Consider the following 144,179-nt stretch of genomic DNA (forward strand, 5'->3'; position numbering starts at 1 on the left):
GAGGTAAACTCCCATGCTAGAGATTATATACCCACCACCACCTGACCATCCCTGCCCTCTGCAAGACTCTATGTGCCATGATTTGTTATACTTGTGATAAGGTAGAGTTCTTAACTTTGATGGTTTCCAAGAACGATCAGATTTTTTGCCTCATTTATCTAGTGGGATTCATTATTTTTGCTTTCCAACACTGTGTCATTACACTGATCTTCTTTTATATCTAGGGGTAGACTGTTTTAAAAGCTGAATTGATGCAGGCAGTAAAATCTAATGACCGTGTGTCAAAGTCATTAGTGGAATGACAAAGTTAACCTGCTGCGTCTCTAATACAGAACAAGAGTCTGTACCAAAATTTGTTAATGCGAAATGTTAAAAATCCTAACCATTAATACGTTCTAACATTGACCGTAAAATGGTATGGCGTCATGTTTGGTTCTGATTTTTTCCTATTTGAAACATCTTGTCTTTGAAGGTTCCTTGAATTTTAAGGTACACCAATATAATGAAATGCAAACATCATTTTCCATGCACCATTGAACCTAGCAGTTGGAATTTTTAAAATGCATTTGTAAGGAGAAACTTAAAGAAGGATGTGTTTTTGTTTATTTTTATTAAAATTCTGCATGCTTACCTAAATTACTCTCCTGAGCAGCACATGGCAACTACATAGCAACGTAGGCTTTAAAGAAGTTTTGCAAGTTCAAATTAAATACCATTTCACACAGGCTAATGGAGTTTTTAGCAAAATTCTCCAGTGGTGGGGGGAGAAAGGCAATAAAGTTTGTCTAAACTGGAGAATAGCTGATTGGACCTTGAAATGGGTCAGAACTGGCCCATTATTGGAAAACATTGAATGACTTTTCCTGTCAAATTTTCTGAATTACCCCGGACCCTTTCCTGACCTAACCCAGCACGTATGTATTTCTGATAGCAGTTCCCCCCACCCAGGATTCCCCAGTACAACTAACTAGCCTGCATTTATCCTAAGAGGGGAAAAGCTGTCTAAAAAGGAGACTTTTCTCCAGAGTCATTTCAATAGGGCCATGACTTTCTGTGTGGTCTCATCTGCTCATCTCGTCTCATCCAAAAATACAGCCATCCCTTAACTCTCTATGACCCAATGGTTACTCTCACAGTGGTAGTTTTCCTTGATATGGTAGAGTTGAAGCGATCTTTCAGGAGACATCTAGATGTTCGATATCTCCTGTGTCCTTGCCCATGCTTCCTGAGCGTATTGGTTACTGCAAAGGCTTCTCAGTTCTGCTTCCTGACTACACCACTAGCTGGATATTCAAGTGACCAAGGTTTAGATTCTAAATCTGTCACTGTCACTTGTAGGATTTGGAGTAAATCACTTAATTTCCGCGAACTTCGTTGCTCAGATCAAAGTAGTGTATAATTAAGAATGATTGTGAGGATTACAACAGATATTGTGAGTGAAGTTTATTTGTTGACACATTGTAATATAATTACATATAATTAGGGAGGCTATAAAATAAACCCAAATGTGAAAGGGTGGAAACATGAAATGGCGGTAATGGGAGAAACATTATATTGAGAGGAAAAGAAATTGACAAGGTAAAAGTGAAAAACAATGAGGTCTCTCATAAGGTCTGTCGTAACCAATCCTATTTTTTCAAATAATGTGTTGTGCCACAGTTTGCTTTCATTGCAGAATGAAAATTCAGAATTAGAATATTATGCTGTATAGGCTTTGGCACCCTGGAATCGATACGTCTTTCACCTTCAGGTCAGTGAGAATTTATTCTTGAGAGCGGTCCATACTCAGCAGAAATAAAATTACAGACCTACCTCCAGTGAAAACATTAAAAAATGTAATAGCTATAATTCTTATGATAATAATGAAGCCTTACATGTATGGGCAAGAAATACTATTCAAGAAATTACTCTGTCGGACGTTCTAACCATTGTACATGCATCGCCTTGTTTAATCATGATACCAACTTTACGGTGTTGGTCATGTCAATAGCACCACGACACAACTGGAGCTCATTGACTGTACATGACTCGTCCACAGTCACAAGACAAATATGTAGCAAAACCAGGAGGGGAACCTCCCTCCTTAGCTGCACAGTACATGTCAGCAGTCACTAGAAGGGCTCCCTCCCTCTTTCGCCTTCTGGCCACTGGCGTGTAGGACGGAGCTGGCTCTAGCGTCTTGCAAGGCTCCATTGTTAAGTCGTGAGCAATTTTGTGAGATCGTTGTTAAACACAGTTCCTCTTAAACTGACCACAGTGGAAACATTTATAGCACAGAAATTGGCAAATATTACAGGTCAGAGACACCCCCTCCCAGCCACCGGAGCCAGGTGTTAAACATTTACCATCATACCACTGAATTAAAGTTGGAGATGTTCTTCTAGCTTCCATTTATGGCTAATTTTAAACGCCTTTTAAATTCCCTCAAAAGCAAAAGGGAAAATGAATCAAAATGAACCATAAAATAACAGTCAGATTTCCATCAGGCAGTTTGTGTTACACCATGTTGATGTTTGATATCCTTTGTAAAAATAGGGCAATTCTTAATGTTGAAAGTTAAAGAGTTTCATCTTCGGGAATTTTTCTCTCAGTAGAACTGATTACTTCCAATGAATGGGACTATTCCTACTTTGTGTGTAGAAAGAGATGTAGTACTTTACTTTTACGGTATTGTAAAGAAAAAGATTTTATCACAACAGTTACTGAATGCTATATGAATAGGAAATGCATTGATTAAATTTTCTCTCATGCACGATGAATGTCTCATCCCTAGATGTCTTCATCCACCCCAGGTAAATGCCAGCATATCCAAAACCAATTCAAAATGATGTCTGTTTTTCCTTCTAAATTAAACAAATATTTACAATTGAAAGTAGCACAATGATTTTACTTTCGGCTAAAATTATTCTCTTTATGGATTAGATTTGTCACAAACATAAGGTGGTTTGTAACTGATTTACGTAAATCTCAAATACAAGTTCTATGCATTTATTAATCTACCTTCATGATTTTAACTTTACTGATTTAATAAATGTGCAAATAGAATGATTCTGGAGGAATTTTAACTAGAGTATCAAAATATCCAGTCTAAGAAATTACCTGTACAATTATGATATTTTAACTCATTAATATCAATTTGGTTCAGAAACACTTGCCAAGAAAATTATAATTATACTTACAAATTGGTGTTTTCTTCATTTACCTCACTTAAGAACTATGTCTTAATGTTACAAAAACGTTCATGGTTTTTGAACACCTCGGGGAAAATGTTCTGGTCATCACTGATAAAGTGTTTAATAAACTGACCCATTTCTTCTCTGAACACGTGCATTTTTCACTCACCAATATATGAAGAGGCTTATCATTTTTGTACCTTTCCGTAATGTTTAACACTTTCCTGAAAGAATCATAATATTATTTTACAAATGATGTCCATCCTGGAAATGTTACATGAACAAATTTCACCACTCATCCAAAAGTCGATCCAAAGCTATAAGAATTCTCTTGGGATTATGTCCATGTCTTTGTGAGAACCTCATAATATTATTCATATTTCACTTTGGTGAGCCTTTCTGTCTCTTCTGTTAGAGGACAAGCCCCTGCAGTATATAAGAAAGGGTTGGTCATTTCCTATAAATGTTACGATAAAGCCATTTGTTATTTTTTTCTTTTAAGATTTTATTTAAATTCAAGTTAGTTAACATATAGCATATTGGTTTCAGGAGTCGAATTCAGTGATTCGTCCCAAAGATCATCCGAACAAGTGTCCTTCTAAATGGACACTGTCCTTATTAATCACCCGTTTAGCTCATCCCCTGCCCACCACCCCTCCAGCAATCATCAGTTTGTTCTCTGTATGTAAGAGTCTCCTATGGTTTGTCTCCTTCTCTGTTTTTATCTTATCCTATTTTTTCTTCCCGTCTCCTATATCCATCTATTTTGTCTCCTAATTTCCACATATGAGTGAAATCATATAATATTTGTCTTTCTTTGACTGACTTATTTCACTTAGCATAATACACTCTAGTTCCATCCATGCCATTGCAGATGGCAAGACTTCATTCTTTTTGATGGCTGAGTAATATTTCATCGTGTGTGTGTGTGTGTGTGTGTGTGTGTGTGTGTGTGTGTGTGTGTGTGTGTATGGCACATCTTCTTTATCCATTCACCATTAAATGGACATTTGGACTCTTTCCATAATTTGGCCATTTTTGATGGTAAGTTATAAACATTGGGGTGCATGTGCCCCTTTGAATCAGTATTTTTGTATCCTTTGGATAAATACCTAGCAGTACAATTGCCAGGTTGGAGGGTAGCTCCTTTTTTTAACTTTTTGAGGAACTTCCACTCTGTTTTCCAGAATGGCTGTACCAGTCCACACTCCCACCAACAGTGTAAGAGGGTTCCCCTTTCTCCACGCCCTCACCCCTCAACTACATCTGTTGTTTCCTGAGTTGTTAATTTTATCCATTCTGACAGGTGTGTATGCTATTTCATTGTAGTTCTGATTTGTATTTCCCTGATGATAAGTGATGTTGAGCATTTTTCATGTGTCTGTTAGCCATCTGGTTATCTTCTTTCAAAAAGTGTCTGTTCATGTCTTTTGCCCATTTCTTCACTGGATTACTTGCTTTTTGGGTGTTGAATTGGTAAAATCTTTATAGATTTTGGATACTAACCCTTTATCTGCTATGCCATTTGCAAATTGAGGTCAAAGAGGTTGCTGTCTGCATTCTTCTCTGGGATTTTGATGGTTTCCTGTCTCACATTTAGATCTTTCATCCATTTTGAATTTATTTTTGTGTATGGTGTAAGAAAGTGGTCCACTTTCATTCTTCTGCAAATTGCTATCTAGGTTTTCCAACACCATATGCTCAAGAAACTGTCTTTTTTCCATTGGATATCTTTCTTGCTTCATTGAAGATTAGTTGACCATATATTTGTGGGTCTATTTCTGGCTTCTCTAGTCTGTTCCATTGATCTGTATGGCTCTTTTTATGTAAGTACTATACTGTCTTGATGATTATAGCTTTAATACAGCATGAAATCCAGAATTGTGATGTCTCCTGCTTTTCTTTTTCAACATTACTTTGCCTGTTTGGGGTCTTTTCTGGTTCCATACATATTTTAGGATTGTTTGTTCTAGCTCTGTGAAAAATGCTTGTGTTATTTTGATAGGGATTGTGTTGAATGTGTAGACTGCTTTGGGTACTACAAACATTTTAGCAATATTTGCTCTTTCAGCCCATGAGCATGGAATGTTTTTCCATTTCTTTGTGTCTGGTTCAGTTTATTTCATAAATGCTCTATAGTTTTCAGAGTACAGATCTTTCACCGCTTTGGTTAGGTTTATTCATAGGTATCTTGTGGGTTTTGGTGCAATTGTAAATGGGATTGATTCCTTGATTTCTTTCTCTGCTGCTCCATTATTGACGTATAGAAATGCAACAGATTTCTGTATGTTGATTTCTTATCCTGTGGATTTGCTGAATTTATGTATCAGTTCTACAATTTTTTGGTGGAGTCTTTTAGGTTTTCTGCATAAAATATCATGTTGTCTGTGAAGAGTGAAAGTTTCACTTCTTACTTGCTGGTTTGGATGCCTTTTATTTCTTTTTGTTGTCTGATTGCTGAGGCTAGGACTTCCAGCGCTATGTGGAATAAAAGTAGTGAGAGTGGACATTCCTGTTGTATTCCTGACCTTAGGGAAAATGCTCTCAGTTTTTCCCAATTAAGTATGATATTAGCTATGGGTCTTTCATTTATGGCCTTTATGATGTTGAGGTTTCCTTCTGTCCCTACTTCGTTGAGGGTTTTTATTAAGAAAGGATGCTGTATTTTGTCAAATGCCTTTTCTGTATCTTTTGAGAAGATGACGTGGTTCTTACCCTTTCTTTTATTCACATGGTGTATCACATTGATTGATTTGTGGATATTAACCCCTGCAGCCCAGAAATAAATCTCATTTGATTATGTTGAATAATTCTTTTAACGTACTTTTGGATTCGATTTACTAGTATCTTGTTGAGAATTTTTGCATCCATGTTCATCAGGGATATTGGTCTGTAATAATAGTAGGGGACTTTAACACCCCACTTAAGCAATGGACAGATCATCTAAGCAGAAGGTCAACTGGGAAAAACAATGGCTTTGAATGATATACTGGACCAAATGGATATAACAGATCTATTCACAGAATTTCATCCTAAAGCAGCAGAATACACATTCTTTTCGAGTGCACACAGAACATTTGCCAGAATGGATCATATGGGTCACAGATTGGGCCTTAAGCAGTACAAAAAGATTGAGATCATACCATGCATATTTTCAGACTATAATGCTATGAAACTTGAAATCAACCACAAGAAAAATTTGGAAAGACCACAAATACATGGAGGTTAAAGAACATCCTACTAAAAAATGAATGAGTTAACTAGGAAATTAAAGAAGAAATAAAAAAAATATACGGAAGCAAATGAAAGTGAAATGGAACAGTCCAAAACCTTTGGGATACAGCAAAGGTGACCCTAAGAGGGAAGTATATAGCAATACAGGCCTTTATCAGGAAGCAAGAAAAGTCTCAAATACACAACCTAACCTTACACCTAAAGGATCTGGAAAAAGAACAGCAAATAAAGTCCAAAACCAGGAGAAAAAGGGAAATGATAAAGATTGGAGCAGAAATAAATGATAGAGAAACAAAAAACCAGTAGAACAGATCAATGAAACTAAGAGAATTCTTTAAAAGAATTGGCAGAATTGATAAACCCCTAGCCAGACTTACCACAAAGAAAAAGGACCCAAATAAATAATATCACAAATGAAAGAGGAGAGATCACAACCAACACTACAGTAATACAATTATAAGAGAATATTATGAACAAATATATGCCAACAAATTGGGCAATCCGGAAGAAATGGACAAATTCCTATAAACACATAAACTACCAAAACTGAAACAGGAAGAAATAGAAAATTTGAGCACATCTATAACCAGCAAAGAAATAGAATCAGTAATAAAAAAATCTCCCAACAAAATACAAATCAAAAACGCAATGAGATACCACCTCATAGCTGTTAGAATGGCTAAAATGAACAACTCAAGCAACAACAGATATTGGCAAGGGTGCAGAGAAAGAGGATCTCTTTTGCACTGCTGGTGGGAATGCAAACTGGTGCAGCCACTCTGGAAAACAGTATGGAGGTTCCTCAAAAAATTAAAAATAGAACTACCCTACTACCCAGCAATTGCACTACTAGGTATCTTATCCATAGTATACAAAAATACTGATTGAAAAATACTGACACGTGCACCCCAGTGTTTATAGAAGCACTATTGACAATAGCCAAAGTGTGAAAAGAGCCCAAATATCCATCAACTGATGAATGGATAAAGATGATGGTGGTGTGTGGGTGTGTGTGTGTGTATACATACATACAATGGAATATTACTCTGTGATTAAAAAGAATGAAATCTTGCCATTTGCAACAACATGGATGGAACTAGAGTGTATTATGCTAAGTGAAATAAGTCAGAGAAAGATAAGTATCATATGATTTCACTCCTTTGTGGAATTTAAGATACAAAACAGATGAATAAAGGAAGGGAAGCAAAAGTAATATAAAAACAGACAGGGAGACAAATCATGAGAGACTCTTAAATACAGAGAACCAACTAAGGGTTGCTGGTGGGGTGTTGGGTGGCAAGATGGGCTAAAGGGGTGAAGGGCTTTAAGGAGGGCACTTATTGGGATGAGCATGGGGTGTTATACGTAAGTGCTGAATCACTAAATTCTATTCCTGAAATCATTATTACACTATACGTTAACTAGGATTTAAATTAAAAAAAAAAAAATCTCCCAACAAACAAGAATCCAGGGCCAGATGGCTTCCCATGGGGAATTCTACCAAACATTTGAAGAAGAATTAATAGGGGCGCCTGGTTGGCTCAGTAGGTTAAGCATCTGACTTTAGCCCAGGTCGTGATCATGCAGTCCATGAGTTCAAGCCCTGTGTTGGGCTCTGTGCTGACAGCTCAAAGCCTGGAGCCTGCTTCATATTCTGTGTCTCCCTCTCGCTCTGCCCCTCACCCCCGCCTCAAAAATAAACATTAAAAAATGTTAAAAAAATAAAAATAATTGGAAAAAAAAAAAAGAATGCCTATTCTTCTGAAACTGTTCCAAAAAATAGAAATGGAAGAAAAACATCCAAACTCATTCTATAAGGCCAGCATTACCTTGATTCCAAAATCCAACAAAGACCCCACTAAAAAGAAGAAGATAAAAGCATTTACGTTCATTTATTTATCTATTGAGTACATAACATATATCTTTGTGTAAGTGCTTAGGATGAATTGATGATAACTTTACATCATGATAGCATATATTTTTAAAAGGCAAGACTGATAATCTATGTTTATTTGCTATTTTAAGATATTAGACTTTAATAAATATTATGTGTATAATGAGAACAGGACATCAGAATCAGCAGTTTAGGGAATACGGGTTGGCCCACTTGGAGCTGTATGAACCTAAATCTTTTGGACACAGCGGGGCTTGTAACCTTCTGGGACAGGGCCTCCTACACACTACCTGGTAAAATCACCCTATTTGGAGAATAACTAAAATGATTCCTCCAACTACATGTGATCTTTACACAGCTCAATTCGTTTTCTTTTTTAAATACCCTACACATTTTAAAGCAGTTTCTAGGAAAGGCCAGTGCACATCTTTACATCTCTAGGTAAAGCCATTTTTATGTGAAGTCTTTTTGTAGATCATAAATCCAGTATTTCCAAACCTATAGTTGTCTTTCTGCTGGCTCATTCCCAACCCTGATTTACTAGTAGGTTGACATATATTCTTACATTCTTCTGTATAGGAGAGATTATCAACACTTAGATAGCACATGGTATTCAAATTGCTTCATTGATAACATAGACCCCCTCAAATTAGAGATTCTGTGTTATCACATCTGTTCATGATCATATTGCCATTAGAATTTATTTTTCTATGCATAATATATAAAAATAAGTTATATATAAACATTTGTAACTATGTTATATATAAGTAATATGTGTAATACTTTTTACATCTGTATGTGTAATGTGTGTGTAAATATGTAACATTTACACATAAATATGTAATATGTAATATATAAGTAATAGATTTCATAAAATATATGATATATAGAAATGTTAATAAATTTAAATTTACGTATAAATTTTATTTTCCTGATTGCTTTGTTTAAGCTCTTTGCAAGCCAAGGAAGTCTTTCCTCATACGGGTTGCAAATTATTTATCGCTTAAATTTGTGTGGTTTGTCCTTTGACATTTAATATGTATGTGTATAGAAAACAAAACTATACGTGAGTTTGGATATTTTAAACATTTTACATTAGTTTATTGATTTTCTTCTGAGTATGACTTCTAATACTTTCCCTAGGATTTGAGAACTTTGAAGAAGCCTAAATGTGTACGCTGATTATGAACAGTAATTTTTTTATGGTTTGAAATGTCCTGCTCTGAAAATGATTCCAGATCGATATTCCAGAGGAGGAGAAACAAAATGCCAAGCTCCATGAAGAGATTCATTCTTAAAATTATAATTTGTTCATGTTTTGTCTTCCATCCCAGAGTCTCTTGCATAAAAATTAAATCCAAATCTAAACCACAAAGATTAACATCCTAAAAATAAAGGGAAGTACAAGTAGTGAAAGGCTAACAGGAATAGAAGTTAAGACATGTTTTCTTCAGTGGCAAAGGGGACATGACATCAGAAGCACATCTAACCGTCGGGTAGTAAGAGAACCACGTACGTGCCCTGGTGTTTCGTTTACCCCCTGATAAGACAGTAGGACTGTTTTGCTGGTTTCCAGGCAATGTGTGAAAGACTCTCTGGAGCATGGAAAAAACACCGAAGCAAAAAATATACTTTGGGGTGCCTGGGTGGCTCAGTCATTTAAGGGTCCGACTCTTGATTTAAGCACAGGTCATGATCTCAGGGTCGTGAGTTCGATCCCCACGTCGGGCTCTGTGCTGACAGCACAGACCCTGCTTAGGAGGCTCTCTCTCCCTCTCTCTCTCTGCCCCTCCCTCCCTCTCTCTCTCTCTCTCATAAAAACCCCTAATAAATATATATGTGTGCATATATGTATATAGTTTGTTTTCAGCCATGCCTTTCGCCAGAACCTCAGGTTAACTCTTTGACAGCTGAAAAATAAAAATAAACTTCAAAGTATCAGATCTCCTCTTTCTACCTGGTATAAGCCAACTACAGATAAATACGCTGTGAAACGTATTTATGTGTATGCATGTCTAAATTGATACAGGTTTTCCATAAACACCTAATGACTATTAAAAATGTCTTCAATGGCACATGTGTGTGATAGTCGGGAAAGGCCTTTGATACTATTGTAATTACTTATATAAAGAAACCGATTGGTTTTGCTGAATTCACTGACTTCTAAACTCTGTCTCTAAGGTTCTATCACTTTAAAGCTGTCTTGATTAAGATGTGGGAGGGAATTAAATTGATTCAAGGTGGATTAATGAAATACTGATTTGACTAGAGTGTTCTCCTGCAATATTTAATATTCCCTTGCTTTTCCTTCGCTTTGTTGAAATTCATTTTCCTTATTCCTTGAGTTTAATATATGATTATTTTACAGAAAGTACTCATATAGAGTGCTTGAGCACCACACATGTGGCCATTTTATATCGGTTGCAGTATTCTGAAATTATAGTTTCATTATCTCCTGGCCTGTTTCTCAGAGAGAAAAATATGTGTATCCCCACCATTATAAGCTTTGGAAGCTTTGGAACACTATTGAGATTGAAGTGCTATGCTTGCAAAAAGAAAAAAAATTGATTCTAACAAATGGCGTGCTTTGAATTTTCCTTTCTACTGCGTTTTTATTCATTTTTTAATTCTCACATCGTGTTCTGAAGCAGTTACAATGAATCATGGGGCTGAATTCAGCTTTGCAAATATGTTAAAAGAAATTATCAGGCACTTCACTTCATCTAGAAATATCACCCAAGGAAAAAATAATAAACCTTTGCTAGCTAGTGTTGCACAATAAGCAAAATGAATTGAATCAGTATTATTGCCTTCCATTTGACAAGCACAACATTGGACTATCTCTGACAGAGGAACTATTCGTAAACTTCTTTGAACATAGTTACCTTCCTATACATTACTTACTAAGACCCATAATGTGCCTCAGTAACATTGCATAAATACCCGTGTGCTTGAACATGTATTATGTGCCTTGTTTAAACTCTTCCATTTGAGACATGGATGGTGTTTAAGCATTCACTCTGAGAAGTGGATTGGCCTGGGAGTACCTTCACCTAGACCCAAAGATAGTAGAAACCGTGACATACATTTAGGACCCACTGTCACTGGTGGCTGAAATGAAATGTGTTGGCTTTGTGAATTTCTCCAGCGAGCACCTTCATGGATCACGTGAACGGCTTCCCAAATGGTGATTCCTAGTGTCTTCCTCTATGGGCAGCAGTTAACAAATCACTGCTTACATGTTGCTTCAAATTCTAAATGTTACTAATCAACTTGTAACTAACAAGAGCTTTCTTTTTTTTTTTCCTTTTTTTTTTTTTTTTTTAATGTTTTTTATTTATTTTTGAGACAGAGACAGAGCATGAGCAGGGGAGGAGCAGAGAGAGAGAAGGAGACACAGAATCCAAAGCAGGCTCCAGGCACTGAGCTGTCAGCACAGAGCCTGACACGGGGCTCGAACTCACGGACTGTGAGATCATGACCTGAGCCGCAGTCAGACACTTAACTGACTGAGCCACCCAGGCACCCCAAGAAGAGCTTTCAGTTGGTGGTCTCTTCCTGATGACATGTTCTACAATAAATGTGAAAAGTATCAAACTGGCTTTTTGTTACCCAGAGACTGACTTTTCTATATTTTTTTCTATGCAGAATATTTGCTTACCCACAATTTTCCTATAAACCACCAGACTGAACTCTGTCTTTCAAATCAAAGAACAATAAGGGGAAAATAAGGTAGAAGTTAGCTAAGATCATTGGGTGTCATAGGTTCATGTATGTACAAGTTTATGAGACGGTAGGTCAGTCAGCGGCTTTGTGAGTTTCGAGAATTGTCCATTAGCCTAGCTAAATTTTCATTACCAAGGAGAGTAAGAAACCATATTTTATGCTATTCTGAAATAGCAGAAAACCTTTGAAATCTGAGTTAACACAGAATCTGTCTGCATCCTACGTATTTACTCAGGTCCCTGCTGTTGAGACTTTTCAGTGTTTTCTTTTTACATAAATTATTAATAAGTTCTGCATATTCGGAGACAATATCAATGTAAGTAAATTTAAAGGAGTTTTCTACACCTCTTAATATTTTAACTATTTCAATACCCACTTTTCTGTATTCTATTTCCATTAAGAGGCAGGAATTAGTTTCCTTTTGTATCACAAAAACTAATTTCTTAGATAGATATGGACAGACACAGACATAGTCATAGCTATAGCTATGGATAGGCATTCGTGTATACCTTCAGAATTAAGTATACTTAATTTGAGTCATTTTTTTAAAAGTCGAAACTGTTGAGGTTTTTATTGCTGTTAGGGTAGCTTTGAAAGCCACCCTCTTTGTGATAGTTGTTCCTCTGATTCCTCTGCAGGGGCTGAAAATGTCAAGACTTGAGAAGGACTCGTCTCCTCTGTTCCCTTCAGGATGTTTTAATGATTACCATGTGATTACAGATACACTGTTTTCTTTTACTTCTTGAAAGACGTGGGGAGATTAAAGCAAACAGACAACTGACATCAAATTGCTAAATTAAAGGTAAAAGTTGGCACTTCTTACATAAATAGTATTTTTTGTAACATTACATTTGAATTCTTTAAGAAAGAGCTGCGTTTTCAAAATGTGTCCTTGCGGTGCCTGGCTGGCTCAGTCGGCAGAACATGTGACTGTTGATCTCAGGGTCATGAGTTTGAGCCCCACTTGAGCATGGGGCCTACTTAAACATGTCCTTAAATTGTATGCTTTCATGCCATTGGACATTTATTTTTTTTTCCAATACGTCAAGAATGTCATTCATACAAAGCCTTATATTATCTTTAATCATAAAATACAACTAGGTTTATTGAATATGAATACATTCTGTAACTTGATGCGTTATAAAATGCTATGCCCTGCTTGTTTGGAAAAAAAAATCTCCTTTTCAATGTGAGTTTGGCTTATGAATATTGTAACAGTTCTGTTCACATTCAGTGAACTGAGACAACCTTCCTTCTAGTATTTGGAGTCTCTTTCCATGAATTTGTCTTATGAGAATGCATATTCAATGGTTGACTATCTCTGAAGAAAAACTATGGAAATCTCATAACCTTTGTGGGTACTCTGGGCTTTGTTTTTATTTTTCAGTATATACCAGGCAAAAATTTCCGTGGGTTTACTTTTCAAAGAGAGGTTAAAGAGATGTCACAAGCAGAGTAGATGGTGCTGTCATTTTTCTCACCAGGACGGTTTTGTTTCGGTAGATAACGCACATAATAATTATCTTCCTCAATTAACAGCCCATTTAGAATATCATCACCACTTAGGTTATATACCAATTTGCGTTCTGAATGCTTTAAAGATTTTTTCTAGAACATACTAGAAGTCTTTCACAGTCACTGAATAAATAGTGTTATTTTGTTAAACATCTGAATTTAGGAACTGTAAATCCGGGAATATTCAAATGGTAGAAAGTATTCTTAAGTCCAGGGCCAGTGACAGTAAGAACTTTTGTTGTGCGTGGAGAAATCTTTTCCTACCTCTTTTTTGTGCTTAATAGTAATGACCTACGTCTGCTAAGTATAAAATCAGCAAAAGAGGAGTTAGTAGCCAATTAACAGGGTTTTACTGGAGCAAAATATTTCTGGTTTAGGTAAAGATGTAAAAAGTGAAATGGGATCTGGGCTGAAGCCTGGGGAGATAGACTCTATCAAGTGTGTGTTCTGAGCTGTGGGCAACTGATATTCCCATCACGTGGGCCCGGAAGTGTGCCTGCTGGAGTACCCCCGTACCCACTGCACCTCTCTCAGAGCCTCCATTTTTGTGACTGCAGCCCTCGTAGCAGGAACAAATCAACAGGCTTCAGGGACATTCACATGTCCTCCTAAGACCATACCCTGTGAACTCCGGATTCCTGCTAAATGAAAACAGGAGTACACAGTAGGATTGTCTTCAGTTCTGTGCATCTCTCGCAGGAGGAGGCTCCCGTGAACTCTGGGCTGGACGCCGTCCAGAAAGGGATCTACCTTGCTGTGACATGCCTTGAGTCATCCGCTCCTCTGGCCGGGCCCGTCATTCTGGGTATGATAACCTTAACATTTTAGCTAAAGCCTCTTCTTCACAGGTGATTTAGAGGGGTAGACTTTTTTTTATACAGACATATCGAAGAACTCTCCGACTGTGTTGATTAAGTACTTAGACCCCAGAGGCAAATTGCCAAGGTTTAAAATAAGGTGGTAAAGCGTACCACCATGGTGCTTTGGTTTAGTTTCCTAGTAAATAGATCAGGAACGATGAGGACAGTGATAGTGGTAATAACAGTATAACCTACTTCTCGGGTTGTTTCAAACATTCCCTGACATTATGTAAGGTATTCAGGAACATGGCAAACAGAACATTAGCTGCTACAATACTCCTTGTAAAAATAACTTTATTTCAGGGCGCCTGGGTGGCTCAGTCGGTTAAGCGTCCGACTTCGGCTCAGGTCACGATCTCGCGGTCCGCGAGTTCGAGCCCCGCGTTGGGCTCTGGGCTGATGGCTCAGAGCCTGGAGCCTGCTTCCGATTCTGTGTTTCCCTCTCTCTCTGCCCCTCCCCCGTTCATGCTGTGTCTTTCTCTGTCTCAAAAATAAATAAACGTTAAAAAAAATTAAAAAAAAAAAACTTTATTTGGACAAAGCAACCAACAGTCCTACTACTGTATTTTTATAGCCCCTCTGAACTAGACGTGCAGTCATCGGAGATCCCAGAGGTTAAAGGTTGGGGCCTCAGACAAGTAAGGGTTTGTCCTCAAGCTCCTTTCTAACCACTACACCAAGAGGTGCCAACACAGGGTGGGGTGGGGGGTCCGAGAGCTCAGAGGAGGCACCCGGTCCAGCCTGTTGACCCAGGGGTTGCGGGGAAGCACCCGGTAGTCTCTGCTTTCTGGGTTGGCGTATTCAGTTGCGCTCTCAAATTACCACAGACTTAAAATGATACAAATGTATTGTCTTAGGACTGTGGAGGTCAGAAATCTGAAATGGGTCTCATTGAACACAAAATCATCATGTGACCGGGACTGTGTTCCCTTTGGAGGCTCTAGGGAGGAATCTGTTTCGTTTTCCCGGTTACAGACCACCCCGATTCTTGGGCTCATGACCCTTTGCTTCATCTTCAAAGCCAGCAAGAGTAGGTAGGGCCCCTTCTCACATCACACCACATTACCCTTACCTACTCTCAGCCTCCACCTTCCACTTTAAGGACCCTGTTACTACATTGTGTCCACCTGTGTAATCCAGAATAACCTCATTATAAAGTTGGCTTGTTAGCAACCCTAATGCTGTCTGCAACTTAAACTCCCCTTTGACATGAAAGGTAATAGATCCACAGGACCGTAGGACACGGTCATCGTTGGGGATTCTTCATTCTGCTTGCCACTGAAGGCTAACTATCACACTGAGGAATGAAATGGAAGAGGAAGAAAGAAATACATCAGTGGAGATTGAAAATGTTCTTTAATATTCAAGGGTACAGAAAGCAAACATAGCACACACTCTCAAACACACACAGAGGAACTCTACAAAGCAAGGTCTTCCAAGATCAGTGGCTTAAATTTTCTCTCAAAAGTGAGTATTCTCAAAACGCTGCCTTGTTTCTTTTTGTGAGAGAAATGCACACAGGGTACAATAAAAGCAGCTGATCACCAGACTGTTTGCAGAATGAATGGAAATCGAGGGATGATTTCATCTTGGCACAGATTTTATTCACGTTTTATTAGCATTAACCCGCACGCCTTTGTCCTTGTACTGTCCATCATTTTTATCAGAAAAAAAGCCCTCAGCTTCCCGGTCATCAATGAAGTCAATCTAAGCAGGATAAAAAAGAGAAAATAATAAGGGGGGAAAAGGCATTTTTGGTTATATTTGAGCTGACCGTACTTCTGGTTTTGCTCGAACATAAAATGGTAAGGTAGAAACAGTGTATAATTCTGGTTTTAAAACAAATCAGGCAGGACATGAAGCAGGTGAGATCCTACTTCATAGATCTGCCACAATTCCTGATTCTAGTCCCGGTTCTTAAATTGTCATTAATATTTGGTGTGCATCTCTTCCAGACACTTCTCATGCATGCTCATGGTCACATTTCACACGATGAAAATACATGATTTTCTACAGCCGGGTGTATGTATCTACCCTATTGGGTCTGAGGTGACAAGTGTTTGATTGGAAGACATTTACATCTTATGATATTTAATGTATCTTTCCAGGAAGAGATGTCTTTGGGCTATTTGAGAATCTCTTTTGTGTACCCCTATTATTGAGTAGAGCTTTAAAGCTTTCTATTCTAGAACGAGACCTTGCCCTGAGACCTATTCTTAGGGCATTGTATTTTTCTTCTTCTCCCTCCTTTTGTTTTTATCGACGGTCTCTTCTTAAAGTGAATTATTGAACTACAGGCATGGAATAGGCATGAACTAACCACACTCCTTCCTTTTGGAAACACAACATCCTTGCATACATTGTTTCCTTGATGGGCTCTCCACTCCAATCGTCTTAACCGGTCTCTTAAATTCTCCATGTTTTTTGCAGTCCTGCCGGTGACATTCTTAGGCTGTTATTCCTATGACAGAACGGGTTTTCAGGAAAGTCTGTTGATGTTTTATCTTTAGTAATCTGTGGAATTTCTGCATCTGTACCCATGTACCACAGAGCTATCCCCAGTGGGGAAGACCCCGTATGAATTCTGGGCCTGACACAGCGGCCACAGCCTAGTTTTCCAACCTCCTGTAGATAATTAACCTCTTTGGGCCACTATTTCCATATCCATAAAAGGGGCCCATAGAAGGGAGAGGAGGTTTTCAAACTCTGTTTTGAGCCCTGCATGAAATAAAAGTAGGGGCAGCCCTAGAATGAAGGTTGGGGTGGGGAAGGGATAAGAGGAAGCTTGCCTACTTTAGTTTGTTCAGATTTAATAGACAAAATTAATATGTTGTCTTGAGCATAATAAAGGATTTGATCTTTAAAGAAAATACTGAATATGGGGCACCTGGGTGGTTCAGTTGGTTGAGCATCTGACTTTCGCTCAGGTCCTGATCTCATGGCTCGTGAATTTGAGCCCTGTGTCGGGCTCTGTGCTGACAGCTCAGAGCCTGGAGCCTGGTTCGGATTCTGTGTCTCTGTCTTGCTCTCTCTTACCCTCCCCCACTCACTCTGTCTCTGTCTCTCTCTCTCTCTCTCTCAATAAATACATAAACAAAAATAGTGAGTAGTAAAACACACTAGACTAATCTCTACATCAACATCTCTGGGAAGATACTGTAGAATCCTGTTGTGTGGACTAAATATGAAATATCTGTGCAATTTGCCTAAAATTAAATTAAGCCAAATCCTAATTTATTATTTACTTCCATTACAAAAACATGGAAGAATGTATGTGAGGCTCTGCATTTCAGTAGGCCCAACTGCTTTTCTTCTGCTATTTGCATTATCAAAAAGCCAATACATTTGAAAGCATTTTATAACTGAGCACATTTTCATCACCGTAAAATTTTTTATCTCTTGAAGGAACTCAGGGTTCTTTTTTCCTATCAACTCTTTGCCAACCCACTCTACTTTCCCAAACATGATTAATTTCTCCCGGTCATGGAAATCTACTGGCTCAAAACTCCCACAGCTAGATTTATATATTTATTTTGCAATTACCTTTAGTTGTACTAGACTAGAGATGGTAGAGGACAAATCATAGGTTAATTACCAAGCATACAAGTAGCTGTATCTTTTGGCTATGCATGTGTGTGTGTGTGTGTGTGTGCGTGTGTGCGTGTGTGTATGTGTGTATGTGTGTGCGCGTGTGTGTGTGCGTTCGTTGCCTTGCTGAGGCTATGGTTTGGGAAGTTAATTAATCCCCATGCATCTCTTTTTTTTTTTTCCAGAATCTCTAAAATGCTTCTATGAGAGGTAAATGTTACAGCTTACGTGTTAATCCCTCATCACAGTGCCTAGCACATAGTAAACTGAAATTGGGTGATATCTCTGAATTATGTACCTTCTCCGTCTGCCCAAGCAAGTGCCATCCAGTGCCAAATTAAAAATATACGTACAAGGTTTATTATTGCTATTGAAAGAGAATAAGTTAGAACTGTTTAGGTATTTCTACTTCCTATATTTTCAATGAATTTTTTTAAAAAAATTTGTGAACGTGTACAACCTCATTGTTAAATCATACACTATGTAATCCAAACAAAATAACATCCATCTGAAGAAGACCATGAAAGCAGATAATACAGTAGGTTTGGAATACTGAAGCAGAGAGAACAAATACAGAGTAATAGGAGCCAAAACACTTGTCTGGCACCCAGAGCAGACCTTGCTACATTGATAGAATCCATCTTTTTAGATACACTGAATTATCTTATGATGGTGTCTGTCCAGAGTGTGTGCTGAGAATAATATCATCCAGAAATGCATAAGGGATGAGTCCTATTTATAACCCCGTTGTCATGTAATGTTATGAAGAGGGGCTCACATATACATAAGGAGGATCAATGAGTTTATTTCCTCTAAATAAAAGTAATAAAGCATAAAAGTAACAAGTAGTAAACTAAAAGATGTTCATACAATGGAAACATCTGTAGGAGAATATTCCTAAAATAAATAGTATGATGAAGGAAGAAAACCAAAAAATAAATGAGATATTGAGCTTGTTTTTTCAATCTGTGACTTCAGAGAATAATTTTCACCAAAACAGAGAATAATTATGAAGCAGTGAAGACTCAGTAAAATACATATTAATCAAATACAGAATTTGAATGTGCATATAAATTTATAAGCAGTGTGGCATGAACTTATTTAATATTCAGAGATACAAAGTAAATTCCTAAATATTGCAGTTTTATTTAATTTTCCTCAAGTCCTGAAAACAATTCTTGTAAAATATACTCTGATTTAAATAAATTCAGAGTATAATTTCCTTTAAAGATACATTTTTACAGCACATTTATCTAGTCGCTAGATGCTATACTAGGAAAGCGTGAAAACAGCCAGTAAAACTCAAGTAAAATAAATCATATACTCATTTTCAAATATAGCATCCTAGAATATTAGAATGAAAAGCATTTTTAGGGACGAACTGATTGTCTTCCTCAGCCTTGCTTCAATTTTTTATCTTCGTGCTAATATTTTCCCTTTAACCATTTGTATGTTTATCTTCTACGTGAGATGTATATTCTCATAATATCTTTAAAAAAATTTTTTAATGTTTATTTATCTTTGACAGAAAGACAGAACATGAGTGGGGGAGGGGCAGAGAGAGGGAGGCACAGAAACCCAGGCAGGCTCCAGGCTCTGAGCTGTCAGCCCAGATCCCGACGTGGGACTTGAACTCACACACCACAAGATCATGGCCTAAGCTGAAGTCGGACACTTAACTGAGCCACCTGAGCACCCCTAAATCTTTTTATATGTAAGAAAAGGTATGTCTAGAAATCCCTTGAGATTCATTTTATAACAGGATAATACATAGATAAATTACTTTAATGTCTTCTATCCTTCTTTTGCATATAAAAATTAGAAAGATGAACTCACTCAGCCAGGCACATAGTTAGACAATAAGAAATTAGGAGAAGCCCCAAAGGCCGGGGCATCTTTTTTGCAGTTTGTCTCCTGTTTATTTGTACATTTCAGTCAACAGGAAACTGCAGTTCATTCACTATACATAGAATCTTTTCATCTATAAGGTCACAAATAACATATAAAAGTATGCTTTCATACAGAATGTATTACAACATATGCATAAGCTCACGTGCGTGCAGAGATGTAATTTTCAATGAAAAATGCATGCAAATATTATTATATTGGAATCTATTTTGGCTAAATATAGGAAGACACATGTTAGGTAAGGCTGCCACAAACTTAGGAAAATAGAATAAACATCGTAAGTTAGGGCCATTGCATTTGAATCAGTACTGAAATGAGTATTGTAACCTATAGTGAAAAATGAATGGAGCTTTCCGTGATGATTTTCCCCAAAGTGTGTTCTTTGGACCATGAGTGTTAGAGCTGGTTCACAGTAAGTGTTTTAGTGGAAAGGGGTACTTTGGCCAAATACGTTTATAAACTCTTTGGTTGGACATTATCCACTTTCCACTGTTGTGTAAGAGTTCAGGTTCTTCAGGGTACACAAGTGCCCAGTGCATGTCCCAGAGGGAAGGTAGACAGCAATTCTCTGTTCCATTTGACCATGGGACTGTTATGTAAACGAGGATCTCACAAGAGCTGTGTTGCTTGGAAGATGTGTGTAAACTGTTTTACATTATGTTGTCCACACATGTCATTTATTACATGTTATGTGCGATCTGTTCATTTAATTCCATAAGGCTTTAGTGGACATATTTCATACACATGCAGAAGTATAAATATATATAATGGAATGTATATGTGTATATAGTTAAGTACAGTTTCTAGACAGAACCTTAATTTTCCTCTATGGGAACAAATCCTTTGAGTCCAGACTCACCTGAACAATAAAAGTTTAATTTCAACTTGCCCTGTGTATAGGGTAGACATTTCGTAAGGATGAATCAGACCGTAAATGACAGTAAAACATTGCAGGTTATGTCAGGGACTCCTTTTTTATCACTCTGTTTCCTACAAGGTGAAGATTTGTAGGTGTATTAAAGGCGAGTCAGTTGATGACGTGTACTTTGAGGTCTTGATTCACACATCTCAAAAAAACCAGAATATTATTTTTCAGCATTGTTTCTTATAGGAAGGTCTGTTTGAAAATGAGCGTTCACCTTTAAGGCTGCTGTGCACGTCTTAAAACACTGTAGAAGAGGAGCAGATCTGTGGAGAAAGTATTTTAATGAGCCAACTTCTAGGGATGAGCAAAGTCAGGCAAACTGTCAAAAACGTGCCGCTAAGCTCACTGGGTGGTGTTCTCCAAATGCAAGTCATTCTCTATTTCGCTCCTCTGAAAATAATTTAACACCATTGTTCTTGTTTACCTACAGTGATCACCATTTAAAATGTAGCTGAGTAGTTTTTCTTCTTTCCCAGGCTACACTTGGTGAAATTGATCCAACCAGCAGGTTGTGTGTGTGATGACACAAAGAGGAGTCAGAAATCGCACACCTCCCAATTAAACAGCTTATTCATGATCAATATATTTGCCATCCATCCCTGTAGTGGCATTGTATCTTCTGTAATTCACCCTGTATCACAGACTATTCGTGCGAGCTAATTATAATAAAACATTGAGGTTACTTAAGAGGTGATTTTTTAAAATACTGTTATAGCTGAAGACTCACTAGATTCAGATAAAAAAGACTATTTCGGGGTGTCAATTATAGTAGCCCCCAGTCACATATGGCTATTTAAGTTTAAATTAAATAAAATCAAATGCTGCTAAATAGCTTCCTAGCTTGGTAGTAATCTTTCTTTATTCTTTGTAATTTTTTTTTAAATTAATCAGGAAAGAGAGAAGTGCAAGTGGGGAAGAGGTGAAGAGAGAGGGAGAGAGAGAATCCCAAGCGGGCTCCACGCAGTCAGTGCAGAGCCCCATGCGGGGCTTGATCCCACGTCCCGTGAGATCATGACCCGAGCCAAAATCAAGAGTTGGACACTCAATCAGCTGAGCCACGCAGAACCCCAGGTAGTTATCTTTCAATATGCAATAACCACATGTAGCTTTGGACTATTATACTGGACAGAGTAGATACAGAACATTTATATCATCAGAAAGTTCTTTCAAGAACAGAAAGTTCTTTCAACAGCCCCATAGATCCTTTGTTCCTAGATGAGATCCCAAAGTATATGAAGGTAAAATTCTATGTCCAAAGACATCAGGGACTTGTTCAAGTTCATATTACTTAACTTACTAAATTTAAATGGAATCTGGCTGTGTTTGTAACAGTGTGAGCATACATATTCTTGAATGCTGTTATAAAGTGATTGGATAAAGTGATTATCAATAGTCTTAAAATTGGATTTAGATACGTGATTTTTAAAATGTTTCTGAGGGGCTCCTGGCTGGCTCAGTCAGTAGAGCATGTGACTCTTGATCTTGGAGTTATGAGTTTAAGTCCCACATCGGGTGTAGATATTACTAAAAAAATCTTTTTTAAATAAAAACAAAACTTTCTAAAATGCATTGGAATATAATTTCCATAATACCTCCATGTTAAGTGCAGATTTCCATGAATTAAAAAAATGTACATACTAATTAATATAAGCACCAACACCTCCAGATAGAGAATTTCACCTCAAGAGGTTCTTTTGGGACCCTGCCCAGTCAAACCTACACCAAGGGCCAGCCTCAGGCAACCAGTAACCTACTCTCTGTCAGGATAGATTACACTTCTCTTTTCTGGAGTTCAAGTCCTACACATATATTTAGTGTCCTTTTTCCTGTTTGTTTTAAATTCTGTATGCTTGCTAAACTCACTTTTTTTTAGTAGTTACTTTTTTCATGTAGATTCTTTAGGAGTTTCTACATAGATGACCAGGCTGGTTTTTTGTCGTTGTTGTTGTTTTTAACATTTATTTATTTTTGAGACAGAGAGCCAGCATGAACAGGGGAGGGTCAGAGAGAGGGAGACACAGAATCCGAAGCAGGCTCCAGGCCCTGAGCTGTCAGCACAGAGCCCGACGCGGGGCTCGAACTCGGGGACTGCGAGATCATGACCTGAACTGAAGTCGGACGCCCCACCGACTGAGCCACCCGGGCGCCCCAGTGACCAGGCTATTTGTAAAGACGGTTCCGGATCTTCATTTCCAGCAGTGTGCCTTTTATTTCTTTAACCGTATTTCTTTGGCTAGGAGCTCCAGCACAACAGTGAAAGGAATTGTAAGAGTGAACGTTTTGGGGCACCTGGGTAGCTCAGTCGGTTGAGTGTCTGCGTCTAGATTTCAGCTCGGGTCCTGATCCCAGGGGTGTGGGATCGAGCCCTTCATTGGGGTAGGCACTGGGCAAGGAGCCTGCTTAAGAGTCTCTCTCTTTCCTCCTCGGCCCCTCCCCCCCACTTGCTTGCTTGTGCACACTCTCTTAAAAAAAAAAAAAAAAAAAAGAGTAAACGTTTTGTATTGTTCCTGAAGGTAGAGGGAAATATCCAGTCTTTCGTCACTACGCACGAAGTTGTCTATAGGCTGCCTGTTTGCCCGTCACAGGGATTTGACTGTCTGCGATTGTGGGAGCTGGTGAAGCAGTCTCAAGGCTGTTTGTGTTGGACGCTTGAGGTTGAAGTCAACATGTCAGGCGGTTAAAGAAGGAAGAAAAGTGAAGAGTGGGCTCATCGTGGACAAGGTGGGACCCACGAACATGAGCTGGAACCTGAGGGTGGACAGGAACCTGTGTATGCTTGCAGCGTCCTCAGCTCCGACCACGTAAGTGTCGTGCAGGGGAAGCCGGTGCCCTTGCGTGATGGAGCTCAGCGGGCAGCTGGCCCAAAAGCCCAAGACACCGCGAGGACCCAGGGGGAGGAGGAGCGACAGCGGGTCTCTGTGCTGTTCCACGAAGAGGACGATTCGGATGGGCGAAAGCACTGCTTTGACTGCATCCCACAGATTTGGGCAAGTTGTGTTTTCATGTTCATTTAGTTCAAAATATGTTTAAATTTCTCTTGGGATCTCTTCTTTGACCTGCGTGGTACAAGTGTCTTTTTCAGTCTCCCAATTAAGGGGATTTTTCAGCTCTCCTTCTGGTACTGATTTCTAGTTAAATTCCATCGTGGTCAGAGAGCCGACATTGTATGGTTTCTCTTCTTTCAAATTTGTTAGGATGTGTTACGGCCCAGAATGTGGTCTCCCTGGGTGAATGTTCCCTGGGAGCTTCCGTAACTGCAGATTTTGGATGAAGCGGTCTGCAGACAATATTACATCCAGTGTGTGATGTGTTGAATTCAGTATGTCCTTACTACCTTTTTTGCCTGCTGAATCTTGCCACTTCTCATAGAGGAATGTTAAACTCATAGAGGAAGCGTCCAACTTTGACAACGGATCTATCTTTCTCCTTGCGTTTCTATCAGTTTTAGCTTCCTGTAGTTTGATGCTGTTAGGGATGCCCTGCTAATGACAAATAATCCTATTTTTTCTCCCTATCCCTTGCATTATTGCTGCCATTCATTTCATTTGTACCTAAGTAACTACAAACACATAAACATACATAATCACATAGGTTGTTACTGTGATTTTAAACAGTTATCTGTTAGATTAATTCAGAGTAAGAGAAGGAAACGTTTTTATTTTGCCTTCATGTATTCCTTCTCTGATGCTCTTTCTTTGTGTGCATCTGAGGTTTTTTTTTTTAATGTTTATTTTTGAGAGAGAGAGAGACAGACAGACAGAGTGAAAGCAGGGGAGGGGCAGAGAGAGAGGGAGACACAGAATCTGAAGAGGGCTCTGGGCTCTGAGCTGTCAGCACAGAGCCTGACACAGGGCTCGACCTCATGAACCATGAGATCATGACCTGACCTGAAGTCGAACACTTAACTGACTGAGCCACCCAGACACCCCTGCATCTGAGTTTCTGACCTATATCATTTTACTAATCTCTTAAGAACTTTTAACATGCTGTACATTACATCCCCATGACTTTTTCTTTTATAACTAGAAGTTTGTACCTCTTAATCCCCTTCACCTTCATCTGCCACCAGCGTCTCCCCTCTGGTAACTATAGTTTGTTTCCTATATCTGTGAGTCTGTTTCGGTTTTGTTCATTCATCTGTTCTGTTTTTCAGTTTCCACATGTAATTGAAATCAGACATTATTTGTCTTCCTGTGTCTGACTTATTTCACCCAGTATAATACCCTCTAGTTCCATCCATGTTATCACACATGGTAAGATTTCATTCCATCGCGCGCGCGCGTGTGTGTGTGTGTGTGTGTGTTTGTATACCACATCTTTAACCATCCATCTATGGATGGACACTTACATTGCTTCCGTATCTTGACTGTTGTAAATAAATGCTGCAGTGAACATAGGGGTGCATGTATCTCTTTGAACTGGTGTTTTCATTTTCTGCAGATAAATACCCAAGAAGTGGAATTTCTGGTTCACATAGTAATTCTCTTTTTAACTTTTTAAAGGAACCTCCATACCATTTTCCATAGTGACTACACTAATGCACATTCCCACCAACAGTGTATAAGGATTCCCTTTTCTCCACATCCTGGCTGCACTTGTTATTTTGTTGTTGTTTTTTTTATAATAGCTAATCTGAAAGATATGAGATGATAGCTCACTGTAGTTTTGATTTGCATTTCCCTGATGATGAGTGATGTTGAGCATCATGTCATGTGTCTGTTGGCCATCTGATGTCTTCTTTGGAAAAAATGTCTTCAAGTCTTTTGTCCATTTATTAATTGGGTTGATATATACATATGTGTGTGTGTGTGTGTGTGTGTGTGTGTATATATATATATATACATATATATGTATATATATATATTAAGCTCTACAAGTTCTTTATGTATTTAGGATATATGATTTGAAAATATCTTCTTCCACTCATAGGTTGCCTTTTCGTTTTCTTCATGGTTTCCTTCCCTGTGCAAAAAGTTTTTGGTTTCATCAAATCTCATTTATTTTAGCCTTTGTTGCCCTTGCCTGAGAAGGGTGATCCAAAAACAAAAATAAAAAATTGCTAAAATTAATGTCAAAGAGTCCACTGCCTATGGTTTCTTCTAGGAATTTTATAGTTTTAGGTCTTACATACAAGTCTTTAATCCATTTTGAATTCATTTTTGTATACAGTATAATATAGTGGTTCAGTTTTCCCAGCACCATTTATTGAAGAGATGGTCTTTTCCCCACTGTATATTCTTGCCTCCTTTGTCATAGATTAATTGACCATATAATCATAGATTTATCTCTGGGCTCTCTATCCTCTGATCTGTGTGTCTGTTTCTGTGCCATTACCATACTTTTTTGATGAGTACAACTTTGTAGCATAGTTTGAAATCAGAGCGCATGATACCTCCAGCTTTGTTCTGCTTTCTCAAGTTTGCTTTGGCTCTTCAGGGTGTTTTGTGGCTCCATGCAAACCTCAGCATTCTCTGTTCTAGTTCTGTAAAAAATGTCACTGATATTTTGACAAGGATTGCATTGAATATGTATATTGCTTTGGGTAGTATGGACATTTCAACAGTATTCTTCCAATTCACGAACATGGTATATCTTTCTAGTTGGGCCAGGTTCAGTTTCTTTTATCAGTGTCTCAGAGTTTTGAGAGTACAGGTCTTTCACCTCCTTGATTAAATTTATTCCTAGGTATTTTGTTCTGTTTGATGTAAATGTAAATGGGATTGTTTTGTTAATTTCTCATTCTGATAACTTATTTTTAGTGTAGAGAAGTGCAACCAATTTCTGTATGTTATTTTTGTATCCTGTGACTCTACTGAATTCATTTATTCTAATAGTTTTTTGGTGGAGTCTTAAGAATTTTTTAATATATATAGTACCATGTCATCTGCAAATAGTGACAGTTTTACTTCTTTTCCAATTATAATGCCTTTCATTTTTCTTTCTTAATTGCCGTGGCTAGGATTTCCAATATTATATTGAATAAAAGTGGTGAGAGTGGGCATCCTTGTCTTGTTCCTGATCTTAGATGAAAATCTTTCAACTTTACACCATTGAGTATTATGTTAACTGTGGATATGTCCTGTATGTTCTTTACTATATTGAGATACCTTCCCTCAATACTCACTTTGTGAGAATTTAATACTTCTTGCAAAGCAAATCTACTGGCAAAACATTTGCTCAATTTTTGCTTGTGTGATAAAGTATTTCTTTTTAAATGCTGAAGGATAATTTCACAGGGTAAAGAATTCTAGATTGGTGACATTTTCCCTCTCTCCACACTTTAAATATTTCACTGCCTTCTCCTCTTGCTTGCATCGTTTCCGAGAATCAGATCTAATCCTCTGATCCTCTCTAGATAAAGTAATTTTATCCTCTGGGCTTTTTTTAAGGTTTTTCTTTATCTTTGATTTTCTGAAGTTTGGATAGGGTATGCCTAAATGTAACTTTTTGTTTTATATTTATTTGTTTTATATTTATGCTGTTTTACATTTATTTCACCAAGCTGCCTACATTGGTAGTTTGAGGTCCAACATTAATATTTGGAAATTCTCATGCATTATTGGTTCAAATATTTATTCTGTTACTTTTTCTGGTATTCCCCATATGCAAGTATCACATCTTTTGTAGTTGCCCTAGGGTTCTTGCATATTCTGTGGCATGGGTTTTTTGGGTTTTTTTTTTTTGTTTTTTTTGTTTGTTTGTTTGTTTGTTTTCTTTGCTTTTTAGTTTTGGAAGATTCTATCGAAATGTCCTCAAGTTCAGAGAGTCTTTCCTCAGTTGTGTCCTTTCTGTGACAGTGTTATTGATCTCTCATATTTTTAATTGATTCTGAGAATTTCCATCACTATTTCCATCACTACTTACATTACACATCTGTTCTTGTATAATCTCTTTTCATTAACAGAGTTGTTTTGAATTCCTGCTCTGCTAATTTTAGCATCCCTGACATATGAGTCTGGTTCTAATGCTTGTTCTATTTCTTCAAACTGAGATTTTGACCTTTTAGTACTCTCAGATTTTTTCTTGGCATTGGCACATGATGTACGAGGTAGAAGGAACCTAGCTCTGGTTCCAGCAAAAGTTTCTGCTTGTGGGTTTCACTCTGATAAGTTGTGATTCTCTGTTTCCATCTATGTCTCCAAATTTGGTGCATCGGTTTGCCCAGCGACCTTATCTCTGGCAGATCTGAGATGATTTGATTTTTTCAGTTATTTTCCTTATTGTTAATATAAAGTAATGACATTCACACTCCTTACATGTAAGACTAGAATATGGAACTTATTGCAAGACATGAAAGGAAAACAAAAACAAACTTCTTTAACTCTGGATAACACTTTCTACATTTTCTTCAAATATCCCATCCAAACCAACATGTAGGGTTTTTGGTTTTGTTTTATTTTGTTTTGTTTGTCGTAAACAAAACTTCAGTTAAAATGTTAACCCCACCACAAAGGCACACAGTTCTGTTAAGGTGAATATTGCTATTGGTGTGAAGAAATGGATACAGGTAGCTTCTTAAAAAAAACTGTTATTTGCCACTAGGACCATAAATAAGAAAGACAAAAGTCCACAGTGGCCCCAACCATAAATATCCTAAAAACGTAACTATGAATCCAAGTTGTTGGGATAAATATTGAACTCGTCTTCCTATAAAAACATTTCTTGACTAAACTTTTCAGTTGAAGAACTGTTACATGCAGTCATAAAAATAGTGAAATTTAAACAGTATTTAAAATTTAAATAATATTTAATGGTATGTAATGAAATATATGACCTCCATTTTTACGAGTTTATTAGGATGCCTTTTTTTAACTTAGCCTTTAATGATAATAGGATATAAAGCACAATTCTCAAAATTTTATTCAACTCATCAATGAGGGAACCATCAAGACTTTAAGAGCTCGCTTAACAACTGAGAAAGAAGGAGATTGGTTAGTCAAGAAAAAAATGTCTAAATATGTCTAAGATTGCTAAATTATGTATAAGATTGGCTGTCTAAAGGCCAATAAATTATATTATCAATATTTTCTGGTTAACCTCTAACTTTATTGAGCTCTAAACTACCTGCACATTTATCAGCTGTGGATTGTGAGTCAAATACACTGTGACCACAAAGTTACACCTCCAGGAGTATCAGATCAGAATCCAGCAGGATTTTAATAAAATGCTCTAATGTCGGAAGTAAGCACTACTTCGCCTCTTTCTAGATGTGGCTCCATAGGTCAACTTGTGTTCTACACCAAGATGCCTTTTGGGTTCAGAGGAATGAAGTGAAAACTCCCAGCCCCTGCACATCCCTGCTGGAGCTTTATGTACAATATACAACCCAGACAGACCAGGTGTAGCATGCTAAAAAATAAGGTAAGAAATCAGTATACAGCAGCCCCAGAAGACCGCCATTTATCTTCAAGGTAGTAAATTCCATCAGTGTGTTTAAAGGAGGATGAAAGAGAGTTGCAGACTCAATGTTAGCCCTGTCTCACCCACATATATGTAATATTTCTATAAATTTTCCACCATTTGGTTTTGGTGGTGGCAATTGATACAATTTTTTTAAAGGGCAAAATCATAACTTTCATGCAAATGTAAAAAAAAATCCACATGCCATAGATTTTATATAACTCAATTAGGAGGCCAGCAAGATGTTCCATTGGTTCAAAGGAGAATTCAAACAATTTACCCATATACAGGCAACCGGGAATGTGGAAATGAATTTATGTGTAAATGCTAAACTTGTCATCATTTACAGGACAGTAATCTATTGCATTACACAAAATTAAATCCATTAAATTATTCTGGAAAAACGATAACTTAGAGAACTTTAGTTTCTTAGCACCTGTAGATTAGAAAATAGCTCAAAAACAATGAATTAGAAGATGGAGAGGGTGAGCTGGACCGAAACCCAGTAATTTTTGGTGTGGATGTGTGTGCATTTCAAATGTGTCATTTTTTCCTGACAGTGGACACTTTTATCAGGTGTTTACCCAGAAGTGGATTTGCTAAATCAGGGGTATTCGTATGCTTAGGGTTAGTGGCTAGTGCAACATACTTGTTCTCAAGTGATTATGTCAACTTACACACTCATCAACGAGGTAGAATTCTTTACATGCCCTTGAAAAAGAGGAAGTTGTGAACCTCCGTTCATATCCAGAAAGGGTGAACCTTGAAATCGTCACCTTTGTAGATCTCACGTATCCTAAATTTTTAGAGCCGTCATCTGTGGTCTAATACAGAATTGTTCTGTTTTTTGCCTCTGGTTCCAGGCAAAGACTTTGTAAAACCCTTGGAATTAGAGTGACAGGTGTGTATCTATTATGCTAATGAGAGCACTCATGGCCAAGCCCTAGTTAGCTTCAGGATGGAGGCTGGTCCCCAAAGAGACCAACCCCTGCTTAGGGCATTGTAACTTTGGGCTACCTTGACTTCTGGGAGGAGGGGTGGGGGGGGCCTTGGAGATTGAGTTCAATCTCATGTCCAGTGATTTAATAAATCATGACTACCTAATGAAGCCCCACTAAAAATTGCACACACAGAACTCAGTGAAGCTTTCCGCTTTGTGAATACCTGGCTGGTATCTAGAGTTGCCGTGTATACTAAGTGTATGCCGCTTCTTTGTTGAATGAGTAAATACAATGATTCTACCTGCGTCTTACATCCAGCTCTTGCGTAAATCATTCCGGAAGTGTAAATTCTCTGAGCACCGGCCAGTCTAGGGATGGCTTGATGTTCTGTCTGTGCAGACAGATTCTAGAAGGTTATGACTAAGCAGCGGGAACACTGTGTAGGAAGGCTATAAATCATCCCAGCAAATGACACCCGTTAGCACAATAATTTTCAATTCAAAGCAGGTCAAGACAAATTGACCATCCAACTTATGTCCAGACAGTGGGCCCTGGCCTCTCTAATATGATTAAGAGGAGGCCATTGTGTCTCATTATCTCCCAATATGAATAGGATTCTAGTCTATAATTCATAAATGCTTAATTTGTGAGGCTAAATTCCACAGACAAAATATTTAAATATTCATCTCTAGGGAATTAGATTAGCACAAGAGGCAAAAAAAAAAAAAAGTCTAAAGCTGACATTAGGCATTCACCAGTAAACATTCACAAGCAGCACCATGTCCTCCGATATCAGAATGACACCTTAGCCTTCATTTCCTAGGATTGTTTAATTTTGGATAAAAAGTGTTATGTTGGACTTTGGATATCCAGCTTCGACATTTTGATTTAATCTTTGTTCACAGTGCAGAGTTAAGTTTTGATCAATGGAGCGAGAAGAAATGGATGCCACAGGAGAAAGGATCTAACGCTCTCCCGGTGAATTGAGAAAGGTAGAGCAAAGAGAGAACCTTGACCTTCACTGTATGTGGCTACCAGACTTTCTCTAGGTTCAAAGTTTTACTGGAAACTTTTTTTTTTTTAACTCCTAGGCTTACATTTACTATTTATGTCTCCCATGCAGAGTATGCTTTAAAAAATTTTTTTATCAGAAATTTCATTTTCAGGCAGGTACACAATTTGTGAATGACTAAAGAGATCTGACTGTATCATGGAAACCTCATTGTTGACTTCTGGCCAATTGCCAGTAACTTCGGTATCAAATTCAGAAAAGAATGGTCTCTTGCTCTTGCCAAAGCAAAAGCTGCAGCAACATTAATGGAAGACAGACTCTGTTCTAGGCTATTTACAACAGTGGACAAGACAACACTCAACTCAATGTCACTGAGCTCAACTTCATTGAAGTTGAATGAGGGCAGAAAAGAGTTCGTAAGTGCTGGCATGAGAGGCAGAACCCAACTCCTCTGTGTTTGCTAATTAGATTTACCCAAAGGAAAAATAAATTGTGTAGTACCGTTGGGACAGGAAGTAGTTTTACAACCAGGAGCAAGGCACACATCAACATTAGGCTCCTATCTTTTCACAGAGACTGGGGCGTGCTGGGGGGCTTGGGGGGGGGGCGTCTAGCTCCCTCGATGTTTACATTCAAAAAGATGGGATGCAAAACTGGCAAGATGCTTTTTAAAAGATTTATCGTCTCAAAGAGGCAGGAAAAAATATTGACAAGCTTCCTTACATAAATGTTCTAGAAAGGAACATCAGGTGCCTTTGTAAAAAGTTTGATGGAGCTGAGGGTAATGTGAAGGCCATCTTGGTCGATGTATTTAAATGTGTTTAAAAGTACTGAAGCAGTTGGGGCCCCGGGTGGCTCAGTCAGTTAAGCATCTGACTCCTGATCTCAGCTCAGGTCTTGATCTCAGGGTTGTGAGTTCGAGCCTTGCATTGGGCTCTTAGCTCAGTGTGAAGCCTGCTTCACAACACCAACAAAATTGCTGAAGCAGTCTACCTGCCAGAGTTGTATAGGAAAATAGAACCAATAAGATGGATGTACCTTCCACTAGATATAAAGAGTTGGATTTAAAGGGATGGGCTCATGTTATCTTGGGGGCTGGCAAGTCTGAAATTTGCAGGCAGACTGGTGACCCAGGGACGAGTTGATGCTGCAGTTTGAGTATGAAAAGCTATCTACTTTTACAGGATCCCCTCTTCCTTGGGAGACCTCAGTCTTTTTCTCTTAAGGCCTTCAACTGATTGGATAAGGCCCACCGACATCATGGAGAATAATCTGCTTTACTCAGATTATTCTGAATTAAATGTTAATCTCATGTAAAACATACCTTCCCAGCTGCATCTAAACTGATGTCTAACCATCTATCTGGGTACCATGACATCACCAAGTTGACACATAACATTAATCCTCACAGGCTGTAAGCCCAGTATATAGAAAAAGCCTCCAAAGGGCTAGATGGAATTTTGAGAATGTGTTTATCTGTAGAGTAGGTGTCTGAGGAATATTCCTGTGCCACTATTATTGAATAAATCAGCTATTTAATGGGGGGGAAATTCAGGTGACTTGACAGGGACTACCTTCTTGTGAGTTTTTATAGTTTCAGAGAAGCAGAGACCATCATAATTTTTCTTTTCTGGATAACGAAGCTTGCTTTGAAATACATGAATATCAGAAAAGTGCCCTCAGGCAAAGAAGATGCAGCTTTTTAAGAAAAGGATCCAATTTGGGAAGGAGGAACAGTGCTTCCATGGCCACACAGGTAAGGAGATTCTGACCTTCTGATGATAAGAGAATAGTATTTCTGTAACTGCAGGGGACCCAGCACACAATCTGAGAGGTAAAGAGATTTGCAATTTACATTTTCACTGTGATATGGAAAAAAAAAAAATGTGGGAATACAGCTTTTCGTAGAGTTAGTCTGCACACCTACAACCCGTGCTAAGAATTAGATGTAGGTAGCCTTAAAAATGATGGCTTTGGATATTGGGTAGGGCTCGGTACTTTGGGAGAGTAGCAGATAGAACAAAATAGAAGGGTGCATTCAAGCACTAAATAGAGATGTTAAGAAAAGCTTGCAGCAGGTGAAGTTATTATTCACCCGATGTGGTGCTATCTCTCAGATCACTGGATACACCTTAAAATGCAAATTGCTCTTTTCTAGATATTGGCGATTTTTTCTCTCATACACGGGCCTGAAGATCATTTTCTACCCATGGCCTTGTTTTTCAACTGCCAAAAATCTGTAGAAAGATGAAGGTACCCTAATCTGTTCCCATGGGGTTTCTCCTTCTCTTGGAGTTTTCATCATCCTATCCTGTTCAGCTCTCAAGAATCTGCTAATGAGGGGCGCCTGGGTGGCGTAGTCGGTTAAGCGTCTGGCTTCAGCCAGGTCACGATCTCGCAGTCCCTGAGTTCGAGCCCCGCGTCAGGCTCTGGGCTAATGGCTCGGAGCCTGGAGCCTGTTTCCGATTCTGTGTCTCCCTCTCTCTCTGCCCCTCCCCCGTTCATGCTCTGTCTCTCTCTCTTCCAAAAATAAATAAACGTTGAAAAAAAAAAAAAAAGAATCTGCTAATGAAAACTTCTAGCATGAAGGAAATTAAACCACTCTAAGACACAGATTTATGGAGACGTATTTGTTAGCTATTTAATTACATCTCAAAGATCAGCAGTCTGCATAATGACATTGAATTGTGCTCGTTTCCAGAGCCCATATTCTAGGTTCCTTTTTCCTATTCCACCTTCTTTCTTTTTCTTTTTTTTTTTTTTTTGACACTGAAGAGTAGCAGACTATGCCACTTTGGTTAAGGATTATTTTGAGCTGAAGGCAACTGAGAAGCAGAGACAAGATACATATGTAAAGGTGTCTCCTCTCCCTTCTCTACCAGGAAGGACAGATGTGAATCACTGGAGACAACTCTAGACCCCAGTCAGCTCAGAGACAGCACCAGGGGGACTTCATAAACATTACTAGCTAGCCCTTAGCTTCCTCCCTTTCCCTGCCCTAGGAACCCAAAGTCCTTTTCCTTTGTCTTGTCGCTTTACTAAAAAGCTATGGTTCTTTCATTCTGATGCTGTATCAACCCAAGGTCTAGCTACCCCTTTGAGTCCCTGATTACCGAGTATGGGCAGGTGTAGGGGAGACACGTGTTGACAACCTTCTGTTGTTCCCTTGTCTTTTGCAGAGCCCCAGCCAGACAACCTAGGACCACAGAGGAAAAATTGGTAAGTTTCAGTATTTCAGGGGAAGAGAAATACCTTCCTTGTGTATTACAATCTTCTTCTTCCCCTACTCACTTAGAATGCAAATTATTTCCTTCTTGGAGTTCATAAAAATGCCCAGTTGACCTTATTTCCTAGATTCTACAAACCTTATCAGTGGCATGATACTTCATAAATTTAATAACAGTGTGGGATCAAGCCTGATTTTAGGGTCTTAACACTGAAAGGAAGGATGATAAAACTGAAGTAAAGCAAGTTAATGATCTGCAGAGAAAATGGACTTCAAAGGAACCAGTAGTGTGTGATTTCTTGAACTGAATAGGATGTGTGTAGGTTTCTCTTGTATTCTTACTCTTAAACTTTATGTATATATAAATATAGCTAACATATTTGTAAAGTATGCATTGGATTGTAAATTTAGGTATATATGCATACATACCTACAAATGTATTTCATATGTATACTTGGTAAAGACATCCATTTGTATTGGCTGATTTCTGGTTTGGATGGAGCATAGGCCAGTCCTCTCCCTTGAGATTACTTTTCTTTAGTCATTTTTCATCATTGTTTATGTAACTCATGGATTGGATTGCTTTTGAAATAGACTTTCTCCGACTTAATTTCATAATATTACTTCTCCAAGATCACATTTACTAGAAACCCTTCTTTATAATTGTGTCAAAGGAAAAATCTCCCTGGATAGGAGCACTTGCCTAGGAAATATCAAGATGAAAACTGTTTGTTGAAAATTATTCTAACCCTCCAGCCTTGTTAAAGAGTCGTAAACTTTGAGTGACCCCACATAGGCGAGGCTGGCATTGGACCTGACTGAAGACTCTTTCCTGACCAAGGAGCATGAGGATTTGCGTTAACTAATCCTAAACAGACCAATGGAGACCTCCTGCCTGTCCAGAGGGATAGTTCTCGAGCCTTAATGGGCTCATCTGCCATGAAATCCCCTTCCTGACTTCCACCCATCTAACACCTCAGTGGGATTCTTCACAGGTATGTTCTTAAAAGTGGCAAATAAATACAACCAGCTTTAAAAATTTCATCCTGCCTCGGGTTGATTTTGCAGTACTTTTGAAACCTAGAATCAGGCTATTAATTGAATTTAGGGTAAATAGGTCTGAAAATATACTTACAAGAATGAAGCTGAAGTTCTCTGTAGTCCAGGTTTGATCTAGCATTAACTCTGTCAATTAAAAAAATGTCATCAGTGGCTTTTGTTCATCATTTCTTAGAACAGTTGTCCTAGCTCAGATCATTTTAGCAGAACAAAGTCAGAAACTGAATTTTTTACCCTTCTTTTCCCTCCTTTGATTTTCCGTGCTCATGGCTAGCACACCAGTGGCTTGCAGATGAGGTTTGTGTTTGTTTGTTGTTATAGTTGGAGCTTTTAAAAAAATTCCTTGCCAAAACCTTTGTTTTATCCTCTGCTGCAGAGAGTACATATCATGAATGTATCCAACTGAGCTCAATTATATCAAACAAAACAAACAGAACTTGCGAAGTGCTGCTCTCTGCGCCTGCTTCCCCAAGAAAGGCAATAAATTGGAGTGGTCTTTTCATGGACACCACGTGGCTGTCGTGGGGGCCGTGATACAACATGGGAAGGCAAGGACTGAAGTTACATGGTCCTAACAAATGGGTAATCCGTCCCCAGCCTGAATTGGGTGAACACTACACCCATCAGTGTTTCCATCTCATTTAATGCCCGTAAGAATGAATTCACTTGAATTCAGTGGCCGTAGGCTCAGAACATGTGCAGTGTGTTTGTGCTGGGCTCTAAGACTGATCACTTCAGCTTTTTAATGCACTTGCTATTAAAGGACATTAACCCAAGGATACAGAAAGTAGAGGAAGATGCTCAGAATTGCATCACAAATTAAATTATTTTCAAATTTCTTTCCACTCCGAGCTCACATGCTAATTTTATACAGCCATCATCAATGCTTTTATATGGTTCTGTTAACCATGTATTTGGTAATGATATTTAGTGGGTACATAATGTTACATCAGGTCGATTAAGCAGTTTCCTTAAACATTCTGTTATTCCTGGTCGTGCAAAGTGAAGCTGTTTTTACTGAAACAAATGACTAAAATTAACCTGTTGTTTAATAGCAATGCAAATGGATTTTTCTCCATTGCCATTTATTTTAGAACAAATTTCATATAGTGGTCAAACGCTATGTACTTCTCTGATGACTCCTTATGAATTTTCAAATACAGATATTTTTCTCAATGACGTGAGGATCATTTATAAACATCACATCTCTTTTTCCATAAATGAAGTCAGTGGCTATTTCCTAAATATGGCTGTTTTCTTATGCAGTCACAATATATATATGAAAATCAGGATGCCTAACACCGATACACTACTCTCATACATACCACAGGTCATGTTAAGATGTTACCAACTGTCCTAATGTCCTTCATAATAATATTTTCCTGGACCGAGTCAAGTCCAGAATCACATTCAGTTGTTGAGTACCTTGATTGGCCTTTCTTATGAAACCGTTTTCAGCCTTTCTTTGGCCTTTCGTGACCTTAAGATTCTTGAAGGACACGGGCCAGTTATTTTGCAGAATGGCCTTCAACTTGCATTTGCCTGATATTTCCTTGTGACTAGATCCAGATCACGCATTCTTTTTTTTTTTTTTTTAATTTTTTTATACATTTATTTATTTTTGAGAGACAGAGAGAGATAGAGCACAAGTGGGGGAGGGGCAGAGAGAGAAGGAGACACAGAATCCGAAGCAGGCTCCAGGCTCTGAGCTGTCAGCACTGAGCCCGATGCGGGGCTCGAACCCACAAACTGTGAGATCATGACCTGAGCTGAAGTCGGACGCTCAACCGACTGAGCCACCCAGGCGCCCCTGGATCACGCATTCTTAGTAGGAACACCACAGACTTGGTGTTGTGTCTTCCCAGAGCATTATTGGAGAAGACACAGGCTGTCAGCTTGTCCATTTGCTGGTGATACTAAGTTGATCATATCATTAGATGGTGTCAACCAGTTTTCTTCCCTATAAAATTACTATTGTTTCTTTTGTGATTAACAAGTAACTGGAGAGAGATGCTTTGAGATTATGTAAATATTCTGTTCATTAAAATTTTATCCATTTTATCCATCTCTTAATAATACTTGCCTGCATCAGTCATGACTGATGGTGGCAAAAAAAGTGATTTTATAATAAAATTATAAAAATTGTTTCTATATTTATTAGTTTTCTGCTCTATATGACCGTTTTCTCTTTCCCAGCATTCATTTATTTACATCAGTCTAGACTCATATTTGCTTCTTTAATTCAGTTTTTATGCTCAGATTGTTCCAGATTGTGCCTGCAGGGAACCCCTCCAGACTGTCTCCTGACATGTCCCCATATTAAACACTGATTTACTTTCTGGCACAAGATGTTCTAGGCTTATCTTGAAGTTTCTCTACTTCTCCAAGAATCCTCGATTCCTGTAGTGGGTACTGACATATAGAAATGAAGGTCTGGGGCGCCTGGGTGGCTCAGTCAATTAAGTGTCTGACTCTTGATTTCGGCTCAGGTCATGATCTCACAGTTGATGAGTTCAAGCCCTACATTGGGCACTGCACTGACAGTGTGGAGCTTACCTGGGATTCTCTCTCTCTCTCTATCCCACCCCTAAATCCTGCTCACATACTCTCTCAACAACAAAAAAACATTCAAGGTCTGCATGCTTGGACAGAATAGTGAAAATTTGTGGCATCTGACCCAGTCCCTCCCACATGCCCCTAGCTCATTGTGGCAAAAGCACTACTCTGTGTGGGGCAACTAGAAATATAGGCTTCCCTCTTCCTGTAGGTCACAGGCTCGGACTCTAGTTCTTTGCCAAAGGAGTAAATCACTAGCATTTCTAATTTCCTTTAGCTCCTGATGGCAGAAGCAATTTCCCCAGAAGGCATAGCCGAAAGCACCAGGCTCCCTTTTCCCCACATAGGATGGGAGCTCCACTCCGGGTTGTAGCAAGCCAAGAATGGCCCGAATTATCTTTGCCTCAGCTTTGTTCTTAAGGTGTAAGTTTCATGCTGGAGGGAGAAGCCCAGCCAACTAGGTAACACTAGTCACCCAGCACGTGCTTTTAGAGCAAGATGTCACCACCACAGAAGGGGGCCACTGTCCTTATCCCCAGCTCCTGTACAATGTCCTAGAAGTTCTTACAGAAGCTCCCGTAGGATGCCCCAGAAGGGCAGGCTCTGTAGAAGAGGGACTCTTCTGTTCTACGAGGGGACTTTGGGAAAGAATATGGAGGTGTCCATACTCAAAGACATTGACAAAACAACAGAGATCTTAGTGGAGTGTTTAAGAGGGAGCCCATAGCTCCATGATAATGGTAGCCAACAGCACAATGGTAGGCCAGTTAGAAGTTGAGCACAATCAAGGAAAGACCTAGCCATTAAGAACCATTCTGGTTTCACATCCAACTTTGAGGGTTGAGAAGTCTCTGCACAGGTGCTAGGCTGAACCCATTCAGGAGAAACTAGAACTCTGTGTGACACAGATGTAAAAATGGTCCCCAAGTCACACATCCGTCAACAAAGGGCAGAAGCCTCACTGTCACTAGAGGATCAAGCACAAGCTCTAACCAAACATTGGGTGATTCATAAGCAACTCAGAAACTGGGCTCCTTAGAAAACTGGGCTCAAAAATACAATCACAACCATCCCTGGCGCTCTGGAATAGTGCATGCATGCCCAGGACTGTGCCCTTCCAGAAGTGATTGGGAAGGGATTTCCAAACTCCTAATCCCTGACTGAACATGGGGCAAAGATCTAAACTTGAACTGTAGTAGGGGCCTCTAAGCCAGATGCACAGAAAATGGTAAAGGCTAAAATCTGGTTGGCCAAGAGGGCTTAAGCACAGATGTTGAACAAAATGTGGCTTCTGCTGACCCAGGGGTAATGTGCAGGCAGAATTTGACAAAATCCAGTACTTTTCAGGCTAAAATATAATTTAAAAGTCTGAGCACAGCTATTAGACATTATAGATACATTAGACATCAAAGATGTTAAAAGGACAAAAGTCATGTTTAAAGAATTAAAGGAAGATATGACAATGTCTCAAGAAGACAGAACTTATGAAAGAGAAATAAATGGAAAGTCTGGAGTTGAAAAGTATAACACAACAACTCACTAAAGGATGGGCACTGGGGTGGCTCAGTGGGTTAAATGTCTGACTCTTGATTTCATCTCAGGTCATGATTTTGTGGTTCATGGGATTGAGCCCTGCATTAAGCTCGGACAGCCGACAGCACAGAGCCTGCTTGGGATAATCTCTCTCCCTCTCTGCCCCTACCCCACTCGCTCTCTTTCAGAATAAACAAACTTACAAAGGCTCACTAGAGGAGGGGCACTTAGTTAAGTGTCCAACTTCGGCTCAGATCATGAACTCACAGTTTGTGAGTTTGAGCCCTGCATTGGGCTCTGTGCTGACAGGTCAGAGCCTGAAGCCTGCTTCAGATTCTGGGTCTCCCTCTCTCTCTCTCTCTCTCTGCCCCTCCTCTGCCCATTCTCTATCAAAAACAAACATTTTTTAAAAAATTTAAAAAAAACCACAACTCACTAGAGGAAAGATAATTTCAAGAAAATGAGAAGCCCAATGCAGGGAGAAAATGTTTGCAAAAGACACATCTGATAAAGGACTGTTATCTGAAATATACAAAGAACTTTTACAACTCAACAATAAGAAAACAACCTGATTAAAAAATAGGACAAAGACAGCAGCAGACATTTCACCAAAGATATGCACATGTCAAGTCAACATATGAAAAGATGTTCCTCATCACATGTTCCCACATCCCAGGGAAAGGCCAAAAACCTATCAGAATGCACCAAATACACAACACCGACAACACCAAATGCTGATGAGGATGTGGAGCAACAGGAACTCTCGTTCACTGCTGACGAGCATGAAAAATGGTGTAGACGGTTTGGGAGAGAGTTGGGCAACTTCTTACAAGACTAAACATATTCTTACAGTATGTTCCAGCAATCCTGCTCCTCGCTGTTTCCTCAAAGGAGTTGAAGACTCTGTCCACACAAGAAGCTGCACACGGATGTTGAAAGCAACACTCTCCATAACCACCAAGATGTCCTTCAGTGGGTGTGGATAAACTGAAGTCCAGCCAGACAATGGAATATTGTTCAGTGCTAAAAAGAAATGCACTATCAGGGGCGCCTGGGTGGCGTAGTCGGTTAAGCGTCCGACTTCAGCCAGGTCACGATCTCGCGGTCCGGGAGTTCGAGCCCCGCGTCAGGCTCTGGGCTGATGGCTCAGAGCCTGGAGCCTGTTTCCGATTCTGTGTCTCCCTCTCTCTCTGCCCCTCCCCCATTCATGCTCTGTCTCTCTCTGTCCCAAAAATAAATAAACGTTGAAAAAAAAAAAAGAAATGCACTATCAAGTCATTGAAAGATAGGGAAGAACCTAAGGGCATACTACTAAGTGAAAGAGATCAATCTACAAAGGCTGTGCACTGGACGATTTCAACTATATGACATTCTAGACAAGACACACCTCTGGAGGCATTAAAAAGATCAGTGGTTTCCAGGATTTGGGGGAAGCAAGGATGAACATACCGAGCATAGAGGAGTTTTGGGTCAGTGAAAATATTCTAAATGACATTATAACAATGGATACATGTCACTGTACATTTTTCCAAATCCAGAGAGTGTACAACACCAAGAGGGAACTCTAACTTCAACTATGGACTTCAGGTGGTTGTAGTGTGTCACTGTAGGTTCATCAGTTGTCATAAACTTACGGCTCTGGTGGGAGACACTGATAATGGGGAGGCCGTGTGTGTATAGGAGCAGGTATATGGGAAATGGCTGTACCTTACTCTCATTTTGTTGTGAACCTAAAACTGCTCTAGAAGATGTCTCAATTTTGAGCTAGAGGACCTATTCAGGAAAATTAGACAACAGAAAGTTACAAAATTCATACAGATTGTAAGAAAGAAAGATAGCTCTATTCAAAGATGGCATGATCTTTTATGTATAAAGTTCTAAGGAATCACTAAAAACACTTTTAACCAAACTAATTCAACAAGGTAATGGGACACTAGAATATTTTAAAAATCAATTTTAACTTCTATACACCAGCAATGAACAAGCCAAAATGAAATTATTAAAAAACAAAACTACATGCACCCAGGGTACTTTAGAAGATTGCAATATCCAACATGAGAAACCCCTAGGCCTAAGATATAGCAAAATATTTGCTTAAGTATGGATTTTGTTATTAAGATGATGCAAATATCTCTGAAAAGGCAGCATCTCCTATTATAAGAAAGTCTGGGTAATTACTAGATGAAATCAATTTGTTGCCAGAAGGAATCACACCAGTTTGGAAGGGAAAAATTAACAAATATTTACACAAAGAACGACAAGTTGTTTAGGAGTAAGAAGACCCAATAAATTAAGCATGCAAAAAATCATTGGAGGTTTCTTTAGAATCTACTCAATCAGAGAAACTTTGTTAAAAGAATATGCTGTAGATATGACCACACTACTTTGCGACCTACAGGAAATAACTAAAAAGCATGACCTTATCAAAGGAACTTGTCAAAAGATACATTGGATCGTACACACATTCTGTCTCTCAATCTAAAAAAACATCTACCAGGTGTCTTTTTAATGCACTTAGAAGTTCTAACAATGGAGAAAACTATACCCTTGATTTGATCCTTGCCATATAAGCTCTATCATCCTTTCTTGAACAAAAACCTTGTGAATTTTATCTTTTACCTCTTGATGATAAAAAGCACTTTCCTCTTTCAGCTCTACATGTCCGTACTGGGCTCTACGCTCTTTTACTTCCCAAATTATTTCAGACCACACTCAATTTCATCAAAAATTTTATCAAATAATTGACGAACGGCCATTAGTATAGTCTTCTTAGATATCAGTTTGCCTCTTAACTATCGTTGCTGTTGATGTCACATGTTAGTTTCCATGAAGGTAGCTCCTCCTACTCAGAATAGGCCAGGTGTGCAAAGAAAGAACCCCAAATCACAGCGGCTTAGTTATATTTTTCCCCAATCCAAGCAGCAGGTGACTCTGCACATTGATCATCAGGGACACAAGGCCACTTGGGGCCGCCATAGTTTTAACTATTAGCAAAGGGAAAAAAGCCTGTGGAGGGTTTCAAACTAACATGAAATTCTCTGTACCAGAAGCACAGGTCACTTCTGCTTCCCTGGTCTCACAAGTCACGTGATGCCAGTCAGTCTCATGGGTTTTTGGAAATGCGATCCTTACACGTGAGAACCAGTGTGAATGGGGGATTTATACCTTTGTGGGGGGATTATTTATCCCCGTAAAAAGTCCTCAGGATTTCAGAAGTAATGGTTAAATTGGGAAACCATTCTTTTTGTACAAAAACAGAGCATCAGGCAAAAGTATGTGCAGAGGTACACGGCACAAGAAAATGTTACATTAACATGCTGGAAGTGGAGGGAAACTTAAGTGACACAGTACAGTGGAAAAATATATTTCACTTTCAGTCTAAATATACTATTTTTCCTGATCCCTCTGCTGTAGCAATCACAATATAATAATACCTATGCCATTTAGCAAAATTCGCTCTCACCTATCAGGATTAATCATAGCACTTTCTTTTAATGGAAATACTTGCTCGCTCAAGTTTGCAATGCCTGCCACACAGAAGATTAGCAAATAACGTACTTAAAAGGGATTTTACTTTTTTTTAAGTTTATGTATATTTATTTGGAAAGAGAAAGTAGGTAAGAGGCAGGCAGAGAGGAAGAGAGAGAATCCCAAGCAGGCTCTGTGAGATAGTGACCTGAGCTGAATCCAAGAGTCGGGTGCTTAACCGACCGAACCACCCAGGCGCCCCCCTATTGGGGATTTCCAAGTCATTTAGTAGTATAGCCGTAAATATTAGTGCTTTTATTAACTTAGCCCCAGACTGCATAAAGCAAAAATTAGCAGAATTGTAAGTGACTCAGCTACCAAGTGGTAATGCCAGGGTTCAAAATCAGCCCAGCATTGGCATCACCACCTTTGGCGAGATGCACTATTTCCTTTGATGGATGAATGTGAAAATTAATAATGATTCATTAATCAAAATCAAAATATAAAACACCAAAGACTTCCATTCGTAATAGCAAAACATGCTGTGAGGTGACTATAAACAGTCTTAAAATATAACCTTTTAAAGGACCATGGTATTAATAGATGAGAGACAAAAATAAGAGAACGCTGACCTCAGAGTCATACCCAGGTGTGTGTGGAGACCTGGTTTCTAAAAGAGACATTATTACCAGTCACTAGAAATGATGGTTCTCTTATTAAATGCTAATGGGAAAAGTTAACAACCATAGGGAAAAATATATATTCCTTGTTCATACTACATGCCAGAGTCCAGCCCAAATATTCTAACCACCTCAACGAGTAAAGCTCATCTAAAATGTCTAGAAAATATATAGATAATTATCCTTAGGATATTAAAGTAAAGAAGATTTTCTTAAAGCAGCACAATCATAAAGGAAATCCTGCGACAATAAAATAAGTATAAACAGATTCAAAATGTAAGACACAGACAAGGAGTGTCTTTATAGCTTATGCAAGCAGCCAGTATAAAGAAATCCTAAAAATCAGTAATGCACAAAATATGTATGAGCAATTCACCTGAAAAGCAATAAACACGTAGCCAGAAAATGTTCAACCTCACTGGTAATCGGGAAAAATGCAAATTGAAGCCAATATTTCAGTCTTTTACAGGAGAAACTGTAGTATATTTTGAGGAAATTGATCTTAGGAGAGAATCAACAGATTGTGTTATTAATGGCTAATATGACGAGGAGAGAGAGAAATTCATATTTTGCTTTGATATTATTTGTAGGCTCTTTTTTTTTTTTTTGGCTTCCTTCAGTACATCAATTTTTACTATAAATAGTTCAGGGACAGACAGCAGAGGGGATATAATCAAAGCATGCCAGGAAATAATGTGTGGCGCAGTCTTGAAGGAATTTAGAGGCTTTTGCAGCATCATTGAGTTGACAGCCGTGCCGAAAACATACACCTACACAAGAAATGTAGCCTGAAGTAAAGATGCTCTTGGCATATCATTTAACAGGGTGCTAATTAGATGAACAACAACAAGAAACATGCCAAGAAGATACTTTGGGAGATTTTTTTAAATGCTGAGCGGATGGAATAAAATGCTAAATATTCTCATTTGAACTCAAGATGTTTGGTTATACACTGCTACGTAACCTACCACCCCCACATAGGGGGGTTTAACCCAGTACTTTATCACTTGTCATAGTCATGTGCATTGATCGGGCTCAACGAGACAGTTCACCCTTGGGGCCTCACAGACAGTTGCCATCAAATGGTCGTTGGAACCGGAAGCTCACGTGTCCGGTATCTCAGCTGAGGACGAGGGGAACATCTGGGGAGTGGCCAAGAATCCTTACACGGCCTGGTTTTCCCCAGAGCCAGAATAAGAAGGAATCCTCCAGCTTCTTGTCACCGGCCTCCCAAATCCCAGAACATCAACTCCGTTGCATTTGAGTGGTCAAGCCAGTCACTTAGGACAGCCCAGATGCGAGAGGGCTGGACACGGGACCAACTGTATGCCATCTATTGTACAAAGCAAGCGGTATGTGGAAACAGGAGGAAAGTAATGGCAGGTAGCTATCTTTGGAGACTAACCACCACCCGAGATAACTTCCCTATCTCTTCACTCCTCCGAGTTGATTACTCAAATCATTCCATGTGCTAGCGCTATATGTGAGTGGAGGAGTTCTTCAAGCTCTTATCCCCAGGGATGCACGGGCACAAACCAGCACCAACAGAAGTCTGAGTCATGAGTGCCACCATGAGAAAGGGATGTTATACCCTCCCTTCCTAAAATAACTCTTCCTCCGGCAGGTTAGTCACCTGGCTTATTCAGGGGATTGTCTGTATCACTGAATGCCAATTAAATCAAGTCTCGGGGGGCGCCTGGGTGGCTCAGTTGGTTAAGCTTCCAACACTTGATCTGGGCTCGGGTCATGATCTCATGGTTTGTGAGTTTGAGCTCCACATTGGGCTCTGTGCTGACAGCATGGAGCCTCCTTAGGATCCTCTTTCTCCCTCTCTCTCTGTCCCCTCCCCCACTCACTCACTCACACACACTCTCTCTCTCTCAAAATAACCATTAAAATTTTTTTAAAAATTAAGTCTAAGAAATCACATTGATTAAATGATCTTCTAAAAATAGTTCAGGTCTGAAGAAATTTCTTCCTTGATGTGATTTCACCCATGTATCCTTAGCTTTAATTTTTTAAACATTTATTCATTTTTGAGAGTGAGACAGAGCGTGAGTGGGGGAGGGGCTGAGAGTAGGAGACACAGAATCCGAAGCAGGATCCAGGCTCTGAGCTGTCAGCACAGAGGCCAACACAGGGCTCAAACTCACAGACCGCGAGATCATGACCTGGGCCAAAGTCAGACGCTTAACCAACTGAGCCACCCAGGTACCCCCAGCCCCTACCCCGCCGCTGCCCTGTCCTTTACTTTCTTTAAAAGTGAGATAAAACATCAGTTTATTTCACTGAAAAGCAATTAATAGGTCAGAGTAATATTTCCTTCTGATATTCCTTTTCTTTTTCACATTGTTTTCCAAGTGAGTAGCTATCATATGTCCAGCTAATAGCATGTGGTATGAACTCTCATTATCAATAATTCATTTTTAACTCACTTTTGGAGATATGGCATAATTTCTCATTTATTCCAAACAAAACAAGTTCTTCCTCAAAATCTATGTCAGAATTTTCGTTTGTATAGAAACTATTTTATAATTCGTCACTAGAAATGTTTTCTTTATTAAGTGCACAGTTCAGTATTGTTAACTATAGGCATGATGTTGTACAGCAGATCTCTAGGACTTACTCCTAGGACTGAAATTTTATGCCTTTTGAAGAGCAACTCCCCATTTCTTCCCCCCACCCCCACCCCCGGCTCCTGGCAACCACCATTCTAGGGTTTTTATGCGCTTGACTATTTTAGATGCCTCCTATAATATTACAGTATTTGTCCTTCTATGTCTGGCCTATTTCACCTAGCATCATGTTTTCCGGGTTCATTCATGTTGTTGCTTATGGCAGGACTTCCTCCTTTTTAAGGTTGAATATTATTCCATTGTATGTATTCACCACATTTTCTTTATCCATTCATCGGCTGATGGGTACTTAGGTTGTATATCTTGGATACTGTGAATAATGATATAGTTAACATGGGTGTGGAAGTATTTCTTCAAGATCTAATTTTTTTAATGTTTATTTATTTTGAGAGAGAGAATGTGGGAAGGGGCAGAGAGAGAGAGAGCGAGAGAGAGAAAATCCCAGTCAGGATCCACACCAGCAGCATGGAGTCCAGTGAGGGGCTAGAACTCAAGAACCATGAGATCATGACCTGAACCGAAACCAAGAGTCAGACACCCAACTGACTGAGTTACCAAGGTGCCCCAAGATCTAATTTTAATTGTTTTGGATAAACAATCAGAAGTGGTGTTGCTGGATCATATGGTAGTTCTATTTTTAATTTTTGAGGAACTTCCATACTGTCTGCATTCCACAATGGCAGGACCATTTCTCATTCCTATCAGTAATGCACAAGGGTTCCCTTTTCTCCACATCCTCACCAACATTTATTTTCTTTTTTGTTAATAGCCATCCAACTGGAGTGAGGCGATATCACATTGTGGTTTTGATTTGGATTTTCCTGACAACGAGTGAGGTTGAGCATCTTTTCCAGGTGTCTGTTGGCCATCTGTATCTATGCTTTGGAGAAACATCTATTCAAATCTTTGGTCCATTTTTTAATTGGGTTATTTAGGATTATTTATTTATTTTGCTATTGACTAGTACAAGTGCTTTCTATGTTTTAGAGCTTAACCCCTGTCGGATATAGTATTGGCCAGTATTTTCTCCCATTCCATGGATTGTTTTTTCATGGATGATTGCTGTGCAGAAGCTTTCTAGTTTGATGTAGTCCCACTAGTTTATTGGTCCTTTAGTTGCTTGTGTTTTTGGTGTCCTGTCCAAGAAACCATTGCCAACACCAAGGTCATGTAGCTTTTCCCCTGTTTTCTTGTAGGAGTCTCATAGTTTCAGGTCTTTGTTTGAATCTTTAATCTGTTTTAAGCTGATTTTCCTATATAGTATAAAAGAAGGCTCAAATATTTCATTATTTTCCATATGGATATCCAGTTTTCCTAGCACCATTTGTCAAAGAAACATCGGGAAAGAAGTCATTCTTGTTTTATTTTAAATCATAATTTCAGTTTCACGTCTTTTTGCTCTCAAAAGCTTTCTTTTTCTCATGAAATTCAGGGATTACATTAAAAGGTTAGCCACACAATTTAGCTTTTAAACATCTCAGTCTTGCAGCTTGGACTTCTGATATTGGGAAATTCTGAGCTCAAAATACGTTTCTTTTTTGCTTAATTTCTTTTTGCTGTCAGTCAAAGATCTCTTTTCTACATTATAAAAGACTGTTCTTTACTGAGAATGGTTGATATTTAGCTCTATTCTCTAATCCTTCCCTCTTTTATCTAAAGCTCTGTATCCCAAAGACGAGCATACTATCCCAAATGTCGAAGCTGTAGGACAGTTTGCCGTGAATCCTGGCATGAAGGACAACCCAGATGATCTCATCAGTCTCTCTATGTGTTTGTACAATTAAAGCTATTTTGCAAAAACTAATTAATGAACTGAAAAATCTTATTTCTTGATCTTTCAGCTATATTTCGCCAAATATAATCTGAACGATTGTCTCTCATCTCAGTGTCAAACTCTTTTCCAAAATGGTTGTGTGAATAAAACACTCCCCTAAGCAGTGGACAAGAGCTTCTGTTGTCTCCCACCCATACAAACACTAGATTTTGCCTAGTTTTTGAAAATACAATTCTAGTATTACCTGTGATGAAGAGAAATTCTTGATTCAAATGTAATTGAACTTACTAATGATTTGCACTCTTTAATTACTGGAAGAAATCTGTATTTTAGGGTAGGAAGAAACAAATATCTAAAGTATCAAGAATTTTGCAGTGTTGATTTTCCAAGTGTTTTTACAATTTCATACACTCTGGGGGCACCTGGGTGGCTCAGTCGGTTAAGCATCGGACTCGGGCTCAGGTCATGATCTCACAGGTTCGTGAATGCATGCTGACAGCTCAGAGCCTGGAGCCTGCTTCAGATTCTGTGTCTCCATCTATCTTTCCCCCTCCCATGCTCGCACTCTGTCAATCTCTCTAAAAAATAAACATAAAAAAATAAAAAGTACAAAAAAATAAAATAAAAAATAAAAAAATAAAAAGTACAATTTCGTACACTCTGAAGACATGCATATATACATATGTATGTATATGTAGAGCATATTACTATATTCGTTATCCCTAACGCTATCCAAAGTCTCAAACCTACAGATCATGCCAATAACTCCAGCCACTTGACTGCCGATGTCCCCCACTTGAGAAAAGGCAAACCATAGGTCCATCCATGTATATATATGACCTCTCTTCAAAAGTGCAAAGGTAATTCCGCAGCATCATGGGGAAAAAAATAATTTACCTTTGCATTATCGTACTTCCAAGGGTTTGGTTTGTGTCGGGTTTTTTTCCAAAAGACAATGTAGCAGCTCTACTTAAAACATTTTGCATTTCAGGACTGTCTCCCTCTGAAGCGTAATGGGAGTTGTCACAGAAACAACCCTACGTACAAGAAAATATTTATTTTAAAAATCTGCTCTAGTTTTTCCTGGTTGTTGAGGAGATGAGTCCTCTTTTTAGGAGCAAGTTCTCTATTTTGTGAGTATGTAGAGGATTATTGACCTTCTAAGTTTTTCACTCCCAGGAGTCATTGTTTCAGGCATCATGAGGCTTAATTTAAGTCAGTGTCCTACATCCTAAACATTGCTGAAGACTGTGCTGTCTCCTCACAGGATTGATTTTAGAAATTGTGTGATGGAATAGAACAGGCTATTGTTTGTGTTTGAGGGGGAAGAACACCCATGATATTTCCCAAGGCAAGTAATTATCTTCAATAATATTTATCCTTGGTGTATTCAGAGTTAACAGAAAAGCACAGGAGAAGGGAGACGTGTAAATACCGTATTTGTTTTTCTCTGTCTCAAAGTTTACCTGTTCTTCTAATGAAATGATGCTTTGTTTGACTTTATTTAAAATAGCAACCTCTTCATATTCCTAACTCTTTATAATTTTGTCTCTATGACCACCTCATAACTATTTTAACAGTTGTGCCCAATGCTGGAAAATACAGATCTTAAATATAGGGATATATTTTAAATGTGCGTATTTATTTATATTTAATATATAATATATGTTTCTAAAACTAAATCCATAGTTCTATTCTAAATGTACATATTTTATTTTTTTATTTTTTTATTTTTTTTTAATTTTTTTTTTCAACGTTTATTTATTTTTGGGACAGAGAGAGTCAGAGCATGAACGGGGGAGGGGCAGAGAGAGAGGGAGACACAGAATCGGAAACAGGCTCCAGGCTCTGAGCCATCAGCCCAGAGCCTGACGCGGGGCTCGAACTCCCGGACCGCGAGATCGTGACCTGGCTGAAGTCGGACGCTTAACCGACTGCGCCACCCAGGCGCCCCTAAATGTACATATTTTAAAAAGCATTGGACACAATTTATTTTCTCATATACTTTTTTCTGATGTTTTAAAACTTAGTTATCCTAGTTTCTTCAAAAAATAGGTTTATGGCAGGGTGCCTGGGTGGTTCAGTCAGTTAAGTGTTGGACTTGGGCTCAGGTCATGATCTCATGGTTCGTGGGTTCAAGCCCTCTGTCGGAGTCTGTGCTGACAGCTCAGAGCCTAGAGCCTGCTTCGGATTCTCTGTCTCCCTCTCTCTCTGCCCCTCCCCTGCTCGCTCTAGTTCTCGCTCGCTCTCTCTCTCTCTGCCTTTCTCACTCTCAAAAATAAATAAAACTATAAAAATTTCAAAAACTAGGTTTATGGCAACTTTCAAAATATAGAGACTATAATGAAATCAAAATAATAAAACACTTAAATGGGGAAACTCACGTAAAGGTAAAACAAAGATACATAATACAAGATGAAATCTGGTTCGCATAAAGTTGCTAGAAGGGACAGTTGAATTGACTTCCTTTTCTCCATCAATCAGTCTAGTGAGGGGAGCACATTTACCCAACTGCTTGGCTACGTCCTAAAAATGCTATTAAAGTCAGTGCTCGAAGAAAACACAATTATCCTCACTTCTGCTGAGAAAACCTTTCCCCATTAGCATCAGAGACCCTGTGTAAAGTGCAGATTGTTTTCAATATTTTATACTAAATCACATAGGTTTCACCTTATATATTAAAACATCCCTCAAAATTATAATGACAGTGATGGAAAACTATAGTTGAGGAAAAGTGCCCCATGATGGTGTCATTAGGCTGGGTTCTTGGTTCAATCCTCCTCTGGATCAATATAAGGATAGAGTTTAGAGCACCCAGAGAAATGGACAGATTAAAACAGTTCCGGTCTCAACTACAATCTTTGTAAATTTCAAGGACCCAAGTTGTATTTATGGATAATGACTGGGGTGCAGGTGTTCTATTTTACCCTTTCTAAGTATACCAGCTAGCCACAGTGGAATTTCATTCTTTGTCAGAAGATGTTGATAAAGCCACGGGCCATGTATAAATTAGCTTCCTACCTACCCATGGAAGACTGGTGGGCAGAGCCTCGTGGTGTTCAACACACATGTGTGCGTGCGCCCCACCCGCACCCCCCGCCGTAGACTCAAACCTCAGAACTCTGTCATAAATATAGCCTGGGAAAAGTTTAGAGCAGATATACAAAGACCATGAATCTCTGATTAAGGACCCAAAAAATAACAAAGTCTGAAAATAAATATCCTAGTATAACCAAGATTAATGTATGAAAAGTATATCCTATCCTAGGCCTGTAGCTCTTGGACTTCTGGATTTTAAAAATTCCTTACAAAGTGCGCACACACACACACACACACACACACATTACATGCATGCTCGTGTGCATATAAGCATAATATCCACATACTCCCACTACGTTTTATTGCATATCAAAGCCAGAGAAGCTAAGCATGCCAACATGGGTGCGTGCACACACACACCCCTCTTACTCTGCCTCCCACTGTCATTTAAAAATATGAAGGTTATTTTAACGAGTCCAAAAGGTCAACTTACTACCAGAGGAAGTTGGCCTTAAGAAAGAATTTTGATTTGTTAAATTTTCTTTTTTTTTTCTTTTCTAAGATTAAGTTCACTTAGTCATAGACTAACGCAAGCATGAAGCAAGTTCTGTCTAGGAAACTGAATGAGTGCCTTTGCTGGATGGGGTTCAGTTAGTTAGTTTCAAGCTCTAGCCATGAAACAGATCCCATGTGAAACACAAAGCACAGTCTGATAAACAATGCACAGGTAATCCCACAAACGATGGTGAAATTTCACTTCCATCAAGTTCTGTGAATGAGAAGTTCCTAGTGCAATGACAGTTCTTAACAATGATTTGTCTACTTGGCCACCTCCGGCAGCCTCACCAGTGAACAGCACAATGGCAGGGAGGCGTCCTGCTGTTTCTGCCATGGCTGTTTGATCCCAATTAGACAGATGTAGCTTCAGTGATCCGACATATATCTTGAGGATCTACTATTTTCCTGGGACTTTTTCAGGGGTTCCCAAGAATTTGATATTCAATGATCGATTAGCAAATGGCGTATTTATTATTTGGCTCAGTCTCCCCTAACCCCTAGGCTATGAATTTTTTTTTGCTCGTTAAAACATCTTAGAGAACACTCTAGTTACATCCAACAGAAATGACATGACATGGCTTCGTCAGAAAAGAGAGAGTTGCTAGGTTACCCTTATATTCTTTAAAATGACCCTAGCTCTATTACATCTAGCAGAAAACCCTCAAAATTGTTATTGTACTTCCTATTTAGCTTTGATGTCAGTTTACCTATATTCTTACCATATTCGGAACTTATTTTGCTAATACTCATCAGGATGCAGGAAGAAATAAGAGGGAAGATAGGATTCCCATGCTAACTTGACATTCTCCCCAAAATTTTACAAAGGAATATAAAGAAAAATATTCATATTTAAAGTTACAGTCAGGGCCAATTTTAATATCTTTAAATTTTAAAAGTTCAAGGAACTTCATGAAAGTTTGGATATAGACACATCCATTGTTGAGAGGTGAATTTAATGGTCTCTTTCTCTATATACTTAATAATGAGGATGGTAAGTTGAAAAATTGATGTTTTTGCTTCTGTTGATTTATGCATTTTCTAAGAGACTACCATTGTGTTAGCCCTTATAAAACTGATAAAAAATTAACTGTAGAAGTATACAGTATGCCAAAATATAGTTATGTTTTTCCCAGATATCTTTGTCTCTTGGACATACATTTTTTAAATTCACTTTAGGGATATTGTTTTGCTCACTTCTGGAAACAAATGGACATTTTTCTGGCCTAAATTGATCACCTACTGCTCACAATGCAACATCTGGTATTTTTCAGTTGCCAAGCCAATGGAATCTGTGCTTTTAATTACAAACCTTACGTTATTTCAATGGGCACAAGTTCCCATTAGGATTCGGTTTAAACTGTACTTATACCCAAGACTGTTCCTTCCTTCCCTCTTGGTTTTTTCACATACATTACACCACTGTGAAACGCCATTCCCTGTTTTTGTTATAGTAGGTCCTCTCTCCAGACTCCCAGCCTAAAGCCATTCCTGGGAAGATCCTGCTACACTTTGGTCCCTACCAAAGGTTTGGAAGGATTAATGGCAAAGCCAGATCATATTTGATGGCTTAATTATTTGGGACCAACTTCAGTAATAGTCTCTACCCTTTGTGTTCTTTTTTTTTTAAGTTTGTTTATTTTGGGGATGGGAGTGATGGGGAAAGAGAAAGAATCCCAAGCAGGCTTCACACTGCCAGCATGGAGCCCAATGCAGGGCTCAGTCTCAAGAACTGAGAGATCATGACCTGAGCTGAAACCAAGAGTTGGATGCTTAACTGACTGAGCCACCCAGGTGCCCTTTCACTCTTTGTGTTCTTGCACAATCTCTCTTAACTATTTCCTTCTTGACCTGTGAGGCAGTTCCCTTTTCTTCTTGACCTATGAAGCAGTTTTATTTTTCATACTATTTACCTCAAGTCATGATCTGCTCAGTGAATGAGCTCATCTTCAAAGCTGAATGGAAAGTAACCATACAATGAGCAGAAGGAAAAAGTCAGAAAGCATGCACTATACCTTTATACTTTTAAGACTGTGCCTCTATTCATTATTTATTGCTCCATAACCACCTGCTGTGGTTTTAATGGCCAAACAAACACACATTTATTCTCTTATAACTCAGGAATGTGAGCACAGCTCAACTGGGTCCTCTGCTTTAGGCTTTCTCCCAAACTTGGCAACCCCATTGTCAGCCAGGGTTGTGGTCTCATCTGAAGTCTTGACTGCGAAAGAAGTGGCCTCTGAGCTCATTTTTTTGGTCATTGGCGGGATTGTTTCCCTTGGGCTGTTGGGATGAAGGTCTCAGTTCCTAGATGGCTGCGAGCTAGAAGTTGCCCTTGGCCTGTGGGCCTCCCCAACATGGCAACTTACTTCCAGAGTAAGCAAGCATTACTAATAAGATGAAAGTTAACGTTATTATGTAACTTAATCACAGAAGGGATAACCCCCTCACCTTTGCTATATTCTTTTGGCTAGAAACAAATTTCTAGGCCAGCCCACACACAGAGGGAGGGGACTACAAAGACTTGTACTCAGAAGCAGGGACCATCAGGGGTCACCTTCGAAGCTACCTATTGCAGCATCAACATAGAAAGATAAATGTTGAAGATTTCCCTGTCTACCATTAGGTTATGTCCATGGGCAAATTGTGGTTCTCACACAGAATAACATCTGTTTCTATAGAGGCAGCAAGCACAGTCTGGACCTTACTCAAAACCACAAGCTTTTTTCTGTTTGGGCAGCATTTGAGAGCTAGCTGCTGGCAGGCCAGTCTTCCTAAATTGACCTGGCTGAGGCAAGAATTAGATTTCAGGGAGAATCTTTCCACATAATGGCCTTTTAGCTATTATATGAAAGGGTAACCATGGGCCTGTAATTTATTCCTCCCTCCTCGGGGATCCCTGAAGAAGTTTGACCCTGACCAGAATTCTTTGCAAATATCGACGGATCGAATATGCTAGCTAAAAGATAAATGAGGGTCCTGAAAGGGTTTGCTATGCGCTGATTACTAATTTAGAAATGATTTTAGCATTACATCCTGGTCCATCTAAATTGTTTGTGTTGAATTATCTTGCAAATCACAGGCTGAAGCCCTGCTGAAGCATGGAGGCTACACACAGAGCCAGAACAAGGCCAGGTGCCTAGTGAGACTCTGGAACTCATCAGCTTCCCTGGCTAGCTTGTCATATATTCTTGACAAGTTCCAAAGCCAAGATATGCCTGGCATGGGAAGAGACACTCGGGAAACTGTATCTGCAGGTTTGGAGCCTCCCAGAGACTATACATGTTATAGCTCTGGTCTCATACCCATCGATAACTATGCATCAGGCCGGTGCTGGGCAAAATGAAACCATCTTTCAGAAGCAGTAGGAATGATAAAGGTAAATGCAACTTTACAGGAGTTAAATGACCATTGGAGCAACTCATCTCCGTAATAGCTTTGAGATATAATTGGCACACAGCAAACCACGCACATTCAGACTTTTGGCCCACATATACACTTGGGAAACCATCACCACAAGCAAGAAAATGGATACGTCTTGTTTCATACTGCTGACCCAAACCATGATAGATACTGTGGTGTGAGGTGCTCCCCACATTTGGGCCCCTCATGTAATATTGCAATCTACAGGTCAAGAAAAGACTCAAAGACAGCAAAGCTCAGGTACTATACAGGGGACCCAATGGTGGTCAAGATGCCCACGTGCCTCAAAAGAAAGTTTAGACTAAGGGGAAAATTATAAAGAAAGAAGAAAAAAGTAATAATGGGTGTAGTATGCTGGATGGAGTTGCTTATTTCTGTTGAAAAGGCAGGATGATATGGGGCGCCTGGGTGGCTCAGTCAGTTGGGCGTCCGACTTCACCTCAGGTCATGATCTCATGGTTCGTGAGTGCGAGCCCCACGTCAGGCTCTCTGCTGACAGCTTGGAGCCTGGAGCCTATTTCGGATTCGGTGTCTCCCTCTCCATTCCTCCCCTGCTCACACTCTCTCTCTCTCTCAAAAATAAATAAAGATTTAAAAAAAAATTTTTTTAAAGGCAGGATGATAAAGGAAGCAATGGCAAAGATCCTCAGTAGGGTGTTGGTGGCAAAATCTTGTGGCCTCAAAGATGCAAAACCAACTTTAGCTCTACCTATGACACCCCAAACCTTCACAGCACCTTCACATTCACTGCATATCACCTAATATGGATAAGCATAAATCCAATTATACAAATCCATGATTTGGAATGGAAAATACCTAAAGAAGGACAGAATTTATTACCTAGTTAAAACGATAACATTTTTAAAGCAAACTGAGGATTTGGGATTTGCTCACCCAACTCTCAGGAGGGCAATTGAAGGAACTAGAAATTATGTGGGTGGAGTGGCCTCTGGTAAATAACTAAAATATTTAGAATGATTGCCCTTGGGACCCAGTGTATCATAATCCCCATGGGGGGTGGATGGGACACCCAAGAGGACTTTAAGGTGAAACTATCAACATGCCATGATAGATAATACCAGATAAAGGTTAAACTCTAATTTGGAAAACTTGATGAGAGAAGGTTTTTGCTGGTTGCATCACCTTTATTAAAATGCATAATTGGGATGGGTGCCATGTGTACATGGAGGACGATGTCTCCCCCATTATTAAATTGTCTTCCATGTCTGCCTTCAGCCTGGTCTCAACTGAAATACTAAATGAGAATCTTTTCAATTCCCAAGCCCTCCTCTGTAGAAAATATTAAACAATATAGAATTCCAGGAGTGCAAGAGGAGATTAATGCTTTAGTTAGCATTAATGGTTGGAGCAGGCATATTGATCTCCATTAATTCTCTTTTTAACAGCCCTTTCAAGCCAAAAGGCAAAGCAGATGATTTGCAGATACTGATAGTGGACGATTGGGAATTCATCTAGGTAGGTCTACCAGTTGCTTCAGATGCACTGTAGATATGATTTCAAAAAAACAGAAACACAAAACTTTGCACCAAAAGGCAATGGGCCAAAGGAGACTAGTATGTAATATCGATTTAGTTCATGTTTGCTCTTCTATTTTTATTTCAGAAGCTAGTCAAGTATAATTTGTGTTCATGTGTTCACCAGTCACCATCCTTCACATGGTCTTCATAACCATTAAGACTAAGGTGGCGGGCATCTGGGTGTCTCAGTTGGTTAAGCATCTGATTTCAGCTCAGGTCACAGTCTCACAATTTTTGAGTTCGAGCCCTGCGTCAGGCTCTGTGCTGACAGCTCAGAACCTGGAGCCTGCTTCGGGTTCTGTGTCTCCCACTCATGGCCCCTTCCCCACTCATGCTCCATCTCTCTCTCTCTCAAAAATAAATAATAAACATTAAAAATTTTTTAAAAAGAGTAAGTTGGTAACATTAGTGAAATATAATTGCCTCCTCAGAGGAAGGAGCACAGGGGAATTTAGAGATTGAAAGCATAGCAGACAGACTCCATTAAAATTCAAGACTCACCCTAGTCTCTGAACATTTGAAAAATAACTAGAGCTAGAACCACAAAGAACTTTCTTCATCGTGTGAGAAATAATTTATGATCTGATCTTGACCCTGCCACTAAACAGTCCCAAGACCGGAGAAACTATTTGAGTTATGGCAAAATCATAGCTCCCATTTGGGGATATTGTTAGTCCTATTCACAAAGTCACCAGAAAGAAATCGGAGATTGAATTGTGCCCTGACAGAAACAAACAAATAAAAGATTTATAAAGGACTGCCAATCAGGCATTGCCTCTTGAGCCTTACGACCCCATTGCACAAATGACTGCAGAAGTGTAAGCAACTAGAACACACACAGACCAGAGCCTTTGGCAGAAATCGATATAGCTACTCAGTGGAGAAGGCAAGGATTTTAGACTTGAAAATGGTCCGATGCAGCTGCTCAATGCAGCCATTTAGAAACATAATTGTAAGCTTGCTGTTGGGCATTGGTAGGAATTGCTTCTACTACAGGAAAGCTTCAATCTCAAAACCAGAAACACCCATCATGACTTGGGTGACTGATGGCAGGTAAACATTCAAATTGAGGAAGCATCTCGATGGCGCTCACTGACAGAGGGAAATAGTATCCTCAGAAATACACGTTAGCCAGGGTCCGAGAGCGGTTCACTGCATTTATGAACAAATTTCTTCACTTCATTTGAAGCCTTTGGTGAAAACCCTTCAAAGTCCTCTCTGCGGTGGCTGCTGGATTGCTTGAACCCCCAAATCCTCCCCTAAGTCTACTGATTGGATTTCCCAAACCGAAAGTCATGAGGCTGTTTGGAAATCCATTCTTACGTGTTCTACGTATGGTATATCCTTGGTGGAAGAAGGAAAAATGCTGACGTGGCATCATGAGAAGCTTTATGTTACGCTGAAAACAATTCGCTAATCCAAGTAGAGACACTAGAGGGAGCTATCCTTCAGGAGACTGGACAGGGCTGGCCATCCATCTAGAGACTTGGTAAAGCAATCTGAGAATACAGTCTGTATTATTAGACTCATCAAACATCAGTCTTGCCAGCAACTCTGGAGAAGAGCATCTACCCTTACTCAGGGGACATCTTAATAGTAATGAAATCATATGTATTTAACAGACAGTGGTGCTAGTGGAAAAATGTCACAAAGACTGTGCAGTTCGATAAGGTAAGCTGCAAGTTACGTATGGCTATCAAGCACTCGAAATGTGGCTAATCCAAGTAAGATGTGTCATACGTGTAAAATAAATATGGGATTTCAAAGACAACACAGATAAAGAATGTAAAATAGCTCACTAATTCATTTGAATTACATGCTGAATTATTTTGGATATATTTGGATAAATACATTAGTTCGTTTCATTTTTCTTGTAACTTTCTAAAGTGTGCCTCCAAAAAATTTAAAGTTACATGTGTGGCTTGTATTTTATTTTTCTGAACAATACTTGTCTAGACTGATTCTAAGTAATCCTATAAGCTAGGGGCCTCAGCTGGGCTGGAGATTGAAGGTACACACGTAGGGAGAATAAGGCTACAAGAAGATCAAGTCTGGGCAGACCCCCAGACTTGGCTACTCCCTGTGCTAACTTGTTCCACACATGGCCAACTCTCACCACTATAAAACCACAATATTTCCTAACTTGGAAAAAGGGAGTGAGGATATCTCTCAAGTCTAGGGTTTCCTACATGGTGATGTGGAATATGCATCATGTCTGCCTCATGTCTTTTGTTAATTATGGTAAACCTTTACACTGTGTAGGACAGGTTGCCAGTGAATCCAGTTGACAACATGAGTTTGGTTTTTGCACAAGGGTTGAAACTTTTGTGGGTCTTCCCATGTTTTTTGTTGTTGTTGTTGTTGTTGTTGTTGTTGTTGTTGTTGTTGTTTTCTCCAGCTAGGTCAGTTAGACATTGCTAATACTTGGTCTTAGAAGACAGCTTCATTAGGCCACCTGAAATCCATTCCTGATGTGCAGTATTTGAACTGTGATCAGAACCATGAAATAGGTCTGTGAAAAAACCAACCTTGAATTCATGTGGTTTATCTGCAGTCACCTCCTGGGACATGACCGAAGGTTGCCTCCCATATGCTCTGACTGCAGCTCTTGGATTTAGAAACCTAATTCTCCCCAGAAGGGAACTGTTTCCGATATAAAAGATGGATAATTTTTTATTAAACAAATAAAAGACATGAGATCATTCATTAAAATGTATTAAAATAATAGGAAATTTTCTTAGGTGGAATAGAAAGTTGATGAAATTATTTAAAAACTAAAGGATTTCTAGGTAGGTTTTCTCAGGAAGGCAAGGAGGGAAGGATTGACCTGCTTAGGAAACCACAGGCTTCAATCTCACTTTCATGAGAGGTGTCCCACAGTTTCTAAAACAAAAAAACGTTCTCATGTATACATCTGAAATCTAACAGAAGGAGAGGCTGTTATAAATAGCAGATCAACACCTTCTGCATTAAGGGCCAGAACCCCAGGAAGCTACTGGAAGGAGGTCTTTTTTATTTTGATGTTTATTTATTTATTTTATTTTGAGGAAGAGAGAGAGAGTATAAGCAAGTGAGGGAGGGGCAGAGAGAGAGGGAGAGAGAATCCCAAACAGGCTCTGCACTGTCAGCATGGAACCCAATGAGGGGCTTGATCTAACAAACTGTGAGACCATGACCTGAGCTGCAATCAAGAGTCAGATGCTTAACTGAGTGAGCCACCCAGGCGCCCCCGATAAGAGGTCTCTTAACTCTAATGAGAGAATTTCAAAATATGGGAAGGCTTTAACAAGTGTTTATAGAAACTTAAGACAGATGTGAGAGAGAGATCCACGCTCTAATATTATCAGGGAACTGTAGAGCAATGTATTATTTGTAATTGGAGTTAGGGGTAACACTTTTTCCTTGATACGCACAAGAATTGGCAAATTGAGATTTTGAGAGGAAACACAGCAAGATGAGACCCGTAAAAGGTATCAGCCAGGGCAATAGTAGATCCAGACAAGATTTTGGTGATACTAGTTTAATGGGACATCTCCAATTGGGATTATTTTTCTCAGTAGGATAAATGTGCTCAAGATTATCGGACTTCACAGGGACTGTAAAAGTTGTTTTGTAGCACTGGAATTTCTTGATTTCATACCTCCATCAAGTCTACATCTAAAGGAAAATGTCAGGGGAAACGGGTCCAGAAAGCAAAGAAAACAAAGGAAAGAAGGGGTCTCTGTTCCAGCAAACATTACCAGATCTTCATGTGATATTTACTATAAACAGCAAAACTGGACCACAGGTTGAACTGTTTAGACTACAACTAAGCATTCTAGAAAATATTCTCAAAAAGGAGAAGGGAGTAGAGGAAAGAGAGACAGAGAGAGAGGGGAAAAAGAGGGGGAGAGAGAGAGAGAAAAAACATTCCAGCCAGGGTGATATTCCAACTATTTAGCAACTAGTTAGAAGGAAACTAGCTTTGATTTTATATCCAGAGTAAGCAATGACCAAGACAACAGGCGACATGCTTTGACCATGAACAATAATCAAGGCTGTGCCTGTGCAATCAGCTAAGAATAGGCATTCCTTAAGGTAGAAAAATAGACATAAGGAAGTTAGAATTTAATAATATTTATTGAATTACACACACACACACACACACACACACACACACTGAGATTGACAATTCAGAAAGTTTGCAAAATGAGTTTTAAAAAATAGAGGGATTCGGGGCACCTGGGTGGCTTAGTCGGTTAAGCGTCCGACTTTGGCTCAGGTCATGATCTCATGGTTCATGAGTTCGAGCCTGGCAACAGGCTCTGTGCTGACAACTCAGAGCCTGGAGCCCCCTGTGGATTCTGTGTTTCCCTCTCTGCCCCTCCACCACTCATATTCTAGCTCTCTCAAAAATAAACACTAAAAAAATTTTTAATAAAATAAGGTGATGAGATGCCAAGATTTGAAAATTATTCAAGGCACAAGGGAAAAAAAAAAAAACAAAAGGAAATTTTACAAGTGTCCAATCATGAAAACCAGGTTAAGTTCACTGAATGTAAATCAGAAGAGCTTCATTTTCTTCATTAAAACAGAAGACTATGGAATAATATTGACAGAAACATCAGAGGGGAAGACATGGTAAAGTTATAAATGAATGTAATGTCAAGGTTAAATCATAATGGAGAGCTAAACTAAATTATGAATTGATGTATGACTGATTTTAACTCACGTGTTTGTTACCTCTGACCAGTGGAATTATGGCAAATGTAAAAGAAGATTTTCAATGTTTACATTTTTTTTTCATAATGATCACATCAGTTATAGAAGAATGTAATAAATACAAAGTTATTTTAAGAGACTTAAAGAAGCAGAAAGGTACACATCCACCTGTCTTAAAAGGGCACCTGCTGTAATTACAGGCGGGAATTTAGGGCTTCTGAATCAAATCAAGGAACCCATTTGTAGTGAGAAAATTAATAGAGAATCCCAGTTAAAGGAAGAAATTCAATAAATAAAAGGAAAAACCCAAGACACAATGTTATCAAGTAAAATGTTATTTTAAGGAAAAATCTGTTAAATATCAACTTTTATTTTTTTAATGTTTTTTATTTTTGAGAGTGAATAAAGGGCAGAGACAGAAAGAGAGAGAAAGAGAGAGGATCCAAAGCAGATATCTGCTTATAGCAGAGAACTTGATGTGGGGCTGGAACTCACAAACCACAAGACACAAGATCATAGTCTGAGCTGAAATTGGACACTTAAGTGAGCCACCCAGGTGCCCCCAACTTTTAAAATATCATTAGGACAGTCTACAGATGAGACCACAGTTCCTGTCTGATACACACGTGCGCACACACACACACATACATACACACATGTGCATACACACACATACAGAGGAACTCTTGAAGGACTGACTACTGGAAAATTATCTATGTGAAGTAATATTTGAAAATAATGGGTGTAGAGGTAAAACTTGGTCATATTTTGAATTAATATAATTATGATAATGTCCTTCATTTGAGCATAAGATACTTCTGAAATATCCAGAAACATTTTCCCAGATAATTTAATAACAACAAAACTCAAAGTATTATTGAACAGATGGGAAACTGGATTTTTCAGGGAGCCTGGTCTTAACTTTTAGTTTATGAAATCTGAATGGCAAGAGTCTGGGGTCTTATCACTAGAAAGTAAGACATGATAAATCTGACTGGAAAAAAACCTGAACACTTTCATCTTTCCAATGGAGGTAAGTCATTTTCATCTTTCCAGTGGAGAGAATGGAGTTGGGATTACAATTAAGAGGACTATAGCAAAGCTTATGTATTCCAGAGCTCATCCTCAAAATCCTCTTGTTTAGAAGCCTTTCAGATGAACTCATTCCACAACAATTACAATTGATATTTGCAGCATTATTTGCAATTCTTGGTTCAATTAAATATACATCTCCCTAAATATCTATAATCAATATTTATCTGTGCGTTTTATTTCTACCATTATTTAGTGTTTCTCCAAGCAAAGAAACCTGTTTTTGTGTACTATTAAAATAAGTTTTGTGCTTTATCTTCCTCACATCCAGTGACTTTCCATATTAAATGTATCCTACACACTAAACACTAATTGGTCTACTCACAACCATTCTTGTTTAGTATTTTCCTCTACTTATAAACACATTATATGATGCCATATCATAGCAAAACAGCCAAGAAAAACTTACAACACTATCAGGCTGAAGACCAACATCCCTCGTGTACATAGAAATGAAATTCCTCAACAGATATTTAGAAAAAAGAATCTAGAAGTATATAAAATTGTAATACGTCTTAACAACAGAGTTCCCCCCCTCCTTAGGAACATATATTCTGTTAATACCAATGATAAAAATCTCAGCCAACTAGTAATAAAAGACAATTTCCTCTAGCTGCTAAAGGGCTGCAATAAAATCTGCATATAACATCATACTTAGCAGTGAAAGACTAAATGCATTTTCCTTAGGGTCAGGAATAAAGCAAACATTTCTCTTTTACAACTTCTCTTTACTGTTGTACCAGTGGTCTTAGCCAATGCAATAAGGCAAGAAAAAAGAGAACACAGAGCAAAAAAAAAAGAAGGAACTCAGATTATTGTCTACATTCAAATTGCTGCTTCTCAAGAAACTTTTAAATTCTAATACAAATTTCATGGCAAAAGAGGCTATCGTTTTTATAACTGGAAATTAAGATAGAAATAAAGACATGATTGTGTGTAGAGAAAATCCTAAGGAAGCCATTTAAAATGCACTAGAACTATTAGGTGAATTTAATGAGATAGCAGGCAAGGTAGACTCATGTGTTTCTATATATAAGCAACTAAGAATTTGAGATTTAAATTAGAAGAATACAGTTTATTATAGCATCCGAAAACACAAAATTATTATAAAAAAATTAAAATTGATAAAAGATCTGTACTTTGAAAACTAGAAAAGGAATTCTGCATAGAGAAATTACAGTAAATGGAGAAATACAATGTTCTTGTGAGTCAGAGGCTCAGTACTGTTAAGAACTCAGTTGTCTGTAAACTGATCGTCACATTTAATGCAATCCCATGCAAACACCCAATAGGCTTTTTAGTAGAAATTGAGCAAATGCCAAAATTTATATGGATATTCAAAAAACCTCAAAAGGCAAAATCTCTTCTAAAAAAATAAGAACAAAGAGGGAGAACTCTAATTTCAAGACTTACCATAAGACTACACTAATTAAGATGGTATGGTGCTGATACAAAGATAGAAAAGTAGATGAATGGAAGAAAATAGAGTGTCTAGAAACAGACTTATGTGTATAATAAGAATTGATTTTCCACAAAGTTGCCAAGAGAAGTCAAGGGGGGAGAGAATTTTTTCAACAAGCATTAGAACAATTGGATATCCACATAAAAAAAAGAACTTTGTTCTTTGACACGAAGTTACAATGGATATAGTTCAATATTTACAAGGTAAAATTATGAAACTTCTAGAAGAAAATAGAATATATCTTCACAGCATTCATGAGCTCAATGAATTTTTATATAGAACAACAGCAAGTACACATCATTAAAAATATATTTGAAAGAGGAACAGACAAATGAATCCTAATACTTAGATTTCATCAAAATTTTAAGTCTTCAATAAGACAACAAAAATATTGTATAATTAGGCTTGCATCAAAAATATATAAATAACCCTAATAACTCTATAACAAAGCAAACAATTTAAAATGTACAAAATATTTGAACAAATAATTCACAAAAGAGTTAGAAATGAGTGATGAACACATGAAAAAGTATATCATTAGTCGTCAAGAAAATTCACATTAATATAAGCTCTCTAAGAAACCTGACATTTAGAAAGATGTCAGTAGTGCTTGCAAGTGTGTGGGGAACCTAGAAATCTTGTATATTTTTTCTGGGGGTATAAAATCAGATAACTTATCTGGAAAACAGTTTGACAGTTCCTTCTACATACACTTAACTATGTACCTAAGCAGTTTTACATCTAGGGAGTTACCCAATAAAAATGAAGACATATGTCCATACAAAGTCTCCTACATAATTGTTCATATTAGACCAAAACTGGAAATACTCCCAAAATCCTTCCTCTGGTATGTGGATGAACAAATTATGGTATATCTATGCAGCAGAATAGATTTAGTAATAAAAAGGAATGGGCTACTGATCCACAGAATAACATAGATCAATCTCAAAAGTATTATGTTGGGTAAAAGGTACACACACAGTTCACATTTTATGATTCTGTTGATAAAATGCAGAATAATATAAGTTAACTTATAGTAACAACAGGAAGGTCGGTGCTTTATGGGGCTAGGAGTTGAGGGGGATGACTTTTAAAGAATATAAAAGAACATTTTGGGGTGATAAAAATGTTCTGTATTTTTATAAAAATGCCCTGTATTTTTACCCTGATTATTATATGGGTGTATATATTTGTCAAAACTCATTGACTGTAAAAAAAAATACATGGTTGGAAAGAATAGACGATATATCAGAGAGATTGGATACAAAAAATAACACCTCTTTCCATCCTGGGAAGACCAAGAAGATGCCCTGTCTTTAATGCATGAACTAGTTCATAACTATCAGTTGTTGGTAATATTTGAGAAAAATCTGAGAGAAAGCTTCAACTTTCTAATAGGCTAGCAAGTGTATCTTTGTGCTTAGAGAATTGGAAATTTGCTATTAATCTAACATCAGATGAAGCAGTTTCACCAAAATGTATTATATTGAGAATTTGTTGGGGCACCTGGGCGGCTCAGTCAGTGAAGCATCTGATTTCAGCTCAGTTCATGATCTCAAGGTTCCCCACATGAGCTCTGGGCTACCAATGCTTGGGATTCTCTCTCTCTGCCCCTCCCCGACTCATGCCCACTCACTGGTGCAAGCTTTAGCTCTCTCTAAATACATAAACTTAAAAAAAAAAGAATTTGTTAATGTCATATTTTCTTTTATTATCCATTGTATGTTTGTACACAGAAAAACGTGCTTTGTAAACTGGAAGGAAAGAATGTTACTATTGCATTTCAACTTGTACCTGGTGTTTCCCAGGTTAAATTAATTGGCATTCTGAGGTAAAGCCTCCTGTCTTTTCCCCAGTTATGCCAAGTTATTTCATGCCTCGGTTCTTCCCACTTATGTTGCTTTCTGGGCCTGGATTTTGTTCCCTCATCTCGGCTCGCCTGGCTTCTACTCATTCTTCCAGCCCCAATTTAAAAATTGCTTCTTCCAAATCACAATTCTGTTTCGATGAGGTATTCTTTATGAAGTTTAAGCATTATGCCACATTCTACTCTTTTTTTTTTATTTTTTTTTTAACGTTTATTTATTTTTGAGACAGAGAGAGACAGACCATGAACGGGGGAGGGTCAGAGAGAGAGGGAGACACAGAATCTGAAACAGGCTCCAGGCTCTGAGCTGTCAGCACAGAGCCCGATGTGGGGCTCGAACTCATGGACCGCGAAATCATGACCTGAGGCGAAGTTGGACGCTCAACCGACTGAGCCACCCAGGCGCCCCTACTCTTTCAAAACATTTAAAACATTTGCATCTTATGTCTTTACAGATAAGATTTTTTTTGTGTGCTTACTCTCTGTTCTTCCTCTAGTTCTAAACCCCATTCATTTCTAGTACATAGAAATGCTGTTGATTATTGGAATTGTTCAGTGCTTTTAGGTCCCGGAGAGAAGTAAGATAGAAATTTTCATACAAAGAAAATACTGCATTGTTTGTATATGCTTTATCTAAGTAGCTTTTTAATGTGGATTAATCTGGAAGTAAACTGGGAGGGTTTTTAAAGCAGATACTTTGTTCAGCTTTACATGTCTAGTCCCTGAAAGAGTGCTGGAATAAAAAAATAACAGCGACAAATCATCAAATAAACAAAAATAAAACACCAAACAAAAACTAACTGGTCATCTTTGGAGGATGGTAAGAAAACAAGTTATTTTCTTGAAAAGTGCTAAGTAAAGGGAAAGAAGCAAGCATTTATTCTACTTTATCTGTATGAACTGTACTGCTGGTAATCAAAGAGTAAATCACAGGAAGTGTCTCTTTATAATAATATCCCAACAAATTAATTTTTAAAAGAAGCAACAATTAAAATGCCACCATTTGCAAAATTAGCTTATTATTTTTTAAATTCTTTTATTTATTTTCGAGAGAGAGAGTGCATGCTAGTGAGGGAGCAGGGGAGGGAGAGACACAGAGAGGGAGGGAGAGAATCTGAAGCAGGCTCTGGGCCATCAGCACAGAGCCAGACACAGGGCTTGAACCAGTGAGTCATGAGATCATGACCTTAGTTGAAATCAAGAGCCAGATGCTTAACCAACTGAGCCACCCAGATGCACTGCCTAATTAAAGAATTTAATCATTGAGCATCAACGACGGCTAAAATAACCAAGATTGAAATGCATAAATGTCATGTATCTCCTGGATAAAGAACACAACACCACCTCGAGAGTCGTTCTAGAGGAATGGAACTTGGGTCTGATGAAGCCTGATCCTGCACCAAGTATTCAAAGAACTACAAATGACAGAACATGTGGAACCAGGAGTAGAGTAAAAAATAAGGTCCATTCTATAGAAATTCTTACAGTTGTCCTGAGTTCTTCAACAGATGAATTTATTTTAAATAGGCAGCGATAACTATATAAGTCATGAGCCGATCTTCTTTTTTTTTTTAATTTTTTTTTCAACGTTTATTTATTTTTGGGACAGAGAGAGACAGAGCATGAACGGGGGAGGGGCAGAGAGAGAGGGAGACACAGAATTGGAAACAGGCTCCAGGCTCCGAGCCATCAGCCCAGAGCCCGACGCGGGGCTCGAACTCACGGACCGCGAGATCGTGACCTGGCTGAAGTCGGACGCTTAACCGACTGCGCCACCCAGGCGCCCCGTGAGCCGATCTTCTTAACCAGAAATACGAAAAGGGTTCCTTCAGGCTGAAGTGAAAACTAGGCTAGAGAGTAATTTGAATCCAAATGAAGAAATAAAGAGTAAGGAAATGGTTTAAGGTACAAACTCCAACCTTTTCATGATTAAGAAAAAAAAATCACAAACTTGCAACAGAAAGGGACCTGATAAAGGACATCTATTAAAAAGCTCAAAGCTAAAATCATTCTTAATAATGAATGCTGAAAGTTTTTCCCCTACAATTAGGAGAAAGACAAGAATGTCTGCTCTCACTACTTGTATTCAACATTGTATTACAGGATTAGCTAGGATGATTAGACAAGAAAAAGAAAAAAAGGCCATCACATTGGAAAGGAAGAATGAAACTATTTGCAGATGATAGGATGTTATGTATAGAAATTTCTAAGAAATCCATGTTAACAACAGAGATAATGAATGAGTTCAGTATGTTTGAAGGTTACAAGGTCCATATATAAAAAATCACTTGTATTTCTATAGGCTGGCAATAAATAATCTGAACATGAATTTAAGAAATCAATTCCATTTTCAAGAGCAAAGAATAACATACTTACAAATGCATTTAACTAAAAAGTGCAAGATGTATACACTGAAAAGTACAAAACACTGTTGAAAGAAATTGAAGAATATGTAAATAAATGTCAAGACATCCCATGGATTGAAGACTTAATAGTGTGATGATGGCAACATTTCCCATATAATCTACGTGGCACCATCGCTACCAAAAAATGCAATTGCCGTTTGTGTGAACTAAGGTAATCCTAAAATTTAAATGGAAACGCAAAGGACCCACCATTGCCAAAATAATCTTAAAACTAAGAACAAAGCTGGAGGGCTCACACATGCCAATTTCAATACTTACTGTGAAGCTCCAGTAATGAAGACTCTGGCAATCTGGCATATGGAAAGACATATGGTCAATGGAGTAGAAATGAGAGTCCTGAGTAAACTCATACATTTCAACAAGAATGTCAAGGTGCTTAAATTGGGAAAGAAGAGTCTTTCAACAGGCGATTACCTGCACAAGTGGATATCATGTTCAAAAAATGAGTTTTGGTCTCTACCTCACACCATACACAGAACTCAAAAATCACACATACAAAAACCTGAATCTAAGTACAAAAACTATAAACAATTAGAAGAACACACAGTTGTAAACACTGGTAACCTCAGATTCAGCAGTGATTTCCTTAGATATGACAGCAAAAGCACAAACAACCAATGAATTGGAATTCAACATTAATATTTTTTGTCACTTAAAGGACACTATCAAACAAGGAAAGACAACCTAAAAAATGGAAAAAAAAAAAACAGGTGAAGGATTTCAATAGAAATTTCACCAAAGAAGACATATTTATGGCCAATTAACACATGGAAAGATCCTTAAAATCCATTAGTCATTAGTGAAATGCAAATTAAAACCACAATAACGTACTAGTTTAAAATGGCTGTAATAATAAAAAGAAAAAACACAGGTTGGCAAAAATGTGGAAAAATTAGAATTTTGATACATTGCTGGTGAGAATATAAGATGGTGTAGTTCTTCTTTGGAAAAGAGTTTGGTATTTCTTTAGAAAGTGAAATACAGTTGCCATAGGACTCAGCAATTCTATTTGTAGGTATACACCCAAGAGAATTGAAAATATATGGCCATGCAAAAAATGGTACACAAAAGTTCATAGCAGCATTGTTTGTAACAGCCAAAAAAGTGGAAAATCTCAAAGGCCCACTTACTGATAACTAGACAAACAAAATTTGGCATATCCATAAAATGAATCACCATTCACTCATAAAAAGGATTCATATGACAACATGGATGAACCTTGAAAATACTATGCCAAGTGAAAGAAGCCAACCACAAAAGGCTACATATGTATGATTCCATCTATATGAAAAGCCCAAAATATACAAATGATGTAAATGTTCTAGGATTAGTAGTAATGGTTGATGGATTTATAAATATACTGGAAACCACTGCATTCAATACTTTAAAGGTGACTTTTAGAGGCACCTGGGTGGCTCAGTCAGTTAAGTGTCTCTTGATTTTAGCTCCCTTCATGATCTCAAGGTTCGTGAGTTCGAGCCCTGCATCAAGCTCTCTGGTGACAGTGCGAGGCCTGCTTGGGATTCTCTCTCTCTCTTTCTCTCTCTCTCTCTCTCTCTCTCTCTCTGTCTCTCTCTCTCTCTCTCTGTCTCTCTCTCTCTCTCTCTCTCTCTGCCCCTCCCCCCCAATAAATAAATAAACTAAAAAAAAAATAAAGGTGACTTTTATGATGTGTGAATTATAGAGGTTAATAAAAAATAAAGGTAACTAAAAGGTGAATCATGACAATGATAACAACATTTTTAACTTAAACTCCTAAATAGGTGTGTATTTTTCCTAATGTTTGGCCAGAAAGGAGTCCCTTCCATGAATGTTGTCCGATGACTGTCCTGTGTAATTTTCTCATAATCTACATCCATAATGTAGCTTTTAAAAATCCTAGTGTAAGGGGCGCCTAGGTGACTCAGTCAATTAAGCATCTGACTTTGACTGAGGTCATGATCTCACAGTCTGTGTGTTCGAGCCCCATGTAGGGCTCTCTGTCAGCACAAAGCCCACTTCAGATCCTCTGTCTCCCTCTCTCTCTCTGCCCCTCCCCTCACTCACTCTTTCTCTCAAAAGCAAATAAACATTTTTTTTAAATCCTAGTTTTAGGTTATTTCAAATTGAGTCAGAAAGACTTTTTTTGGACCATTCTGAGGGCAGAATCTGTCTAAATATTTTCCCCGTCTTTTACAGTTACCTCATCAACACCTAATTTGACAGCTATTTTCAAGCTCCTTTTCTTTACCGAAGCTTTCTAAAGCCTTTAATTTAGTTTCAGTTGAACCACTGACTTCTACCTTCAACTTTGATTTCAGCAAATTTTTTTGGTCTTTAATTACAACATGTAATGAGAGTAACAACTGAAGTGGCAAAAGCAGTTCTGAAAGGAACATGACTGATTCTTGGCAAGCATGTAGTTCAGCCAAGCAGGCAAAAGCAAGAGTGCCGTGGACACAAGTCAACTAGTGGCACAGAAACAACGGAGGATCCAGTTTGTTCCAGGACACCGGTGGGTGGAAGTTAAGGCAATGTCTGCTGTATGTAAACCTGATATTCCCAGATCTATGGGAAGGTCACTGCATGCACATAGGACGGCAAGGGCAATAGAATAGACTTTGGGAAACATAGGTAAAAATACAGTGAGTAGTATTTATATACCCATGCATGGATCTGTGCCTTCGGTTGAAAGTATTCTGCAGTCTAGAGGTATAAAGAAATGGTGATCACTAAAATTTGATGAATACAGGCATCTTCTCCCATTAGAGTTCCACCTTCGTGTCTTTGCTCACCTCAGTATGGATTTTAAACTCTTTGGATTCTGAGCTGAATAATTATCAGAACACCTACCTCACTAAAGCCAAGCTGAGGAAAAAGGTGGCATTAAAACGGAAGTCAACTTATCTGTTGTGACCAAGTCTTAGATAGGCGAGGACGTGGCCCATAGTGGCTGAGAAATGGTGAACAGATGCCATACACAAGACTACATGTGCCCTGCCATTTGCTCGCTGGGTTTTGGCATGGTTGTTACAGGTGAACTTCATAAATGACCAAATGTGTGGAACAAACATATCTACCTTCACTGCTGATACAAGTGTGGTATTAGAAATACTAGGCATTATTATTTCCCCCTCATCCTGCTCAGTAAGGCTTGGTAGAAAAGATGAACAGCCAATGGCAAGAACAGCTCTGTGATCTCCTCTATACATTTCCTGCCAGTCAGTACTCAAATTGTGCCAAATGGATGCCTGTTTGTGTTACTGCACATACAGAATACTCATCAGGGATTACACCAAAGGATATTAGAATAGAAAGAGGCTTCAAGAAGTTGAATTGAATTACTGGAAACCCTGTTACTAAGACATTTTTTTTCCGTAAGCTTCTATTTTCTTTGCTCACAATGATATCCCCAGAGCTTCGGCGACATAATTTTCACCGCTTTAGAAGATAATGTTGTATTTTCTTTGAGTCAACTAGTTTTGGATAATTACTTAGTTGAAGTTTATAAACAAAACTTTTTATATACTGAACAGAAACAGATAAGACAGGCAAAGAACAAGAAAGATATGTTTATACAATACCACTGTTTCACATTAGGTATTACTTTATCCCTAAATGCCTGAGAATTAGATAGGAATAACAACCTAGGGGCTTACGGGAATTGTATTCATCTGTGCTACCCCCGTGACCCCCCACCTCCCCATACTCCTTTATAACCTCCTCCCCTTGAGTGTGGGCCAGACCTGTGACTTCTTCTAACCTGTAGAACACAGCAATGATGACAGGTTACATGTGATCACATCATGTAAGATTGCAACAGTTGTCCTGCTAGGAGACATTTTCTCCTTTGCTGCCTTTGAAGAAGCCAGCTGCCATGTTGTGGACTGGACTATGAAGGGAACCATGTGATAAACACCTGAGGGCACCCTCTGTCCACAACACAGCAGAAAGAAAGGGAGGGAGGGAAGGGGAGAGAGAGAGAGAGAGAGAAAGGAAAAGAAAGAAAGAAAGAAAGAAAGAAAGAAAGAAAGAAAGAAAGAAAGAAAGAAAGAGAAAGAAAGAAAGAAAGAAAGAAAGAAAGAAAGAAAGAAAGAAAGAAAGAAAGAAAGAAAGAAAGAAAGAAAGAAAGAAAGAAAGAAAGAAAGAGAAAAGAAAAGAAAGAAAACAAAGAAAAGAAAAATTTCTGTAAAGCCCAATAGTTTGCAAAGGGACTGAATTCTGCCAACAACCCCGGGAGCTTAAAATGGGATCCTTCCCCAGCTGAGCCTCAGATAAAACTGATACCTTGAGGGGCGCCTGGGTGGTGCAGTCGGTTAAGCGTCCGACTTCAACCAGGTCACGATCTCGCGGTCCGTGAGTTCGAGCCCCGCATCAGGCTCTGGGCTGATGGCTCGGAGCCTGGAGCCTGCTTCCGATTCTGTGTCTCCCTCTCTCTCTGCCTCTCCCCCGTTCATGCTCTGCCTTTCTCTGTCCCAAAAATAAACGTTGAAAAAAAAAAAAAAAAACCTGATACCTTGGCTGGCAGATTGATGGTACCTTCGTTAGCCACTGACAGGGGGATCCAACTAGGTCATTCCCAGACTCGTGATGCATAAAACGTGAGATGATAAATATAGGTTGTTTTAAGAAATAGCTAGCCAATATACCAGGTTTCAAAACCAACTTTTTACCTGTGCAAGCTGAGAAAAGTTTCTTTCTAGAACTCCTTGTCTCCTGTCACTTCATTAAATACTGAATCATAACACAATGACATCTGTTGACTCATTCTGATGCTACATATGTGGAATCCTGACTGACAGGCGGAAGCTTGCCTCTCTAGGAGGTTTCGAGACTGTATCTGAGTAGTTATATATTCAATTTCAGTACACATGTTGTTAAATTTGCTGTGTAGAGATTTCGTCTCTTTCTTCTTTCTCACCTTAGCTATAGATCCAATCACCAAGTCAAGCCAGTTCACATGCCAAGTATTTCTGAAACCTTGCTGGTTCTTTTCATTCATATTCCCAAGCCCTGGTTCAGGCACCACCACGTCCCACCTTGTGAACATATCCACTTCCTTCTGGTCTTGTCACATGACTCACTCTGTTCTTCTTTCTCATTTTCACCTGTAGCCTGACTAATATTTCCTATACACACACGTAATTATGCCAACTAGGTTCTTTAAATCCTTCCCAAAGCCTTTAAACAAAGGCTAAACTCCTCAATATGAGTCATATTATGCCTCAGATTTGATGTATTTCAGATGCCTAGCTAATAAAGCATATTTTGCTTTCTGAAAGGTAGGGATTGTGTATATCTTATTTTTAGCATACTGCATGTTTAATTCAAGCCTGAAAAAAATTTGGCAGTTAGTAATTGTGGAAGGAATGCATGCAGCAAAAGATAATATATTAGAAAGAGGTTAGATCTTATGTGAAGTGTTCTTACCACAAAAAATAAAAAAGGAAAGTGACACAAGAAATCTTTTGGAGGTGATGGATATGTTTACTACCTTGATTGTGCTGATGGTATCATGGGTACATGCATCTGTCCAGACTTGTCAAAATGTACATATCAAATATGTCCAGGTTTTTGTATATTAAGTATACCTCAATAAGACAACATTTTTTCAAGGATTAAAACTTCTTTTAAAAATAAAATGTGTTTCTTTATTTTTTTAAGTTTATTTATTTTGAGAGAGAGAGAAAGAGGGAGCAAGGGAGGGGCAGAGAGAGAGGGAGAGCGAGAGAATCCTAAACTTCTGCTTCTGGAAGCAGAAGTCGGGAAGAGGGGTGAGGAATGCTTAAAAACACACCAAGCAGCACTATCTACGATGGTCAAATTACAAAAACAGTCTAGGTGTCCACTGAATGATGAATGGATAAGGACGATGTGGTATATATGTATAATGGAATATTACTCAGCCATGAAGAACGAAGTCTTGCCATTTGCAACGACATGGGTGGAGCTAGAGGTTATAATGCCAAGTGAAACAAGTCTGTCAGAGAAAGAAAAATGCCATACGACTTCAGTCATGTGTAGAATTTAAGAAAAACCAATGAGCAAAGGGAAAAAGAGGCAAACCAAGAAACGGACTCACAACTATAGTGAACAAGCCCATAGTTACCGACGGGGAACGTGTGAAGTAGGAGGTGGGGATGAAGAAGGGCACTTGTTGTGATGGACACGGGATGTGGTGCAGGATTGTTGAATCACTGTGTCGTACACCTGAAACTAACATTACACTGCATGCTAACTACCTATAATTGAAATAAAAACTTATAAAAAAACTAAATAAAAATAAATACACACCAGAGTGCTCTGTTCTTAAGGAGACCTGCCTTCAGGAGAAACTGCTGGACCAAGCCTAACAGATCCTGGGCAGGGAGATAGCCAACTTTGGCTTCCACATGGGAGAAGGGAAGTCCTCAAGTTCAGCCTGCTCTGGCCATCCTGTCCCCCCTCTGCGGGGAGACAAAACAGCGGAAGGCGTGTGAAGTTCACAGGCAGGAGGCATGGGCTATAGAACATTCTCCTCCACCCACACCTCCCGGCTACGTTACCTCTTTACAGTTCCTTTTACCTGGTACATCAGGTCTGGCTATTTAAAAATTACAAGACACACTAAAAGACAAAAAAAACCCACAATTTGAAGACGGAAAGCCAGCATGAGACAGAGACATGGCAGGGACATTACTATGATCAGACCGGGAATCTAACACAACTGCAGATGAAGAGGGAGAATAGTTCGTGCAAAACTCCATTAACAGATGGTGTTGGGCCGAGAAGCTAATCATGGAAGGTGCTGAAAAGTGGTTGGGTTGTGAACATATTTGGATTGTACAGCTGAGCAGTTTTATTGATGGATTAGTTGTAACTAGTGACAATACACAGAAGAACTAGGATAATTCCACGTGTTTTGACCAGAGCCATCAAAAGGACGGCAATTGCCATTTATTAAAATGGGAACTAGTGCAAGAAATCAGATTTTGTGTCAAGAGGGCAGAATTTTTACAAATACCTGAGCTTTTATCACCTGGATAATTATAGTTTAAACTGAAGTCCTATTCACGTACGTGTTTTCCAAAGTATCATTGCAAAGCCTATTTAATTAGAGCATTATCTCTATCAATATTTGTGCATGTGTGTACAATAAAACACACGTGCACACTCACACAGCAACAAAAAGAGAAATACTAGCTTTCCCTTCAAATAATAGAGGACTAGTCCCCTGATTTGATTTTTGACATCCACACCACGGGGCTTGGTACATCCTGCTGTTCAGATTATTCTATTTATGACATTAAAGCCTGAGTAGATGAACAAGTGCCAAAAATAAATATTCTGCTTCCTTCACATTTTCTCTTGGCTTGAGTTTTCTAAGGGAAAAGAACGGAGCTGCAAACAGCAGCTGCGTTCTGGCCGCTGAGCCGTCAACAGACCGAAGACAAACCAGACCAAGTTTGGGGAGAGAGTAGCTCTTGCCCGGGCCGTTCCAGAAGGACAGTTGTAACAGCCCCTGGGCCACACAGCAGCTCAGGACGAAAGGTGTGGTTTCCTCCGTTCTCATAGAAAGACTCAAGACATGCGCAGTCACCTTGACAATTTATCCCAAGTTGTCCCCTTGCAGGAAGAGACAGAGGGAGGCCAAGTCAGACCAGAAAACGGTCACTGGAAAAACCTCTGTTTCAGTCCCTTTAATTCTTCCGTTGTGATCTTTACTTTGTACCCACCAATTACAGTTGTTTGTCATGATCTGGAATCAACAGACTGTGAAATACAAAGTGGGAACGTTGTCATTTGGTGCCTTGGGTCTAGATAATAGACTTTTTTAAATTGCAGTATGAATGCTTTATTTAAAGATGTGTGTGTAACCTCTGCAATAATAAAAATTTTAAAAATGGTTCAAGTAGATGAGGGCAAGCACCGGTTTGGTTTTTCATGATAGGCCAGCCCTTGAGCGCTATTCTTCCTTTGGATGTGCATGGATGGCTTTGATGGTATATATTTTTAAGTAAAGAAAAGGGGGATTTTTAAAATTTGATAATTGCAATTAAATGAGTACCCTAAGCAATGTCTAGCTAATTATAGGCATAGCTCTCTATAAAGTCAGGAATATAACGAGTTTCTCTCCTACTGAGTGTCAACAGACCATTAACAACCGCAGAAAGCCCTACATGGTCCCCTTTAATGGAAATGTCTATATGCAATTATCTGCTGTTCCTTGATCTTCCATTCTTAGAGGCTGAACTAAGACTAATAGGTCAATAAATGTCTGTAGATTGAAAAAATCGAAAGGTTCTGAAACTCAGATTCAGTCCTCATTAGAAACACATTGAGAAGGCCGGTTTCATTTTGGGAAGCACGGGAAATTTTTGTTCAGTCTAAATCACAGTTTATTTTCATAAGCTGATGCTTTTAAAACCATGCTGTGTTTAAGACACCAGCATCTTTTCCACTAAAAATATGAATTTCAAATTTCTGTGTCAGCCCTACTGCCAACCTTCCTGTCTGCTCTTCTGTACCACAGAGGCGCTATTTCTGGAGTGATCTGGAGGGATGCTTGTTAATAAAAATTAATACCCGGAGTCTGAATGCCTTTCTCACATTTGGGATAGGCTCCATCGTGTGAGTCCTGATGGTGGGTGGGGATCTGCCTCCCTGTGGGTCAGCTTAAGCCTCTTGTGGTGGTTAGGGCATGGGTATGGGTCACCATGCCAATCACAGGCTCCCATGTAGGATTTGAGGAGGAGAGACAGTTACCGGGTCAATGAAAACATGGACATTATTATTTAATGGAGGGGATGGTGTGTTCCCTCTTTCAGTTCCCGCCAACTCAGTAAGCCTGTTCTCCCACCTTCTGGGTGCTTTTGTAGGCGTTAGATGTCCTTCCAGTGCATTTATTTTCCTGCTTCGTTTATCAGAGTAGTTTTCCGTTGCATGCAACCAACAGGCCTCAGCGGTCAAATGACATAGTGACGAGACTCTAAAGCACACTGGACTTAACGCGCGTGCAGGGCGATGATCAGGAAATGGGCCTTAACAACATTGCTCTAACTTGTATTTTGCAGGATAAGTAATAGGGGTCTGAGAGGAAAAGGGCTAACGTTTGGGTTTAAAAGGACACCGCTACTTAATTTTAAAGGAACTAGGAAGCATTTGAAGGCTCTCCATCCACTCCACGGCCTCAGGCATGGTGTACGAGAGTTTAGAGAGTGCAGACGAGATGGGTTCTCTGCTCGAGAAAATCATAAAGGTCAAGAATGACTTAGCTCATTTCTCCCTTTTTACTGTTGAAGAAGAGAACTCTACAGAGTGGCCCTGACCAGTAGTAATATAAAGCGAGCTACTTTGGTCATTTAAACATTTCCAGTGATCACATTTAAAGTAGAAAGAAACAAGTGAGATTGACTTCAATAACATATCCTATTTAATCCAAGATATCCAAGAGGTGCCTGGGTGGCTCAGTCGGTTGGGGGTCCGACTTCGGCTCAGGTCATGATTTCGTGGCTCATGAATTCAAGCCCCACGTCGGGCTCCGTGTTGACAGCTCAGAGTCTGGAGCCTGCTTCTGATTCTGTCTCCCTCTCTCTCTGTTCCTCCCCCACTTGTGATCTGTGTCTCTCAAAAATGAATAAACATTAAAAAAATTTTTTTAAATAACCCAAGATATCCAAAATGGTATTTCAACCTACAATGTTTTTAAATGTTTAAAATTCAGTGTGTATTTTCCATTTATAGCACATCTTAATTTGGATCAGCCACATTTCCTATCCTTCAGAGCAACATGCAGCCACAGGCCACCATGTGAGACAGCAGACAGAGAGCCACTAAAGGGAAATAACAACCCTACTTTCTTTCAGATACTCGTAATTTTCATGCCTTAAGAAACAGATATTTGGCTAAAGGAAAAAAATCACTCAGTGGATTTTCAAGGCTCCCGAAACCACCAGCGCAGAAAACGTTGTATAGAGCCTGTTGCTTTAAATGAACACCTGCAGCTCTGGGGGAGATGAGTTCATGACTCCATCAACACTTGGCCTCTGTTCCAGCCACAGCCTACAAAGCAGCCCCTTTTTTACATTGCCCAGAAATCCTTATGTTCCTTGTATGAACCAATCACTTTTGTTCATTTCCTTTTATTCTTTGGGTATCGTTCAGAGTGGTGAAGAAATGGGGCAGAGTCTGAATGGAAATGTTTGGGTAAAAAATTCTATGGTCGAATTTAATCATTCACTCTGTGGAAATGGCTAAAGGGACATCTGGGCTCAGGCCTGCGGGCAGTGTCTGTAAACATATTATCTGTGGCCAAAGCTCCAGAGACCATGCAGACCAGGGGGATTAACAGATTGATGACTGGAGAGAAACCTAATGGCATTTCGCTAACCAGTCTATTCTCTTGCATTGGCAAAAGGCTTTCTGTTAAAGAGGATATTTGTGTAGATGGCTCTTGGAGCTTTGCATTTACTTGGTTATATGTGTGTAAAATATGGGCATTTAAAAATTTTTTTAATTCCTTTTAGAGAGGGAGGGAGAGGGGCAGCGAGAGAGACAGAGAGAGAGAGAGAGAGAGAGAGAGAGAGAGAGAGAGAATCTTAAGCAGGCTCCACACTCAGTGGGGAGCCCAACACTGGGCTCGATGTGGGTGTCAATCCCATGACCCTGGGATCATGACCTGAGTTGAAATCAAGAGTCTGATTCTCAACCGACTGAGCCACCAATATGCCCATAAAACACATAAATTTTGAATTGTCTGTGAAAACTGAAGAGCTCAGTTTTAGTCTAAACTCTATAGTACGGAGTACTCCTGGGGCAGATCCCGTCAGTCCCTCCGTCTATGGCTGCATCCGTACTCTGCTTCCTCTCCCTCTTCTCCTCACTGGCACATGTATATAAGGAGATACAAGGCACACTCATACCTGAGTCAGAGCAGGTATAAACACACGTCTCTTAGATGTCGCAAGAAAGGTTTAAGTTTTAATAAATAGACACCAATTTTGGGAAACGAAATAAATGCACAAAATGGATAGGAGATACATGTTTTAAAGAAACATCAGGGTACCTCGGTGGCTCAACCATTTAAGCCTCTGACTCTTGGTTTCAGCTCAGGCCATCATCTCACCGCTAGGGAGATCAGCCCCATGTCAGTCTCTGTGCTGTAGGGCAGAGACTTTCTTTTTCCTGGTATTTACTGTGGGCACCTGGTTCGGCTCCTGAAGGTAAAATCTCACAGTGTTGTGGGAAAGCCGTTATGAAAGGCACCCCCCCCCAACCCCCAGAGTTTGTAACTCTGATTTGTCTGGCAATTGGTCAGTTACAACCCAGGCCTCCTACCGCAGCCCTGGTTCCTGCCTGGTTTCCACCCAGCTCCCGCTCTGGGAAGCTGTGCCTCCCTGTGTTTGCCTGCGTCCTCCCTTCTCCTACGAATCCACAAAGAGCTGTTGATTTTCATGCTTGCTGTTAGGACCCAGTGGAGACTTCCAAGCACCTTATGCGCTCATCCAGAAAGCGGAAGTCCCCTTAGCCAGTGAAACATGTTTACGTTCCCTGCTAGCTCTTCCCCCTGAATGCCAGTGATAAAGCACACGTGGCAACAGGCTTTGGTGACAGTTTTGGGCCCTGAGTCATTACTTCGCCATTCAATCTATTGCTCGTGGATCGATGCTGGAAGAACTTCACATAGGTCTTCATTGAGTTAATGAAAATATTGTGCTTTTCCTAAAAGCCGGATGCTACTCTAAACTCTGGGTAGAAAGCATGAATTGCACATGGCTTCTGTTCTCAAACCGCCCACGATTTGAGGTGAAGTTAAGGGAAAAGGTTTTCCAGTGTAACCAACCCCACACCTGCTTGGGCCTTCTGAGATTGGACATGGTGGGGGGGTGAAGGGCTCGTGTTTTAGTTTTCAGAAGACGGTAGCAATAAATACAGTACCGCTCCAATATATTTGCATGCTGTTTATAAAGTAAACGTGAGACCCCAGGCCTCTACCTTTGGAGTTCTTAGCCACACGCCAGAGAAAATGGACACCTTAATGCCAGAGAATGAAAATGTGCTTTCTAAGGTGAAGTATTTTGTGACCATCTTGAGTGGTGTCTAGATTCCCAACAGCAAATAAGTTCTCGAGCAATTCTAGTTGGACCTTTGGTTAGGGCAGATGACAGTTCCTCCATTCTGGCACACTGATGGAAACCATAGTTGGTCACTGAAATTTTCTTTTTAATGGATTTTAGAAAATTAAAAATCTCTTAGAATTATTCTTACATGCTGTTTATATTGGCGTATTATGTGAGCTTGGGGAACATTAGCTTGTTTCATAAAACAATGTAATTAAGTGTTTGCGAGATTCTGAAATAAATATGGTGTTTTAAATATCTGTGTCATCCCTTTATAGAGTCAAAGTTTTGTAAAGGGTGGAACTGTTTTAAGCAAATATACGATAAAACGTTGTTCACAGTAAGTCAATATCAAAGTTCAAGGTAATCACCTGGGTGGCTCAGACAGGTAAGCCTCTGACTCTTGATTTCTGCTCAGGTCATGATTTCACAATTCATTGGGATCGAGCCGCACGTTAGGCTCTGAGCTGACAGCACTGAGTCTGCTTGAGATTCTCTCTCTCTGCCCCTCCCCCATTCTCTCTCTCTCTCTCTCTCTCTCAAATAGAAACATTAAAAAAAACAATGTACTCTAGACAAAGAATTACTACCAAACAACTCTGATTACTCCTTCTACTAGACTTCATTCATTCATATGTACATGCATTCATTCATTCATTCAACAAATTTACTGGTAGTGCCCTTGGTGGGTCAGCCATTACCAAGTGCCCTAAGAACTTAAAAATATGTCTAATAAACACTTGTTAAACTGGGGCGCCTGGGTAGTTCAGTCAGTTATGTTGGACTCTTGATTTCGGCTCAGGTCATGATCTCATGGTTTGTGAGATCGAGCCCTGCTTTGGGCTCCATACTGTCAGGGTGGAGCCTGCTTGGGATTCTGTCTCTCCCTTTCTCTCTTTACCTCCCCTGCTCATGCTCATGTGCTCTCTCAAAATAAATCAACAATTACAAAAAATTAAAAACCTGTTAAATCCATATTGGATGAATGGAAGAACAAAACATAGTACTTTGTCTCTGGTCCCTCTTCTAGTACAGAGGAGAATACAGATAAGAACCAGTTTGTTAACCACATGGAGGAGGAACCCAGTGCCCAGTTTAGGCAGTCAAAGAAAAATTGCTCAAGTAAACGGTCTCTAATAGGAAACCTGAAAAATCAGTACTGAAAAAAAGTTCATTACTGGCCTGGTTTATGCGGGTGATGGGACACTTTGGACATTTACTCCCCAGAGTTAATAGGAGAAGTGAAGCAAGAGGGGTAGAAGGTGGGGGGGTCATCAGTCCCTGTCCTGGTGCTGTGATTGCAGATGCTTTGGGTGTGGGCCGACTGCTGTCTTAGCACAGGTGATTAAGAGCTTCCTCGGGGAGCCTTTCAGTCATACCTTGGGGAAATTCGGCCTCGTGGTTCTGCCCAGCCACTTGAAGTTGCTTCTGGAGCTCCATCCATGCCACGATAGAGGCTGGAGGGGAATTTCTCTGGAGTGCTGGGTCACCTCTCTGTCTGTTCAGGATCTTGGATCTCTTTCAACTTAATCAGTCCTGTCAGCATCCAGTTCACTTAATCATTTCTAACTGAAAAAGAAACCCTTGAACCCCACACCCACCAGTTTCCACTCTGTCCTCTCCTTGCCTTCGTTGGCACTTTCTCGAAAGAGCAGTCTACACCCAATAATCTCCATTTCCTCAGTGTTCCTATCCCCCGCCAATCAAACTGCCAGATTCAGACACCCACTCTGCAAAACGCGCAAGCATTATTTAGCCCTGATCCTACCAGACAGCTTACCGATATTGAATCGGGTTGCTCCCAGTCTCCGCCTCTCTTGGCTTTCTGTGTATCACCCTGGCCATGGCTCCTCCTGTAACTCTGAAATATGTCGGTCTCTTTTTCGAGCTTACCTTTTTTTTCTTTTTTTAATTTTTTTTTTCAACGTTTTTTATTTATTTTTGGGACAGAGAGAGACAGAGCATGAATGGGGGAGGGGCAGAGAGAGAGGGAGACACAGAATCGGAAACCGGCTCCAGGCTCTGAGCCATCAGCCCAGAGCCCGACACGGGGCTCGAACTCATGGACCGTGAGATCGTGACCTGGCTGAAGTTGGACGCTTAACCGACTGCGCCACCCAGGCGCCCCCGAGCTTACCTTTTCATATGATCCCTTAGATACTGAATTTCTTTCAAGACTCAGGTAACATCTCTCCTCCTTCTCTATTCAATTCCTAGATGATCGCGACCATTCCCATGGTTTTAAATACTATCCGTATATCAGCAGTTCCCAGTTTACATTTTCAGCCCGATGAGCTTCAAGCTCATTTACCCAAATGCCTGATCAACACTTGGATACGGATATCGCACAGACAGCTCGGATGTGACATACCCCTGACGGACACCTTGACATTCCTGATGTTTGGAAACTGGTCTCAGAAAAAACAATTTCACCTAGATATTTTGTTTAAAAAAAAAAACAAAAAACAAAAAACAAAAAACCCCCAAAAACCAAAAAACAATAAACAACAACAAAAAAACCATGGGTACTGAGTAGCTCAGTCCATTGAATGGCCAACTCTTGATTTTGGCTCAGGTCATGATCCCAGGGTCATGGGATCAAGCCCTGTGTTGGGTTCTGTTCTGAGTGTGGAGCCTGCTTCAGATTATCTCCCTCCCTCCCTCTCTCTCTCTCTCCCCCTCTGCTCCTCTCCTCTGCTAGTGTTCTCTCTCTAAAACAATTTTAAAAATAAAAAATAAGCAGACTTTGATTTGCTTTTTTGCTTCAAGTAACTGTGGTGATGTTTTCACAAACATATAGCTATCTCCAAACTCATCGAGCTGTATACATTAAACACATACAGCTTTTTGTATGTCAGTCATTCCTCAATAAGTCATTTAAAAACCAAAGAAAAAAAAGCCTTCACAGTTCTCTTACTCTCAACTCCTACACCCAGCTAATCAGAAACACCTTGTAATTGGTGTAAAAAAAAAAAATCACTCAATTCTCTCCTCCCTAATGCGGCATTCTTAATTCAAACTGTCCCCATCTCTTACAACTGCTCTGGCCAGCTGTGCTGTGCCTCATTTCAGTCCATTGCCCACATATCCATAGATCCAAATTTACTATGTGGAACAGGTGGATCAGTCAGCTGCTTAAGCCCCAGCGATGCTGGAATGGCTCTATCTCTCATGTATGTATTTCCATGATGCAGTACTATAGAGCAGTGAGAAAAATCGGTTCACGTCTTACATAATGATGTGGATAGACGTCAAACATAATGTTGGGGAAAACCAGCCCACAACAAAAGGCTTTCATGATTTCATTCATGGGAGGCTAATGAAAGGGGCGCGATGGTGGTGGAAGTCAGTGTCGAGTTCGCACGTGGGTTAGTAACCACCATAAGGAATTGCACGGGAAATGTTCTATGACAGCCACCTTCACATCTTTACTTTGTGAAAATTCACCGAACTGCATGGTCAGGATCGGTGCAGTTTTCTTTATCTACATATGCTTCAATATAAAGCTTACTTTAAAATCCACAGGGGCGCCTGGGTGGCGCAGTCGGTTAAGCGTCCGACTTCAGCCAGGTCACAATCTCGCGGTCCGTGAGTTCGAGCCCCGCGTCGGGCTCTGGGCTGATGGCTCAGAGCCTGGAGCCTGTTTCCGATTCTGTGTCTCCCTCTCTCTCTGCCCCTCCCCTGTTCATGCTCTGTCTCTCTCTGTCCCAAAAATAAATAAACGTTAAAAAAAAAATTAAAAAAAAAAATAAAATAAAAAAAAAATAAAATCCACATAAAACGTGTTTGGGTCTTTCTTATTTTTTTGAGTTACCACTCTGGGTATATTAAAACTAAGAAATAAAAATGGTAGAATTTTCTGCTGGGTAATTATTGGGTATTTAGAAAAACGCCTAATTGTACCTTCAACTGACACACCAGAGTGATTTCAGAAAGCCTTGGCTAATACGAAAAGTGTGTGTTCTGAATGAATAATATCCTGTTGTTAGAAAAGTAAACATCCAGGCCTATGATTAAATAATGTTAATACAACTATGGTAAAGGAAAGAAATTAAAAAACATCAACAAAGTCTAGAAATACATTACAAGTTCTCTTCTGGTCGCTAGGTTGACAGAAACAGAAACACTCTACTGTTTGAATGGAGAAAATAACAGAGGAAAATAACAGAAGCCACGCTTTGCAAACCATATTTAAAACATGAATGATCCCCCTGTACTTGTCAGATTACTTTGCAAGAGCTGAGGGCTGATATTTATTATCTCAGGTATCTAGATATAAATAGAGCTTGAACACCGATTTCAGTTTTAGAACTTTGGATTTACTTGGATATATTTCTTTTTTATGTTTGTTTGTTTGTTTGTTTGTTCGAGAAGTATAATAGCAGGCATTCCCGGGTGAAAACTCTACCCCAGTAAATAGGACATAGCCTGTAATAACACACAATAATAAATTGATTTTGAATTTACGAGACAAAATGGTAATAAACTTTCAGGACAAATAATGCTTGAAACTTCTCAATCACCAAGTATAGGGGAAAATATAAAGTAACAATTTAGCAAGTCATGTAAATTATAGCATTAATTAAGTTCTTTCAGTGTGAGAGTCATATTTACCTAGACAATACGAAAACATTGAAGACTAATCATTTGGATAGAGGATAAAAATTATTAAGTAGGCAATTAATTATAAGAATTATTAACCTGAGTAAGCAGTTCATTTAAAATTTATAAATCATTCACTACCCTTGAAAGTACCATTATCCTAAATCATTGAGAGTTCCATATATTAAGGTTAGCGATAACATTACAGCTATATTTACTATAGATGTTTCCTTACTTTTCTCATCTTTATTACTGGAATAAAAGCTGTTAAATTTCTCTATTAACGTAGCTTCCCTCCTGTCCTTTTATTATTTTTCATAAACTTTTATGATATTTTTAGCAGAAAATCAAAATTTTTACCGATTCTCGCTACAGACTTTTCTACAGGCATTCAAACATATTCCTAAGATCTATTTTTATATAGTTTTTAATAGGTAAGATTTTGCAGTATTTTAAGGTTCCCGGCGGGGGCGGGAATCTCTACAACAAATAGGAGTTTCATTATCGGTGTGAAAACAACTTCATTTTTCCATTCTCAAATGATTAACTCCATTTTACAGCATCTGACACACGTCAGCCTGAATGATCTCTTCCCTGTGAGGATGGGGGTGGGGGCGGGGAGTGGGGCAGATGGATGTTGCAGTCAGTCACGAGCACGGAGCACGACCCCTTCAAATTCCATTTCACGACTCACTTCGTGTTCAGAGCTGAATTTGCATGAAAATCAAATTCATAAATTCAGCCACGGCTTTGATCAGGAATTTTGCGGTTGTTATTGTTCTTTTTGAATTGTTGTAAAAGTCATGGCAGATGGTAATGTTTCTTGAAATGTCTGTTGATACCCGTTTCCTTTCCTCTCCCACCAGAGCGCAGTGCTAGAAAATCTTTAAGACCTCCCTATGATCGGGCCATCTTGGAAATTCAATGTCCCTTCCACCCAAGACCCTCATTTCGTATATGCAGAAAGTAAAGCTCCAACCTGAAACAGCCCTCTCTAACTCCCAGCCCAGTGACCTTTCCAAGAGGCCAGTAGGGCCTCCAGGAAAGTGAGCGCCAAAGTCTGGACAACACTGAATTATCACAAACTCTGTTATAAAGACAATCAAGGGGAAATAAAGCAATTTACATTCACATACAGGGACAGGACGCACACACACAGGCACACACACACGCTCTGGCTATATTATGCCTTTATATAGGATATCCACAGTTTTGTCTGCCAGGCAGGAGGCTAGGCTTGGGTGACAGGAGGATGGACCTTAGACGTCCTGATGAGAGCCCCAGATGAGGACCTGAGGACAGCCCAGGGACCACCCCACTCCACCGGCCCAGCAATTGGTTTGTGGTTATGACATCCTGGCAGAGGAAGAGTTAAATTTGTTGTACATATTACACTATGCCCAGAAAGCAGACACTTGTCCTGATGTGACCTTTGTCTCTAGAATAGAAACAATGTTGAGGTTTCCCTACCCCCCTGCAGGCATGTCAAATGTATCATGGGAAAGGACACCCCTCTTAGGCTAATTGTTATGTAACTCAGGCCGGTCACTCAAATGTTGTGACCCTAGACCCACCCACAAGAAAAAAATGACACAAGCCCACACCCAGGTCTATCCCCTGGCTATTGTCTCCCTTGACTCTCTTTCCTCCAATGAGTGCTTTAATAAAACTTTGCTCTGATTTCCTTTCCTTTTGCTATCCTATATTCTTTACTGTGGCAGTGAAAAGAACCAGGCTTCATTTCTTTCCTATCTAAATATATATCTTAGATATATTTGAAATATATCCTATCTAAAATATGTTATCTTGGTAACGTATCTAGATATACTAAGAAAATTATAAGTGGAAATAAATGAATTTACACACATAAGCAATTACTTTATATTTCTTCTATATATGTATATTTATATATGTACATATGCCCCTATCGATGATATTCATAACAATTAGCTAAAGAACATTGATTGAGAGCGTTGGAGTTGGAATGCGAGGAACATTTGAATCTCAGATCCGCTGCCCAATGGTGGTAGGACCTTAGACATGTTGTTTCACATCTTGCAGACTTTAAAAAATACCTATTTACGGGATGGGTATGTGGACTAAATGAACGGATGTTTGTAAGTGTTTACCACAATGCCTGGTGCATGCCCCTGAAGAGGTTATTCTCAAGTTTCAAAGAAATGGTCTGTGCACACGTGCGAGTGCAATGGCCCACACCACCAGGTGCCAGGAAGTGGACCACTGCTTCTTGTGCCTAAGCATCCAACTCCTATCTACCATGAGAGGTCGGTACAAAGGATCTGCTGGTTACAGGTGAGGGCACAAGCCTTAGAGGGGCAAAGAGGCTGGTTCCACAGCGGCTGATGGGGACTGCTCATTTGTACAGCACCACCGTGCATCCGGAAAAGTAGTTTCAATTTAAGTCATGCAAAAAGTCTTCTTTCAAGCACTGCTCATGTGTTTGTTTCAGTGGCCTGGGCTCTAAAATTAACCTCATTCTTAAAATGCCCATGTTCCTGAAACACTGGAAGACATTTTAACAAGGCATTAAAATTTCTACTCTGATACTATACAATTTTGGGTAAAAAGTATCGTGAAATTAAAAACAAAAAACTAAAACACCGGGCACCTGGGTGGCTTAGTCGATTAAGCGTCTGACTTCAGCTCTGGTCATGATCTCACGGTTCGGGGGTTCAAGCCCTGCGTTGGGCTCTGGGCTGGCAGCTCAGAGTCTGGAGCCTGCTTCGGATTCTGTGTCTCCCTCTCTCTCTGCCCCTCCCCTGCTTGCATTCTGTCCCTCTCAAAAATAAATAAACATTAAAACAACAACAACTCCTCTGACTTTCAGATCTGCTTTTTGCAGCAGTAAGACATCACTTTTAGGTAGATTTGAAAACAATGATCACCACCGTAAGAAAGAGAAAACAGACACCTGTTGTTTGGAACTTGAACCACACACCGTGCTGTGATCTGATATCTCAATAACAATTAATCCATTTCCAGGCTAGGACCCAACATTTCTGTTCAGTAACTTAATTTAAAAAGCATCTCTTCCGCATGCAATATATAGGAAACAAGCCAAGAAACGAAACAAAAATTATCTTGATTTGATTGCCAGCTGGTGCTTTGGACTAAATGGCCAACCACCAAAGAACCGCCATTCCTGTCATACAGAAAAATAAAATGAATCTCTCGCTAAGCTTGCTAATACTTCTGACTGTTGAAAAATTATCCTAAGAAAAAACTAATTGCTCCAGTGAAACACAATGTCCTCTCAGCCACCATCCATCTGGAAGCTCAGAGAGACAAATATAAAACTGCTGGCAGTAGGGACTTTGGATTAATACAGCTATTGATACATGGCTGTTAATCACCTTTTCTTGCTGAATTGGCTACAGTCAAGTTAGGATCCTATTCTCAGTGCAAATCAAGTGTTTTTGTTTGCTCACACTATTCTTTAAGTGGTGAAGTCTTCTTTGTGTAGTTGTGTTATATGTACGAGTATAACATACCAACACGTATCTACGTGCATACACACATGCATATACGAATGTTCTGGGCGTCTAAAATACATTGTAAAATAAATTGAAAGCCCACAATGAGTACTCTCCGGTTTGCAATTATAATGAATAATTGCTGGTCATTTTCATGACATTATTTATGAGTATTAACGCTATTTAGAAAAATAGGAGACATGCTTTTGAAAATGGGATTGGGGGTTAGACTGAGGTAGGCGAATCCCTAAGTCATACTCCTGTCTGTGTGCCAAAAAATGTGAACTGTTTAGCAATTTCCCGGCTACCCCTAGTTACTCACACATTTCGAGTATTTAACATAGATTTTTCTCTAAGAGTTGAGCCAATGTGCAATTTCTTGTCCCTCCATTTAACCTGAAGTTTCCAAGAAGGGAACATAGCTCCCTTTCTAAAGATTTGCAAACATGGCAAATTCCACGCCAGCCGAGATTTTGAGAGGGGTAAATCTTTTGAGATAGCCTGACTGATTTTCAAACGCCCTAGAAACTACACTAGCATATGGAAGACCAACAGCCCTCACACAGCAACTTGTGTCTTAACACACCTGATGGACCTCTTTAGAATGACCACTTAGCTCTGAAGCTACTTGACCTGTAAAGGTATCCAGCTCTGAAAATCCCATTGCACGCTAACCTTGTTGGTCAACGGTACGAAAAATAAAAGAAGCGCAGTATGGCGAAGTCTTTACAGAAAAAAAAAGAAAGTGATCACAATTTTGAAATTTCCAATGAAAAAAATACAAACTCTTGTGTGTATAATGACATAATTTCACGTTTCGACTTCTTCACAGCTCATTACTTAATCATCTTTGTATTGCAGGGACACCATGGAAGTCAGGTTGTTCGTTAAACGTCCGTTGTTCGTTAAACTTCTATCTTATTCATGTAAAACTCCATCATTTGGAAGAACGTAATGTAAGTGGATACGTTATTAGCACTGATGATAATGAACTCTGACAAGTCATGCTGACCTATGGAAATTAAAGCCCAGAACTTCTTTTTCAGAGGAAAGGAATGGAAACGCTCGTTTGAAGGCATGTTCTACCTACATCTACATGCGGCGTCATGATTGAGGACGGGGAGAGTTTTCATCTCACATAGAAAGTTGACTCTCTAGCCGTTATTATATGGTGGAAATGAAATTTCCTAACCTATTTAGCTGAACCAGGTGCGCGTTATCTTTCACACTGATATCTCACGGCCTTCCTTCCCGTAACTACCGCTGTGTTCTCTGCCTACTGTGGGAGAAAGGAGATAAACGTGCTATTCCATGAGAATGACAAAGTATCTCCTATTTATTATAGTCAGATAAGAATCTGCAGGAAGAGTAATTTCAAAATGCATATAATGAGTGTAGTCTTGAATTATTTGTATTTTGTCGCAATCTACGGAGGTGGAAATAACACTTGATGGGCTCTGTTCTTTTTTGTTACGGATATTTCCATACGCAGTAATTGGGGAACAAGAAAAAGAATTTCAAAAATTATTTAGCAAGGATCCAGTGCCATGAAGGTTTATGAAATGTCTCAATAACCACCTTCCGTACCAAGGAGCTTAAGTCACTAAGTCGTCTACTAGCACGTAAGGCTATTCTCACGATGGCCTTCACTTCACACATCCACGGGCCCCCAACTGTGCGGGCTTTTAATATATCTTTTTTCTACCTGGTCATTTTTAGAGACTTCACCTACTTGTGATAATGTGATTACAATCAAAGACAACTAGTGTGTCAAATAAGAAAACTTTGGAGACGTCTTCTTAAATTACTTTCTAATATAAATCGAAATAAGGTGATTAATTTTTTATTTTGATTTCCAAGCCCCTGTTGAGATTGGAAAATGAAAAATCACTCACACAGTAAAACTTTCTATCTCAGTGCAAAGTCTCCCTGTCATAAATCATACAGCAGCATGTAGATGCAAATGAAGCATTCCTTCAAATTAGGATTTCAATTCCTTTCACATTATAGCACCTGCCCATGCATGACCTTCAGAGAGGTTTTTTTTTTTTCCCCCAGAATTTCCGAATGTGACAGGCAGTGTAACATCAAGGAGATGCAGTGTGTTTCTATAGGAATGTGTCAGTCAGCAGAGTGCATATGATCAGCAAGTTTCAAGGTTAGAAGGGAAGGCAAAACTCAGTTCAGCCATATGTTCTGATGCCTGAAGCATCTCCACAGGGTGGCCGACTCCAGAGCTGGGCTACTTGGGTTTTGATGCTGGCTTCTCCCTTCACTAGCTTTTGGCATCAGGCCAGATACCTAACCCGTTCGTGCCTCATTTTCCTGGCGTGTGAGATGGCAGTGATAGTCACAGAACTGCTCCGTGGCATCATCACAAGGACTAGATGAGTTAGGACACTTAGGGCAGTGTCGCTACCCACCCACCTTTCCTCATCCGCCACAGGGAGTATCTAGTGTTAGTGGGGGGACCTCCAGGGAGCCGGTTATTTGGAGATCAGCAGAGATGTCAAGGAGATGTGCTTCTGTTGGGTCCCAATGCATCTCCTTAGAGCTTCTTTGCTTCTTCTTGTTCTCCTGATCCTGTCCCTTAGATTCACAAGGCAAAAGCTGAATCCTGACTTTCCCTGAATTGTCTTCAAATAAGGGAATTCAGCATGGGCTCCAAATTCAGACAGAATGGGTAGGGAATCGGGAATCTATGTGGTCTAGCAACCTAAATCCTCCAATATTGCCTCATGACTTAAGAAAGAAAACCAAACAAAACAGAACACAGAGAGGGGCTCCTGGGTTGCTCTGTTGGTTGAGCATCAGACTCTTGATTACAGCTTGAGTCATGATCTCAGGGTTGTGGGATCAAGCCCCGCATCAGGCTCTGTGCCACGTGTGGAGCCTGCTTAAGATTCTCTTTCTCTCTCTGCCCCTCCACTGCTCCCTCACTCTCTTTCTAAAATAAATAACATAGGGACACCTGGGTGGCTCAGTCGGTTAAACTTCTGACTTCAGCTCAGGTCATGATCTCATGGTTCCTGAGTTCAAGCCCTGCATCGGGCTCTGGACTGTCAGCTCAGACCCTGGAGCCTGCTTCGGATTCTCTGCCTCCCCCGCTTTCTGCCATCCCTTCCCTGCTCATGCTTTCTCTCTCTCAGAAATAAACATTAAAAAAAATAAAATAAATAACACAAATTAGGAAAAAAAAAAACACAACAGACCAACAGAGAGGGACAACGTGATGTCACCCAATTCTTAAAGGTGTTGTAGGGTCAAGTGAATGTAAGTGCCTAGGACTTACTTAATGAAGATGATGTCAATAACAATGATGATGGTAGAAAGATACAGATTCTCATACTAGGTTAAATATTAGGTTACACTAAACAAACTGGGAGATCTTGGTATATCACTGAATACCAGAGTTTTTACCCCACTGAAATTTCCCTTGTTCCCGTGGCCCTCAACTGATTTCTGTTGTGGATAAATTCTGTTTCCACAGTTCGGACAATGAAGTCACCTTGGCAATATGCTTCATCTACTTCATTGGTGAAAACCCATCTTGGAAAGGTTGCACATCTCAGCTGAAATTTTCCCTGATACAGAAACATGATATCCAATTATCTACTCTTTATGCTAAAAAAAAAAAAAAAAAGAAAAAGAAACCTAAAAAACAAAACACACAGCAGCAACAACAACAACAAAAACCCATCCTTCCTGTAAAAACTTCCTCCAACAGAACCACATTTCTCCCCACGTTAGTCAGGATTTTGTTTTCATGGTACAGTGAACTATTTTTCCCTGAATTGTTTTTACTGTGTGTTTTCTAAGCAGGACTAAGGATGCTGATAAGACAAAGTAACACATCATCTGTCACTAAGAGAATTATGACCGCCTTGTAACTTCATTTGTGTCTCCACCATTCATCTTCCAATCTGCAAACGGCCAATCATCCCTCTACAACAGAAATGTTTCCTTCATTGATTAAAATCTTCATTGCCCAACGTCACCTACAGAATGAGACGTCTTCCCAAGGCACCCAAAGCCCTCTCTTATCATATTTCTCACCAAGTTTCTTTCTTTTTGTTAAGTTGCTTGTATCTTACACCGCATGTCTACCACTAACCTGGAATTTACCCAATTATTTCATGGTACCTTGTGCCTTCCTATCATACATGATGTTCTGGCGGCATGGAAACACTGCCACCTGCACCTCCACTTACACACACGTGTGCGGGCGCACGCGCACATGCACACACACATCGTTTATCTTGAAAACTCTTTTTGAAGTATTTCCTGTTTCCCTTCTTACGGCTTCTGGGCTGTACTTTCATGGATCACACTGGATCCAGTTTTCTGCTTTACCTCTCTGTCTCTGTGAGATCGTGAACCGTGGGGTCTATTTTCTGCTTTTGTGTATCTGCTGTGACGTAGACCAAAACTTAGAGCAAATACACGGTAGCATTTGCGAATGTGGAATCAGTCGCCAAACTGAGTGAGTTGCCATCCATCCACCCCCCCCCAAGCAAGGGTAACTTGGAACCACTTTCTAAATCCAATTCATCAGTATCTGACTCAGTATCTGTTTTGAGGAACAAATTAAAATGCTTAGAATAGTTGGCATTTGGTAAATATTCAACTCGTGCCAGTTATTAAGTATTTTTAAATCACAGGGCAGTATACACAGATAGGAGCAGAATATAAATTAAAACTAAAAATTAAGCCAGCTAAGCTCTTGACATTTAAATTTTTATGTTAAAAAAATCAAAATAGGGTGAAGTCCTCTTTTTCCAACCTTCTTCCTATTCTCAATGATATTGTAAATGATAAATTATTCATTACGTGAACCATTTAGTAAGCATTCAATTTGTACTAATCACTAAGTATTTTTAAATAATTAAGTAACCATTTTATGTATAAAATGATAGAGTGTTCCTGGTATTCAAGAATAAAAATATTCAGTAAATTTCCAGAGAGGAAAAGCAACACACATCCAAGTTGGGATACCTGAATTATATTCTTTCTATCATCACCCTCAAGGTTCTTTACATTGAAGTCTTTAGCTATAATGTCATATGGTTTCTAAGGGACTAAGGTTATTTTTTTCTTAACACTAGGCAGTTTATTTTTAAACTTTTATTTAAACATTGGTGTTTAAGTGAAATTTCCTTAGTTTCACCTGCTTATTTTTCACTTAAAGTAAAAATAATTATCGAGATTTGTATTAAACATATGTATAAACATTTAATTTAAAAATACACTGAGCATAAAAAGCAGGATTTGCTTCCTTGCTCCTGGGTATGAAAAAAAAAAAGTTCTGCATTCGAGACAAAAAAAACTTTTTTGACAACCAGATGATAGACCATTGTTGGCAGTTCCTATTTTCTATCATTTGTCTTGGTTTTCATTAAAAATACAGAATGTGATTTATTTTTAAAATACATGGTTTCCAGGGGCGCCTGGGTGGCGCAGTCGGTTGAGCGTCCGACTTCAGCCAGGTCACGATCTCGCAGTCCGTGAGTTCGAGCCCCGCGTCAGGCTCTGGGCTGATGGCTCAGAGCCTGGAGCCTGTTTCCGATTCTGTATCTCCCTCTCTCTCTGCCCCTCCCCCGTTCATGCTCTGTCTCTCTCTGTCCCAAAAATAAATAAATGTTGAAAAAAAAAATTTTTTAAATACATGGTTTCCAGGGAGCCTGGGTGGCTCAGTTGATTAGGCATCTGAGTCTTGATTTCGGCTCAAGTCATGGTCTCACCATTTGTGAGCTCACGCCCCGCATGAAGTCTGCTTGGGATTCTCTCTCTCTCTCCCTCTCTCTTTGCCCCCGCTCTCACTCTCTCTCAAAATGAATAATCTTTAAAAATGTTAAAATATACTTTTTTCCATAAACCTATCATCTATTTGTGCATGTGCTCTTAAAAGCACCCAGAATGAGTTTCACCTAAAGTAAACAATTTTTTTTGGATGGTTAGACTTAGGGAAATGTTTTAGTTTTTATTTGTATACTTTTGTTGTCATTGCTTGAATTGGAGGCATTTGTCATTAAAAATAATGGCAGGCAATAGTCTTTAAATGGAAATTTCTGGATTCTTTTTAGTCCCCTCCCCCAATCTTTGTGAAAATATCCAAAAACCAACAAAAGGTCAGATTGGATGGGTCTGCTCTACATATCAAATCCTTCTAAAGATCCTAAGATTGAAGTTATGTAAGCAACTTTATATAATTTTTAGAATTCATATATCCACTTGGCATCTATTGTAGAAACCCAGATGGCATTAAAAAGAAGAGGAATTTTCCACATTTTTAATGCCATTATGGTCTCCCTACCATAAAATTGAATCAAGGAATAAAAATATTCATTATGTAGTGAGAGCGTTTATGTAATATATAATTGTGAAAATATTATGGAAATTGCTGGGTAGTCAAATGTAAAAGGAACTTCTGTGTTTGCCTGTCTAAAAAAAAAAAACACAACTGGACCACATAAGCTTGGGCACTCTTCATACTTTGCCACAGGCAAAAACCATTATGGCAATCCTTTTTATAGGTGCTTACGGTAGAAAACACATTTTCAAGAATCAAGACAATTAGCTAAACACTCCAGAGGCAGACAATGTTGGGGTGATGCTGAGTGGCTCTGCTCTGGCTGTCATTTCAGAAACAGGAAAGAGATAACATTATTTTAGTTTTTAATAGCTGGTTAACATTTGGCTCGTGTGCGTCTGCAGACAGCAAAGATCAGCTTCATTTCATCTAACTACATCTGACTCCAGGCAAGGACAAGTGGATCGATTCTCTGTATGATGGAATGCTAAATCATGGCCTCAAAACTGGTTGGCCGCGATATTAAACCATAAATATCCACTTGCTTGTAGATGAGCTTCCATTTCGAGCCTATTCACTAATGCTTCTCTGCCTTTTCTCCATTTCTCTCCTCGAGAACTGGTAGACTTCGTAAGCACCTGCCCACCCCGCACACCACAGAGCAAACACAGTTGACCAAACAGAAAGGCGTCAGCTAAGGTGAAAACGAATGAAAAGGAAAAATTTTTTTAAAAAAATGGTTTCAACCATTTAAAGGAAAACTGCACCAGGGGTCTGATTTACCTAGGCAATCATGCCTTCCTTTCTCTCTTCATCATCAATGTACGGATCCTAGCCTAGAATTGTCTGGTAGCCACAGAGAGACGAAAACAAAAGTAAAATAGAGACGATACAATTTTTCATTTTTTTTTTAAAGTTTATTTGTTTGGAGAGCGTGGGCACGTGCGAGCAGGGGAGGGGCAGAGAGAGGGAGACAGAATCCCTCGCAGCCTCCCTGCTGTCAGCACAGAGCCCAATGTGGCGCTTGATCTCGTGAACAAGCGATTTTGGCTCAGGTCATGATCTCAAGAGTCACGCACACTTAACCAACTCAGCCACCCAGGTGCCCCAAGAAGACAAATTTTAAATGCTGTCAGTAATTCGCTTGGTAGTTTCCATCAATGTCCAACACAGACACAGAGATTTGGTGCCAGAAGTTGACAAGCCCTAGCCTCTTAAATGTCTCAAATAAGTGAGTTCAAATCGCTTCCTAACTAAATCCTTGGACACAGCACGTATTCCCACTAAAACTGAGTTTTCCCCACATCCCACTTGGACACCATCATAATACATGATAATAATAAAGGTGCCAGTTTCGTTGTGATTATGGGGACTGAATAGAATGATGCGTATGGATTTCTCAGCAGAACCCCAGGAAATAAGTGTGCTGGGTAAGAAGGATTCATTCCAATTACGTTACATACAAGCATTCTTCCACAAAGGGCTCCTTAAGTCTCAACTCTACCCCCTAGAGAAGGCTGAAAGCTTATTAGAATGTTTAAGTGCTAATTCCCACATCCCAGGGTCCAAGCACCTTAGTCATCCCGTCTGATTGACAGATTCAATTGGAGCCTCTGCAGGAAGTTTTTAGCAACGAAACTCCCAGGATTCTGGGGCGCCTGAGTGGCTCAGTCAGTTAAGCATCTGACTTTGGCTCAGGTCATGATCTTACAGTTCGTGAGTTCAAACCCCACAGTGAGCTCTGTGCTAACCACTCAGAGCCTGGAGTCTGCTTCAGATTCTGTGTCCCCCTCTCTTTCTCTATGTTCTTCCCCTGCTCACGCTTGTTCTCTCTCTCAAACATAAACATTAATACACACACACACACACACACACACACACACATATATATATTCTCAGGATTCCTAAGCTTAAGTAGTTTTTATCGAAGCTTAAGGAAGAGCATGATGAAAAGGCAAAAGTCACTATGTCCCCCATTCCCTTTGGATCCTGAAGATGATGGGAGCTGTTGCCCTCTACAGGGAAGACAGCAAAGCCAAGATCACCTTCCAGGATGTCCGGGCCACAGCAAAGCCCCTCCCGAGGATTGCCCGTGCCGTCCAACGCAGCTTGCGGTGGTCCCCATCCTCGGTTCCGGATTCCTGCAGTCACCTCAAACTGGCCCCTCCGGCAGTGCCGCTAGTGGCACAAATTTCCTGGAGGGCCCCGTGTCCCCTGTTTACCCAAGAAGTACTTGGCTTTCAGAATCGGTAGCTGTCTATGGACCTGTCCATCCCCCCTCTCTGAGAGCAGTGAAGAGCAGTGAAGTAGGATCTGCAGGAGGGAGAGCATACCTCTACGCTAGAATTTCTTAAAAAACGACTTCTTTTTTAAAAAAAATTTTTACATTTATTTTTGAGAGAGAAAACACAAGTGGGGGAGGGACAGAGGATCCCAAGTGGGTTCTGCACCGACAGCAGCAAGCCGGAGGTGGGGCTCAAATTCACCCATTGTGAGCTCATGACCCAGACAGAAGTCAGGCGCTCGACCAACTGAGCCACCCAGGTGCCCTTCAAAAAATGCTGCTTAGCGAATCTGGTCGATGCTGCACGAAGCCTCTTTAGGTTGACACACAGCTCAAGTTAAAACACCCGGTGTCCCCGGTTCCTGTTCTTCTGGGCCTCGTGGTACCACCCAGGCGCAACGATCAGGCTGTCCATTTCCCCGCTGCCTTGATGACAGATAGAAAGGAAATTTTTATTTGCCTGGACAGAGCTGTGTGCGTAGACACTCAGCATCTTCCTGCAGGAACTTACGTCTCTTCCCTTGGGCTGGGTACCCCCTTCCTACAGACGCTTGGGCCCTTCCCAAAGTCGTGTTTAGACCAGGCACTGAGGACTTTTATGACAAGGGACAGCCGTAAGTGGCTAACTCGGGCAAATACATATAAGTGTCAAGACCTTGCTTCTTCTGACATCTGAAGCACCAAAGAAATCTCTTTAAAAGGTATTAAGGGAAAAACTATTTGATGGAGGAGACATAACGTTTGTAGGTTAATCAGATGGATGCTGTGTAGGAGCTGAATTGAGTCTCTGTGCTTGCATTCTTTTCAAATGTGCTTAATGTTAATATAAATAATAAGTGTTGATAGTTAGATGCTATGTTTTGCTTTTTCTAATAAAATTTTTATAGTGGAAAGGCCATTATTACCTGCCTAATGTGTTCATCTATTCTCTTGATTTCCCCACACACAGAAGTAGCCTTCGCAAAATGATTAATAGTTTTTATGGTCACAATTAACTGTAATTGAAGCCATGCAGCTCAGGGAGAAAAGAGCAGTCCCTAAAAGGCAGCCTTAAAGCCCATAAAGAGACAGGAACATAATATGTATGGAGTCCACTTAGACTTCTAGTATGAGGATTAAAGCTCATTTTGTGGTCACTGTTAAAAATACAATGCTGTAAGCATTCACTTTTAAACAAGGTTTAAAAGCAGAGGCGTGCTGGAACCAGCTTGTACCAGCTCACAAGAAAGCCACGTCTGTGAATTTCTTTTCAATCCTAGAACCATCTGGGAGTATTTACACCCCGGAAATTGGCAAAAGCTATCAATCGGGATGGGGGTTCCCTTTTGTTTTCTTCTCTCTGAGAATCTACCAACACACTCCTACTTAAAAAAGCAAATTTGAAATGTAGTTAAAACAGAGCTACTGCCAGAAAGATATTTGGGGATAAAAATTGACCAGATAAATGCAACAATTACCTGAATAAACCACTGCTTCTCAACGCTTCCTCTTTCTGACTTTATTCATTATCTTACTACCTACCAACTATGGCTCCTACAAGTAATATTTTCTCCAACACCCCCCTAATAAATTTCCTGTTGCCTCCCTGTTTTATACTTTTATCATTCTTCTCCAAAACCTGCCATTTACTTTTACTGATGTTCACTTCTTAGCTTTGTCAATAACCACCCATCATCACTATGTACCTCAGATGCCAGTTCCCCTAGATTTCAGAAAGCGAGCTTTTTGTTGAGAGCCTCAGTCTTAAAATTCCAGCACATCGTGAATGAGAAGATTAGCGGTGCTGGTAGCAGAAAGAGCAGAGGACTGGGGATAACAACAACCTTAGAAGTAAGTACCGCGTGGGGCACCTGGGTGGCTCAGTTGGCTAAGCATCAGGTTATGATCTCATGGTGAGTTCGAGCTCCTCGTCAGGCTCTGTGCTGATAGCTCAGAGCCTGGAGCCTGCTTCGGATTCTGTGTCTCCCTCTTTCTCTGCCCCGCCCTTACTTGTGCTCCGTCTCAATCTCTCTCTCTAAAACAAACAAACATTAAAAACATTAAAAAAAAAAAAAAAGTAAGTAGCACACGCTGCTTTCTCTACACTGTGCCAAGGGCTGATCTTAAAACTTTTCATTTACTTTTTTTTTTTTTTTTAATTTTTTTTTCAACGTTTATTTATTTTTTTGGGGACAGAGAGAGACAGAGCATGAACAGGGGAGGGGCAGAGAGAGAGGGAGACACAGAATCGGAAACAGGCTCCAGGCTCTGAGCCATCCGCCCAGAGCCCGACGCGGGGCTCGAACTCACGGACCGCGAGATCGTGACCTGGCTGAAGTCGGACGCTTAACCGACTGCGCCACCCAGGCGCCCCTCATTTACTTTTTAAAATCAATCCTGTTAAGCGCCAGGTATGGTTGTAATGGTCTCCCATTTAAGAGGGGTTATACTTTTTGATGAGGTCACACAATGACTATGCAGCAGAACAAAGATTTGAACTCAGTTTTTATTTCTTCTTCCCCCAGCATTCATGATCTCTCGTGATCTGATTGGGGAGATGTGTTAATGCCTGGATTGGGTATGGTTGAAGGGCACCTTCGAGCACTCTAATATGCAAGAAGGAAGGGTGTGTAAAAAGAAAAAAGGAGGCGCAGTTCATATTGAAGAATGACAAAATAGATCCTCAATTAATCAGACGAGAGAAAAAACATTACAGAGGTGCAGGCATTTATGTAAAAAGATGGACTTTCTAATCAGAGTCCTGGATCAGAGTTCAGACTTCAGAATTCATCATGGCTCTCTTGAACTTACTGACAAAAACGATTAAAATGTCTGATTAAAAATTGGGTTTAGGAATGCCTGAGTGGCTCAGGTGGTTAAGTGTCTGACTCTTGGTTTCTGTTCAGGTCATGATCTCATGGTTCGTGGGATTGAGCACCTTGTCAGGACTTGCATTCTCATTCCCTCTCTCTCTCTCTCTCTCTCTCTCTCTCTGTTCCTCCCCTGGTCATGCTCTCCCTCAAAATAAACTTAAAAACATGGGTTTCCACAGTATGGAGCTTCCCCCCAAAATTAAAAATAGAATTACCATATAACCAAGCATTTGTACTACTAGGAATTTATCCAAAGGATACAAGAGTGCTGATTCGAAGGGGGCACATGCACCCCAGTAGTTATAACACCATTATCAACAATAGCCAAATTATGACAAGAGCCCAAATGTCCATCAACTGATGAATGGATTAAGAAGAGGTCGTGTGTGTGTGTATATATATATACATACACACACACACACACACACACACACACACACACACACACACAATGGAATACTACTTGGCGATGAAAAAGAATGAAATCTTGCCATCTGCAACAACATGGATGGAACTGGATGGTATTATGCTAAGTGAAATAAGTCAGTCGGAGAAAGATATCCTATGATTTCACTCATAGGTGGAATTTGAGAAACTTAAATGATCATAGGGGAAGGGAAGGAAAAATAAGACAGAAACAGAGGGAGGCAAACCATAAGAGACACTTAAAGACAGAGAAGAAACTGAGGGTTGATGAAGGTGGGGAAGATGGGTGGTGGGCATTAAGGAGGACACTTGTTGGGATGAGCCCTGGGTGTTATATGTAAGTGATGAATCATTGGATTCTGTTTCTGAAGCCAAGACTACACTATTATCTAACTTGAGAATAAAAAGACAAAAACAAAAACAAACAAACAAACAAAAAACAGGTTGAGCCTTGAGCTCAGTGGCAAGAAAAAGCTGCCCCAAAGAATGAACAGCCAATGGTCTACTTAGAAATCTGGATCCCCATATTAGATCATTTATTTGGAATTTTATTTAACTGTGTGAAATAAACCACAGACATCTGTGGTTCAGTGATTACTGGTGATCCCCAGAGAAGAGAGGTACCCAAAGAGCTGTTAGAATTGCCTGGGATGGGAAAGCTCTGAGCCAGTCTACATTCTCTGTCTGGAATTGGGATCACATTCTCCATGGGGCACCTCGTTGAACCGGAGTTAAATATTACATGAAATTCTGGAGTCCTAGTACTCAGCACACTGTTGCCCGTCTCCCTTAAATTTTAACACCCACAAAGTCAAGAGTGTTATCAGTCTTGCAGATCATTTTATCTGTGGTACTTAGTACAGTGCCCCAGTGAACCAGTTTTGAATGAATGGATGAATGAATGAGGATTGTGGTGGCCACAAAAGTCCTGTCTGTCATTCTGTGGCAAAACCCACTGTGGGTGATCACCTAGACCTCTTTATACTTCTAATTTCAATACCACTTACTAATCACAAAATTTTTAAGGAAAGTTTAAACAACACATACATTGTTCCAAAACTAAGTTCATTTTATCCTGGCCATTTATAACCATAATGTACTTTTTGACAAATCATGGTATAAATTATTGATAGATCCTCAGGACCAGATTTTAATTTCAACCAGATTAAAAACAGATCAAATGTTATAAATGAATTAGTGGCTTTAGAAAGTGAAATTTCCCTAATTCCATTCAATTCTTTTTGACCCCCCAATTTGACCCCATCTTAGCTGTCTGGCCTCCAGTAAGAGACACTTCGGCAGTATTGTTGGCTCACATAAATGCTGCAGGGTTACTTCCGGAGGAAGGCAGCACAATTATTAAGGTATATAGGTAATCACTGGCAGTGATATCTTTTTGATTATATAGATCAAACACATAAACAAAGAATCAGTAAAACCTTGAATGGCGAGCATAATTTGTTCCAGCAAAATGCTTGTAATCTAAAAGCACTTGTGAATTTCAAGACAATTTCATTGTCTCACTTGTGATCATGTGACATTCAGCATCATATACTACTCGTGTTGCAAGACATCACTCGCTTATCAAGTTCAAATTTATTAAAAATGTTTGCTCATCTTGTGGAACAAGTTACTCGCGATCTAAGGTTTTACTCTAATTAGTATGTTAAAATCCTGCTATGGATCGTTGACTCAATGGTGCGTGCGAGTAAGGAGTAGAGTGGTCCACACAAAGCATGTTGCAAAATTTGGCCCTGCACAATTTGAGTTGGATTACATAGCCATCATAAAGAAATTCACAAGGCTGGTAATGGTAACCAGTAAAAATGATATATGTACAAATTCTCCATCATGAAACAAATTTGTTGTATAACCACACAGAAAAGGTCTTAGTGAAAAGTAAGTTATAATCAAAAAGGAAAAAGTGAAATAATTTTACATCACTGTACGGAATATCAATCAATGAAATAAATTGCATTAATGAAAGAAGCTCTAGAAAAGATTTTTCTTGACAAATTCTGTCAACACTGGTATAATTATTATGATTTTATTTATAAATATAGATGCAAGTTTCAGGAATGAAGTGATCACTTCATGCAGAGATACATAATATCTGTATTCCTATTCTTAGAAACAATCTTAACTATATCCTTCATTTTAGCCGAGGACAGCAATATTCTTAACTATTCCAACCTGTTGCCGCATAAAGTAGGCCTACGTACTTGGCCAATACTGCTGGGCTATCTCAAACTATCAGAAAGTACCAGTACTCCAGTGTATTGCATAATTTATGTGGCAATTGTTTAAATTCAATGCCAATTATTTTATTGAAAGGTTACTTAATAACACATGTGGTCTTTTCTGTTTCAGTGGAATAACTCAGATTTGTTCAGAAAAAGCACTCAATCGCTCAATCCATCGATCTGATATTTCAAAACACATTTTAAAAGTTGATTTTGGGGCGCCTGGGTGGCGCAGTTGGTTAAGCGTCCGACTTCAGCCAGGTCACGATCTCGCGGTCTGTGAGTTCGAGCCCGCGTCAGGCTCTGGGCTGATGGCTCGGAGCCTGGAGCCTGTTTCCGATTCTGTGTCTCCCTCTCTCTCTGCCCCTCCCCATTCATGCTCTGTCTCTCTCTGTCCCAAAAATAAATAAAAATGTTAAAAAAATATATTTAAAAAATAAAAGTTGATTTTGTAAATTTACTTTGAGAACTTCACAATCTTAGCACTCTCCTCAGGGATCTCGGAAGCCATTGGGTTCTGTGACGTGCTCCTCAAAACTTGATTTACTGGCGACTGTCAGCAATGTTTCCAACCCACACAAATAACCTCCCCATGAATCAGTTCATTAATGTGATGCTACATCACATCTATCCAAAAAGTTTTGAAAAAATTTAGACCTGGCTTATTTTACAAAGAAGTTGAATGAAGCAATTTGCTCCAAATCACCAATTTTTAAGATTCCATTGTTTTCAGTCATCTCAACACCCCGTGTGGGGCTCAAACTCACAACCCCGAGATCAAGAGCCGCGTGCCCTTACAACTGAGCCAGCCAGGTGCTCCTAAACTCACCTGGTCTCTTAATGACAAGAGTCCTGGAATTGAGACATAATGACTCGTAGTGATGAACTCACCTCAAGAAAACTAATTACATACTTTAAGTTTATAATCTTTTCAACTTTCAATATACCTGCCAATAACTGCTAATTGATTTATAAATCAATCTTGTTAATCTTAATCTTCTGTTTTCCACGGCACACCTTCAGATGATGTCACTGTGGAATTCAGAATTGAGCAGCAACTTTGAGCATGCAAGATGGATCTTTAAAAAAGAGAAACCAATCAAAGTATTTGATGTGTCCACTATCCCACTACTGTCTCCGTTTTGGAAGAAATTAACTGACCTTCTATATCTTGTTTCCTTTTCTCACATCATTCAAAGAAAGAGAACTCAGGGTGAGCAGGTCAATTATATCAGATTGTGAAAACACTGCATCCTAAGTCATTCTAACATGCCCACCACTTTGTTCTGCACTGTGGAGAGGTGTTTGCACTCCACTTATTTGGAAGCCTATCATTTGATCAAGGCTCCACGGTTCCATCGAAGAAAAATATTAAGATCAGCTCCCAACGTTTTTACGAGAATCAATTATGGGAGAAAGCGTGCCGGTCAATGAATTCGGTCCTATTCAGTTTCATATTGCACGTGCATGCACCACGCACACAGTCTCTAGCACTTACAAGTTCACGGCTGTCCACACATACTCCCACTTGTGCTTGACATAATCGCAATGTCCTGAATCTGCTTTGCTGTGCTGTTTCCTTCCCCGCCCGGGGCACAGGGCTTGTACTTCATCATTGAGAACTGACTCTGGTTATTGACTTGGAGGCAGTGAGGGAGAAAGTTTTATCCCACAAGGTACCTGCTTTCAGTAAGGCCTTCACTTGGCCTCCAGACCAGGGAAAGCTAATGTCCTGTGGAAAGCAGGGAACTTTGAAGATAAAAAGGCCTTGTATTTATCCACCCATGTATCCCCCGGTGAGTCAGAGGAACTAATTTTTTCCCGTACCTTTAGCTTTGTTTGCGGGTCTGCGCTCTTATAACCAGAGTCTAAGCCTTATTTCCAGTATGTGGTTCTTTGAGGCTGCGGGAAGCCTTAAAGAGCCTCAAAGGCCTCAAAGCCCCAGTTGAGGTCCTCTGGATTTCACAACAATTTCTGTCTTAAATTGGCCGTCAACTGCCTTGAGATTGTCACATCTTTCTATAATTCTGTCAAAAGCCATTCTACTTCATTATTCTGATGGATAGCAAGAATTTCTTAGGGTAGATACGTGAGCTAGTATCTCCTAAGTAAACTCAACCCTGCGTGCTAGGGACTGGTACCACCTCAGTTAAGGACCAGTGATGTGATCACTGTTACTTTCATTCAGGAGGGCAATCCAAATCCTCAAGTCCATTTTGAAGATTTGTATCTTAAAAATACTTCTAATATAAATTGTCACAACCCGGGAAAACAGAGCCTGAGGAAAGGACTCAGGTTGCTAAAACGTTACTTGGGTGGTAAAAGCCCAGAGAAGAAGAAAGGAAGGAAAAAGAAAGTGAGGCCAAAGAACATGTTCTCCAATAGGACGGGGACTGCTTCACTTGGATCCACGGACGACACAGGCCATAGGATGCTCATTCAGCACTTGGGAATTCTCCAGAAGAGTTACAAGGACGAATCTCATATTGGGGAAGAGAATAGAGGGGAAATTTATCTACTTGGTTCCTTTCTGTCTCCCATTTCCTGTTAAGTTTTCCCTTTTTAAGAGATAATGCCCGTCAGACCCAAACAAAAACCCAAACCTCATACCCTAAGGAGGGATACTTCCCCTTGCCCCCAATTTCAGAAGTCTGGCAGGTGAAATGACAACCAAGAAAGAGGGAGAACAGAAAGCATTTGTGGGAGTCTGAGAAAGTCAATGAAGGTTTTGTTTCCCAAGGGTCCACAGATTCCACTCATTTCAGTCCACTCAGGCACCAGCCCCCCTCGTTAAAAGTCCCAGCAAGCAATGTGGGGCATCCACTTCATCCATGAAAAAAAATAGGTTCAACACAGAGACACCATTCATGCCCATAGGACCTTACAATTCAGTTGAAGAGGAAGGGGATACCAGAATTAAGAAGGCTTGTGGCTTTAGGTGGAATATAAGAGTGTAGGTGTAGAATAAAGGGGTATAGAGAAGTTGGAGTTGCTTTGTTAAAGAAAATTCTCTGAAAGATTGGATATGTTTGGTCTACATTTCTTTTAAAGTCAAACTTAGAATCACAGCTTCTGTCTCTTGTAGGTCTGATCCCTCGATCCCTCATACTATGTATATGGCCCAATGCTCTGTCACATTGCATGGATGTGACCAATTACAGCCAGCTAGTTAACTCAGCAGAATCCAGAAGACACGTGATTGACGCATCTTCAAGTTACTTGAAGGTTAACATAGCTGGATAGATCTAACTCACTTGTTTTTGATCATCTCAATAATTTAGCTACCATGAACTGTTTCCACAGTCTTTTTTTGTTTAAACATTTATTTATTTTCAAGAGACACATAGTGTGAGTGGGGAAGGGGCAGAGAGAGAGGGAGACACAGCATCTGAAGCAGGCTCCAGGCTCTGAGCTGTCAGCACAGAGCCCGACATGGGGCTTGAACCCACGAACTGTGAGATCATGACCTGAGCCAAAATTGGCCGCTTAACCGACTGAGCCACCCAGGTGCCCCAACTGTTTTAACAGTCTTAAGGACAGTCATAGGTATCAACAAGTGCAGTTATTTGTAGAGAATTTTTAAGAATAAAAACTCGAAGAAAAATAGGCAATTGACGGAAATGCTCATGCCAGGAAAGGCATTATCTTCACCAGTTATGGAACTGGAATATTTAATTCCCACTTTTAATCCAGGAGCAATTAGCATGGAACGCCATTTATCGATTTGAATTTATATTAAAGTGTCATATTACTATTAATAGACAAATTGCTTTCCAAATGGATCAAGCACACAAAGACAATTGCTTTCGAAAAGCAGCTGCATAACGAATGAGACAAAGTTTCTTTCTCATGCTACTTCTTTAAAATCTTCTCAACAAAATGGGCTTTATTAACGTTTTGAATGTACAATATTTGAAAACGACAACCAACCAGACCAAGATGAAAAGCAAATGCTAATGAAAGACATGTATATATTATGAAAACAACTGTAATACTTTAAAATCTTTTTTTTTTTTTTTTTTTTTAGAATAGGCTCTGTGCTGTGGAGGTGGGGCTTGAACTCATGACCCCCCAGATCATGACCTGAGCTGAGATCAAGAGTTGGATGCTTAACTGACAGAGCCACCCAGGTGCCCCTAAAATCATTTTGAATACTAAATGTTGTAGGCTTCAGTTTTACAGAATGACTCTACACACACACACACACACACACACCCTTTCCCCTATAAATGTAAATCAGGAATCTTGACTGTGCTTAATAAGGGTAACTCATCAAGGGACATGCTTTCTCGGGGTTAGTTAAGAGGTAATTCCCTTTTTACAAAACCAACTAATGTCAATAGAGAAACATCACATACCAAACTAACACTATGGGAGTTAAATATGTCCCCAAAGATTACATTTGTGTTTTCTACATGGCAACTACATGCCAATGAGGCTAAAACAAGTAATGCCCACGACACGTGGTATTAAGGTGCCACTCTGTTATCTAAGCTCTTTTTTGCCTCAACTGATTTTCAAATAGCTCTTGGTCTCACTTTTGCCACCCTTGTATGATAATGACTTAAGGACTAATTTGGGACAATTTAGTTAATGGAAATATCTGGGTCTTCTCTCAGAGGTATGCTTTTAAGCCTTACTTATATTTAATTAATATAAATCTTCATTGGTGGCTTATACATGCAGGATATTTTCAGCCCCTTCCATTTTCTGTTCTCTGCGATGAGATTTTCCAATCCTGATGACCCTCCCACAATGGTTTAAAAACTTTTATTTCTATATTTTAATCAAGCTTGTTGTCATTGAAAACAACTGAATGACAAAGCCTCCCAGCAAATTCATCCAGAGTGTGGGTTTTTAACCACATTTAGTTTAAATTTTGGCAGTCTGGGGAAGTCTGCGGGCTTCGTTTCAGAATACTGATAGAGAGGTATCCCAGTATTTGATCTACATGTATGTTTACTGCATTAAATAACAAGTTTTATGGCAGTCTAATAACTACTGTAATTTCTAGTCATGAATATAAACTATTTTGAGAGCTGTATGACACCATAATGTGACATGAAAATATCTGATTTCGATTGGCGCGAATCACAGGTACTATTAACACTGCTATAGTTAGTTGTCAACAACCCGAACTAATGGAAAGGCTATGTGATTTCCATGAAGTCAGTTCCGATCCAGTTTTCTTCATCATATCCATCCATACACTGCGAGAGCTCCATCAACAGTCCCCTGAAACGAAGGGCCTTTCCACCGCATTTTCTAAAGAATAAAAGACCTTCCATCTCCCCTATGTTTGCGTGTGCATGTTCAAAAAGTCCCGATCTCAAGTGGCGAAGTCCTGAGGAAGAATGTGTATGATAAAATGCCCTCTGTTTACACAGACTCTAGTCCACACGGCACCGAGAGGACGGGATAAATACCATTCGTGGAGAATTTTCAGAAATGCAATGCTTTGACCACAGAAATCAATATATCCTTCCATATTAAAGTAGGTGTAACCACTCAATTACAGGTGTACCTATTATCATGTAAGTTTTAGTGCAAGTCGAATGGACAGTGTTAGTTGTCTTTTAAAATCAACATTATCTTTACAGTCCCGATTTTCTAGTTTTCCCTAAGTACATATATCATAAAAATAATTTAATCAAAAAAAATAACCAGGCAGTGCAAGCAAGTTCATCAGTGTTACCCAGCTTTGAATCATTGAGCTGTATCTCGTTTGAACACACATTCATCAAATTGGCTCCGTATGTCAACTCAGGGAGCATTAACTTTAACTTCTGCGTGGACAGGGGATCCTATAAAACCATCGCTGACAAGGTAGTTTCACAGATTTTTTTAATGGGAAACTGAAAATCTGATTTAAATGCATACCGGAGAAGCTTAGTTTTATTGAACGCGTGGGACACACAGCACATCCCCTTCAGCCCAACATCAGACGCAAGTAAAAGCAAAGAGAGAGTTCTAGATGTTCTGGAAGCTCATGATTATTCATAATTCTTTTAATTCCATGAAATACACAGTTTTGAGTAAAACAAGCTTTCATAGGCAGCCTGTTAAATCTTAAAGATCATGTGCACGTGTGTGCGGTGCACGTATTCAGACGTGTGCTCGTGTGTGTGTGCACGGGAGCGCCCACACAGAGTCTAGATGTGCAGGCTGGGGTTTAACTGAGTGCAGATGTTGGTCAACTAATGAATACACGTGTGAGTAGATGTGTTTCTGTGAGCACGGGGAGGCACTTGTAGGGGACACGGAGGCACGTGGGAAGGGTGTTCCAAGAGGGACCTGTGAGGAATGTGGGTGAAGATTTGGGGACTCAGGAGGGACACGTGTATGCGGACTGGGAACATAAGGTGCGGGGAGACTGTAAGGAGTACAAGGATTTGGGAACACGGGCGGACACAGGGGGAAGGTGGGAGTCCTGAACAGGGACATGCTTTGTTTGGATGCGGGTACAGGTGGGTGCTGGGATTCAGGGCTCGCCTAGCCTCAGCAGTGATTAGTCAATTCCCGTGGAGTCGGATTCCAGGCATAAATGCAGAGGCGGCTGTCAGGGGAGAGACTGGGACGCAGGGGGAGTTCTTAAGAGCTTCAACAGCTTCAGAGGCTCATCTGGGTCTCACGTGGCCCCTCACCCTTAATTCACATCCCTTGTTTTAGCACCAGCACTAATAGCCCTTCCTCTGTTTAAAACAATGAAATCCTAGAGGCACCTGGTTGGCTCAACTTGGTTAAGCATCCACGTAGGCTCAGGACATGATCTCCCAGTTTGTGTGTTCTGCTGTCTGTTGTGGGCAGATAGCTCAGAGCCTGGAGCCTGCTCGAGTTCTGTGTCTCCTTCTCTCTGCCCCTCCCTCTCTCCCTCCCTCTCTCTCTCAAAATAAACATTAAAAAAAAATTAAAACCATGGAATCCTCAAGGTGAGGGTGACTGTGAAGGTAATTGACTTCTGCTCCTCAGATGGGCAGTCGAATAGATCAAGTTCAGGGAGGTTTTACTTTGTTCCCCAGACACAGTCGATACTTATGTTCTAACTGCATGGTCTTGGTCAGGAACCACTGACAACTGTGCCTTCATGGGAATAAAAATAACTGTATCCCAGAGAAAAAACTGGAACATAACCTGCCCTGGGAACAAGTGGAAGAAACAGGAGCTGAATAAACCTAAGCTCTGATAGGGTCATGCTGCATGGGAGACATAGCCATGGGCTGTGGATAAATAGGGCTCCGTGGGGTTTTCAAGGTTGAGAATTAAATCAAGCATATCAGCTCTTTTGACTCTAATTCCTTGCATTTCTCTGCCTTCCCTATTTTTTTTTTTGAACTCTTGAATCTTGACTTCTCACCCTAAATTGTTAGTCTGGATAATATTTGATCCTGTAGGTGGCAAGCCAAACTCCAAGCAATCACAGCACAAATGCCCTCAATACAATGCAATTTTAGAGTCAAAAAAGATTTTTCCATTTTTAATTTTATGTTTTTAAACATTTATAAGAAACTCTTATCAGGCAGCTGTGTCCTTAAAACGAACAGAAGAAAACACCCCAGACTCAAACCTCAGACCTCTTCTCTTTCCTATTGACCCTAATTCCTGGGTCATCCAGGATCATGACTTCAAGTATCATCCCCTAATTCAGGACAACCAATCTTCTATGTAGCTCCAGATTCTCTCTCAACTCCAGATTCAGAGATCCTTAAACTCGCTCATTGATATTTCCAAACTGGAGGTCCAACTGGCATCTCCAACCCTGGCTTTGCATATCCAAAGGGAACAAAAAAGAAACTTGAATGAACAGACATACACTTCTCTCTCTTCTGTCACTCAAGCAACTATATTTTGGCCTTCTGGAAATACTAGATGCACACACTAAGACAGACAGACACACACACACACACACACACACACACACACAAACTCTGATAGGAGCTTCTAAAATGATCCCCCAAAATCCCATCTTATGCTCCTCAAAACCTCTTGGAATCCCCCGACACGACCCCCTTGCTTCTAACAAATAGAATACCTCAACTTTGACAGTGTGCCACTTCTGTGACTGGGTACAAAGACTTAGGTTTTTCCAGCAAACTCTGCCTCTTGCAAGCCTTGATGCTCAATGAAAGAAAAGCCACAGGGCAAGTAATGGCCAGTGATCTGCAGCCAACACTGAGGAAGTGAAGCCCTCTGCCCAACAGTCTTTAAGGAGAGGAATTCTGTCAAGAGTTGGGAAAATGAGCTAGGAAGGAGATCCTTCCCCAGTTGAGCCATCAAGTGAGACCTCACCTCTGGTCGGCATCTTGACGGCAGCCTTACGAGCAACCTCGAAGCAGAGAAGCTGGGAGGGAAAGGACTTTCTGCTGTATGTGTTCACTACCACATCTCTGCTTCCTCAAACAGGACTGGCATGGGTTCAGAGATCAATACCTTTTTGTTCAGCCAATGAATGAAGTATTCCTCCCCCGCTAACACAATCAGGAGCAAAGAGAGTCTGGAGGGCCTCCCTGGAGGACACTTTGTCTCTTTTGGATAAGGTCCCTTCCTAAGTGACTTCACATTATTTAACTTGAAACCAAGGATGGACTTTCTTCTTAAGTATGAATCTACCGAAGGATGAACCGAAATTTCTTTCTTTAGCCTAACCTCTCATTAATAGATGAAATAGAGACAAAGATATCAATTTAAAGCACCATTTTTTTAGAAGCTAATTAGATCTGGGGGGAAAATCAGGTATAATCAACTTCCAGCCCCAAGTCAAATAAAGTCATGGGATCCCACCACTGAGCATGGCCTTCTTGCAAACAAGAGCTTCAAGACTGTCACTATTCTACAGCTGCAAATTTTTTTCTACTTTCAAGATTAGCCACTGAGCTAATAGATGGCTTCAAGACTCGAAACAGGTTGGAAGCACCCATCATTCTTTTTCCTCAGTATCTCTCATCGAGGCCCATACTTTCCACTTCAAGATCTTAATTTAGGCATCAATCTCACTGCTTCAGAGACCTTCCTTAATATCTTCGTTGTTATAGGCATTTATCTACATCCTATCCATATCCATGTAATTCGAGCTGACGTTCTCCTAAGATGGTCTCTGTCCCAAGTAGCTCAGTCATTCTATAGGAAAAAGAAATATGTGGCTTTTGGTAAAACACAGTAATTTCTCCAAAATAAAAGTGAGATTGGCAAAGGAGACATTTTGTCAAGAGAAACAGCAACTAAACCAGAGAGGTAGTGACCCGCCCAAGGACCCAGTTTAAGTGATGATCTTCCGTCTTCCGCAGCCTTATACTTCCTTGGATCATGCGGCCATGACCACACCATCCTTTATCCTTGTGCACAGCATGACCAGTGTCAGGAAATAGCGGTACAAATAATTACAGCCATCAAGGACACTTACAAGTTGTTGGACATTTTTCTTGGTACTAAAATGCAACTTGCGGACCAAAAGACTTGAAAAGCCATTGAATCAAAGGTCTTAGGAGCTCATTTATTTTCCATTTCCTTTGGGGGTCCTAAGTGTGTTGCTGGTGTGCATTTTGAGAAAAGCAACGATGATGCTCACTTTCTTCTATTTTTGCACTTTAAGCCCAAAAGGCAGCTTTTTATGCGGCCCCTTCCTTCAAAACCCCCACCCTCTCAGATGTGGATGCAATTTCTTGGTTTTTATATATGGCTTCATCTTCCCTGCTTCCAGCATGGTGCCTGCGAACACATTGAAATCCTAGTTACATACCACATGTGGTAACTAGGAGACGCCAGGCTACAGAGCTTTTAGCCCCTCCATTGTTGTCTGGGATTACACCATCAATGCCAGACCATCTGTCAGGGAAGGGCTGCCAGGAGTGGATATTTATCTGGCTTCGCTGTCAATTTAAGAGGACTTAGCAAGTTGGCCACCTGCCAGCAGCTACAGAACCAACCTTCAGAGAGATGCCTGCTGAGAAACTGACTGAGATTGTACAATTTTAGTCTCCCTTTTCATTTATCCAATTTCTCCACATCTGCACGGAATGAAAGGGGAATTGACTCAATACCCCACCCCGGCCCACGGCCCCTCCACATTCGCCAGTGATGCTCTCTCTTCCTTTCCATCACATTCTTTCTGTCAAAATCCCATCCGCCCTTCAGGATCTAGTGGAAATTGCAGCCACAGGTGGCATCGCGGTATCGCTCCTACCTTTTGCGTCGTTATTGCTGGATGCCTAATAGACGGTGCCCAGCAACATAGCCAGGAATGCAGAAGTCTGACTCGCTAAGCCGCCAAGTGTCCAGCTCACAATATTCACTAAGTAATTATTGCAATAAATTGGGATGGAGAGGCAAATCTCTAACCAAATTTAGGATTAGCAGAAATCCTTGTGAGGACCGTTTATTGAGATTTTCCGATGAGGCTAACCACTGAAGATGGAAGACAAGTCAGACACAGGAGATTACAACAGAGTCAGTCCCCTCTCAGTGCAGCAGGTGTATTTCCATCAAGCAATAAAAGAAAGGGTAGCAAAACTTCCAAAGAAGTGATTTGAACTAAGATCTACATATGGAAAAAATGAATTGGCCATTTTTCCCTCTCTTACAAACACAAATAGAAAAAAAAAAAAGTAAATTTAAATAAAAGCCTCACAAAATGGTCCTGTTTTAATTTACTCTGACGGGAAGAGAATGAGTTAGTTTATTTCTCTCTGGGATGTTCCTGCCACCTTTGGTTGCGAAATATAGCTAGAAACTTGGCAGATTGTTTTTGGCAAAAGAAAAAAATTTGGAAGGAAAAGGGGAAGACTAGAGAGACCAGATATATTTTCTTTTCTTTTCTTTTCTTTTCTTTTCTTTTCTTTTCTTTTCTTTTCTTTTCTTTTCTTGTCTTAGGAGAACAGCTTTCCGGATGTCCCTGAAGCACAATTATTTCAACTGAAAACCTGGAGCTTCTCTCTGGGGTTAGGTTAATGACTTTGAAGAAGAATATGACAGGAGGCAGATCAGTCAGGAGAGGTCAAGAGCTGTCAGGAATTGTGATGGCCGCTGTGGAGTCCAACTGGCTTGTAGTCTCAGTGCTCAGACTGACTCCATGCAATAAAGCCAGTGTGGTCAGCCTAGTCTGTCATCCAGAGGCCTCCACAGGGGACAGCATATGTGGCTGGTGACAACACCGGTGCCATGTGCATATAATGGGGAAGAGCCCCTTAGAACACGGGATCTCATACTTGGCTGTATACAGGAATCTCATAGGGAGTTAAAAAAAAAAAATGCGTAGGTCCAACCCTAAGGATTCTGATGTCTGGAGTCCAGTCTCATCTTTGGAATTTTTTAAAACCCCTCAAAATTTGAGAATCACTGCCATAGACGATAAAAGAATTCAAGACAGTAGTAGGGGCAGTTGGCCAAAAAAGATCCTGAAAACAGACACAAAACACAGCACACTTCAGGCACCCCAGGACATCAAACTTACATGGAAAACTGAGGCACAAGAATATACAGTTGATAAAGAATCAGCTGTACAGGAGTCACAGGACTTTCAAAACAAGGGAATAATGCCACACAGAGCGATGGTCAAGCTTGGAGAAAGTACAGAGGACCTGTGGCCAAGAGTTAAGGACCAGGATGGGACTTGCCCAGGAATGAGCAAAGATGTAAAAAAGGACCACAGTGAAAGGTGCTGGTAGAACAGAACTCCTTCCTCACTGGCAGGAACACAGGGTCACCTTTTCATCAGACTTGACGAGTATAAACGTGATTACCGAGGCTCATCAGCAAATATATCCACCTATCACCCATCATCAATTACTAACGTCAGTAGTCTTAGCTAACGACCTGTTCACTTATAAAGTCTTAAATAATTCTTTTAGATATGTTAAGCCAAATATACTAGAGTCTTCCATGCAGCCAACTTCTGGAAGGTCACAAAACAAAATCCATTCGAGGACTCTTACACCAGTCACACCCAGACGAGAAAAATTATACAAATGGCAGGGATTTCTGCCACAGTGCAGACCACAGGGACAAAAGTCACTTCATGTTAAGACACAGTGCTGGTTGTTTCACTCTAGAAAAAGGCTTCTTTAAAATCTGTATTTTTACCTAGGAATTTTTAGGTTTCAAACCTTTCACCTAAGAAAAGGAGCATTTATAAAGATGTCCAGTAATGATCCACATGACGTTGCGACCACAATCGGGAGGGGGCGGGGTGCAGCTCTATAATCAAGACCCGGGTTTAGTTTTGGAAAAAAAAACACTTTTAAACATTTTTTTTTTAATGAGTGTTCAAGTGTCTGAAAATGTCAAGACTTTGACACTGCTTATACCATAGCACGCTATTTGCTGAGGAAACTCACTGCATTGTGCCTCCAAAGCTGAGAAAATAGATGTCACGAGCAAATAAATAAGGCTCCAGCAGAAATATCCCATCAGGTGAAATGATATGTGCCCACCCCCAAACTCATTCCACCCGGAAATCTCCAAAATCTAAAAATCCCAAGGATTTTTAGTCCTTCATAGATTTCAACACATCTCATCTTCTTTCCCCCCCAGATTCTAGCCAATCGACTCTAAGTCACACACCTGCTTCTCCACTGGGCAGCACCAGCTGGATTTCAGGACTGCGTGATTTCAAGAGCTGGATGTTAATTGGGGCTCTGCTCTCCTTACAGGACAAAGGATGTGGAGTCTTACAAAGGACTTGTTTCAATACAACTCTCTGTATCCAAGGAGGGTGAATAGAATTCTGATATTTGCGTTCCCTCCCTGACCGGTCATGCAAAATGCAGCCACTCATGGGCGTGGACGCACTCAGTTTAACACCTCGCTATTCAAAATGTGGTCCATGGATCAGCAACGTGGGCATCCCTGGAAACTTGTTAGAGATGCAGACTCCCCGGGTCAACTCCAGACCATCTGAATCAGAAACAGCTTTAACGAGATCCCTGGTGATTTCTGTGCAGGTTAAAATAGACCATCACAGCTCTAGATAGTTTGCCCTTCAGATCTCTCTGAATACTTAGTGTTTGCATCTCATGTATTTAAAGTTTTTGTGTTCATTTCTCTATCCTACTTCAAAACCCATGATTTGAGGAAAAAATTCACAATAGGCAAGGCAAACAAACGATTTCCCAGCTGTTCTATTTCTGTTTTATTCTGGTTATCTCACACTCTCCTGTGTCCTTCACCATAATGCTGGTGCAAATTATCTGCCTTCTTAGTCTCTGCTCACCACTCTCAATATCCAGTTTCACATTTAAGACATGCTTATTGGATAGTTTCTTCGTGATAGACCTATAGCAATTAAAACCCGATTGGTCTAAAATCTATCTTCTGCCTTTAAGAGGCTTCGCTTTTACCATTATAAGTGATAAAATTATAACAAGAGATTCGCACGTGATTCTAATGACCAGACCACTTCGAAAAAGTCTAAGAGTATATTCAGGATTGCTTCCCTCCTTTTCAAATAGGCACCCAACTTTGTCAAATTAGCTATCACTAGCCTCAATGTGTATTTACACATCTTAATATAGTTCTTTGCAATGATGTTTTCAATACTGAATTTGGGGGCGGTTTTTCTGGCAGTGGGGGTGGGGGATGGTGGTGATGAGGTTGGGAATCTTACATTAGCAGCCTAACAAATATATAGGCTTACCACTGAATTCCAAGTCAGAAGCCTTATAAATTTTAATTTAGGTTACGGAAGATACGAATTTTCCCCAAAACTTTGGAAAGCATGGCTGGAATTGCACCTTAACCTCTTAATTACGACAAGAAAATATTTTGCTACTATACCACTTCAAGAGCATGTTCATATCCCCTGGTGAAAATCTTTATTTATATTCACATTATTGCTACTTGTATTTAATTCCCAGGGACTAGGGAATCCTGATACATTTTACAGCTCAGATGATACTCACCTGGATTGAACATCAGCCTAGTCCGCACACCAGGTTAGCTCACATACCAAAGGAGTTACACTATGCTTATCGGGAAAGCTGAATGCAATATTAACTCTTTTATGCAAGTTTGAAAATAAATAGGAACCAGAGAGTGAAAAAAAAACAAAAAGAAAAACGGTTTGCAAAAAAGTTATTTAGATCATACACAAATCATGTGAACCCATGATCTCTGGCCACATCACAAGCCAGGAATAAACAAGTCTCTTAGAACTAGAAAATTAAGTTGAAAATTGCCACTGATTAAAAAAAAAAATTAGACGTTCATGTCTTCGCTTTTTCTTAGGTGAGGGGTGACTGTTGCAGGGTGGGGGCTCATTTTGAAAAAGCACATTTACAGTTTATTCCTTTTCCTGAAATCAATGCTGAGATGACTTACCTGCCAATAAATGCAACCCTGAATCAGAGAAGGTCAAATGCAGAGGTTGAGTGTTTCTGTCTTACTGAGAACGCAGGAGCGTACTGCTTGATTTTGCGGTTTCACCTCCTGGAAGCCGTCCCTCGCCGGGGCTGCTGCTAATAAGCCCAAATCCCCTTCCGGCAGCCCTCCCCACCACGCCCCTCCAGGCCAGGAGCAAACCCCAGGGATAGCGCCCAAGCCACAGCTCTGCCTCAGCCTTCTCCCGGCTTGGAGAGGTTGATTAGAAATGGAAATTCCTGGGGTGCCTGGTGGCTCATCTGCTAAGCATCTGACTCTTGATTTCAGCTCAGGGTTTGATCTCGCGGTTCATGAGATGGACCCCCCTGTGGGGCTCTGTGCTGACGGCATGGATCCTGCTTGGGATTCTCTCTCTCCCTCTCTCTGTCCCTGCCCACCGTCAGAAAACATGGAAATTCCCATTGCTCACAGTGAACCAGAATCACTTGATTTGGGGTCTGGGCATGCACAGCTGAGATGACTTATTTTCACTAAGTTTTGAGAACCACTGCATCGAACACATAAATAATATGGATCAAGGTCACAGACATCTCTAGCATTTGCCCACGTCCCTGTCCTGTCTTGCCAAGAAATTGCTTTGGAAAAGATTCGTGGAGTTCATGCTTTGATTATAGTGAAACAACCAATGTTCTCCTATTTATATTAAATAATGTGCGGAAATTATTATTACCTATACATTACCCATGAGTCAGTTGTTTGGATTGAGATGAAATGCACAACAGGTATTGTTCCCAGTAGGAGAGTCTGCGTTGTGTGAATGAAGGTCTCCGTTCCCGGATTCCTCGTGAAAGATTTACGTGAGGATCCGCGCTCAAGTCAAGACAGCCAGGAGGAAAGTAGCCGGCACAAAGCAGTTTATTCAGGATCGTACACTCTCAAGAAAGGACAGTCAAGAAGGGGTTGTGGACAGTGGTCATGGACAGGATGGTCTCTAAATAAAGTTGCTTCCAATTATGTGGGGGACCCCTCCCACAGGTCCGGGAGCAAGAGTTTTTGACCCTACAGGGTTTCTACGGGAGCTGCCACGGCTGGCCATCTTCCCCCATGAGGCTCGGGGGTCAAAACCTCAATGCAAATATATCTGATGAACCTACAGGTTACCCTGGGGCAGAGGTTGAAGAGGAGAGCACCTACTCTCTACACCTGTGGCTCCTGGTCTGCCAGCCTCGGGGTGTTGGAAGCGGCAAGGCCAGGACGTTAGGAGCCACAAAGCTAGGATGTTGTACCCTCGGGCTTCTAATGTGTCATCTATTTATCACCGCCTTTGCCTCCAGCTCCTGTCTCGTTGACTACCTAGTCAATCAGTATGAAAGTTACATAGCACTTACTACATGCCAAGCTCACACAGGGACTCCCCTGATGTGGCTGGGCCATGCCTGAGTGCCTTCGTACAGGTAAGAGCAAAAGTTAGTTGCAGCGTTAGGGTTTATAAGATGCATCTTCCAGGAGGCTGTAACGAGAAGGCTTTGGAATATGTGCTGTTAAAGAAAGCTACCTCGGGAGAGAAAGCCCCTTTCAAAACTTCGCAGGCCAAATGAGTCTACACATGTACCCAGATTTTTCCAGGGTAGCCTCTAACTCATCTCTCTTGGAAAATAATCTAACTGCCTTTATGAACCTCTAGCAAAGTAGCTTTGAGAAACGTCTTTTGTAATTCAGACAGCTGACTATAAAAGAAATCATACAAGATGCTTAGTACATAACTACACAGGCATATATATATATACACATTTAAATAACTATATACATAGACATAAATATATATGTATATATAGATGGATCTATATATGTATATATAACACTGAATATATATATTATGCTATATGATGCATATATTTAGTGTCTCATACAAATATGTTTTAAAATATCCAGAGGACCATTTGGGTTCCTTCAAAATTCAGGTTCACAGGGGCGCCTGGGTGACAGTCGGTTAAGTGTCTAACTTCAGCTCGGATCATGGTCTCACAGTCTGTGAGTTCGAGCCCCTCTCTGTGCTGACGGCTCGGAGCCTGGAGCCTGCTTCAGATTCTGTGTCTCCCTCTCTCTGCCCCTCCCCCGCTCATGCTCTGTCTCTCTCACTCTCAAAAATGAATAAATGTTAAAAAATTTTTTTAAAAATCAGGTTCACAAAAGATATCATATCCTCTGAAACACTGTGAAAATGTAAATCATCTCTGGTTAACCGCAGCTGCTGTCGGGGAAAGTAAGCGGAGGGCATGACTGGAGTCCTCTCTTTGCGGTGGACACACGCTCACAGGTCAGAGCCCGACTGTGGGCAGATGAGATAAAAACCCTTGTGCCAAAAAAAAAAAGATGTTCTTAAAACAGACTCAGAAACTTCAGAGATCTTGCGTCTGCAGAATAAAATCACAATGGTCTTGTGTCAGAACAAAACAATTAGCACCCATAAAAGGACACAAAGAAGGATAAGGTAACAAACATTGTCCTCTAGACCAAATTCTAGCCACGCTCCCTTTTCTTGATGAGGCCTCACCTTGTCCCATAAACAGCTGAACTGAACTAACAGGGTTTCTAACATTCCTAAGATGGCCTAGCCCCCACCCCATCAAGTGCATGCCTGAAAAAACTTAGGGCTGCCCGTATGACGTACTGCTTGTTAGAGCCAACACCTGAGGATGGCAGGGGAGCAGGCTAACTTCGATCGTTGCCAGGAAACGGACACACCTGCCCCAACTGCATTTGCACGGACTAGCCCTTTGTGATGTGTCCCGTCTCTGGCTATGGAGCCCCCGCCCCCATACTCCCTCGTCTCCCTTTCAACACCCTGGCACCTCGGTGCAAACCCAAATCAGGTTCGGTTCACACTGGACCCGTTCCCCCACGGCAGTAGTTATTTCTGATTAAAATCCATCCTTCCCACTTTAACTAGGGCGTGGCTTTGTCTTTGACAATAGCAGTACGGACAGCCAAGTTGAAGGAGAAGTCCCAGGTTTCCCCTTAAAATAGAAGAGGTGGGGGGAAGGGTACCTGGGGGGCTCAGTTGCTGAGTATCCAACTCTTGATTTCAGCTCAACTCATGATCCCAGGGTCATGGGATCGAGCCCTGAGTTGGGTTCCAAGCAGAATGTGGAGCCTTCCTGGGATTCTCTCTCTCTCTCTCTCTCTCTCTCTCTCTCTCTCTCTTTCTCTCTCTCCTGCTGCCCCTATGAACGCACTCTCTCTCTCTCTCAAATTAAAAAAAAAAAAATAGAAGAGAAGGGAAGGAGAAACAGACTTAAACTGAAGTGTGCTTAGGACCGCAGAGGTATACAGAGAAAGATGTTGCACGTGGAAAAATACCATATTTATTCTCTCTCCATTAGGTGTTTTTGTCCCAGAAATGCACAGAGGTTAAGTATTTGTGATTAAATATCGGTATCAATAATTTCTTTAACAAAACCCCAGCGGATTTGAGCATATGAAACTCAGTGCCCAACCACAAGCTTTGCCTGGGGGCCATCACCAAGGAGGCTGATTCTGGAACAATCTGAGTAACAACATAAATAGGGTACTGGATTAGAACTCATCCAGTAAAATAAATACGCATGTGTCCATACTCACATTCATTAAATAGTTAAAAGTAGAGAAAGGTGGTCCTTCTTTAAATATTAATTTTTGAGAGAAAGAGAGAGAGAGCACAAGTTGGGGACGGGCAGAGAGAGGAGGACAGAGGATTCCATGCAGGCTCTGGGCTGACAGCAGTGATCCTGATGTGGGGTTTGAACTCACGAACTGGGAGATCATGACCTGAGTCGATGTTCCGACCCTCAACTGACTGAGCCACCCAGGTGGCCCTGAAAGATAGTTCTTCTTTAAAATAAATTCAAATTAATAAATGTGGAAGCAATGAGGGAAATGTATGATCATCATAAGGAATATACCTCAGTAATAACGGTAGTGGGCAGGATCCCCTAAGGGATGCTAAAATCAGTGGGTGAAAATTTAAGGAGAAACAGGACATCAACCTAGGCTAAACGTAACCTCATCAAGGAGAAACCCAGTGGTGACAGACACCACATTAACCAAGAATTTGAGGCCCATATTGCAAGTAACAAGACATATTGACATCATGTACCCCAGGCTGTTATGAACTGAGGACATGACATCTCTTCTGTGGTATTCTGGCCAAAAAATGCATAAGCTCGATTTAATAATGAGAAAATATGTGGCAAGCCAAGATTGAGTGACAGTCTACAGAATGATCAGTTATTTAAAAAAAAATCAAATGAGTCAAGGTCCTGAAAGACAAGGGTAGACTAAGGAGCTATCATAGATGGAAGGTCATTAAAGACCTCAGTTGCTATATGCAATCAGGGATCCTGGGCCACGTCCTGGAACAAAAATAGGATATTAGGGGGCACACTGGAGAAATTTCTATAAAATCTGTGGGTTAGTATCCAACCATAATTTCCTGGTTCTCCCAATGGTTGTTAACATTAGGGAATCTGAGTGAAGGGTAAATGTGGATTCTGTACCAATTTTGCAACTTTTCTGTAAGCCTAAAATTATTTCAAATAAAAATTTTTTTTACAATTTTTTAATGTTTATTCTTGAGAGACAGAAAGAGAGAAAGTGAGCAAGTGCCAGTGGGGGAAGGGCAGAGAGAGGGGGAGACACAGAATCTGAAACAGGCTCCAGGCTCTGAGCTGTCCACACAGCCCAACACGGAGCTCCAACTCACAAACTCATGAACTGAGAGACTAAGAGAAAAATTACCAGGTGTACTCACAACTGCAAAGAAAAGACCTCCCCTCCTCCCCCCCTTCCCCCACCCCTGCCTTCCCGGAACCAGCCAGGGCGTGCCCGGTTGTGGTCTGACCTAAAGGCGGGAACCAATCAAGTTCTGCTGAGTGTTCAAATTTAAATGTCAACCAATAACAGCTCTGTAACTGCAAAAAATCCCTAACTTGTTTGTGCCTGTCTATAAAAGAAGCTGTAAGATCCTCACTCGGGACCTCTTAGCGTCACCAGCAACGAGTGCGCGGAGGACCGGGTTCGAACCTGCAATAAATGACCCTTGCTGCTTGGCTTTGACTCTGGACTCTGGTGGTTTGTTTTCGGGGGGTCTCTCGAATCGGGGCATATCATTTGGGGGCTCGTCCGGGATCCCCCCAAACCCACCAGACCCCAAGTCAACGGGTCGTCCCTGAGACCGATCGGTAAGTGAGCCGGCTCTGTCTGTTTCTGTTTGTCTGTTCGTTTCTGGCTCTCCCGCGCGGGATCTGTATCGGTGACTGACACAGCCTTGGCGGACGCGCTATAGGGCAGTCGGTCAGATCCAGTAGGAAACGTCCACTGGCACCCGTCTGGGGCACCTTTTTGGGCCCATCGGAATTTTTCTGTTTGGGTGACAGACACCCAAAACGCGCTAGCGATCTAAGTGTTGTGTTCTCTATTCTATAACCTTTAAGTGTTAAACTCCTTCTCTTTCACAGGTGACCTGGCCTGGCCCAGCCAGAAATCCTCATAACTTTACTGTTTCTCCTTTTAATCCTTTCCTCCACCTCCAGGATACAGATGGGCCAATCTCAAAGCACTCCTCTTTTCTCTCCTCGTTGCTAACTTCAGGGATGTTAGAACCAGAGGACAGAATTTGAGTTTAGACATCCGGCGGGGAAAATTAATAACTCTCTGCTGCTCTGAATGGCCAACCTTTGGCGTTGGATGGCCAACTGAAGGAACTTTCTGCCTCCCTATAATTGCTAAGGTGAAATCAAAGATTTTTCTACTGGGTCGTGAGGGACACCCGGATCAGATTCCCTACATTCTTGTATGGCGGAATTTAGTGGAGAATCCACCCCCTTGGTTGGCCCCCTTCCTATCCTCGGGAACGTGTGAGGTCCTTGCCATGTGGCCTGCAGATCCCCCAAAATGAAGGACGCCAGCCGCGCCCTTGTATCCCATATTGCCCGATAGTCAGGACCTATTATCCCTAGACCCTCCACCCTATCATCCCCCTCCCCTCATACCCCAGGCCCTGTCCGCAGCAGCCGCCCCACCAGTCGCCCCGCTAGTTGCCCCCCTAGGGGAACCGGGAGGACGGGAAGCGGCAGCTGCGCCGGAACCAGGAGGACGGGAGGCAGCAGCCGCGCCGGGCCCCATTGAAAACGAAACCAACCGTGAGGGGCCAGCCGGCCGAACCCGCGGGCGCACCCAGCGTGAGCCAAACCCTTGCCTCCCCGACTCCACTGTGGCCCTACCCCTGTGGGAAATAGGACCCCCCCTTTGAAACAGGCAACCCCCGACTCCAGTATTGGCCCTTTTCCACCAGTGACCTTTACAACTGGAAAACACAGAATGCTCGATTCTCTGATAACCCTAAAGACCTAATAGCTCTTTTAGACAGTGTCATGTTCACCCACCAGCCCACCTGGGACGACTGCCAGCAGCTCCTCCGCATCCTGTTCAAGCAAGAAAGCTGTCTGTAAATCCAAACCCCCACACCCCCTATAATTTGACATGGGAAATTACTAACTTAGAGACTCATGAAATCTACAACAAAACCCTAGGAACTGCCCCATTAAATACCTGGTGGCCAGATTTATATTTTAATTTAGAAAAAGTTAGTCCATTAGAAGAAATGGAAGGAGGTAAATGGAGGCAACTGCAAAGGAGGGTATCAATAAGTAGAAATGGATTTTATGCACGTCTGGTATTTAGGACGGGGGCGATGAGGCGCACATGTGGAGGGTTTGAAACACTCTATTGCGCAGCCTGGAGTTGCATCACCTCCAATGATGGGGAATGGAAGTGGGAAGTAAAACCCCAATTTATTGAAATGTCCTATGTCCGACCATGTACCCGCACCAGGTATGATGAAAACTGTAACCTTATTCGTGTAAGATTTACAGAGGAAGGGAAAAAAGACAGGCGATGGGTCTTAGGACTCACTTGGGGACTCTACTTATATCAACGTCCCCTCTTTGGGACTGCCATTCAAATAAAATTAAAAGTCTCCCCTCTTGTACAACCGGTGGGGCCAAATCAGATACTAGGAAAAAATAAAAATAAAAAAAGAGACGAGCCTATCCCCAGGCAGATCCCCACTACTCCCTCCAGCAGGACCCCCGTCGTTACCCCAGGAGTAAAAGCACAAGCTGTCCAAGAAAATCAGAACCCAGAAGGCATAGACTCCCTATGGAAATTGCTAACAGCAGCGTATGAGGCCTTAAACCGATCGGACCCTGAGGCAACAAGGGCCTGCTGGCTATGTTATGATATAAAACCCCCCTTCTATGAAGCCATAGGTCTAGCTGCCCCTTTTTCACAGTCAGAAGAGTCGCCAGCAGCTTGCCAGTGGAATCGAAAGGGCCCCGGCCTCACACTGCAAGTGGTCACTGGCAATGGGACTTGTATAGGAAAGGTCCCCTCTAGCCATATCCAGCTCTGTGCCCCGACTAATTACTCTATAGATGAATCTAAATGGATAATTCCAGCTCCTGACGGTTGGTGGATTTGTTCTAAGACAGGGCTCACCCCATGTGTTAGCAGAGATGTTTTTAATTCGTCACCCGAATATTGTATCATGGTATTAGTATTTCCAAAGGTTATTTACCACCGAGAAAATGTTGTAGATGATCTGTGGACAGAAGGGACGGAAGCAAGAGAGTCAATAAGAACAAAACGGGAACCCTTTATGTCCATAACCTTGGCCACCTTACTTGGCCTCGGTACCATAGGGGCAGGAAAAGGGATCTCATCACTCGTCATCCAGCACCGGGGGTTCAATAGCCTAAGGGCAGCCATTGATGAGGATATAGCCAGACTTGAGGACTCAATCTCGCACCTCGAAAAATCTCTGACCTCCCTTTCTGAAGTAGTCCTACAGAACCGAAGGGGGCTAGATCTAGTCTTCCTCCAACAGGGAGGTTTATGTGCAGCCTTAAGAGAAGAATGTTGTTTTTATGCTGACCACACCGGAGTAGTCCGAGAGTCCATGGCTAAAGGTAGAGAAGGCCTGGCCAAACGGAGGCGTGAACGAGAACAACAAGGCTGGTTTGAGTCTTGGTTCAATCAGTCCCCATGGCTAGCTACCCTGCTTTCTGCTCTAGCTGGGCCCCTTACACTCCTCCTTCTCCTCCTCACCTTCGGGCCTTATATTATTAATAAACTAGTTGCCTTTATCAAAGACCGAGTTAACACGATCCAACTGATGGTGCTTAGGACCCAATACCAACCCGTCATTACCGAAACATTTGAGTCAGACACATAAGATCCAAGATTGGCTCTTAAGGCACCAAAGAGAGGGGGGAATGAGAGACTAAGAGAAAAATTACCAGGTGTACTCACAACTGCAAAGAAAAGACCTCCCCCCCCCCCCCCCCCCCCCCCCCCCCGCTGTTCCCGGAACCAGCCAGGGCGTGCCCGGTTGTGGTCTGACCTAAAGGTGGGAACCAATCAAGTTCTGCTGAGTGGTTTGAAAAAAAGGCGGGAACCAATCAAGTTCTGCTAAGTGTTCAAATTTAAATGTCAACCAATAACAGCTCTGTAACTGCAAAAAATCCCTAACTTGTTTGTGCCTGTCTATAAAAGAAGCTGTAAGATCCTCGCTCAGGGCCTCTTAGCGTCACCGGCAACGAGTGCGCAGAGGACCGGGTTCGAACCTGCAGTAAACGACCCTTGCCGCTTGGCTTTGACTCTGGACTCTGGTGGTTTGTTTTTGGGGGGGGTCTCTTGAATCGGGGCATATCAGAACCATGAGATCATGACCTGAGCTGAAGTCAGACGCTTAACCAATGGGCCACCCATGCGCCCCTTTAAATAAAAACATTTTTTTTTTTAATTTTTTTTTTTCAACGTTTTTATTTATTTTTGGGACAGAGAGAGACAGAGCATGAACGGGGGAGGGGCAGAGAGAGAGGGAGACACAGAATCGGAAACAGGCTCCAGGCTCTGAGCCATCAGCCCAGAGCCCGACGCGGGGCTCGAACTCACGGACCGCGAGATCGTGACCTGGCTGAAGTCGGACGCTTAACCGACTGCGCCACCCAGGCGCCCCTAAATAAAAACATTTTTAAAAAGAGACATAGTATTTTCATGTGGCGCTGTCCTTTCTTGTGCCATTTGCAGATTAAACCTAGCACACAATGGGGACATTAATTTCCCTCCTGGAAAATGCATTTGAGTTTATGCTTCTGAAAGTTCTGCTGGTATATGAATGGACACATCCTCCCATGTAAACTGCCAGGTCTGTGGATGAGTGAAAAGTCCAGCTTGATTACTAATAAAATGTGTTTATTATAAATGTAGTTACACTCTTCAAACATTATAATAAGTTAAAGAAAATTACTGATGAATATAGCACGCAAAATGAAATGTTAATTGCCCATAAGTGTTATTGTGGGTAAATTGGCACTGAACGAGGGCTACATTTTTATCACTAATGTATATAATGTGACCCATTTAAACCATATTTCAGTACCTCAAAAATAAAATGTACAAAATTTAGGGCATTGAGTAACTGGCTTTCATTAAGCTTTTCTTAATTGGATACTTTCTAAATAGGTTTATTAGTGATCACAAAATGAATCTATAAAGCAACTTGTAAAAATGTAGAATTTGCCATGTAATAGACGCTGTATTCATGGTTATTACTATCAAGAGAACTTGGGCGTGTGATAGATAAGCTACGTGTTGCTTAATGTTTGCGTTGAGGTATTTTATTGTTCTAAATGGGGAGTAAATGTCCATTTAAAAAGAAGAACAATAGTCAGCAAGCTGCGTAAGAAATGACAGGAGGACTGTCTGCCTTTCTCCCAATTTTAATCAAGTAAATGAAAGCAATCACCCTCCATCATCCTGCCCGCCAGAGTCACTCACAAATGGGGCCCTGCTGACTCCTGGGTGAGCCACAGCAGGGCTGCTGGATTCCAGCTTCTCCCCAGAGCCAAACATCCAAGCAACAGGAAGCATCCTGCCCAATAAGAGCTTTCTCGCTCCCTCCCTCTCTCTCTCTCTCTCTGCCTCTGCCCTCCCCCAATCCATGTGGATTTCAAGTGAAATAATTTCCAAACCAAAAAAAAATATTCCAATTTCAAAACACCCAAATTTTATACTAGAAAACGTAAGTTGCATAATTGCAAATTGTGGAAGGTCATGGCAATACAAGACCTCCCAAGTTTTTTTTCCACTTCAAACACATGGTCTAATCTATTATGCTCAAACTGTACCCTTTTTCTTTTAAATGAATCCAAATGCTCATGACAGTGTTTGCAATTGTGACCACATATTGTATCCCTCTTTACATCGACGCAAGGAGAGAGAGCATTGCATCGGATAACTGTTGAGCGAGGAGCTTTCGATTCTATATAATGGCCTGGAGAATATAGAACGGACGGAAGGAAATGTCTTTGGCAGCCCTCTGCTTATGAAATACAGGAAAGTGGGGTGAAGGCTAATGTATTTTATTAAGAGCAAATGAGAGATACAGAGCTAGACGATGTAAGAACTGTGACTAGAGAACAAAGTTTTCCATGCCCACACATTTGCCTTTTGTTTTGCTCTGTGTTAGCTTGCAAGATAGTAAAAGAAGATTGATTTTAGTAATGGCGGAGTATTACATGAGACGCTGATTAAAAAAGCTTTCTTGATAAGTACAGTGGCGTGGGGATGGGTAAATCTATTTTGTAATAACAGAACTTGCGTTTCAATGTGACGAGGGAATCCAGCTTGGGAGGTAAGCATAGTTATTCGTGTCTGGCATCTGTCTTCCTTTGTCAGGGGGTTGGGTCACCAGAAACTGACCCTTCAATCACATGTATACAGAAAACAACCAGTTCTAAGTCATTATGTATTTAATGGATGTATATTCAGTTAACTCTATTGGGTGGCTGTTAAACAGCTGGCCTTGCACTTGGTAACGGGACTGAACTGGAAACACAGAGAGCCCATCTCTTGATCTCATGGGGCTCTGTCTCATGGAGAAGGCACACAAGTGCTGTGCTTTCAGTACGAGAATTTGACCTTGAAATGGAGACCAGGGAAAGTTTTGCTGGAAAATAAAATGATGCTCAAAATGATGGAAATGAATCAACTAATTAGTTCAAAGAGAAAGGGATTTACTACAAAGGAATAGCAAATTCAAATTTTATGTGATGGGGACAGGGGATGAATGGAAAATAAATAAAACTGAACTGAAAGAATATTAGTGAGGAAAAAACAGGAGCGATTTGGTTCAGGTTAGCCATGTGATTTATCATCAAAAATGGAATATACGCTTGATAGTGAACTCTGCTACATTTGTAATTAATCTGGGACAATCAGCATAACCCGTATGGGTTGGACAGTCATCATGTCCTCTATCCTCAGAGCAAAGAGTGAGCGTACAAGATGACAGAAGCAGAGAGGTCTGCAGAACAGAGAATTGCCAGGAGGCTGGGAGGGCACAGTCCTGGTGTGATAGATGAGTTAGGAAGTCACTTCAGCAGACTATCCAAATGACGGCAGGGGTGGAAAAAGAGAGAAGAAGATGGGTTTCTGATACATTTAAGGGATGAGCAGACATAGCTTGGTGATCAATCGGATGGGGATTACGATGAAAGGGGCCTTCTGGTTTGATTTCAGCTTCTGACAACAAGGTGGATGATGATGCAATTCCACAAGGCAGGAAGCAGAGGAGGAGGCCAGCAGCAGGGAGCTACAGGTGGACACTGTGTCGGGACGAGGTTTAGGCTTAGAGCATGGACAATGAGGTGAATTTTCATGGTAACTCAATGGTGAGTCCATAGAATATACCAGAGAGAGTATGTCAAATTCTTCTACCTGGTCTTCTACAAGGATGGATGTTCCCAACTTCAGGAAATCAACTGTCAAGCACTTTGTCCCGGAAACGACTTGGAAGCCTGGCCCTATGCTGTCTGGGTAAAAGTTTCCACTAAGTAATATACATTGTGTTCACCCTGGGGCAGGAAGAAATCAGGTGTTGGCAAGGAACTGCCCTTCACTTGGCTGTAGTCATTATATTTGGTGAGTGGGAAGGAGATCATACCATCCTGGGTGAGAGAACAGCTGGGCAGAAGACGAAGTAGAACAAGTCACTGGAATGGCATGATCGGGGGACACTAGGAACCATGATAATTGATATCTAATTGAATTCACTTGTTCTGCATTACAATCACTTTATATTATTTCCATTATGTCCATTTTTTTTTTTTTTTCTGAAATGCTATAGTCTGGTCTTCCCTGTATTTGGTGAATTAAAGGAAACCCAAACTATAGCCAGACAGAAGCTGGTCAGGAACAACAGAGATCATCTACTGAGTTTAAATTATTTTTTGGTCACTAGACTGATGATCCAATGTGGGCATCTGGCTGAAGTAACTTTTAATGACCAAGATGGGTTTGTAGAACATGACATCATTCTTTCAGGGCCTCCAGAAAATCTTGGGGAGGGGGGGATGACGTATCCACTTAAAAGATCCAACTTCCTACAGTCTCAAGATAGGGGCTCAAACTATTTTTATTTGGATATGAAGGGAAAGGATGGTATCTGAAGGCTGAAGGAATTAGGTTGAAGTCTGTCTTGGTTTCCCTGAGCTGTCTGGGAGCCAGTTGGAGATTCTATACCTTTCCCCAGACCTACTTCTTCAGTAGAAAAATATTCGCGTGGAAAAAGAAAAACAGTTGCATATGTATATGGGTAAGTATGATTTGTTTTGGCAATTTAGTAGCAATTTTTCTTGTTCAATATTAATATCTCAGAAAATATTTCCCTTCAAATTAAATATTTCAAGGATAAGACTGACTTTATGTTTATATTATGTTTTACAGTTTAAATTCTGTAGCTAAGTTTCAATTTCATGATAGAAGCAAACAGAAAAGTAGAAATTGCTTAAAGAAGTTTTTAGAGGCACTTTAGCACCATATCAATTTCATACATTGTGAAATTTCAACTATGGTAAGGCTGAAGTGTACTAAATTTCCACTAAGAAAGTCATCAGGAAAGATAAGAGATTTTCTATCTCTTATACAAATTACAGGTAGGAAATAAATGTGTATTCAGAAAATGTGATACCATTCAGCAACTATTATTAACATTATCACTACTATAATTCACAATATAAAGATTCAACCTAAGTTGAAATGAGTTTGGTTAGTATTTGTTTTAATTTCTGAATATTGTTTGTATGATAAAATGTGGTGCTTTCATTATGTTTAGCTTATGTTTTTTTTAAATTTTTTTCTTAATGTTTATTTATTTTTGAGAGAGAGACAGAGTGTGAGTCGGGGAGGAGCAGAGAGAGAGGCAGACAATGAATGTGAAACAGGCTCCAGTCTCTGAGCTGTCAGCGCAGAGCCCGATGTGGGGCTCAGACTCATGAACTGTGAGATCATGACCTGAGCCGAAGTCAGACGCCCACTGACTGAGCCACCCAGACGCCCCTAGCTTATGTTCTTTCATATAACTACAATCCTACTCTAGAAGATGCCATTCTATGATAATTTATTTGGTGCTATAGATTTCTACTAAGAAAAGTTTGTCAAATATTGCAAGCAAATGAAAAAACTTATTGCAAAGAGTCTAAATCACCATGACCATTTGTAACCATCTTCTTTTAATATGTATTTTGGAAGAACAGGTCATTTCACTGCTCAATTAAAAAATTAATTTGTTCCTGTTGAAAATGCAGAGAAACATGAATCATTTGTAACAGCTTGTTTTCAATGAAAATATGAATTCCTTCACAACAACATAATTTATCAGAAAGTTTCTTCCGTGAACAGCTTGGAAGCAGATGTGTTAGTTCAATGGGTCTAAAACCATACCTAGCATCAGCAGATGGAATAAAGACATTATTTTATCAAGAGCAAACCCAATTTAGTGTGGCATGACATAATGAATTATAATAAGGACTGGTCTTTCTAGTTTATGGCTTGATAAAACAGATATTATTGGTTTCTTGACTTTTCAAACAACAATTGTTAGAGTCCCTAACTGTCAAAGGCAATATGAAGCCAGGAGCAAATCAAGTGATGAGCACTATTAAACTTTACTCAGGAGGAGGGAAGGGTAAGCAAGGAAGCTGGGGCCACGGAAGGAGTTCCACTCTGGCTAGATTCACTGGCTGTTGGCATTTCTTCCACACAAGGAAAGTAAGAACAAATTATGTAAAGGAATGGCTGAGACATTACGTACCCGACTCATGAACTATGGGGACAGGTAGTTACTTCATAGGAATTTCACACATAAAGCCATAAAGAGACACCTGACTATAGATATCTTTCTAGAAAAGTTCAAACAAAAAGGATCTGGAATAAATGACATCAGGCCACTTGGATGGAGAAAACCACAGAAAATGGGGGTGTTGCAGGCACACTAATGGCCCCTCAAAGCTGTCCACATTCTAGCCTCTGCAACCTGTGAATATGTTACCTTCCCTGGCAGAGGGGAAGTAGATTGCAGGAGCCCCAGTTGCAGCTGTTGTACCAGATGTTGGCATTTCTGCTAGAGTAACATCGTCTCAGGTATAGAGTATGTGGATGTTGATGTGAAAAATGTGTTCTTTTCCAACCTATCAGAATGGAGATTTAGAAGCACTCTGTAGTCATCTGGAATGGACAACAGCCTTGCCCCAAAAGCCATATGAACACTTCCTCTCCCTGCCATGGTATAGTCCAAAGAGACCTGTGTCATTTGGACATCCTGTGGAACATACTACTCTATTATATTGGCCACCCAATCACACAATGATTAAGAATCTAGTGTTTTAAGGCAGAAGTCAGAAAACTATGGCCTATGCATCAAATCTAGCCTACTTCTTACGTTTTACATAGCTTTGTTGGGATGCAGCTATACTTTTTTTTTTCTTTTCACATTGTCTATGGATGCTCTCACATGACAATGACAGAGTTAGGGGTCTGTGGCATAAGCTTAACCCATTTACTATCTTGCATTTTACAGAAAAAAGGCATGCTGGGACCTATCTCCACAGTCAGTAACAAAGTATTTCATCTTTCATTTCCCACTATGAAAAAGACAGCACAGTGCCTAGTAGGCTTCTTTGGGTTCTAGAAGAGGTATTTTCCACACTTGGGAATAGGGCTGTGACCAAATATTGGGTAGCATGTAAGGCTTCAGCCAGCTTTCAGTGGGGCCCAGAATAAGAACAGGTTCTACAGTGGGGTCTAAACAACAGACATGAGGTCCAGCCCCTTGGACCACACAATCCTGCAGACCCTACGTGGCATCATTGGTGGAAAAAGACGCTATGCAGGTTTCCTTGGCCATCACCAATGGGAACATCACATTGAAGAAATGCAAGGTTTGAGAGCCATGCCACGTCATCTGCAGCAGAGAAATACACAACTCTCTAAAAAATCTCCTGATGTTCTACTGAGCTCTGCTAGAGAGGAAGTTCCTCACATTGGGATGGTAGATGTGGGCAAAATCGCTGGCTTCTCTCAGACTCACCAAGTCACAAGTTATGTGGGCTCAGCAGAAAGCCAACATAAATGGGAAGCAGTGTACGTGGGATCAAGCATGAGTAGGCACTAAAAAGCTGCACAAGCCACCTGCCCAGATCCTTAAGTTATCCACTACTCTTCCCCAGCACTGTTCGCTCAGCATATGCTTAGAGTTGCATGAATGGTTCCTTATTACCAACTGCTAGAGAAGTGAAAAGTGTGAACTGGGTGAATGGATGGGTAAGCTTAGAATATGAGTGCAGGCTGAAAATGGAAGGTAACACCACTACCATTCCGGTCAGAGGACCACAGAAAGATGGTGGCGAGGAGAAACCTCCACATGAGCAGAACTTTTGGATGGTGCCATAGTTATCCACTTTGTGTGAAAGAAATGGCTCAAGGATATAATATATATGGACTTATGGGCAGTAATTTGGCCAATTTGTCAAGGACCTAGAAGGAGATTGGGAAGATCAGAGACAAGAAGGTCTGAAAGAGAAGCAGATGGACGGAACTATGGGATGGGCATGAAATGTAAAGATCTTTGCCCACCAGAAAGCATATGCTGCCTTGAAATAATCACTAAACAACCAAATCAGACAGAATGACTAAGTATCAACCAACCTCAATCACTGGCCACTGAAGGAACTGCTAGTACAATGGATATATGAACAGAGTAGCCGTGGAGGCAGGAATGGAAGCTATGCATCATCAAGCAACATGAGCTCCCACTCGTCAGGATTGATATAACTACTGCCACTCCCGAATGGTCGAGTGGTCAGCGACAGACACCAGTGTCCATTCCCCAGAATGGTTCCCCTCTACAAAAACACCAATTTTGTGGCAAGTTGACTACATCAGATCTTTTCTACCCTGAAAGGATCAGAGATTACTTTTGATTGGAATCATTACTTATTTCAGAGATGAGTTGTCTTTATTGCCTGTAAGGTATCAGCCAACACCACCTGTTGAGGATCTACGGAGACCTTCTGAAGGTATGATATGAAAGGACCAGCAGTCTCACGGAAATGTGCTCATTCCCATGCATCTCTGCTGTAACGTGGATCTTTGGCTGAGGCAGTGTTATGTGGGAGGCTATGTCAGGAGTAATTGTCCCTGATAAGTGATAAGAGAGAGCTACTTTTACACTTTGGGGACAAGGAGGAATATGTTTGGCCTCTAGATACTCCTTTGACCAATTTTAATGGTAAGTGCAAAAGAACAGCAGCTACAGCTGGGGAGGTCATAGGAGGCAATGGTTCAAACTCTCTGCAGAGCTGTTAGCTAGTAAAGGAGTCCTGCACGGGCAGCAGTGGAGGGAGAGAATGAGTACCAGTGGCAGCCAAGAGATCACTTGCAGGGGCAGGATATGTGGTTCGTTCTGTCCTCCTTCCTCATGTAAGTTTCCCAGGAAATGAGGCTCGCCAGAGTCCTGAAGGAGCTGATCCCAGAACACAGATGATGATGGATCTGAGTAGCACAGGGGCAAACCCTCAGGGATGATGAGCTATGCCACCCAGATCCCTGGGGCAGCACTGAACGATTTCTTTTCCCCAGATGCTGAGCAGCATTTGTTCTCCTTCCTTAGGAACTGCTGAGGCTGAAGAGAGCTGTTTGTCCAAGTTCATTACCCACTTCCCCAGGCAGTCAACAGCCAGTGCCTGGCTGAAAGGAGAGTGTAAATGCCCAGCCCCCTCACTCCCACTCAGGACATCAGGGTTGGCTGAGCCCTTGTGACAGCAGCACAGGTTGGGTGATGGGCCCCACCCTTCCTCCTCCCCTCCCCCGCAGATGTCGATCCCAACAATTCTCCCCAATAAATGTCCTTTGTGATAACCACTGTCTTGGAGTTTGCTTCCCAAGGAAGCTGGCCTGCTACATCATGTGATGAAGAGATGGGGGCAGCTCACAAGAGGCATCTAAAAGAGCTGAGAGGGATGGGAGGCGATATGGTAACAGAGAGCTACGTTTCCTTGTAAGATTTCTTATGCAATTTCATTTTTTTCAATATATTCACGTATTTTTTAACAAAAAATTTAATGTTACAAATAGGGAAAAGACTAAAAGGCTATTGCACTGGAGAAGCCATGATAATCTGGGTCAGACTGTTTTCTATTCCATTTATTTTCATTTGCAAATCTTCAAAACCAGTCCCCAGGGAAGCTCTTGCCACACCAAAAGTCCAGCTCTCTTAGCGAAATTATGTGCAGACTGTTTCACAGTTCATATTCGCTTTCTCCTCATTTGGTATTCCTTCTTGTACACATGCATACACTCACTCACACATGTCCCCAACACACAGTCGGCTTCCGTTCCTTCTGTTCTTTTTCTTCTGTTACCACTCTCCATCACTCAAACTTGGGAAAAATAAATGACCACCAGGACATCCTGAACGTATCTAGTAGATCCATCTCATAGTCAACACAAGGACCAGAAAGCCAATCAATCGACTGAACGTTGTTGACGTGAGTTGGGTCTATTTCATCTTTTCTTCTGTTATAACGAAGACATTTGATGCCTTGATCCATCGGGTTGAGCTCGTATGGTGTATTTCATGACTCTACAAAGTGCTCCAGTTATAATTGTCTCTCCTGGTGTCGAGGGCCATAAGCTTACTAAATATTTTTCAAAGAAAACCAAATCTATCAATGGCAATGACCTACCAGATAAAGATCTATGTTCTTTTTAAAGGATATGGGAGAGATCTAGAAGCATAGGTCATTCTGGACAAAGAGGACACCAAGATCCTTCAATTTTTCCATGCCACTAAATAATTGCCAAAACTCCAGGTCTTCGAAGTACTAAGATCAGAAACACGTGGGAACAAAAGGAAATTCCCATCACGGTTTCATCACTTCCACATTGCTGACGTGTCCTTTTGGAGACACCACCTCATATACCTGTGTCCTGGATATTTCATCTGTAAAACTCAGCTGTTCACACTAATATGTATCATATAGTAACACATCTGTGCTCTCCAGTTGCCTGATGGACCCCATTCCCAGATTCCGTTATACATGAAAGATAGTACCAATTAATGAAAGTGGATTTTGTGAAAATTTATAAAAGGGAACCTCATTTAGAATGGAGGCAGGAGGCCAGCAGGGCACGCTCATGCCCTACCCCTCCTCAATTACAGACCCAAGAGGAAAAGACCACCTTGCGTGGGAAACTACTTCACTATTCCCAGCAGGAGGAATAGGAGGAAGGAGGAAAAAACGATTTCCTCTTCCCTGACCCCACCTCCCCCTACATACCTCCTGCAACACAGCCAATGACAGACAGTCACAGCTCAGCCAATGAGAAGCCCCTACACTTGGAACTCCCGGTTTATTCCAATGGACTTGTTGGTAACAGCCTTTCCAACCTCCCTGCCCCCTTTCCTCTACAAACAGCATTCCTCTCCTTTGTCCAGGCAACTTGCCTATCATTTTGCCATAGCTTGCTTATCCCGAATCGCATCTCTGCTGTTCCCGAATAAACCCACTTTTGCTGGTAGAATAACTGGCAGTTTTATTTTTTAACATTAACAATTTTTTTTAATTAAAAAAGTTTTTTTCAATGTTTATTTATTTTTGAGAGAGAGAGAGAGACAGAGAGAGAGAGAGCGCATGAGCTGGGGAGGGGCAGAGAGACAGAGCGAGAATCCAAAGCAGGCTCTGGGCTCTGAGCTGTCAGCACAGAGCCCAACACAGGGATTGAACCCATGAATCGTGAGATCATGACTTGAGCCAAAGTTGGATGCTTAACTGACTGAGCCATCTACGCGCCCCAACATAAACAATTTTAAATAACTGGCGTCTGTTTGGTTGTCAGGTGTTTACCTTGCCATCTAAAGAATTTATTAAATGTGTTTCAAAGAGTGACACTTGAGAAATAATTTTTTTTTAAATATTTATTTTGAAAGAGAGAGAAATCAAGCACAAGGGGTGGGAGGGCACAGAGAGAGAAGGAGAGAGAGACAGACAGGGAGAGAGAGAATCCCAAGCAGGTTCTGTGCTGTCAGCAGAGGAACCATGAGATCAGGACCTGGGCCAAAATGAGGACTGGGACGCTTAACCAACTGAGCCACCCAGGAGCCCCCTTGGGAATGGAATTTTTTAAAAACGAAGCTATTTGCTAGAGTGGTCAAGGGCCATTTAAGTGGCACGGCTTCCACAAAATTAAGATGTCATTTCCCACAGATGACCCCTATTTCATAGAGGCGAGTATTCAATGCCACATTAACTCTACTCTATTTGCATATTAGCACATTGGAATTTAATGAGATTTAGAAAGTTCGTCTTCTTAAAAAGAGAATGTTAATTATATATTGTGTTCCTGTGAAATCACAGATGAGGGACTTTTTAAAAACTTTTATATTATAGAAGGGTGCACAGTATCCTTCGACATAATCGGGTTTGTCAGTGTAGCCTCACTGGCCAAGCTCTCTGGAGAAGTAAAAAGATAGAGCCCCGTTTAAACACACAGAATGTTTCAACAAACAGTTGCTGACAAAGGCTCGCCTCCGGCAAAACTTTAAATGTCGTTCAACTGCCCTCACCTGTTATAATCAGTAAACCTTTTTCTGTTTTCTCCTGCCATTTTTGTGTCCATTTCAAAGGAAAATACATGATAAATGCAGTTTTCGTTAATAATTCATAATAATCACGGGATGTACCAAAAGGCTTAAAAAACAGACCGCCAGTAAAGGAGGTGGACATCTACACATCTTTTTACTGTTTTAAGAAAATGAAAATCCAGTATCATTCCCTCAGTTTAAACCTTTATACAACGTCTCTTAAAATATATCCTGCATTTTAACTTCAAAAATGCATTTTATTAAGAAAAAAGAAAGAATAGATTACAAACCCGGAACTGAAAATCATGACAAATGACAGGTCAATGCGTTGTGAGGCCATCACGTTGCAGCTTCTGGTGGTGCGGACCACACAGTACCATGAGGCTTCACCATCTATAAACCTGTCTACACTCCCAACCAGGTTAATGCGGCTACTAAATCACATGAACACTTCTAACAGATTCAGGGCCGTTAGGATGCTTGTATTCAGCTTTGCATCAAATAAAAACTAGCACTTCTGTGTTCGATTTTCAAGTCTTTCAATTAAAAAGAAGAAAGTATGCCACTCATCAACATCGGTCCTTCATAAACTACTATGTTAATTCATATCCTAAGATTTAGTCAGGCATTTACAGAAACAGCAAAATGGATACAGAGCTATGGAAAAGACAGGCGGCTTTTGTAAGGAGGTTGAGAAGGAAAATAAGATGATTAATTTATGTATTCCCAAATTGTTCTGGTGTGGATGAACTAAGGGATCTAACTGTTCCTTGCCAGGCACCCGGGCAGCGTGATCATAAACAGCAAAGTGCCTTTATTATATAACTGGCTTATGAAATTTAAAGAGAACTACATGCATGCACCTTGTTTGCTTTGCCTCAAAATCAATTATTGCAACAAGTTTCATAAGGTCACTGATAATTCTATGATCTCTTGGTATGTATATACACCCTAATCAGAATGCACTAGTTAGCAGGTTATATTGATTTTTGGTACTTTTCGAGAAATTACCCCGTCACCATAAATGAGAGATGACAGAACGGCAGACGAAGCATAAATCATGCAATACGCCATCACCCCATAGAGTGAGCACTCTGTAACCACTCAACTGCTTTTGGAGAAAGTAGGGGAGGGGGGCGTGGCTGCAGCTTATATTTTACAAAGTCTGTCCTGGAGGTCAGGGCACAGAAAAATGTATGCCTGAAGGAGTATATGTTTTAGGATGGGCAATGGAGCTCTCCACTTCCAGCTGTCTTTTTTTTTTTTTTTTTTTTTCTAATACATAAGAAACATTCCCCACGGAATACAGTCAAGGGAGATCAAAGAAAATTTGGTGATAAACTTTAGAAAAACAGAAGAACAAACCTATAAAGAAAACTGGCATAAGGTTTGGGGAAAATATTCCCAAAGGTGTGTTTCATATGAGATATTACAGTTGTAAATAAAATGTGTGCATTGTTAAGAGTTGTGGTTTTTATGTTGACAAGTTGAAGAGTTGCAAACATTTCACATTCTTTGGGAAATTGGCATTATCCAGGGTCTTACCTCCCGCCACCACTGAACAATGATAGCAGATTATGAAAATTTTAAAAGGCAAGACATCGCACGCTGACAACCCAAGCACTTTCCGAGTCTGGTTGCATATGAATTTTACATTCAGAGCTGAAGTCTGACACTCAAAACCTAAGGTATCCCAAATCATTCAGAGAAGTCAAATAGAAAAAGAACAATCAAAACAAACCAATGACAACACAACATCTTTCAAGACTATTGATAAACTGTATTGAATGTAACACAGAGAAAGGCAAAGGGGTTTTATATACTTTTGGCCACTGAAGATGCAAACACCAGCCAAACAGGATCTTAGAAGCATTTCCAGGTCTATTAATAACACCATGGGGACACTAAAGCAAACACGAGCATGTTCTCCAGTAAAGCAAGGTCCGTATTGTCCAATTTTGATTTTTACCTCTAACAAAACTTACGTACCACACGGTGGAGAGACCAGGGATATGGTCTTCACATTTAAAAACCGTAGTCATCAAGCGAGTTAAACTTCCGTTTTAGATCCTATCAGAACGGTCGGAAATTAAGAGCGGTGTCTCATCCCTTGTTCTGTAGAACGACTGCTATGGGAAATACATCACTGGATGAGGCCTCCTGGAGCCATCTCGAGTCTGGATATGGCAAGACGGCAGTGCTGCAAATCAATTGCGTGTACATTCAGTGGAAGAACATGTTCTTGTCCGTTGAGAGCCCCCGGCTATTAAAACAGACTGTCGGGACTGTAAGTTAAAACACAGCTGCCAATCAGAAGAAGTACTCTTTCTGATTTTCATTGACTGCACTTTGTATATTAAGCTCACTTTTCAAAACAGCCTCGGCACTGTCTACATTCTCTGACCTCTTTGCCTCATTTCTTTTGTATAACCTTTTCTGCTGATAAATGCGAACAGCAATGGCAGCAATGCACAGCAAGATAAAGATCACAACCGCTATCAGACCTGGGGAGGGAAGAGAAAAACAACGCAAAGTCAGAACTTTTGTCCAAACGGAAGCCCTGCTGACTTCGTTGCTTAATAAGTCATGATAAAATCGTTTTCTACATACATCAAGCATCTAGTAGGTATGAATTAAAAATATCAAAACCTCAGGTATTTCTGGATTGGGCGGTGTCATAATATACCCGAGTCTGTCTGTCTCTGAGTTCCTCTATCAGCCCTGGGGGTTCACCTCCATTTATTCTGCATGCATACGATATTGGATTTATTTAGTGCATTTCCACTTATTTTTCAAATTTTTACTGCATTTACATATAACACAAGATGTTACTGACATGTCTCTAAGACCATGTGGTTGGTCACTGCATATTAATACACAAATTGTTATTATTTTAAATTTACAGGTAGTAGTAATGTTGTAAAATAATTAAATGTGTTTTTGTACTTCAATATTTAAACACTGTAATTCATTTGATTCTCAATAGTCTGTCATACTGTTGAATAGGAGGAACAGGATATATGTATATGAATAATCCTGACTAGTGAAATATATTGACACAGATAACATAGATTATTTCGATTATTTCTGTAGGAGAAATATTGATATTTTGAAACATCTGGTTGTAAATAAAATATTTAAATACCACAATTCTTAGCTATGCCAACATAGGGTTATCGACCTTGGCATTACATCGGGCTAGTAGTTCTTCAAAGCGTGTTCTGTGAATCCCTATTGGTCCTCAGGACACTTTGAGGAGATCCACAGGGTCAAAGCTATTTTCATAATAATTCTAAGATGCCTCTCTCATTGTGTTGACATATCCACTATTAATGTAAAACAGGGTTAGGTAAAATTCCTGGTACCTTAGCACGAATTAAGGCAAGGCTACCGAACTGTAAAAGCGGTCGTGGAATTCATAAGGCAGAAGGCGTTAGATTGCCAGGCAATCCCACAAAAAAGAAAAAAAAAAAAGCAAGCCAGATTCATTTTAAGAGTGTCCTTAATGAAGCCCTAAAAATTACTTATTTTATGAAATACTGACCTTTTGGCTATAAGCCTTTTTAACATTTTGGGCAATGAGGTAGAAAATACTTTGGATGGATCTCCCAGTATGATGGCTGTCTCCAGGAAGAGCGCCTGTGTGAACAGCTGACTTGTGAGCTCAACTACTTACTTTTCGCTTCATGGAACACCATTTTTATTTGAAAGAATGACTGACAAACTATGGTTGTTTTGACTTGGATATTTGGCAGATATTTTCTCTAAAATGTGTGAAGTGAGTCTGTCACTTGAAGAAAAACAACTGACAATATATGTCGCCAGTGATAAAAGTCAAGCTTTCAGATGAAAAAGAGAATTTGGAAAACTATTGCCTGTCACCATGAGTTTGAGAGTTTCCTAACACTTAGACTTTTCTGATGAAAACGGTGGAGGTATCAACGGATGGAGTTGTTTTCAGACAAAAATAGGCACAATGAAAACGGCAATGTGGATCAACTGTCATATTGTAAAGCTAGGAATTCTTCATTCCAGTTTAAGTCAGGGGCATAGAACTCTAATGGAAACCGACCAAGCCAACACATTGAAGGTTCTCACCAATCACAGTAGACTCCTGAGCACATGATTTAATGGGCAATTAAATTCACTACAGCAAATTATATAATATTGCCAATGGCTAAGCCAATGTTAGGTTGGGTCGGGCTTACCTGAGAAGGACAGTAATTCCTTGCTCATGTAAGTCTAACATAAATGTGGCAACCAAATTCTGCACTTGAAATCTGAAGAATTTACTAATGGATACAGTTGTTTTTATTATTATTAGTCATATTAATAAATAATAATTTTAATCAGAATATCATTTGTTGTTATATATTTTGCCTCTCATCAGTTGAGTCGCTATAAATATTTCTATTGTCTGGCCTCTTAATTTAGGCCTCTTGTTTCAAGAGAGATATTCTGAATTATTTCAATATGAAAAACTGATGAGGTATAGTAGAGACCAGGCTACAGCAATTATAAAATAAATATCAATATTACAGTGGCCCAGACAGGACATCCAGATGGTCATAATCATGGGGGGACTCTGGAACTAGTTTGTTTCATATATGTGATTTATCTCCTTTAATTTGGGGAAGGTGTCATGTCAGGATTTGTCACATCCAACAAAAACCTTGATTTAACCTGCTATACCAAAAAAAAAAAAAAAAAAAAGATACACTAAATAAAATACGGCAAACCACTGTGCTCTGTGACATTGCCATCTGAAGCTCTGTGTGAATGTTTTTATGAGGAAATTAGGTAGCTTTCTCTTTGTCTAATTCTCACCATCCATATCTGTGTAGCCTGGCCAGAAACCCTCTGTAATATCTGGGTCACGGTTAAAAAAGTCTTATTGAACAATTTTCCCATCTTACATTATTCAGTGTTTGTAAGTGAAGAAAAAGATGATCTAAAATGTAGAACATAGGGCGATTAGCCAATTTGGAAAAATTTTAAATGGATTAATTATTGTTACACAGTGGGTGCAATTTACGAGTAACGAGACAACGGGTGAAGAATTATACCGCGATGCTACCAGATGGAGAAACACCCTGGAGGATGATATTCTGTGATTTAGCAGATAAATTGCATGTGGTCCCAAGACAAGGCCTTCTGAGCTTCAACGGCCATGATCAACTGCTCTGCTTCTGAAGCTTTGTCTGAGCAATGAGCAAAAGCAGACACCACGTGTTCCCAGGCCCTCAGTTCCCAAGCTGCACACACCTTCCACACTGTCTTTCTCTGCTCTACGTATTTGAGCCAAGACAGATTTCAGAGATGACCTATAACATGTTTCCATTCCACAGTAACAGAGGATGACTTATCAATATACCCCTCCTATATTCTATAAATATTAACAATGATCTTTGCCCAAAGCAATAATATTCTAAAGATTCAGCATTGTGCTCTAATACTGGCTTGCCTGTCCAGTCATTCTCTATGTATATCTGTGAATCTGTGTCTCCCTATATCTATACCAGTTAAATGTATGGGAAAAGCACCATTGGGAGACTGAGACAATTTCTTTGACAAGGAATCGTCATTTAAAATGTTAAGCACATTGGGGCGCCTGGGCGGCTCATTCGGTTGAGCGGCCGACTTCGGCTCAAGTCATGATCTCGCGGTTTGTGAGTTTGAGCCCCGCGTCGGGCTCTGTGCTAACAGCTCGGAGCCTGGAGCCTGCTTTGGATTCTGTGTCTCCTTCTCTCTCTGCCCCTCCCTCACTAGTACTCTGTCTCTCTCTCAAAAATAAATAAAAACATTAAAAAAATAAAAATGTTAAAATGTTAAGCACATTAATTGCTATAGCTTCAAATGAGTTTTTACCACATAATGTATTTTTAATAATATATTAATGTATTTTCTTTTAGACACTCAGTTATTAACTACTCCTTTCAGAGGGACTTACTGCTGTTTGTTTTTTGCTTATCATATGACTAAATGGGAATTCCATCTTATGTATCTTTAATTTATACACCATTAATCTGATAAAAAGAAAAGCAACTGAAATGGCAATGCGGATGTTAACATCCTCACAAAGATATGACTAGTACTATTCTCTGTTTAAGTAAAATCCTAACGACTTCAAGGAAGTTGATGTCTGAATGAGTAAAGATGTAAAAAAAATAGAACAAAAACGGACCAGACATATAGCCCACATAAACTGCCCAAGTTAAAGTGAAATCACATTATCTGGCAATGTAATAACTGTTTATTTTTTATGTTCATCTCATATGCACGGTGTGGAGAAAAGGTGAGTCACTTAGCATTTCCATTATCTGATTAATTACTTTCTGAAGATCATTCATCAGGAAGAAAAAGGTATATTTTGGGGGTTGGCTTTGAATAAATTGTGTCTCAGAGAACATGCTGTTTCATTGCCAGGAAGGTATACTTTAAAATTTTTTGTGTTAATTCTGCAATTTAAAATAACTACAAACCACTTTCATTCCATTGGCCTAATATTTGATAAAAAAAATGCAACTAAAAGTGTTATATTCACTGATGTGAGCATCTAAACCACAGAAATACCCATTTCATTGAGTATTAACACAACATAAAATGTATGTTCCCAGTGTTAATCTCAGGTTTTTCCTACTTTTTACATAAACTCTTGTGGAAACAATACAACAAAATCCAAGAAGCCAACAGAAACAGTACCTCCCCAAATATATTCAGAATTCCTTAGGGATTGTAGAAGGCCATTTTCAAGTTAAATGATGCTCAGTTTTACACAGAGTAGCAACTGTATGAGTGTGGCACTTCAGGGAAATGATCAATTATGTATACTGAAAATCTTCAAGGAATTCATGAATTCAAGAAGACTCTAAAAGACAACCCAGTATAAATAATAAACCACCCCCGCCATTGACCTCAGGATCCAGTGTCCCGCAGTGGGGATATGTGTGGATTCCCCATCGTTTCTCTAGTGCTAACTATTCCCCACTCCTAGAGATGAGAAGTACCAAAGAAGAGTTCATTCACGCCTTCTGTTACCTCCAATTACTGCAGAGTCACTTCTGATTGCATTAGCTAGGGGTTCTCTGTCATCTCTTGTTCCAGAATGATCTGCAGTAAAAGGATAAAAAAAAAAAAAAAAAGTGGGAGGGAGGGATAGAGCCAAGTAAAAAGAAGAAATTTTGGGAAAAAAAAATCTTAAAACATTTAATCAGTGTGGGATCTCTGCGATTTTTTTTTTTTAACCTCAGCAGCATCAACTGCAGTGGCTCACATGGATAAGGCACTGAGGATCTAGAAGAGAAATGGGTTGGAAGTTAAAACCAATCTGGGGAGGCCACCTTGAGAACG

General features: G+C 40.2%; 1 protein-coding gene and 3 long non-coding RNA genes across 6 annotated transcripts in view; 2 read left to right on the forward strand and 2 right to left on the reverse strand.

Moving 5' to 3' along the window:
• The first annotated feature begins 12,658 nt into the window (after window positions 1–12,658).
• Window positions 12,659–19,964, forward strand: LOC147573370 (uncharacterized). Its single transcript, XR_015244687.1, has 4 exons — window positions 12,659–12,829; window positions 14,242–14,347; window positions 18,176–18,200; window positions 19,519–19,964. It is a non-coding gene; the product is annotated as an uncharacterized LOC147573370 (long non-coding RNA).
• Window positions 15,740–79,413, reverse strand: LOC147573371 (uncharacterized). Of its 2 annotated transcripts, none has more exons than XR_015244685.1 (4): window positions 79,365–79,413; window positions 35,538–35,587; window positions 34,290–34,372; window positions 15,740–16,109 (listed from the first exon to the last, which is right to left on the reverse strand). It is a non-coding gene; the product is annotated as an uncharacterized LOC147573371 (long non-coding RNA). The 2 variants fall into 2 exon arrangements; XR_015244686.1 differs by lacking the exon at window positions 15,740–16,109 and adding an exon at window positions 20,759–21,086.
• Window positions 28,846–35,715, forward strand: LOC147573372 (uncharacterized). The gene is made up of 5 exons (XR_015244684.1): window positions 28,846–29,184; window positions 31,070–31,592; window positions 32,820–32,932; window positions 34,356–34,395; window positions 35,159–35,715. It is a non-coding gene; the product is annotated as an uncharacterized LOC147573372 (long non-coding RNA).
• Window positions 79,414–138,588: 59,175 nt separating the features above from the next.
• CNTNAP4 (contactin associated protein family member 4) overlaps window positions 138,589–144,179 on the reverse strand; it is a 262,236-nt gene continuing 256,645 nt past the window's right edge. For both annotated transcript variants that reach the window (XM_086688863.1, XM_086688864.1), the window contains 2 exons: window positions 143,868–143,939; window positions 138,589–139,333 (listed from right to left, as the gene is read on the reverse strand). In XM_086688863.1, the coding sequence (XP_086544989.1) occupies window positions 139,140–139,333; window positions 143,868–143,939 (266 nt within the window). In that variant the 3' untranslated portion in view covers window positions 138,589–139,139. The remainder of the gene's footprint in view (window positions 139,334–143,867; window positions 143,940–144,179) is intronic.

The sequence above is a fragment of the Puma concolor genome, chromosome E2 (genome assembly GCF_028749965.1).
Source record: "Puma concolor isolate L17-30 chromosome E2, mPumCon1.1.hap2, whole genome shotgun sequence".
In the NCBI taxonomy this organism is placed as follows: domain Eukaryota; kingdom Metazoa; phylum Chordata; class Mammalia; order Carnivora; family Felidae; genus Puma; species Puma concolor.